The sequence below is a fragment of the Vulpes lagopus genome, chromosome 7 (genome assembly GCF_018345385.1).
Source record: "Vulpes lagopus strain Blue_001 chromosome 7, ASM1834538v1, whole genome shotgun sequence".
Taxonomy (NCBI): domain Eukaryota; kingdom Metazoa; phylum Chordata; class Mammalia; order Carnivora; family Canidae; genus Vulpes; species Vulpes lagopus.
Window position 1 is genome coordinate 58,405,823 of NC_054830.1, and position 128,878 is coordinate 58,534,700.

The 128,878-nt window shown below is 53.2% G+C and overlaps 2 protein-coding genes and 1 pseudogene across 4 annotated transcripts; 2 read left to right on the plus strand and 1 right to left on the minus strand.

Annotated features, from left to right (window-relative positions):
* Positions 1-46,619: 46,619 nt before the first annotated feature.
* STOM (stomatin) lies at positions 46,620-72,917 on the plus strand. The gene is made up of 7 exons (XM_041764254.1): positions 46,620-46,774; positions 58,575-58,678; positions 59,761-59,833; positions 60,824-60,906; positions 64,984-65,187; positions 66,384-66,518; positions 70,939-72,917. Exons 1-7 carry the CDS (start codon positions 46,714-46,716, stop codon positions 71,131-71,133), a joined length of 855 nt encoding a protein of 284 aa, XP_041620188.1. The 5' UTR covers positions 46,620-46,713; the 3' UTR covers positions 71,134-72,917.
* Positions 72,918-75,447: 2,530 nt separating this feature from the next.
* Positions 75,448-116,691, minus strand: GSN (gelsolin). Of its 3 annotated transcripts, XM_041764258.1 has the most exons (18): positions 116,630-116,691; positions 107,192-107,267; positions 95,455-95,659; positions 95,042-95,196; positions 90,086-90,247; positions 89,168-89,317; positions 88,248-88,337; positions 83,845-83,977; positions 83,076-83,164; positions 82,766-82,981; positions 81,353-81,486; positions 79,051-79,141; positions 77,994-78,164; positions 77,316-77,490; positions 76,615-76,739; positions 76,455-76,532; positions 76,030-76,090; positions 75,448-75,724 (listed from the first exon to the last, which is right to left on the minus strand). In XM_041764258.1, exons 3-18 carry the CDS (start codon positions 95,648-95,650, stop codon positions 75,555-75,557), a joined length of 2,196 nt encoding a protein of 731 aa, XP_041620192.1. In that variant the 5' UTR covers positions 95,651-95,659; positions 107,192-107,267; positions 116,630-116,691; the 3' UTR covers positions 75,448-75,554. The 3 variants fall into 3 exon arrangements, with proteins under 3 accessions (XP_041620192.1, XP_041620189.1, XP_041620190.1); XM_041764255.1 differs by lacking the exons at positions 107,192-107,267; positions 116,630-116,691 and adding an exon at positions 96,786-96,954; XM_041764256.1 differs by lacking the exons at positions 107,192-107,267; positions 116,630-116,691 and adding an exon at positions 96,672-96,710.
* On the plus strand, positions 85,481-86,904 carry LOC121496051 (annotated as a pseudogene).
* Positions 116,692-128,878: the final 12,187 nt, after the last annotated feature.

Consider the following 128,878-nt stretch of genomic DNA (forward strand, 5'->3'; position numbering starts at 1 on the left):
GAAAATCCCCAAGGAGACTCCCTGCTGAGCTCGGAGCATGACATCGGGCTGGATCCCAGGACCCGGAGATCATGACCTGAGCCAAAACTAAGAGTTGGACACTTAACTGACAGAGCCACCCATGCCCCTGTAATATTTTTAAATTTAAAAGGTGAATTTAAAAATTCCACATTGTTGGAACTAAATTGTAGAACTAATTGTCCAACTAATTGTTGGAACTAAAATTGTGTCAAATTCAAGCCTTCCCGGTCTGGTATTGTCTATAGAACAGTCCAACAGAAATATAATGCAAACCACACTTGTAACTTTAAACATTCTAGAAGCCATATTGAAAGAGGTAAAAAGAAGAAACAGATTAAATTCATTTAAATATTTTATTTAATCCACCATATCCAAAATTTCATTTCAACATTTCATCAATATACACAATCATTAATGAGATATCTTACGTTATTTTTTCAATAATGAGTCTTCAAACTCCACTGTTTGGACTAGCATTATTTCAAGCACTTACTAGTCACTTGTTGCTAGTGGCCACCATGTTGGAAGGTCAGATCTAAGCATCTTGCTCATTACATAAGTGTTTAAAAAGTAAGTATCAGAGGCCTCCATTTTACTCCAACACATAACCCAAAAGCAGGACCTGTTCTTGGATGATGCCTACTGAAAATCAATTTATGCTTGTCAATAGAAATCCTTTTTTTTCCTTAAGTAAACTCTACCCCCAATGTTGGGCTCAAACTGATGACCCCAAGATCAAGAGTCACATGCTCCACTAAGCCAGGGAGACGCCCCATAGGCAAAGAGAAACCCTATCTAACACCTTCAGCACAAGCTCAGTGCATTGGCTGGAGCCAAATATTCTATTTTGGAGTGTAGTGCCTTTATTTTAGATTTTATATCACTGTTTACAAGAAAATACCTTTAAGAAAGCTCGTATGTTTTTTAGGGTTACTAGTCCTATAGTCTTTGAATAAATTATTAGTCTTCATACCTTTGTGAGGAAAAAATATATAAAAATAAACTTTGAGGGAAGAATATATTCCATTGCATAAAAACATCATAAGGACCTCATTTTCTTTTCTCAAAAGCATAAGTGAAAAAGAATGACAGTTTTACCGCATTTCCTTTAGGCATTCAAGGTGGACTTTGATAAAGGAAAAGGAATCTTACAGACATTCTGCATCGGATCTAAAAAGTATCAGTCAGCATCCTGACATTTTTGTAGGCACTTCAAACAAAATATGTGGTTTCCCTAAATCTGCCTTCTTCCTGAAGCCAAGCATTCTAGAATTAGAAATCAGACACTTTGGTGGCCAAATTTCCATAAATTGATTCCCTGATTAGTTAATTAGAAGATGGCAAGGAAGTTGTTTCTTACTTTCCAAAAAAAACCCTCCTTTTCTCCTCTTTTTTTTTTCCCTAGGGGAGAATGAACTCTAAATGGAAGATGCTGTTATTAACTTCATTTGCTTTATTGCTGATATTGATTAAGTATCATTCCCGGTAAATATAAAAGATTGATGAATCATCACCTTTTTTTAAAAGAATTTATTTATTGATCCATGAGAGACCCAGAGAGAGAGAGGCAGAGATGCAGGCAGAGGGAGAAGCAGGCTCCCTGGGGGGAACCCCATGTGGGACTGGACCCAGGACCCTGGGGTCACGCCCTGGGCCGAAGGCAGATGCTCAACCGCTGAGCCCCCCAGGTATCCCTGAATCACCATCTTTAATGATTGGCAGAGTTGATCTTAAATGCAGAGTTTTGTCCAAAAATTGTTAATATACACTCCCTAAGTTAATTGGAGATTTCTCCTCTTTGAGGAACTATTTAAATTATAAATATATCCTTTTATTTTTCAACATTCAACAAATATTTATTGAGCATCTTTTTGGCACCAGGTCCTGTGCTAGGTGCTGGGAAAACAGTAAAACGGCCACCCAAAGTGACTGCTCTTACGCAGCTTTATATTCTAGGTGGAGAAGATGGATAATAAGCAAAGGAATATATAATATAAGGTCAGGAGCTTTGTATTTTATATAAGAAGCTATGAAGAAAGAAATAAGGCAAGATAAGAACAGAGAGAGTGTTGGGCACTATTTTAGGTACATTTTAGCTTAAAGTTATGACAGTGTCCCACCTGATAGGAACAAGACTCAGAGTAACCCGCTACAGAAACAGCTGTACCGGGAATCTGTTAAGCTGCTAGAATTCTCTCATAGAAAAATTCCAATTCTCCCCTCCTCCATGCCTTCCTCTTTATTCTCTTTAAGCAAACCAACGTTCCTGACTGCTATTGGCAAATCAGCTATATTGTGCGAGCGGATGTCTTTTGAAACGAACCTGGCTTTGGTATCATGTTCTAGATGTTACCTCCCAGGGTGTAAAGGACTCGTTGTCACTTGTAATAATATTATTATAATCTTTTTGAAGATAATGGACTCAGTCAAACAGGAGACCACAGCTCGTTGCAGGCCTGGATTCCAGACCTACAATGCCATGTCAGAACTGGATGCCATGTATCCAGAACCATAGCATTATGCCTGGCACATAGTAGATATTCAGTAATTATTTGGCTAACAAGTGGGTAAGTGAATGGATTCGAATTCCAGATTTTTTGTTATTCCCATTTGCATGGGCATTTGTTCAAATTCAACACTAAAGTATCTTTTTTCATTTATGTAAAGAATGAACAATCATCTACAGGAGACAAATCTCTGCTGGTAAGAATCTTTGTTCTGTAAGTAGTCTACAAACTGCACTGAGGGCAAACTGCCTGGAGTCAAGTGAGTTCTAATGGTGATGGCAGTCAAAAGGAGCAGAAAACTGGGCAGAAATCTCTAGAGACAACCATAGACAAATTTCCTGAGTATCAGTTTGGAAATATTTGAGGCACGTGTACATGTACCCGTATATGAGTTTTCATGAACGTGTGTGTGTGTGCAGGTCTCCAAATTTTGCTCCCTCAACACACTCACCTGCTTATACCAGACAGATTTTTTCACATTTGCTATAGTTTAAGTATCTCTGTCTGGATGATATTTTCCTGTAGATTAATAGACCTTGTAGTCCGCCATATTTTCTACAATGACCATTTTGTAGAACCCAAGAAATTAGTGAAACCAACTCCCCCCCAAAAAATAAGCTTTTAAAAAAGTTCTCCATTTGTCACTATACATTTTTAATGAAGTTAGGCATGGTGGACAAATTGGATTTTGAAAAAGCATGAGTCTTGAGCAATCCTTTATTAAAATATTTTTGGCTAAAAACACCTCTGAAATGTCAAAATGGGATGCACTTTCAAAGTTATTATTTAATATTTGATTTTGTAATTATGGATTCACAGGAAGTTGCAAAGACAGTAACGAGGTCACATGTACCCTTCACTCAATTTCCCCCAGTGTTACATTTACATAATTGTCATGCAATATCAAAACGGGAAATTGATGCTGGGGACAGTATATATATATATAATTATACACCATCTTATCATGTGTGTAGGTTTGTAGACTGCCACAGCAATCAATACACAAAACTATTCTATCACCACAAAGACCTCATCTGACCTACCAATTACACTCACTCCCAACCTCCTCTCCTCAACCTTTTCTAACCCCTAGTATCACGAACCTATTTTTATCTTTATAATTCTGTCACTTTGGGAATGTTTTATAAATGGAAGTATGTGATCTATTGAAATGAGCTTTTTTTCACCCAGGATAACGCTTTTGAGATCCAGCCACCTTTTTATCTCAATAGATCACTCCTTTTTTGTTGCTCTGTAGTATTCCATGAAGGGATGTGCCAAAGTTTGTTTAACCATTACCTACCTATTGGGGGAGTTTTTAAAAAAGACTGATTTCTTTATTTGAGAGAGAGCATGAGTGGGAGCAGCAAAGGGAGAGGGAGAAACAATCTCAAGTAGACTCGCTGCTGAGCACAGAGCCTGACACGGGGCTTAATCTCATGGCCCAGAGATCACTACCCAAGACTAAACCAAGAGTCAGGCACTTAACTGACTGCTCCAACCAGGTGCCCCTACTGGGGGACATTTTGGATGACAGCTCTTTTCTTACAGCATCTGAAAAATATTGTTCCACTTCCTTTTGGGTCCATAGTTTCTAATAAAAAAAAATCCATTTTCATTCAAATTAATTTTCCCCTATAGGTGAATCATTTCTGTTTTCAAGATTATTTTCATGTTTAGCTTTCTCTTCACCTTTAGCTTTCAGAAATTTGGCTAGTAATGTTACTTTGCATCTTTTAAGATTATCCTGTTTGGGGTTCACTCAGCTTCTTGAATCTGTATGTTGGGGGGCATGTTCAGTCATATTTTTAATACTTTTTCAGCCCCATCCTCTTTCTTTCTTTTTGGGATGTTAGATCTTTTGTTTTGGTCCTACATATCTCTGAGGCTTGTTCTTTTTCCCTCCCCATGCCACCCACCACTCCCCCCCACCCCGGTTTTTTCCTGTTGTTCAGGTTGAGTGATTTGTTATTCTATCTTCAAGTTCGCTGATTCTTTCCTCCATCCTCTCCATTCTGCTGTTGAGCCTATTTCTTGAGTTTTTATTTCAGTTTTATATTTTAAGTTCTAAAATTTCCATTTGGTTCTTCTTTACATCTTCCATATCTTTAATAAGACTTTCTATTGCTTTGCTGTGACTTCCTATTTTTTCACGTTTCAAGTGCTTGCAATTTCTCATTGAAGCACTTTTACAAGCAGCTGCTTCAAATTCCTTGTCAGATAATTATAATTGTGTTATCATGCCATCTATAGATTATCCTTTCTCAATCACATTGAGATCTTCCTGATTCTTGGTATGATAAGTGATTTGTTTTCATTGAAACTTGGACAATTTGGGGTATTACAAAACTCTGGGTCTTATTTAAATCTTTTGTTTTCACAGGCATCCTCTAACATTGCTGCAGCTGGGAAATAGAATGGCACCACCTCATTTCTGTCACTTGAGGGATGAAACTTTTGACTCTTGACTCTGCCTCCCTTGAAACTCAATGAGGAGGGGCTCCTTGTTACTAATGAGCAGGGATGAGAGTTTGGGACCCCCACGTGGTCTCTACTGACACAACCACAGGGGGACTGCTACAACTGCTGAGCAGTGGTGACAGTTTTAACCCCCATTAAACTCCTTTAACTCCACACCAGTGGGGGAGGGAGGGGATTCTCATTTATGGTCTGGTGAGGGTAGAAATCTAGGCTCTCTACTTGGCTTTTGCTGGAGAGATGGATATGGGGCCACGGTTTTTCCGTAGTATTGGCCTGGAAAACAGTGAGTAGTATCTACAAGTTCTCTGCCTTGGTGGGTGGCCCTTAGCTATCAAGAGCAGCCTTTATTCAGGGCTTTTTTTTTTTTTTTTGGTCTGTGCCCATGCGTCTCTGGATTGCTAGCTTCTCTGGCACTCAATCTGGGCTATATGTGCCAGAAAACCTGATCTGCTTTCTTCTCATCTCCTTTCAGAGTCTTCTTTTGTTTTATACGTAATCTCCTGGGTTTTTAGCTACACTAAGTGTTGGGAATGGGGAAAATTAGTATCTCTTCCATTTTTCTAGAAGTACTAGTCACTTAAAGTTATTCTTATTTTACAAAATATCCCCAGTTTATGAAAGTGAAGTTCCTTCATAGACTTGTTAATTAAATAAATAACTTAAAGGTAAAACAAGATTTTAGGTGGTTCCTATCTTTAAGTGAAAATTGAAGATAAACATCTAGATCCCTACTCTAACCCCTTTAACACATAATTAAGTATCTATCACATAGTAATACATGATAAATGAATTAAATCTGTATTTTTGTCTAAATACACATTATTTTTCTTGCTCTGTTATATATCCCCCATTCAAGACCCATACTGTTTCTTGCCTACATAACTTTCCTGAACTAGCTCTTATCCTTCCAGACCCAGTTTACATATTTAATCTCCAAGTGCTTTCCCTTAACCCCATATCTAGGTTGGATGCACTGTTTATATGCTCCCCTTGGAGATGTGTTTTTCTCTATTAGTAGTTAACACTCTGTACTGTAATTGTACGTTGACTGCTGTCTTTCCAGCTAGTCGATTGGCTTCCTGAGGGCATCTAAATGTTCATAGTTATAGAACCAGCACCAAATAGTGCCTGCCATATGATAGGGTCACAAAAATTACTTGCTAAATAAGTGGATTACTCTTAACTTGACTTTCTCTTTGTACCCAGGGATCATGAAGCAGAAGAACCTCAGCTCTCAGACTGGTTTAATCCTAAGTAAGAAAAAATATTCTACACACACATACACATCATAATAACAATAATAATAATAATAGACTACTCAATTTAAACGGGGAAGATTTTTTTTTCCATCATCAAATTGTACCTATCCTAGAAGCCTCCAGGCCTTAGGAGTTTGAATTTTTAAGGCTTTTATATATAAACCTGATGTCTATTTACCAAGAATCAGGCAATTGGGGGTCATAATAAGAAAATTGTTATCTAGTCTAACATTCCTGGTTTTATTAGGGGAAAGAAAAAAAAATCTTTTTAGTAGCAGACTGAAAATGCCATTAATGACTCCTCTTGATTTTGGCATTAACACTTGGGGGAGAGTCTCATTCTTTATAATGGTTATCAAATATTCTATTTTATGGCTATATACCATAATTTATATAGCCAATTCCCTGTTGGTTTTGAATCGTCTGCAATTTGAGAGCTATTATAAGTCATGCTTTGATGAACATTCTCGTACACGTATTTTTGTATCCTCTTATCTGTATGATGAATACTTACTGTAACATCATTAGTTTAAGAGATGTAGATATTTTACATTTTTATTCAGGTTGCTAAGTTGCCTTTTAATAATTATACCATTAATTTTCTAGTCCACAGTGGATAATTGTAAAAATATTTTGTTTTATAAATTTACATTCTATTCTAGTAGTATTAAACATTTTGTTATTGGCAAAACTGTTAGTTAAAACATCTCAATTCAATTTGCATTTCTGTAACTGTTATTGAATTTGGTCATCTTTTATATATGTGTTCTGTGTTTGTATTTCATATTCTGTGAATTCTTTTTCCATATTTATGTTTTTAAAATAGCCTCAAGTGCATAGAATTAAATAATAATCTTTGCTTCATGACTCACTCTCATCATTATGTTATGCAAGATCTGCCCACATTATTCGTGTACCTTCTTGCTTGGTTATTTTTTTTTTTCTTATTTTCAATGAAACAAGAACTTCAACATTCAATAACTTTAACATCCAGCTCTGCCTTTTCCAGTAACCCCATTCAGTCTCCTCACCCTCTGCCTTGAACCAACCTGCATCCTGAATCCTGCTTTATCATCCCCTTGCTTTCTCTGTTTTTAATATAAATGTAGGTCTTCCAACTGTATTCTGGAAAAAAATACATCTTTAAATTTTAGCTGTTGGTAACTTTCTAAAGATATAATGCTGTGTGTAATCACCAGGGACTTATTCTGATCCTTAATATTAGATTGCTAAGATTCATCCAAATTGCATATTACCATCATTCATTTTGATGGCTGCACAATAGTTGACTATAGAAATATACCACAGTTTGTTCATCCATTGTCTTATTAGTGGGCACTTGAACTGTTTCTAGGTTTGTGTTATTATGATCATTAAGAAGTAACACTCTTGTAAAAGACCTTTCCAAAGAGTTCAAAGAGTTTAAAATACAAAAAAATTATAGATAGAATAGCTGCCCAACATCCACCTCTGACCTCACCTTCAACTACTGTTTCCCTCTCTTCACTCCAAACATGCTGGCCCTTGTTGTTCTTTGGATACCTCAAGCATGCTCTCACATGGGGATCTTTGCACCTGCGGTTTTTCTGCCTGGACCATTCATCCTCCAAACAGTGAAACGGCTCATTCTTTCACTTCCCTCAGGACTCTACTCAAATGTTATTTTATCAGTGAAGCCTTCTCTAATCACTCCATACACACCAGCACACCCATTCCCTTTCTCCCTTACCCAGATTTGTTTTTTTCCATTGCTCTCATCAACATTTGACATAATGTATATTTGCTTGCTTATTCATTTATTATCCGCCTCTCCCATGAGAATGTGCCTAGAAAAAAAAAAGCCTAGACATAGTAGAGGTTCAATCTTTGTAAAATAAATAAATACATGAGACCCTCTGTTTAACTGAAATGATAGCACTTCATAACAATGTAATAGTACTGGTAGAAGGCATTGTGCCTTATTATGAAGCATCACTTTGGCTTTTAGTTTAAAATGAAACTACCTCTTCAATATTGAGATATCAGAGAAGAAGTTCATTTTGGTTCTTCTTAAGTAGAAAAAACTATAAGCTTAAAGTACATACAAAAGAATAATTATCTCAGAACAGCTGATAAAAGTGTGAAAAATAAAAAATTTAAGAGGATTTTGCCTTAAATATCCAAACATATTTTAGCATCCTTGTGATCAAATCAACCTGGGATAGATCAGAGGAGTAGTAAAGTATGTATCAAAGTTGATATATAACAAAAAATGGTATTTTAAAATCAGTTCTTCTCCTGAGGGATATATTTGTTTGGACAACCAGGCCTTGCATTTTTTTATATTCTGAAGTTTGCGTGCTTGCCTGACCTAGTATTTCTAAGCCCCTTTCCGCTTTTTAAAAAAGATCTAACTTACATTGATTTTCACTGAAATTATACGGTTCTGTCGCTACTCTTGTAAATCTGAAACTTAACCTGTAGGGCATCTGGGATGCTAAGCTTGTAAAATGTTCTCCTTTGCTTTTATCTTCAGTGTATCTTCTTAATCCTCTTTCAGTCTGATTAATTTATCTTGTTATGATGAGAATAAGGTGTAACCTTGTGGCTGAAGACTTGCCAAGAGTGGAGATGTTCTCAAAATAGTGACATGTCATCTGTAGTCACAGATAGAACATCAGGTCTGAGAATAAAGATCTTGATACTTAACTGTCAAAAAAAAAATCAGTAAGGAAAGGATGGATTATTTCATAAATTATACAGATACTAGTGGCAGTCTAAGTAGGTGGTGGGGAATGGAACCTTAATATTATGGCATAAATAAGGATAAATTCCTGATGGAGGGACACCTGGGTGGCTCAGCAGTTGAGCGTCTGCCTCACTCTCAGGGCGTGATCTGGGTTCCGGGATCGAGTCCACATTAGGCTCCCCACAGGGAGCCTGCTTCTCCCTCTGTCCCTGCCTCTCTCTGTCTATGTCTCTCATGAATTAAAAAAATCCTGATGGATTATAGACTTAATTGTAAAAAGTAAAGTGATAAAAATTTTTGTTAGAAAATCAGTATGACTACATGTAAAGTCTAGGTAGGAAGGAAATCTTCTGAATTAATTCTGGAAATCTACTATTTAAAAAGACATATTTCACTATATAAAAATTTTTGACTTTTATTTGGTTTAAAACAAAAATTTAATAGACAAAAAATCTGGGAAAAAATTATTTGTAATATGGGTAATAGGGTAATTATCTAAATATAAGGAATTTTTATGAACTGAGAAAAAAATTAGTAATTCAACAGAAAAATATGAAACTTGGGGTGTCTGGGTGGCTCAGTCAGTTAAACATGTGACTCTTGATTTCAGCTCAGGTCATGATCTCAGCGTTGTGAGATGAAGCCCAACACTGGGATCTGCGCTGAGAGTGGAGCCTGCTTGAGATTCCTCCCCTCTTCCTACCTGCCCCCACCTCTGCTCATGCTCTCTCTAAGATATATGTATGTATGTATATATATATATTAAACTTACATTAGAGCAGATTAGAGATCACCCGTAAGTATATGAAAAGATACTCAAATTCAGAGAAATGTAGTGTAATAATGAGCTATTACTTATACCCATCAAACTGAAATCTTTTTAAAGTAATAACCTAATAGTAATGGGGAAATGCTGGTAGGACAGTGAAGTATTGCAGCCTAGCCTTTAAAAAAGCAAGTGGATAATTCTTTTTTTTTTTTTTGTGGATAATTCTTTTTTAAAAGATTTATTTATTTGAGAGAGTGTGAGTGAGTTGGGGGCGGGGGAGAAGCAGAGGGAAAGAATCTTCAAGCAGACACCCTGGAGCACACAGCCCCAAGGGGACTCGATCTCATGACCCATCACATCACAACCTGAGCTGAAACCAAGAGTAGGCACTTAACCGACTGAGCCACCCAGGAGCCCCAGGTAACAACTATTAAAAATGAACATATGTATACAGCAATCCTCCTCCTGGGTCCAGCCAGGAAAAGTAACAGCAACAACACCTAAAGACATAAGATCAAGGTCTGTTGCATCATTTTTTCTTTTTTTCTTTTTTTTTTTTTTTGCATCATTTTTTCATAATGACAGAAATCACAGAAGTAAAATGAAAATCTATTCATAAGGAAATGGCTAAATAACTGTCCACAGCTTGGAATATTGTGCGGCCTTTACACAGAGTGAATAAGAACTAGCCCCGATAGCCCGGAAGGATTTCCACAAACTCGTGCTGAGTAGAAAGGCAAGGTGTAGAAAAGGATGCATTATCTCATTATAAAATAAACCAGATTTTTTAAAAAAGATTTTATTTATTTATTCATGAGAGACCCAGAGAGAGGCAGAGACACAGGCAGAAGGAGAACCAGGCCCCACTCAGGGAGCCCGACGTGGGACTTGATCCCAGGACCCAGGGTCACGGCCTGGGCCGAAGGCAGGTGCTAAATAGCTGAGCCCCCCAGGCTGCCCTAAAATAAACAAGATTTTATTTTATTTTATATTTTTTTTATTTTTATTTTTTAAATTTTTTATTGATTTATGACAGTCACACGCAGAGAGAGAGAGAGGCATAGACACAGGCAGAGGGAGAAGCAGGCTCCATGCACCGGGAGCCTGACGTGGGATTCGATCCCGGGTCTCCAGGATCACGCCCTGGGCCAAAGGCAGGCGCCAAACCACTGCGCCACCCAGGGATCCCCAAATAAACAAGATTTTAAAAGCTTGGATATATGCCTGTATTTCAGCATATGTGCATATCGCACACATATTATGGCTGGAATTCTACCAATACGGCAGGAAGAAGGCGGCACGAACCGGCCGCTGACCCCACGATCTGACCAGGAAGGAGGGAGGCGGGAAACTCGCCGAGGGGCAGGAGTGCAGATGAGCTACAGCCCCGGGAAATTCAATGCTGCCACCGTGATCTACCCGCTCAGGGTATATTTAATCACTAGGACATCACTTCTGCTTCTTATACTTTTTAGACTTGTGTTCGGTTTCCTAAAACCAGATACACATCAGTATAACCTTGACTTACAGGAAGAGTCCCCACCCTGTCTCTCCAGAACTACTTTTTGAACAAATTATACCTCCCATGTCAAAGGGACACGATCACACCTCATGATCATGATCACAGTCTCATCTCATCAAATCTTAGAATCTAGCACTGAATCTTAGCTTCTAGCGCTGAAGTCACTTCTAATCATCTTAGCACCTACTCTCTCTCTATTAAGAATGTGCCTGCTTGGGCCATGTATAGAATTTCCCTCCTTCATTATCACGCTTCTTTCTACCTTACCCCTGGGATACTCTATAGACTGTGACACTTCAGCACCCTCATCTGCGCCTTCCTTCTGCAAATTTCCATTGTTAACAATATACTTCGACGGTAGGTCACTTTGTATCCTGCCGAGGACCATCCGCTCAGGTCTCATGAAGCATTTTCTAAGCTCCTCAGATATGGAATCTATCCGGGTATGAGGGAAACAACTCAACTGAGATGAAGTAACTTTAGTGAAGGGATGGTTGACAGAGATTTGAACAAGATTAAGAGACCCAGCAAAGGATATGGAGGCATCCAGAAGCTTGCAACAGCAAGAAGCTGTGACCATCGTCCGCCTAAAGGGACGAGGGGAGAGACAGTGTTCCTGGAGACCAGGGATTTCTGGAACCAGGAAAGGGCTGCCCAGCAGAAGCGGTGGTTGTATGTGGACACAGCCAGTGTCAAGATCTCAACAAAGCTGGGAGCGAAGAAAACAGGCAGCCTCTTTTCCTGCCCCCGACCTTTATGTTGGTGGAACCCACTGCAAGTCGGAGGGCAGGGAACTTGGGGTGATCAGTCTGTTCCCAGGGCAGGCAAGGTAGAGACAGACTGAGGGTGGAGAGTGGAATGGTAAACGGAGAATAATTGATACAATCCATCCTTTTTGCAACTAAGCATCATTTCTCAAATTTGATTTAGACGGAGAAGCTCATGTTCCCCAAACAGGGGAAATAAAAAGTCACATCAATCAGGGGGTATCATCAAGGGGATGGTGATCCAGCCATATTCCCAACCGAAACTGTAATACTTGCGTTGTCTAGCACCCTTCTATAAGGCGGTGAAGGGGGCAAATAATTAACACAGCAAATCACAGCTGCAGTTCCGCTCCTGTAGCTGTACAGGTGGTTGGCAATAAAAGGAGGTAGCTAATAATCCTCGCCCTATAGTGTCTTCATCCTCCGCTAACCCCTTTGAAGGCCAGAGCTTCCGTCTGATGGGGTGACTCAAACCTCCAGCCCTGAAGACTCTGATTCCCTTGGTGGTCTGACCTTATGAAGTTGCCACAATTTCCCACTGATCATTATTACTGGAAATGAGAGGAGCAGGGGCAACCCCGAGTCTCCTGCACTGGATATGAAGCCCTCCTGGCCGTCACTGTATCTTCCTGGCGCGGGAGACCAGTCATGCCAGCCCGCGCGGCAATGCCGTTTCCTGCCTGTTGGCCCAGCAGCACGGGGAGCCACAGCGTGACCTGCTATCAGGTTAGCAGGACCAGGACTTGTTTCCTAGAGGAAAGACTCCTCCCGGGGGAACTGAGAGCACTAAACGTGATGAACCCAAGGGCACAACAAAGGCAAGTGAACATTCCATAAGTGAACCATTAGACATACCTGTGAGCAGGAACATCCCAACATCCACCTTGTTCTAGGAACTGCGCATTTTAGCTTTGGAAGAAACGGTGCGTCGCGTTGCTCCCTGATTCGCAGCGTCAAGGGCGTACGACTACAGAACCGTTTCTCCACCTTCTCAGGGAATTCATCTCAGAACTGACACTGAAATGGAGACTTTTCCTGCCTATTCCACTTTCCACCAGGTCAGCTGCCTCCGGACAGCGCGGCACACGGTCGGGCCAGAGAACTTCATGGCAGCAGGCCAACTGCTGCACCACATTCACCATCAAATGAGCACCTTGGAAGGAGGCAATGTTACGTGCGACTCAATGGCAGTTAATAAGATATTCTGGGGAAAATATTCTGCAAGTCAACAAAGCTGACAGATTTGTAGGCAGGAAAAGCAAATTTCTACCCAGAACATAAAACATTCCCCGGAGGGAAGAGTTTTGTCCCTTTCCTCACAATCTAATGTATCAACCCGCCATCATTTGGTTAGCTGGTCCCCCTGGGAGACGGTGTCACCCGTGGGCTCTGACGGCCCCTGTTGTTGGCAAGTTGGCTGCTCAGCACCGGCTAGAGCTCAGTTTTAGCAAGGGGATGTCCACATCACTGGGCCCACGCGTAAACCCCACTGGACCCCAAGTAGCTGGGCCACCTTACACGGAGACAGTGAGGCAGTCACAGTGGAGACCGGGCAAGGCCTGTCTGCCTCAGGGGACAGACCAGCTTGTCCTCCTGCTGGCCCAGCACCTCCCGCACACCGCACAACGTGCCCTCGGCTGCAGCCGCCCCCACACTTGCAACAGGAATCTCTGACTCCTACGGGTCTCCTGCTCCCTCCTCTTCTCTCATCAAACAACTTCTAAGCCTAAGTTTCTGACCGCCTTGTGCTTTCAGAAGTTCTTTTTGTTCTACCAGGGAATCTTTGATCTAGTGAAGAGAGAGGGATACTCTTCAAATGCTTTTGTCTTCTCAAATCGATACCCATTTGCATCTGTGATGTGCCTGTGTCACTGTGATGAGGGCACATCTGGCCAGTATTTAGGTGGAGTTTGAGACTTGATGGAGTCAAAAAGAAGCGTGTGATTATCAACTACAAGAAAGGTTTAAAAATAAATGTACAACAAATAAATGTGGAAGTTTAAAAAAAAAGTCCCTAAAGAATTTTTTTATTATTATTAATGTAGTATTAAGGGTTGCCGAATCTTGTCTGGGTCTGGATTTGTAAATAAAACCTGTAATCACCAAAAGCCAAATGGCTTCTCATTTTGTATTCAATTCCTTCCGAACTGAAGGTGTTAATTTGGTTTAACAGTTTAATGCTCTGCCTCCGGGTGAACTGTTATTATTACTTTTGTTTGCTTGCTTTGTTTTTTATTTATCATCACTAACACTGCCGCTTCTGCATTATTTTGTTATTATTAGGAGCAAACCTAATACTAGCCTCCTGTTTTGGACTAATCTTACTCCCTTCCAGGTCGCACTGCTGGGCCTGTAGAGCAGCAGGAAGGGTGGGAAGAAGGCAGTGTAGGTCTCCCAGGAGAAGAGGGAGGAGGACACGTGCAGTGCAGGCGGTGGTGCTGCTCTAGGCAATAATGACAGTCAGAGCTCAAGGGAACAACATCCCTGGGCTCCAAAGGCAGTCTCGGTGGACTGACCAAAGCCCAGACTGGGAAGGCCAGACTGGGAAGGTCAGCTGGCTGGCCTCGGATCCCGACTCTGCCGTTTGTTAGCCATGTCACTGACTCGACCAATCTGCACTCGCATCTCCTCATAAGAAACACAGGGCTATGGTGGCGCTCAGACTGTAGGCCACTGCGAGGGTCAAATGAACGCTGCAAAGCTTTTCCTCACCGTGCCTGGCACAGGGTGAGCACCGTATCCTTAGCGATTATCACTTGGCCCACAACTTCTGTTGTCGTGATAAAGTGGTCCCTGCCTAATTTGTTTCTTTTTGTTCAACAGAAAACGTCCTGATGTGAAAACAACAACTGACTGGTTTGCACCGATCATATGGGAAGGATTACAATAGACAAGTCCTGGAGAAGTACTACAAGAGGCTGAACATCACCATAGGCTTGGCTGTGTTTGCTATGGGCAAGTAGGTGCTACTGACATTCCTCCTTTTTTATTCTGGAAAAACATAGATGAGCGCCCAAGAACTCGACATCGAAAGAGTTCCTCACAATTAATCCTGATCATGATTTCCGGCGGATTGCATAATCACGTGTATCGGTTATTTTCTCCAGCCACGGCCAAGTCCTTTACATGACTTAGCCTCTCTTTATCACTATCCACTTAGATCTCTTTTCCTTTCTTCTCAACCAACTTTATGGCTCTTCTCAAGCCCCCAGGCTTACTACCTCCTTTTTCACTAACCAACAGTTAAGCCTCTAGACCCAACTTCTCTGCTCCTGCCTACTGGTAGTTCTTTAGCAAAAAAAACGTGTTAGACAGCATGTTTATTTTATTTTATTTTTTATTTAAAAATTTTGTATTTGAGTATAGTTGACATACAGTGTTACAATAGTCTCAGGTGTACAACATAGTGATTTGACAAGTCTATATGTTTTGTTATGCTCACCACAGATGTAGCTACCATGTCACCACACAGTGCTATTACAATACCTCTGACTATATTCCCTATGCTGTATCTTTTTTTTAATAAATTTATTTTTTATTGGTGTTCAATTTGCCAACATACAGAATAACACCCAGTGCTCATCCCGTCAAGCGTCCCCCTCAGTGCCCGTCACCCATTCACCCTCACCCCCTCCCTCCTCCCCTTCCTCCACCCCTAGTTCATTTCCCAGAGTTAGGAGTCTTTATGTTCTGTCTCCCTTTCTGATATTTCCCACACATTTCTTCTCCCTTCCCTTCTATTCCCTTTCACTATTATTTATACTCCCCAAATGCATGAGAACATACAATGTTTGTCCTTCGATTGACTTACTTCACTCAGCATAATACCCTCCAGTTCCATCCACATCGAAGCAAATATTGGGTATTTGTCGTTTCTAATGGCTGAGGGATATTCCAGTGTATACATAAGCCACATCTTCTTTATCCATTCATCTTTAGATGGACACCGAGGCTCCTTCCACAGTGTGGCTATTGTGGACATTGCTGCTAGAAACATCGGGGTGCAGGTGTCCCGGCGTTTCATTGCATCTGTATCTTTGGGGTAAATCCCCAACAGTGCAATTGCTGGGTCGTAGGGCAGGTCTATTTTTAACTCTTTGAGGAACCTCCACACAGTTTTCCAGAGGGGCTGCACCAGTTCACATTCCCACCAACAGTGCAGGAGGGTTCCCTTTTCTCCGCATCCTCTCCAACATTTGTGGTTTCCTGCCTTGTTAACTTTCCCCATTCTCACTGGGGTGAGGTGGGATCTCATTGTGGTTTTGATTTGTATTTCCCTGATGGCCAGTGATGCGGAGCATTTTCTCATGTGCGTGTTGGCCATGTCTGTGTCTTCCTCTGTGAGGTTTCTCTTCTAGACAGCATGTTTATTTATTTTTTTTTAAATATATTTTTTATTATTATTTATTTATGATAGTCATACAGAGAGAGAGAGAGAGGCAGAGACACAGGCAGAGGGAGAAGCAGGCTCCACGCACCGGGAGCCCGACGTGGGATTCGATCCCGGGTCTCCAGGATCGCGCCCTGGGCCAAAGGCAGGCGCCAAACCGCTGCGCCACCCAGGGATCCCTGTTTATTTTTTTTTAACTTTTTTTTAAATCTTTATTTATTTATGATAGTCACAGAGAGAGAGAGAGAGGCAGAGACATAGGCAGAGGGAGAAGCAGGCTCCATGCACCAGGAGCCCGATGTGGGATTTGATCCCGCGTCTCCAGGATCGCGCCCTGGGCCAAAGGCAGGCGCCAAACCGCTGCGCCACCCAGGGATCCCTGTTATTTTTTTTTTTAACTTTTTTTTTAATCTTTATTTATTTATGATAGTCACAGAGAGAGAGAGAGAGGCAGAGACACAGGCAGAGGGAGAAGCAGGCTCCATGCACCAGGAGCCCGATGTGGGATTCGATCCCGCGTCTCCAGGATCGCGCCCTGGGCCAAAGGCAGGCGCCAAACCGCTGCGCCACCCAGGGATCCCTAGACAGCATGTTTAAATGACGTGTGTTCTCCTGATGAGTTTTAGCAAAATAAGTGTTTTGTTTTCCGTGTTTCACAGGTTTGTAGATCAGTACCTGCAACAGTTCATCCACTCTGCTAATAAACACTTCATGAAAGGCTACAGTGTTATCTTTTACATCTTGATGGATGACTTCTCCAAACTACCTCCCATAAAGTTAGGCCCCCTGCAAACACTTAAACTATGTATTATATTCAAACAACATACGTGGAAGGACTTAAATTACATATACATGAGGAACTTCAGTGTATACATCCTAGGACACATCCAGTATGAAGTTGACTTTCTCTTCAGTATGTCTGTAAACCAGATCTTCAAGAATAACTTTGGGGTGGAAAACCTGGGCAAGTCTGTAGCCCAACTCCACGCATGGTGGTATTTTGGACATGCCAAAAACTTCCCTTATGAGAGAAGATCTAAATCAGCAGCTTTCATCCCTCCTGGAGAGGGAGATTTCTATTACCATAGTGCAATTTTTGGTGGCACACCCCGTGAGGTTTTAGCCTTCACTGAAGAATATATAAAAGGAATTCAAAACGACACCAGAAGAGGACTTCAGAGCACATATGAATGTTACCTAAACAAATATTTGTTTATCAATAAACCAAGTTGTTATCACCAGAATACAATTGGGATCTAAATTTTAGAACTCCCCCACGGATTAAACGTGTGAAGATAGCATGGCAGTCAGCAAGTATTTGATGCTTATATTATTAGATTTATGGATTAATAAGTGAATCATCACAATAATTCCTCAAATATAAAACTTATTAAATGTTTCTGTGTTCTAGAAACTTACAAAAATGTGCAATCTTCCAAATAAATTGTTTTTCTCCTTGCAATTTTGAACCATCTAAATCTACCTAAAGTGGATTAAGAATAAATGAATATTGATTTAATGTTAATGTACCAGTGCTGTTATTATCTATATATTATAAATAATGTAGAAATACTTTTAGAGGCATAAAATGAAGAAACACACCCAGACTCTAGTTCAGAAAATAAAGATGGATAGATGATAGATAGATACACGTACACATACATACACAGTGTCAAAGGGATATATGCAAGGGAAAAAATAAATATTCATCAACTCACTCATAAAATACTCTTTTTAAGTGTTTGGGAGATATACACTGCTTGTATTTCATCTCGATTAGTATTTAATCTATTATCTGATTGAACTTAGCTAAACTAGAGACGTTCTACCGAAAACATCATACCTCTATTGCTACAAAGACATTGGATTCATTCTTTTTTTTTTTTTTTTTTTTTTTTTGAGGCGGGGAGGAGCAGACGGAGAGAGAAATCCTGGCAATAATTACAGGCGACCGTAAGAGGACTCTAAAAGGAGAGCAGACTGGCTAGGGACCTTAGGACTTAAGGAACAACACGTCAGAGAGTTCCCTGGGATTTCTCTTATCTCCCATATATCCCAGACTAGGCACTGGAGAGGCACACAGCTCCACAGAACCACCAAAAGGCAAAGGAAAAAAAAAAAAAAAAAGCTCTAGAAAAGCTAGCTAGAAAAGGGCCCAGGAAAGAGACAGCTCATCAGAGGCCTGGCCTGCTCTGCCTACACCAGCAGCACCTGCACAGAGAGAAAGAGGTAGAGAATCCCATCCAGAAGCTCCAAGAGGCCCAGTGTCCCCTGGGCCTCCACTCAGCAGTAAAGGAAGACCCATTCTAGCATCTCTTGGGACTTTACCCAAGAGGACTACCACCAGAGGCAGAAGGAGGCCCAGGTACATGCTTTTCTCCATCAGGAGCACTGGCAGGGATGGAGTAAGAAGCCTGTGAGCACCAGTTGACTTAGAGAGATGACCTGGAAAACACCCTGTCCCACATGCCCAGCATCCTGCACCCACCACCTAGAGGCACTGGGGAACCAGGAGAGCCCATTGCACGCCCTCAGACAATAGCAGCAGTGATTAGGTAGGCACAGGGTGGCCCAGAGAACAGGCTCAGGGAAGCACCCACTGTCCCACAGACTGGCATCTCCCCCACACACACCCCCTCTCAGGACCTGCCTGGCAAAGTGCACCCCAGCCCCGCAGGCAGCATCAGTGCAATCAAGCAGGAGCCCTGATGGTACCAGGTGAATGAAACGGACCAGAACAGCACTAGACAAGCTCTGAACCCTACATTATCATTGGAGCCACAGCCCAGCAAAGAAAGCGAGGGACGATGCACTAAACATAAACAGGGTGACTAGCTGCTGAGATAAAAAACTTAAGTAGGATACAAAGTCTCAAAACTGAATATTCAAAATTTCCAGGATACAATAAAAAAATAATTCATACAAAGACAAGAAGAGTCACAAACCAAACAAGAAAAGGCAATCAACTGATGCTAAAATAGAGATAAATCAGATGCTACAATTATCTGACAAAAATTAGAACAGCCATCATAAAAAATGCTTCAATGGGCACCCGGTTGACTCAGTTGGTGGAGCCTGTGACTCTTGATCTCAGGGTTGTAAGTTTAAGTCCCACACTGGGTGTAGAATTTGCTTTAAAAAAAAAAAAAAGTTTCAACAAACAACTCCAAATTCTCTCAAAACAAATTAAAAAATACAAAACTGGGGCACCTGGGTGGCTCAGCTGGTTAAGCGTCTGCCTTCAGCTCAGGTCATGATCTCAGGGTCCTGGGATCCAGCCCCTTGTCTGGGTCCCTGCTCAGCGGGGAGCCTGCTTCTCCCTCTCCCTGCACCCCTCCTCCCTACCTTGTGTTCTCACTCCCTCTGCTCTCTTTCTCAAAATAAAATCTTTTAAAAAAATCAATAAATAATAGAAAACTTCAGGAAAAATGTTTATGAAATGAAGGAATATTTAGCAAAAATTATCTATGGAAGAACACATACCATGTAGCATCATTTATATATTACTTTACAGAATGCAAAGTAACAGTACATACTGCTTAGGATATATACATAGAGGCAAAAATATAAAGATATAAATTTCAGGGATAATCACCAAATTTGTGATTGTGGTTACCTCTGTGATAGAAAGGAAATGCAATCAGAAAGGAATATGTACTATATTTCATCTGGGTGTGAAATGTTTTATTTCCTTGGTTATTGGTACCAGGGTGTTCATTATAATAGTCTTTACATTTTTATGTCTGAAATATAACAAAAAATTACTTTATTGAAAACTTTATTGAGTTGTTGAGATCACTAGGTGACCTCTGTATTTTGTAGTTCAAAAATTTTCACTCAGTACCTTAAACAAAGCTTTAGAACTTAATTTGCTAATTTTTGCTTTCACCTTTGAAGTTTTTAAGTTATGAAATCTATTGCACCTACTGAAGACTATACAAAATGAATGTATTTCTAAAAGAACAAAATATATACATGTAAAATCACCATCTATGATGAAATCTAGAATATTACCAGTACCTAACAGGAGAGGTTGTCAATGTTCTAGTTCTTCTTCTTCTTTTTTTTAAGATTTTATTTATTTATTTAAGAGAGAGAGAGAGCACAAGCAGGGGGAGGGACAGAGAGACATGGAGAGAGAGAGGCAGACTCCCCACTCAGTGAGGAGCCAGATGTGGGGCTCAATCCCAGGACCCCGAGATCATGACCCAAGCTGTAGGCAGACGCCCAACCAGCTGAGCCATCCAGGTGCCCCCAATGTTCTAGGTCTCAAATGAGGTAGCAGTTCCTACTCAAAAAGAGGATTAAAACTGACAAACCACTTGCAAAATTAGACCCAGGAAAAACCTTCCACAAATAACCAATATCATAAATAGAAGGAGAGACATTATTACCACAGATATCTCAAATATAATAAAAGGATACTTTAAAACAAAAATCTCCAATAAATCTGAATATATGGAAGAAATGGAAATTTTTAAAGAAAAATATAAAATTGCAAGTGACACAGGTAGAAAGGGAAAAATAAAATATCTTAAAGACACTGACTCAGGTGGGGGGGGGATAAGTTTTCCCTCAAAAATAACTAGGACCTGGGTGAAACCAGTGATAGGATTAGGAATTCACTTACCGTGATAAGCACTGAGTAGTGTATAGAATTGTTGGATCACTATACTGTACACCTGAAACTAATATAAAACTGTTGGTTAATTATGCTGGAATTAACACTCAAAAAGTATGTTAAAAAAAATAAGCCCTTACCTCACACTATTAACAAAAAGTAACTCAAAATGGATCAAAAATCTAAATATAAGAGCTAAAACTATAAAATTCTTAGAAAAAAGCATAGGGACAAACCATGACCTTGGATTTGGCAATGGTTTCTTAGACATGACACCAAAAACACAAGCAAAAGAAAAAATAAGCTGAAAGTACAAAACTTTTGTGCATCAAAGGACGTGGTCAAGAAAGTGAAAAGACAACCAGAGAACGGGCAAAAAATCTGCAGATCATTTATCTAATAAGTCTAGCATCCAGACGTACCTATATAAATTCTTACAACTCAACAAAAAAGGGACAAGTAACACAACTTAAAAATGGAATGGGTACTTTTCTAAAACTACATATACAAATGGCAACAAGCATATGAAATGATGTCTAACATCATTAGTCATTAGAGAAATGAAAATCAAAACACTGAGATATAACTCACTCCCTAGGATGGCTATGGCTATAATTTTAAAAGATGGAAAATCGCAATCGTCAGAAAGAGTGTGGAGAAGTCAGAACCCTTGTACATTGCTGTGAGAATGTAAAATAACACACCTGCTGTGGAAAATATTTTAACAATTCCTCAAAAAGATAAATATAGAATTACCATATGACCCAGAAATTCTACTCCTAGGTATAGATTCAAAGAACTGAAAACAGGTGTTCAAACAAAAACTTGTACGTGAATGTTCACGGCAGCTCTATTCAGCAGAGCCAAGAAGTGAGAACAATGCAAGTGTCTACCAGGGGATGAATAAATAAACAGAATGTGGCTCCCCACACACACATAAGATATTATTTGGCCATAAAGAGGAACCAAGGACGGGCACATATTGTCACCTGGAGGAACCTGGACACGTTATGGTGAGTGAAAGTAGCCAGCCACAAAAGGCAACCCCTCATCCGGCTCCGTTTACACGAGATGTCCAGAGCAGGCAAGTCACATGAGGGAAAGCAGGCCAGTGACGGCGCAGGGCGAGGGGTTACAGGGGCGGAATGGTGACAGCTGAGGGCATGTGGCCTCTCTTTGCGGTGACAAAAATGTTCTGGAGTTGGCTGTGCTGATGGTATATTTGTGACTATACTAAAAAAACCTAACATTAAATTGCAGGCTTGCAATGGGTAAACTCTCTGATATGTGAACTGTATCTTAATAAAATTAAGAGAAATTAATTTCATTTTTTTCCAAAGACTTTATTTATTCATGAGAGGTAGAGAGACAGAGAGGCAGAGACCCAGGCAGAGGGAGAAGCAGGCTCCCTGCGGGGAGCCCGACGTGGGACTGGATCCCAGGACCCCTGGGTCATGCCCTGAGCCGAAGGCAGACGGTCAACTACTGAGCCACCCAGGTGCCCCACAAATTAATTAATTTTAAAAATAACCTCAAGCTCCGATGTGTCCTTCAGTAAATTCAAAGAGGAAATAATACCAAAATTGCACAAACCCTCGAATGACTGGAAAAGATTCATCGACTCACTTTCAGAGGCTGGCAAACTCAGAAACCAAAACGATGATGCTCTCAGGCATCCTTGAACTGACAGAGACAATGAAAATTATAGGCCAATCTCATTTATGGACACAAATATAAAAAATATTAAAGAAAATGTTAGGAGTACAAATTGAGAAACATATATTTTTTTTAAATTTTTATTTATTTATGATAGTCACAGAGAGAGAGAGAGAGGCAGAGGCAGAGGCGGAGGGAGAAGCAGGCTCCATGCACCGGGAGCCTGATGTGGGATTCGATCCTGGGTCTCCAGGATGGCGCCCTGGGCCAAAGGCAGGCGCCAAACCGCTGCGCCACCCAGGGATCCCAAATTGAGAAACATATTAAAAAGATAATCAATCATGACCAAGGTGGATTTATCCTAGGAATGTAAGGTCAGTTTCACATTAGGAAATCAAACAGTGAGATTTACCGCATTAACAAATTAAAGCAGGAAAAAATAGTATTTCTAGATAGACGTAAATTTAAAAAAACTTTTTTAAATAAAATTCAACACCCATTCATGATTGTATTTAAAACTTACCCCCCCCCCAAAAAAAATAGATTGGAATGTTCTTAATCCAATCAAGACAATCTACAGATAAACAAAGTGAACTTACCAGTTTGCTCAATGTTGAATATTGGAAGCTTTTCCTCTGAAAAGAGCCATTAAAGGTTTGCTGATACCACTATTTTTGTTCTATATTGTGCTAGCAATTCCAGCCAGTACGTGAAGGTAAAAAAAAAAAAAAAAAAAAGTATAATTAACTACAGATGATATATCATGTATGTTGAACCCCTTCCAAAACATAAGCCATTAGAATTAGAATTAATAAGAGCATTTAGCAAAATGCTAGATGAAGAATCAATGTACCCAAACCAACTGCATTTCCAAATACTAGCCATAAAGTGTTAGAAAATAAATAAATTGTTTAAAGATGTTTTTTACAAAAGCATAAACCATCAAGTATCTAGAAACAGGGGCATCTGGAAGGGCTCAGCGGTGGAGCATCTGCCTTCAGCTCAAGACCCCGGGGTCCCGGGATCGAGTCCCGCATCGGGGTCCCCGCGGGGAGCCTGCCTCTCCCTCTGCCTGTGTCCCTGCCTCTCTTCCTCTCTGTGTCTCTCAAATGAATAAATAAAATCTTTAGAAAAAAAAGCATCTATAAACAAACCTATCAAAAGATAGACATTATCCTTTGAAAATCACTAAGGACCAAAATAAATGGTGAACTGGAAGATTTAAAGGGGTCAAGATGTCAGTTCACTCAAAAATGATTTACCATAAAAAAAAAAAAAATGATTTACCAATTCAATTCAATCCTATTTACATAAAAGACAATCTTTTCAGTAAATGGTGCTGGGAAAACAGGATATCCGCCCCCCCCCCCTTTTTAAAGACTATTTATTTGAGAGAGAGCGAGAGTGATCACAGGGGAGAGGGAGAAGCAGGCTCCCTGCTGAGTGGAGAGGTCGACGTGGGGCTCGATCCCAGGACCCTGGGATCATGACCTGAGCTGAAGGCAGACACTTAACCGACTGAACCACCCGGGGGCCCTGGAAAATAGAATATTCCTATGAAAAAAAATGAAATCATACTTTCTCTCACCATACACAGAAACCAAATCCAGGCTAATTAAAAATTCCTCCTTTGCCTTATTCTCCTGAATCAGCCAGTCCTAAAGCGTCGAGGTGGGGCCAAGTAGGCCTCCGCAACTTCTCACTCCCTCAGCCTCCCTTGTGTGCCCACCTGGCTCAGCTGCCCTCACCCACCTGGAGGACTCCAGGGCATTTGCTGCTCTCCCCGCTTCTGCCCTGGCCTCTCAGTCTGTTCAGGGAGACCCTGTCACACTGTACACAGACCACGTCCCTGCTCAAAACTCTGTTAGGATTTCCCATCTCAAAATAAATGGGATCGTCCCTACTGTGCCTCCAAGGCTCCCCCTCCTGATGCTCCCAGCCTGCTCCAGCCCGCCTCCCCCCCTGCTCCCTGAGCTCACCAGGTGAGCCCCCACCTCGGGGCGGGGCTTTGGCCCTACTTCCTTGGCCTGAAACGCTCCCTCACTATCTCTTTTTCACTCAGAGGCCTCCCTCTCCGCCGGAAGTAAGATTATAGATCCCTCCCCACAAAACCTTAAACCTAATTCTTCCTTCCTTGATCTATTTTTTCTCCTTCACATTTATAACAATACAGCATAGGATACACTGTACTTAGGCATCATCTTTATCCCCACAAGAATGCAAGCTTCCATAAATCCTGGGGTTTTGTTACAGCTTTATTTTAATTTTTATTTTTTTGTTACAGCTTTAATTTCAATACCTATGTGGCACCTGCGGGGCTCAGCGGTGGAGTGTCTGCCTCTAGCTCAGGGCACGACCCCGGGGTCCTGGGATCGAGTCCCGTGTCCGGCTCCCTGCAGGGAGCCTGCCTCTCCCTCTGCCTGTGTCTCTGCCTCTCTCTCTGGGTCTCTCATGAATAAATAAATAAATCTTTTTTAAAAAATACCTAGAAAACCATTTGGATATGGAAACTATTCCATCAGTATTTGTTGAATGAAAGAAAAATGACGACTTCGGAAACTGTTCCCATCTGCGGTTGGTCATCCAGCTAGGACAGGAGGAGTACATCAAGCTGACACTAGGTGACGCCACACCGCAAGGAAAGCAACCACAAGCAACCCGTCCTGCCCTCCTGACTCCGCTTCCAGAAAAGCCGGTGGGGCCAAGTCTCCTCCGGCCTCCAGGCTCCCCAGCCTCTTGCTGTAGTAACTGGTGTGATGTTACCGTCCTGCCAAGCATCTCAGGTCTTCCGGAAGTTCTAGTGGGAACGGGCCAGTCCCTGTTACCAAGTTCTTAGCCCCCCCCCAGCAATCCCCTCACCCCATCAACTGAAGTCCCCACCGCACTAAGCCTGAGGGCTTCCAGAGCTGTGGGGTGGTCTGTGGTGAGAAAGCGCCTGTCCCCTCTGGCTTTCACTCTGCTAGATTTCACAGATTTTAATTCCAACATCCTTCATTCCCTGGAGCCCACACTGGACACATGGGGTCCACGGACGAGGATGGGTCCGAATGGAAGCCACCATGGAGGACTAGGAACCACCGCTGCCCTGGGCCACGGAAGCTGCTCTTCCTGCAAGTTTAAGTCTTCTTGGCCGCTCATGAATCCGTCTCCCAGAAGGTGACTTGACTCGGTGCCCCGCCAGGAAGCTGTTGTCACTAATCTGCCCCGCCAGGTCCTACCAGACCAGGGCGACCAACTTATCCTGGGTTACCAGGGGCTTTTCCAGTTTTAGCACAGGAAATCTCAGGCTCCAGGAAGTCTCAGGTTCCAGGAAGTCCCTCCATCCAGCGTAAACTAGGACAGTTGGTAACTCTGCATGAAGCCCAGATCTGTCTGCCGTCCACTCAAACTCAGGCCAGAACTGTCACGTGGGTGTAAAATTTTTAGCACTCCTGTAGGTTTTTGTTCTGTCTTCCCATTCCACATGTGGCCATCACCAAACCCATCAATTCTATCTCCTTTGTGTCACCTATATTCATTTTCTCCTTAACATTCCCACTGTAAAAGTCAGTGGAAAACTGCAATAACCAAGAAGATTCGGAGCCTTCAGGAGTGAAGCTCTGGATCATGTCATCTGGTATAGACACGGGCTCAGAGCGAAGGGAAGATGAAGTGAGTAGGGAAGGAAGGAAGTTAGAAACATCAAAGGCTCATGACCAGACAGAAAAAAGGACTAATACCTAGACGTTATTTTCTTCTTTGCTTAATGTATGTGCACACGTGTGTGTTTGTGTATTTTTCTCCTTCTGCCTACCCATTGTAGTTTTACGAATGAATGGCAGTGGTTAACTTTCCAATTTCCTCTTTAGGTTACAGGATATTCAAGACGGACTTCAAGTAAACCTGAGTAATTGCCATCATCCAGACATGAATGTAATGACATTTGGGACCTTTCTTTTTGGGGAAAAGGTGCCAGTGCCTATTTCTACAAAGGGTAGTTGTTTCTTATTAAAGAAATGGCCGTAATTTGGTATTGTTGCCCAGGAAGCTGAAATAGATGGAAGAAGTTGTGTGTGGAAACGGAGTAGGCAACACGATGAGCTGCCCCCGGCATTAAAGCGTTGTCTTTCAGTCCAAACCCGTTTTCAGGCTCTGCTTTGTGATGCTAGGGCTGGGACTATGGGAATTCTACATCAGCATTGCCTGTCGACTTCCTGTTGAACTCCGTAAGGCAGAAGACAGGAGAAGGGATGCACTCCTTTCCTGACAAGTGGTTAGCAAGGATAACACTCGATTTTTAGGGGACACTTCTAGAACCAGACTCACATGCCTAATCAAAGACATTGGCAATAGTCAGGCCAAGGCACCTGCTCAGTCATCTGAGGGCCTCTCCCTGGAGCTTCCTGCTGTCTCTCCAGGCCTAGAGAGGCAGCTTCAGCCTGGAGTTCCCCTCCTGGGTTAGCTCGGTATCCCCTCCTTTGTCTTTTCAGTTCTCCAAAACTGCTTAACCAATTGCCTATGCTAAATGCTCTCTGTTGAAATTCCAAGGTGTGTTTTCTATTGTTCTGAACATATCCTGGCCGGTCCAGTCACTCTGCTAAGTAAAGAACCCCAAGTACCTGCAATGCTGGCTAAAAACAAAGGAAATAAGTAAGTAGTAGAAGAGGGAAGTGGTGAATGTCAACTATGACCTATGACCAACAATGATTTTTTCACAGCAATGAAGACTGAATCACCAAAGTGTGTTGTATTTTTGTTAAGTACATATTAACCAATGATTTATACTTTTTCTCCTTCCCCTTTACAGCTTTGTACGGAGTGTGGGTGGAACTTAATTTACAATTTTGTTCATAAGTCATCAGGCCACAAGTCACCTCTAGACCTGCTAAAGAGGAATGAGGATCACCAGTAGATCCTGAACTTGAAGAGGATACAATGACTAATGGGACTTTGGGTCTCTCTTCTTGTTTGGGGAGAAGGAGTGTCTTTGTTAGTAAGACAAAAGTAGGAAGTAGGAAGGTATTAAATGTGAGTAGAAGAGTGAACTTAAATGTAGTAAAAAGGGGTGGACTATCTAGATGCTGAGCACATTTGTCCTCAAATTCATGTCTGCCCTTCTACTGCTCTGCAACATATCAGAGGGGGCACTGGCTTCTCTTAACTGTGGTGCCCAGGCCTACTATCAGCTGGTTTCTGAAAGACTGGAGGACAGGGGCAGGAAGGACTAAACCGGGATACTTCTCTCCCTCTCCCTTCTATCTCAAGCACGTCTCTGGCAGTGACTGCAACTCCATAAGGGCCCCAGGGCTCACCAGACAGGCCCTTAGAGGTCCCAGCCTCAAACAGATGAGCCCCAGCCCTGGGACTCAGTAACACAGCTTTCTTACTTTTATCTTTCCAGGGTACAGGCACTGGCTCTTCCACTGTTACTAATCTTTGGATTGCTTCACTTTCTCAGTTAAGCACTCAGTTCTATCATTTGGCAGCCACTTCCCTGTAGTATATTTTCTCTGTAAATACTGAAGACAGTTGCTATTTTCCTCATTGTCCCTGACTATTGAAACAAATGATAGCTAATCCCACTCTAGGTGCACTATAATGCTAAGTCAATATTTTGCAACTTTTCCACTCCCGGGAATTCATAAAAATATATCTACACACCTTCAAAATGAGACTTGTAGAAGTCTATTCTATTGGCAAAACCAATGGTATTTTGAGAAACAAACACAAGTCTCTTTCTGTAAGGGAGCTTGTTAAATAAATATTAGAACATTTATAGAGCTGTAAAAAAGAACAAGGAAAACTCCCTTGTACTAATACAAATTATTCAATGAAGATAGAGCACAGAACGGTATAGTGTGTTATCTTTTGTGGAAGAAGAAGAACATATGCTTGCACTTGCATAAGGAAACATAAAGACACACAAAAAACAAAAATGGTTACTTACAGTGGGTAAGGCAAAGGAGAACAAGGTAGATAGAGCAAGAGGGAGTTTTCTCAATATATATTCTGTGCCGTTTTGGCTTTTGAGCCAGATAGTCACATTTCCAATAGAAAAAGTAACAAAAACCATAAATTTATGCATAGGAGAAAAATGCAATCTAGTCACTAAATGATAAACAAAACCAATATGAAAGTACTTTATATAAAATTGTAGGAAAATAAAAGAGGAGAAAAGACTGCATACTGTATGATTTCAACTCTAGGATGTTCTGGAAAAGGCAAAACTATAGAGACAGAAGATCAGTGAAAATCAGGGAATCGGAGGAGGGATGAACAGGAAGAGAGTGAGGAGGATTTTTAGGGCAGTGGAAATACTATAACGATAGACATATGTCATCATATATTTGTCCAAACTCATACAAATACAGCACCAAGACTGAACTGAGTGGACCTTGGGTGATTATGTCAATACAGATTCATCCTTGGTAATTAATTAATTAAAATTAAAATGCACCACTCGGGTGGAGGAGGATTCACCTGGGTGGGGGCAGGGAGAATGTGGGAAATCTCTGTACCTTCCTCTCCACTGTACTGTGAATCTAACTGCTCTAGAAACATAAAGATGAGAGACAAGGGAGAGGAAAGGAAAAGCAGTAAATATCCAGAGGCCTCCTGTCTTCATTTATGCGACTGGTCCAGAAGCTATTGTGGATATTTTAGCTCTACTCCTCTACTCATTCACGTTTGGGTTGCCTTTGGCTAGCATCAGCCAGCTAGGGCTCTTTGCCTGGTTGACTATTCCCCAGGTATCCAAGTCTGCTTTGTTTTTTGTTAGATTTAATAACAGGTCATGTAAAAAGAAGCAGTTCTTAGGCTACATAAGTCTGGCTTTATAGCAGTAACCCTAATTTACCTTTGATAATTAGGGCCAATCACATAACCAACATGAGAAGCCTTACTTCTCTTACTTACTGTGAACTGAGTTTCTTGAGTGATCACAATGTTTTATGAAATACAAAAATGATACCCCCAAAAAACATTCAGTGAGTCCGTGGATTATATTAATGGTAGAATTATAACAAACAGAAATGGCAAATCCAAACAGATTAAATGTCAATTTTGATGATTAAAAAACGTTCCCCCAAGGCTTCCAGATAAAGATGGTAGATCGAACATAATAATTCAATTTCACTTCCCCTGAAACCCCACTAAAACTACCATAAATAGATTTTTTTTAAGCCCATAAAATCATACATACAAAGACAAGGGACATAATAGAAACAAAATTTGGCTAGCTGGAATGCAGAAAAGTGATATAGTGGGGAAAGCCAAGAGCTAAATTGATGTCTATCACAGAATCTTCCAAAGGCTCAGGAACTGAGTGGAGTTTTAGAAGTGGGGGGTAAAAAGAAATATTAAATGAGGATTGATAGAATGCAGTTTTAAAATACATTCCCCACCCTTTGAGTGTGGGCTGGATTTAGTTAGTGACTCTCTTCTAAAGAACAGCATATGGAAACAGAAACAATAAATAGACAAACCTGAGATACCAACTTGGCCAAGTGCTCAAGGTTAACATCACCCATCTTAAGTCACGTTGATACCACGCACCCTTGATAGGATGCAGTTCATCCCCGCAGTATTCTTCCCCCGAAATCCATATTCCTAATGTCATCATGACAAGTCCAAATGGAAGGACCGTCTACAAAACACCTGACCGATAGCCTTCGAAACTGTCAAGGTCATGAGACACAAGGAAAGACCAAACAACCATCATAGATTGGAGATGAACATGATGGAACATGACTGAATGCAATCTGATATCCTGCAACAGAAAAAGGACATCATGGAAAAACTGGTGAAATCCAAACAGTCTGCAGTTTGGTTAACAGTATTATCCTCACGTTAATTTCTTAGTTTGGGTACATGCAGCTTGATCATAAGGGGAAAAGCTGGGGGGAGAATATACAGCAACCCCATACTATCTTTGCAACTTTTTTTGGCAAATCTAAAATTATTTCAAATATTATATGGTCTCATTCATTTGGGGAATATAAAAAATAGTAAAAGGGAATAAAGGGGAAAGGAGAAAAAATGAGTAGGAAATATCAGAAAGGGAGACAGAACATGAGAGACTCCTAACTCTGGGAAACAAACTCTAGGGGTGGTGGAAGGCGAGGTGGGCGGGGAGTGGGGGTAACTGGGTGATGGGCACTGAGGGAGGCACTTGATGGGATGAGCACTGGGTGTTATACTACATGTTGGCAAATTGAACACCAATAAAAAATAAATTTAAAAAATAAAATGAAATGTGAAAAAAATAAATAATAAAATCTTTAAAAAATAAAATAAAATAATTTCAAAATAGAAGGATTTTAGGGACACCTGGATGCCTCAGCAGTAGAGTGTCTGCCTTCGGCTCAGGTCCTGAACCCGGGATCCGGCATCATGAGTCCCACATCAGGCTCCTTTTGGGGAGCCTGCTTCTCCCTCTGCCTGTGTCTCTGTCTCTGTCTCTCTCTCTCTTATGAATAAATAAATAAATAAAATCTTTTTAAAAAATTAGAAGGATTTTAAAGTACAAAAATAAGAAAAGGAGATAGAGCTCTCATTCCCTTCCCGCATGGTATTGAGTAAATTACTCCTGCAGAAGACCAGAACTGGTAAAGGGGGAGTGACGGAGCAGCTGCAGGAACACATACCTTAATGGGAAATAGGAGCATGACCTAAGTAGGAGCATACTGAATGCTGAGACCCAAGATCAGCCTTGGAACTGGGCATTGAGGCCCCACATGGTAGAGCCCACAGGTCAAAGGAGAATATACTGATGGAAGAACACATGGAGGACCACCTGGGTGGCTCAGTGTTGAGCGACTGCCTTTGGTTCAGGTCATGATCTTGGGGTCCTAGGATTGAGTGTCACATCAGGCTCCCTGCTCAGTGAGGATTCTGCTTCTCCCTCTCCCTCTGCCCCTGCTTGTGTGCATCTCTTCTCTCTCTCTTTCAAATAAAGAAATAAAATCTAGGAAGAAAAGAAAAAGAAAGAAAGAAGAAAGAAAGAAAGAAAGAAAGAAAGAAAGAAAGAAAGAAAGAAAGAAAAAGAAAGAAAGAAAGAAGAAAGAAAGAAAGAAGAAAGAAAGAGGAAAGAAAGAAAGAAAGAAAAAGAAAGAAGAAAGATAGAGAAAGAAAGAAAGAAAAAGAAAGAAAAGGAAAGGAAAAGAAAGAAAAAGAAAGAGAAAAAGAGAAAAAAAGAAAAGAAAAAAGAAAAGAAAAGAAAGAAAAGAAGAAAAGAAAAGAACGAACACACGGGTACCGTTATCACTCGAGACCCAGCACTCGGTGCCAACTTAGCACAATCTATAACCTTAGATATTTCTTTCTGTGACGCTCACTTCATTTAGGCTCCAGAGGGAGGTTTCCCCACGTCTCTTGCTCTTGTCCTTTCTTCTCAAAGTAAAAGGTGACGGCCCTGGATATACTGTGTAGCTGTGTGGGCTGTGCTTCGCTCTCAGAGACAGACTTTGCTAAAGAGAGAATGTGCACAGAAGCACTTTGGTTAAAGAAAAAAACTAGTGTGACAAATCCTTCTTCTCTGAGAGCATGAATGGAATAGATACTTGCATCTTAAAGTCTCAGAGTATTGAATATCCATTTTTTTAAACCTCATTTTGGCTCTACACGGAGAATTCAGTGATATTCACTAATTAGCATACTGTTCAACACTGATACACCTGGCAGCTGAGAAACATCTTGTAGTATTAAGTAATTTATTTTATTCTTAAATCTGTGTGTGTGTCTAGAAGTAATATGTGTGAAATTAGCTATTCATATTTTATACTGACGGATATTAATTCTAGAATTATAATTGGTTTTACTTTTATATAATGTTTGATAAGATTTAATTAAATTTTCAAAATATGAAGTTAAAAATTCCAGCTTTAAATATTTTAAGTTTTTGGGATCCCTGGGTGGCGCAGCGGTTTGGCGCCTGCCTTTGGCCCAGGGCGCAATCCTGGAGACCCGGGATCGAATCCCACGTCGGGCTCCTGGTGCATGGAGCCTGCTTCTCCCTCTGCCTGTGTCTCTGCCTCTCTCTCTATCTCTCTGTGACTATCATAAATAAATAAAAATTTTAAAAAATAAATAAATAAATATTTTAAGTTTTTATATTTGTTGACTATAGTCAGTATCTTACCTTTTTAGTTTTAATAGATTATCAGGAATGTTTTAAAAGAAAAATATGTAAAGTCTACAATGACTCAAGAAATGTCTAATGTGACATTATTGTCAATAAGCCAAATTTTATGTGAAGTTTCAGGGTAATATTTTGCTGAAATTAAGAAAAACAAAATTCATAGCAAAGAACATAATGGTTTATTAGTTTGGCAAGCCTTTACTTCTCATCCAAACATCACTGACTCAGACATTGGCAATAAAAATTAAAATTCAGTGGTCTAATAATTCACAGGCTTTCAGTCATAAAACCATAGCTTGAGATAATTTTCAGTTTTGTTGTGATGGTATATATGTCAAGTTGAGAAGAAAGGAGGGTTTATTTAGTAGTTTGATTTTTAACTTTTAAATATTTAGACATGTGGCCTATGGGACTCCATTAGTATTTTTCTTGGGACACATAAAATTGTACTGAAAAGCAATTTAAGGCAGTAACTGGTATAAAGAAAAATAAGAAAAAGTTTTTAAATAAGCAATTTTTGACCTCAGAAAAAGCACAAAATAAGAAATACGCTTATAATATATTATGAGGTTTGATATATAGAATGTTGGCATAGGTATAGTGTAAATACTGAACATCCACTCAACCAAAAATTATGTTGAGAGGATAGAGAAGGGAAGCAGAGAGGATGGCAGGATGAGAGCTAAGTGCTGAGCTTTCCTAAGGGAAGTCGTTACCTAAGATCTAAAATTGCTACTCCCCATTCCCCACAACGGAGGGATCCACCGTAACGCCTCTGCCAACAGGGAAATGGCAAGGTGCCCACAGGTGTAAGGCTAAGTCTAGAACCCAGAACTGGCTGCTGTTGCTAATAACTGAGCCCTCAGCCGTGGCATGCACCGGGGCAGCCAGGAAGACGGGAAGTCCACGAGGTTGAAACCCATATATCGTCTCCACCACTGACACCACGGCCACTGGTCGACAAGTCCATTCAGCAAGCACCAGGCTGGCTGGCGGCAAAACAGAACTGACATCCACAGAGTGGGTCGTCTTGAACATCTTAGTACCAGGTACCTCTTCTGCAGTGGAGAATTTCTGCTGAGCATTTCATGAAAGAAAGAGGGATTAGAAGAAAGAAGTCAAGGGAGCATTTGCTTTTTACCTATTTTTTATTCTTATTTTTATTTATCCTTACTTTTTTTTTAAGATTTTATTTATTTATTCATGAGAAACAGAAAGAGAGAGAGAGAGAGAGAGAGGCAGAGACACAGGCAGAGGGAGGAGAAGCAGGCTCCATGTAAGGAGCCCGACATGGGACTCGATCCTGGGACTCCAGGATCACGCCCTGGGCTGGAGGCAGACGCTTAACCGCTGAGCCACCCAGGCATCCCTATTTATCCTTATTTTTAAATTATTTTTATCTACTTTTTTTAATTCTTAGCAATAAGAAAGTGTCACATATTACTCCTACAATCAAAAATAAATTTTCATAAAGTAATTTAACTATGGGAAAATTCACCTTGCTATGTGATGACCTCGTCTGCTGCTTGCTCATTTCTGTCATAGGCTCTCCCTCTCCCACTGAGATTAGGTCTCTATCCGTCCACATTCTCAGCCTAGAAAGAGCAGCCAGCAAAGTGCTCTTTAAAGATTCTCATACGTCCTTCACTAACCCATTCCTGTGGCTAAACTAAACTGAGAGTCTTCCGGAATATATCAGGGGATCCATGACAGGTCCATGGGCAGATTGCATGACAGATCTAATCCCACACTCATATATCCTAAATTTTTTTATCCCTTCTTTTAGACCAAATTCTTTCTAACTATTCAATGCTATTTGGGATTAGCCAGTTCAGTACCTTGTTAGAACTACAGCTGGCTGCCCAAGCAACCACAGTGACTAAAAGTGCAATCCTATCTATTAATTTGGCTTAATCTAAAAATTCCATTTCCATTTTCCTGGTCAAGAACCCTCAAACCCATTCCTGCAAATATTCCTCATATTTTCATGACATAAATTATGACCAAGTGGATGTTAACACTCAACTATGGATGTGCCACAATTGAGAACTCTATTTCAGATAAACCTAAGAGTTTGGGGTTCTCCAAGCCTTGATTTGCCATATACCACTACTCAATTTGTCAATTCCCTCCAGTACCTCCCAATCTAGCCTAACCTACCATTCATATAAAATACTTGGTTAAGTATTTGAATTCATGTACTAATAAAATTTTCCAAACCACGGAATCACTCTTTGTATTTGGTTTTCTGATACCTCAGCCCTATGACTATGAGCTATAAGAGATTTTTTTCAACCCTATCCCATAAAGGCTTGAGTGTCATTCCATTAAAGCAATATTTTTACAATTACAATTTTTACAATGTCAATCTGCTTGTTTTTAAATCATCCCAAGCCATTAAAAGCATCCATCATGGCCCAATCACTCCTCTTCCCCTTTAAATTGGTCTATGGCAAGTTATCTGATTCCCCAGAACTTCCTCTTCAGTGAGTACACAGCCCAATGTGACCATAGATAACTTGATTGCTATTTTGCCATTCCGTGGTGTGGAACGAATGCCGCCTCACCATCAGGGAACATGAGAGGAAGCCTCCGCCCTTTGCCTTATCTATGTAACTACCATTTCCCTGAAGCCATGTTACCTGCAGTTCACTGGGACCACTAGACAGTGAGCTCCATGGGGCACCAGGTCTTATTAATCACTGTATCCCCAGCACCTAGGCTGTACTCGACCCATAGTAGGCACCTAATTAATACTTAATGAACAAATTAATAAAGCCAAATGTTAATTCCTTTAAGAAATTTTATTTGGTGCTTATTACATGTTTTTCCTTCTGGACTGAGTCTCTCAAGACAGAAAATCTATCTTGATCTCAGGGTTGTAGGTTTGAGCACCAAGTTGGGTATAGAGATTAGTTAAAAAAAAAAAAAAGACAGAAATGGGGGCATCTTAGTGACCTGCCTTCGGACCAGATCACAATCCCAGGGTCATGGGATCGAGTCCCACATTGGGCTCCCTGCTCCACCGGGAATTTGCTTCTCCCTCTCCCTCTGCCTGCATCTCCCCTGCTTGTGCTTTCTCCGTCAAATAAATAAATAAAATCTTTAAAAATTTAAAATTTAAAAAGACAGAAACAGAGGCACTTAGTGGCTCAGTTTGGTTAAGTGTCCGACTCTTGATTTCAGCTCAGGTCATATCTCAGGGTCATGGGATCAAGCCCTGCATAGGGCTCCTCAGAGAGTATGGAACCTGCTTGAGGTTCTCTCCCTCTCTCCTTCTACAGCTCCCCCTGTGCTCTCTGTCAAATAAATAAGTAAATCTTATTTAAAAAAAAAAAAAAAAGACAGAACCTTAACAACAAAGACACCTGGTAACCTTGTGACCAAGGTACAGGAAAGAACTCAAACAAAGCATACAACAAAACCAACATCCGCACTACTATCATCAAGGGAGATACTGTGAAATAACTGTAAGCTTAGAAATTTACGGGCTTGTCTGCATAGGACTGTAGAAAAGTAGGAACAGCTTAGGTTGCTAACACCTGCAAAACTGGTCTCCCAAGAGATAAACTGCTTTACCTCTACAAAAAAAAAAAAAAAAGGTCTTCTTTGGAAATTGCCTGTATTTCTTTTTTTCATCATTATAACAAAAGAGATTCTTTCAAATTTAAACTCACTAGGTATGAACAGGTATTCATAAAAATAACATCTGATAAATGTTAAGAGGCTGGCTATTAATAATCCATGTACTTGTTAGGGCAAATCAGTTCAACAAAATTTCTGTTTTTCTAATATCAGAGACACTCCAGGAAAGGAGTGGAGGTAATTTTGGTGTAAAAAAAAGCTTTGATGGGAAAAAAAAAAACACGTTTGGATGGATGGGGGCAATGTGATAATTCAGGTAAGTTGGCACTGCACACTGCAAAGCAGAGGAGAGCAGGTAAGAGCGGTGAAAGATGTAAGGACAAAATATCACAATTTACAAACCGCCTGGGTTGCTTCAAGACTTAGAACAAAACATCTTTTCCTCTTGTTTCTGCACCTCACTCTTTGCTCACCAATTAGTGTTTCAGTTCACCTGCTTCTAATATTAAGGATTACAGGAAGGATTCTGGGAGGCTTCTTTTGAACATGAGCTCCACTAAACACGATGGTGCATACCCAGTGCTCCAACTGGTACTGCTGAGGCAGCAATCAACTTTCTGCCACTTTGGAAGATCTAGAGTTCTCAGAAAAGTCTTGTGATGATTTCAACACCTGAATAAATTACCTGACATAGAGCTAAAAACAGTTCAGTGAATGCATATGGAACACAAAACTGATTAGCCTCAGTCAAGGGGGAAAAAAATCACTGACACAACCACTTTTTATTAATTACTGTATTGTCACTCTATAAAAATGTGGTAGCTATTCCATTAAAGAAAAAAGTTCCACTACACTGAATTAGAATCACTGTTGAATTTTTTTTTTAGGGATTCTATTTATTTATTCATAAGGGACACACAGAGAGAGGCAGAGACACAGGCAGAGGGAGAAGCAGGCTTCCTGCGGGGAGCCCGACGTGGGACTCGATCCCGGGATCCCAGGGTCATGACCTGAGCTAAAGGCAGACGCTCAAATGCTGAGCCCCCCAGGTGCCCCTAGAGTCACTTTGCTGAATCCTAGGAATAATTTAATTTCATCACTTTTTGAGGAAATGTATATAAAATTACCCCCTCGCTTTATGACATGCCGATTATAACATGCCATGATTCAGTGCACAGCCTGTCTTTTTATTTTCTCTTCAGTCTATGGACATTTGGTTCATAAATAACAAAAGCAGAACTAAACACAGAAATAATTCTCAACTTCTTTCCTTCCAGTAGAAAAAGTTTCCATTTCTCCATCAAGAAACCAACGTTTAGAGGAAATGTAGGGTAGCAAAAAAAAGTCACTTTATTCCTATTTTAAAGAGAATTAAAAGTGAAAGGAAAATGGTAATCATTATTTCCTTAATTCCCCTATATGATTTGACTTTTAGTAAACACAACTCCTATGTCCAGTACAGATTTTTTTATAATAAATTTATTTTTTATTGGTGTTCAATTTGCCAACATACAGAATAACACCCAGTGCTCATCCCGTCAAGTGCCCCCCTCAGTGCCCATCACCCATTCCCCCCACCCCCTCCCTCCTCCCCTTCCACCACCCCTAGTTCCTTTCCCAGAGTTAGGAGTCTTCATGTTCTGTCTCCCTCTCTGATATTTCCCACACATTTTCTCTCCCTTCCCTTCTATTCCCTTTCAATATTATTTATATTCCCCAAATGAATGAGAACATACAATGTTTGTCCTTCGATTGACTTACTTCACTCAGCATAATACCCTCCAGTTCCATCCACGTCGAAGCAAATATTGGGTATTTGTCGTTTCTAATGGCTGAGGGATATTCCAGTGTATACATAAGCCACATCTTCTTTATCCATTCATCTTTCGATGGACACCAAGGCTCCTTCCACAGTTTGGCTATTGTGGTCATTGCTGCTAGAAACATCGGGGTGCAGGTGTCCCGGCGTTTCATTCCATCTGTATCTTTGGGGTAAATCCCCAACAGTGCAATTGCTGGGTCGTAGGGCAGGTCTAATTTTAACCCTTTGAGGAACCTCCACACAGTTTTCCAGAGTGGCTGCACCAGTTCACATTCCCACCAACAGTGCAGGAGGGCTCCCTTTTCTCCGCATCCTCTCCAGCACTTGTGGTTTCCTGCCTTGTTAATTTTCCCCATTCTCACTGGTGTGAGGTGGGATCTCATTGTGTCCAGTACAGACTAAAGGAAACCTTACATTTAGACCATTTTAATTTTTCAGGGGATGTAAATTCTATCAGGAATAAAATGTTGATTTATCTTTACTTGAATTTCTGTGTTTACCATAAAAAGAAAAGTCACCAGGCACTGCTTAGAAAAAGACTTGAAGAAATGGAGAGATGCATCGCATCTGTGATGAGAAAACTGGCCGTGCGATCACGGTGGTTCTCCTAGCCAATTAGTATCTCTGAATTTCTGAGTCAGCTGCCATCATCTCTATACATCACCTACAGAGTCCAGACATCACGTTCTCTTTGAAGTTTCCTTTGCCTAAAAAAGACCCTTTCTTTGACATTTTCTGTTCTTGGTAAGATACAGCACCTTTCCTCAGATCACACCAGACCAAGGGGAAAGTCGGATCGCGGTAAGTCTCTGACACAGATTCTTGCCTCCGCGTGCACCTGAACAGCTCTGGGTGCCCCAGTGACTGCTCCATGGATGCTCTACAGAAAAATCCACTTGTTACCCATTAGCTGGAATCATTTCACTCCTCCTGCTGATGAATAAAACAGTGGACAGGCCGCCATGCCCACTGATGGCGCTACAGCTATTGGGACCCACCCACAGGTCCCAGCGCTGAGGGACCTGCCAGTGTCTGTGCCATGGCTCCTATCCTTGACACTTCCAAAGCCTTGCCACTAATGCTGCTGCCTCCTCTCTGTTTTCAGGGACAGCCACCATAATTTCTGCACCATTTTTCTCGGCAGCTACCGTATTTTATCATTCTGAGTCGGACAGCGGGGCTGTAGAACTATACGCCTAGGCCTCTGCTATACTCAAACCGTCTGTCTACCACACCACTAGCTGACTGTCCTTAAATCAAATATAGGCTCCTGAAAAGTCTTCTTTATTTTAAAGAATTATGCATTTGCTCTGCCTTTTAGGAAGAAATTCATCTTCAGTTGATAAAGAAAAGCTCTTCCTTATTGAAGAGTGCTACATAATGATAATAAACATAGTGGGGATAATAAAATCAGAAAATCACTGTTTGGCAACCCCTGCCCCCCCAGTAAAATAATTGATTCAGGCAACAATTACCAGGGGATATTAAAAAAATAGCAAGTAAAACAAATATGGCAAAATCCTAGCATGTAGTGAATTAAGTAGTAGGTAAATTCTTTCAACTTTCCATACAATTGAAATTTTTTCAGTAAAAAGTTGGGGCAGGGGTAAAATCTCCCCTGATTTACAGTGAAGTGAGTCTCTTCCATGGGAATTGGTATTCCCTTATGTACAAAACCCTGGAGTCAGCTAGGCATGCCCAAGATATACGGACTTCTGCGGAGAACACAGTTTAAGCCTGAGCTGAGAACCTTGCGAGACTGACTCATAATTTTTGCCGATGCCTTCCTTTTCCCCATCCTTTCAGTTCTGCTTTAGAATTGTTCTCCCCTCCCATCTGTTTTAAGAGCAAACCTTGAAAACAAATATGAATTTACAACTACATTGTCAAAACAGGGAGCAAGCCAGAACCATCCGGGAAGCTTTCTCAAAATACACGCATCCAGAGCCTAACCCTTTGATATTTCAATTCACTAGTTCTTGGGTGGGTCCTGGAAATATGATTTTTTAAAAAGATTTTATTTATGGGACGTCTAGGTGGCTCCGCAGGTGATTGTCTGCCTTTGGCCCAGGGGTGATCCCGGGTCCTGGGATCGAGTCCCACATCGGGCTCCCTGCATGGAGCCTGCTTCTCCCTCTGCCTATGTCGTCTCTCTCGGGGTCTGTCGTGAATAAGTAAATAAAATCTTTAAAAAAAAATATATATATATATACACACACACACACATCAGGCTCTCTGCTCAGTGGGGAGCCTACTTCATCGACTGAGCCACCCAGGTGCCCTGTAGGAATATAGAATCTGTTAGACCTTGAGCAAGTGATTAAGCCATCTCAGTTTTCCCATGGATAAAAATAAATAGTAACTAGTGGTGATGGTAAATGATGGTAATGATATCACTTGAATTATTGAAAATAATGTCATTAAATAGACCTCTCCTTCACCATGAATCCTACATCATCCAACATCATCTCTCTTTATTCTCTTTTAAAACTTTGCCAAAACAGTAGAATATGGTCTGGATGGAGCCACATTTCAAGTAGAATAATCTTTCTGAACCCAAAACTTTCCTTTTAGTAGTCATTAAAAATAAATCATGCCGGGATCCCTGGGTGGCGCAGCGGTTTGGCGCCTGCCTTTGGCCCAGGGCGCGATCCTGGAGACCCGGGATCAAATCCCACATCGGGCTCCCGGTGCATGGAGCCTGCTTCTCCCTCTGCCTGTGTCTCTGCCTCTCTCTCTCTCTGTGTGTGACTATCATAAATAAATAAAAATTTAAAAAAAAATAAATCATGCCTAGAAAAATAATTGCTCAGAATTATAGGTTCCCCCAGACATATTTTGCAGGGAAACATAATGGTTTTGAGTATCTCAGAGATGTGGATACGAGAAAACAGGCAAGACAAAGATTTGGATCATCTAGTCATATGTGATATTAAGGGTTGAAATACGTCCCATATTCCTATGTGGAGGTCCTAACCTCCAGAACCTTACAATGTGAAGAGCCTTTTTTTTTTTTTTTTTTTGAGACAGGGTCTTTAAGGAGGTAATTAAGGTAACATGACATCATTATGGTGGACCCTAATCCAATATAACTGGTGTCCTTGTAAGAAGGGGAAATGTGGACACAGATGCAGACAGAGAGAAGACAATGTGAAAACACAGGAAGAAGACGGCCACCCAGAAGCCAAGGAGCAAGGCCCGCACAGAGTCTTCCTTCAGGCTCCTTAGAAGAAGCCAACTCGGCTGACTCTGGATCTTGGACTTCTCGCCTCTAGAACTAAGAAAAATAAACTCCCGTTATTTACGCCATCCAGCCCGTGGTACCTTGCCGTGTAAGCCCTAGCAAGCTAACACATGTAGAAGGGAATACTGGAATGTAAGCTCCACAAGTCTTTTTGTTGTTGTTGTTGATTGATGTATCCCAACTGCCTAGAGCAACACCTGGCACATAACAGGTGCGCAACAAATATTTGTTCAGTGAACTTCTTAATAAATAAAGCAGATTAATAAAATCCTTCCTATAGATGCTCTATTAAATACCATCAGTGTTTCAGTAATGCTTTTTATTCTCAGAAGACCTGAGAACCCGGACTCCCAGTGCTCTAACGCTGTGGTTTAAATGGTCGGTTGCCACACCCAAGTATACAAAATCCTCTGGTGAAACTCTTGGTATGACTCAATTCCAGGAGTAATTTCTTAAAGACAAGAGCTAATAAGATAAAAATGCTGCTGTAATACAATAAATCTGAATCAGTCGACATTGAGAAACAGATCAAACTTGTTAGTCCCATCCTGGGGAAAATATCACAAACAGATGTAACCTGCTCATATTTGCTGTTCCCTCAAAAGTATATGACTAGCTGATTTCACTAAAGACACTGAGAACAGCCTGGATTCACAAATTAAAGGAAAAAAAAATAAGGATCCTCCTGTTGTTCTTATTAAAGCATGTCTTGTGTGGACACAGGAAAAAGACAGATTAAATTTCCTCTGACTTATTCAATTACATGGCTTCGTGGTGCATGTATGTCTTTAAACCAAATCTATGTCTCACTCTTACCACTATCACCATCAATCAATACTTAATTTCGTTCCCTGAATATGATAGGAAAATAGCAGCAAAATAAAACATAAAAGAAATATGGAATCTATATTCTGATTCTAACTTATTTGCAAACATCATTTATTAACAGCCAGAACAAAAAATTCACCAATTGTAATAGTTATTGATGTAAAGAACAAATTAAAAGAAAAAAAATTAATTTCCTTACAACTTACAGCCCATTGACCGGTCCTTGAGACTCATAGAGTGACCTTCCTCTAGAAACTCAATTGCTTCCATGTTTATACTCTGCTAAGGACAAAAGGCAATTTTAGCTGAATATTATCCCAAACTCTAGGATCCTGTAAGTCTACTTTAATATTTAAAAATTCCTTTGGAAACTTGCTTTATCTCTACTCACCCAAGCTATATGTTAGCAATCATCATCCAAGCAGATGGCCCATGACTGAAGGGTTTCATGACTAAGGTTTTACTAGACAGTAATAAATGACTTTTTCCTAACAATAGCTAGTGCCCTTCGAGGCCCAGAAATCTTGCTTCCAAAATTCCTTAGAGATTTACACTATCCCCGACCCATTCCCAAATTGAAAGTATATAATCAATCACCCATCACAACCCTAGTGCAGCTCTTTCTGCCCATGGGTATTGTTCCCATGCTTTAACAAAACCATCTTTTTGCACCAAAGATGTCTGAAGAATTCTTTCTTGGCCATTCTTTCTTTTTTACTCCAAACCCAAACATTTCCACATCAGTTCTGGTAGAGGCGATAAGATTGTAAGTAATTCTTTCCTTGAATTATTTGTAATTTTATGTAAGTCTTCATTTTTAAAACAGGTTTCAAAAACCTTTCTAACTTCTAATCATCACTGGAAGAAAATCTAGGATTAGAAACTCGCCTAAAGGAAGAGGATGATATGCTAATATTTATTTATTTTTTTTAAATTTATTTATTTATGATAGTCACAGAGAGAGAGAGAGAGAGGCAGAGACACAGGCAGAGGGAGAAGCAGGCTCCATACACCGGGAGCCCGATGTGGGATTCGATCCCGGGTCGCCAGGATCGCGCCCTGGGCCAAAGGCAGGCGCCAAACCGCTGCGCCACCCAGGGATCCCTAATATTTATTTTTAAACTGAATTTAATTCATTTGATGTGGACAACAAAGGTAGGAGAAAAATTATGAAATTTCCTTACTACTTACAGTCCACTGGCAAGTCCTTGAAACACTCAGAGTGACCTTCCTGTAGGAACTCAGCTGCCTCAACGTTACTACTTTGCTAAGGGCAAAAGGCAATCTTAGGCTAACCCCCAGCATCCTGTAAGTCTACTTCGACACATAGAAATTCCTCTGGAAGCTTCCTTTATTGTACCTGCCAAGACACGTGTTGGCAATCATCCTCTAAGCATTTGACACACTGATAGACATTTGAAGAGTCTCCCGACTTTTTACAAAACAGTAATAAATGACGTCTTCCTAACAATAGCCAGCCCCCTCAGGACCCTGGAAAGCTTGTTTCCAAAATACCTTGGGAGGCGGACACCATCCCTAACCCCCTCCCAACCTGACAGTATATACTGGGCAAGAGGTGGCCATATCCTTAGGACCCCAGCGTAGCTCTTTCTGCTCACAGGTCCAGTCTCCCTGCTTTAATATAATCATCTTTTTGCACCAAAGACATCTCAGGAATTCTTTCTTGGCTGTCAGCTTAGAACCCTAACATCTTCCCTAATCATATTTATACAGAATACGCGTGAAAAGGCCAGAATATACCAGTTTCCATGGGCAGGCAAAATTCAGCATCTTAAAATAAAAATCTGGAAACATCCATCCTGAAAGTAACTTAAAGATCAAGTCAAAGCTTGTTCTTAGTTTTGGGCCTGGATTTAGCTCCTGGACTGATGCAATCTGAAACCAGAGCCAACGAGTGTTTACCAAAGTCTTTGTCCCAAAGGGAGAGAAGCCTCTTGTAAGTCTCCCGGAGTGATGCTGTTGGGATTGCTTTGAGACCTGGGCAAAGGTGGCGAGCAGGAGCACAAACATCAAAATCACTTTGAAACATTTTTCCTTTCCAGCAGAATGAAAGCCAAGTAGTTTTTCATGATATGCAATTTGCAATCAAGCCCTCCTCTACTGAAGGATTTAATTAGCTGCTGGTGCATTTGCTCCTTTTTCCTGGGAACCACAGCATAAACAGGAAGCACATGCCTCTGGGGCTCAATGGTTGCAGAACGGAAAAAATGAAGCTGTGGATTTTCTCAAGGATGATTTAGAGAGGAAAGATCATTAAACTACTGGACTCCCCCCCCCCCTTATCTTCTCCACGAGGCTTATAAACCAAATGAGCGCACAGCTGTGCTCCACAGGCAGGAAAACAGTTCTTCGCCCGCACTGACAGTCAGCTAGGCCGGGCGTCGGGCGTTAGCGCATGGGGCGTTAGCACGTCAGGCGTTAGCGCACCGGGTTAGTGCATCGGGCGTTAGCGCACCGGGCGTTAGTGCACCAGGTTAGTGCATCGGGCGTTAGTGCACCGGGCGTTAGCGCACCAGGTTAGCGCATTGGGCGTTAGCGCACCGGGCGTTAGCACACCAGATTAGTGCATCGGGCGTTAGCGCACCGGGCGTTAGCGCACCAGGTTAGTGCATCGGGCGTTAGCGCACCAGGCATTAGTGCACCAGGTTAGTGCATCGGGCGTTAGCGCACCAGGTCAGTGCATCGGGGGGGTTAGCGCACCGGGTTAGTGCAACGGGCGTTAGTGCACCGGGCGTTAGCGCACCAGGTTAGCGCATTGGGCGTTAGCGCACCGGGCGTTAGCACACCAAATTAGTGCATCGGGCGTTAGCGCACCAGGCGTTAGCGCACCAGGTTAGCGCCCTGGGCGTTAGCGCCCCCGTCCGCGGCCGAGCAGGGCAGTCACGCCCCAAGCCCTGTGGAACTGCGTGCTCCTTTCCGTGCTCAGCCCCAGGCTCGCCGCTGAAATCAGAGCGCCCACGCTCTCACGCTAACCACTCGGCACAAGCGCTGGGTATTCAACGAGCAAACACCGAAGCGCATTAAAAAGAAGAAAAATGTTCTCCTCACAGGCGAATCTCTGCGACGGTGACGAGGAACTGGCCACCTCGCCCGCAGCGGAGGCCGCGCCCCCTGCACGGAGGCTGGTGGGTGGGGGGCAGGGCCTTCCCGGCACACTCCCTGCGGCTTCCACTCGCAACCTGGTGCCTTCCACGGGAGCCTTCCCGCCACACCCACACCCCTGCCCGGGCGGCCCCACGGGAGCCGGAGGCCCGGACGCGCTGCGGGCCGGAGCCGGGCTCCCCTCCGCCCTCTGCCCCCCCCCCCGCCCCGGGCTCACACCCGCCCTCCCCGCGGGGGCCTCCCGGTGCCCCTACTGACGTGCGCGGCCAGCGGGGAGGGTCCTGGGGGTAGGGTCCTGGGGGGGCCCTAGAGGGGGTCCTCGGGGAGGGTCTTGGAGGGTCCTGGGGGGAGGGTCCTGGGGAGTGTCCTTGGGGGGGCCCCAGAGGGGGTCCTGGGGGAGGGTCCTGGGGGGGTCCTCGGGGAGGGCCTTGGGGGGTCTTGGGGGGAGGGTTCCGGGGGGAGGGTCCTTGGGGGGCCCTAGAGGGGGTCCTGGGGGGGTCCTCGGGGGGACCCTGGGGGGGTACTGGGGGGTGCTCGGGGGAGGGTCCTGGGAGAGGGTCCGGGGTGGGGGAAGGTCCTGGGGCGGATCCGGCCAGTCCGCCCGCCGCTGTCTCGCCCTGTCCCCGGCGGGCGCGTCGAGGTGCCCCCAGGGGTCGCGGGGCGGGGGCGAGACGGCGGCGGGCGGACTGGCCGGATCCGCCCCCCGAAGACCCCGCCCCGAGGACCGGGAGGCGCGGGGCGGACGCACCGCCCTCTCGGGGATTCTCCCGCTGCGGCTCCACCGCGTCGCGCCCCTTCCGCCCCCCGCGCCCCCCGCGCCCCCGGCCCGCAGCCACGCGCTCGCCGCCTGCTCGCCCCCGCCCCGCCCCGCGCCCCCCTACCCCCTACCCCCCGCGCCCTCCCGCGCCCGCACCTTCCCCTCCGACACTCGCCCCCCGGTTAGCTCCCAGGGTCCTCAGGCTCCGCCCCCGCCCCCCGCCGCCCTCCCCGCCCTTCCGGCGCCGCCCCGGGGCTCCGCCCAGCCTGGGGCCGCGCCCCCTCAGGCCCCGCCCCCGGCACGCGGGCCCCGCCCACCCCGCCGCCGCTCTGGAGGGACGGGCGGGGGCGGGGCCTGAGGGGGCGGGGCCTCCTCCGTCCTGGGCGCCTATTGGCCGGGCCGCGCGGGGGGCGGGGCCGCAGCCTGGGTCTGGGCCCCGGGTCTCTGCCGAGCATTCCTCGCGGCAGCGGCTCTTGCTTCGGGCCCGGGCGGGAGAGCGGCGCCTGCGGCTCGGACATGGCTGAGAAGCGGCACCCGGGGGACGTCGAGGCCCGGCGGCTCCCCGACTCCTTCAAGGGTGAGCCCCGCGCCGCCGCCGCCGCCCCCGCCCCCACCCATCCCCCCGCGGATCCCAGGCTCGTCGCCGCTGCTTGGAGCTCCGGGGACGCGGAGGAGCGGGGAGGGGGGCGGGGGCGCTCCGAGGGGCGCGGGAGGGACCGACGCCCTGGCGGCCGCTCGTTGCTCCCGCGGGGCCGGCGCCGTTATCCCGGGGCTCGCGTGCGGCCGGAGATGCTTCGGGGCCGCGGCCCTCTCCGCCCCACCCCTCCTGCACCGGCGCCCCCCGAGACCCCCATCTCCGGGACTGAGAACCCCCCAGCCCCACCCCTGCCGGCGGCACGTCCCGGGCAGGGCTGGCCCCTGAGGCTTTGCCCCCAGCCCTCCCCGCCCCACCCCTCCTGCACCCGCGCCCCCCCAGACCCCCATCTCCGGGACTGAGAACCCCCCCAGCCCCACCCCTGCCGGCCGCACGTCCCGGGCAGGGCTGGCCTCCCGTGCAGCAGCCTGTGTTCGTGGGAGAAGAGAGGCTCTTTCAGGCAAGCTCCACGTCCCCCCATCCTGTCCTCCCTCCACTCCCTTGTCCTAGGGACCTGCCTCCGGGCTTTTGTTTCTCACTAGGAATTCTTTGAAGTGTTCCCTCCCTACTGGGGCCTTCCCTGGCCTGAAGGCAGAAACCTTGAGTGGCTCCGGAGCGGGACCCTTGAGAGGGCTACCCCCTGAACCTCCGTGGCTACCTCCGTGGGGGGGGGGGGGGTCGGGTTCCAATGGGGAGGTGAGAAGCCTCCCAGGGGTGCTGCTTCCCGCCCAGGGGTGCTGCTTCCCGCCCAGGGGCTCCCAGCGATCCAAAGGAGTTCTGTCCAAGGATGCAATTTCAGACTGGATGACCTTTTAGAGGGGCTGGGGAGCATTTCCAGGGCCCCACAGAGAACACTGTATTGGACTTAACTATTCTGATTAGTTGTAAAGCCAGCCTCTAATAGAAGTCCCATTTCCTTTGCCCAGCCGTCCTTCCCAGGAGCATCAAAAGAATTAGCCCTCAAAATTATCCCTGCTAAGCACATTGGAGAGTAAACAAAGTTCCCAAGTCAGTAGTGAATCAGGAAGGACAGATTTGAAGAAATTGCTACTCCCAAGAGGTTGACGTACTTCAGCATCACACAGTTTATAAGTAATGGAGCCGTATTTTATTTTATTTTTTTAAGATTTTATTTATTTATTCATGAGAGACAGAGAGAGAGAGAGAAAGGGGCAGAGACAGGCAGAGGCAGAAGCAGGCTCCACGCAGGGAGGCCCACGTGGGACTCCATCCCGGGTCTACAGGGTCACGCCCCAGGCTGAAGGGAGACACTAAACTGCTGGGCCACCCGGGCGTCCCTGGAGCCGTATTTTAAATCTGCCTTTGACTGACTGTAAAACTTGCGTCCACCTCTGTCATAGTTGGTTCTTAGCCTAGACAGGAAGGTGCGTGAGCTACTTCCCTCTGTGCCCTAACCTGGCAGGAGACTAGGACCTTGAGGACAGTATTGGCAGTTTGGTGAAAGCAGTGGGAAATCTGTTTGCAGAAGTTCGTTGGGAATACACATGATCTATTATTTATACTTAATATCCCTTTAGTTGTTTTTTCATGGTCACAGACCAGTTGTCACTTCTAAGTTCTTTTTCTTGGTTCTATGATTAATTTTTTAGACAGTTTTTTTTTCAGAATCTAATGAAAACTATGTGCTCCTCAGAAAATTAAACATACAAATCTTTGCTTAGTCTAGGTCACTTTTTTTTTTTTTTTAAATATCAATCTTTGAGATGCAACACTAGTAGGAAAGCCATTACTAGAATTTATTAAATAGAATTTATTGAGTGCTTGCCCTGGGTCAAACACAGCCTAAGTGCTTTACAAACATTATCTAATTGCAGCCCTGTAGCAGCTCCACAAGGAAAACATTATCCACCATTTTACAGCAAGGGGACTGGGTCTCAGTAGAAAAATCACACGTGTGTGTGCTCCAGAGCTGGGTTTCAAACCTGGGCTATGTGATTTTCCACGTTCCCTATCTTAGAGCTACCTCCAAACAAGGAACCTATCAGACATGGATGGTGAGAGACAACAGAGAAAGCCCGAAGGAACCTAGCTTCTATCCAGACCTCTTGAATAAGGCGGCTTCTGCAGGAAACAGTGGAATATAAAAGCCCAAACTCTGTCTTTTTATGATTTTGCTGACAATTAGTCTCAGGAATGTAAATATGACCAAACCAAGGGCAAGACTACTTTTTCTTAAAGCCAGTACATTCCCTTTGTAATGAAATGATGGAGGTGGATTGCAAAGAAATGTATTATAATTAAGAGACACGTCAACAGAATATATCCCTTTGGGAGAATGCCTGAAAATAAGCAGAATCAAGGGACTGATTTGTTTATTACAGTTGTTACAGCTGATCGGACTGGGGAGAACTTTGTAACTTCTTTAATAATTAATCTGAGTCAAACCATCAATGGTCATAAATTAACTCAAACCAATGACCAAGTCTAGTGAAGCTGGCGTGTGTGTGTGTACGCACTTGAGTATATATACTTGATTAAGTAGGTTCCTTATTATGTGTGTTCTTATTACAGATAGACTAATTGGATTAATATTATCTTGATAAAGGAATTACAGTTGTCACAATAATACATTTTGAAGTGTGGAAAGGAAAAAAGTTAGAGGTTACAGTCTATTGAGAAAAGGAAGTATGTGCCAATTCTCCTTCCTCCACTCTTTTTGAATCTTTATTCTCTGCGACTGGTGAAGAAACTTAAACCCCAGGCATTTAGCCTGACATTTTGGTAGATGCAAGCAATCAAGTTATCTGTTGTAAAGTCTCAGACAATAAAAATTACACCAACTTTGTTCAGTTGTGAGCGCACTAATGGTAAGATGGTACCGTGTAGTGAAATGAGAGTGGAATTCACAATTCAAGGATCTGAACTGAGCTCCCCGTTCCACCCCCTACTACCTGGGTCACCTTGGGCACGTCTCCGCCTTCCGCGTCCATGTCCCCGTCACCGTCGTGGGGGTCCTCTTACTGCCATAACTGCCTCCCAAGGCTTCAAGAATCAAAGGAGAAAATTTATGTGAATGTACTTTTGAAACATTAAAATGTCAACTATTAAGATATTTGTGAATGGGGAAAACAAAGAATGAAGTTAACAGTGACTGTTCAGAAAACCTAGTAATTCTGCAGGGAATTTAAATTTATGGACAAAACAGTTGTATGCAAGACAGTCCAAGAAGGTTTAGAACTTTTTTGTCCTGCTCAAATGTAGTCTGTTTCTCCTCCAGAGATGGAGTCCCCAGGCAGGTTGTTAGTCTTGATATTTTCTCTGCGGTGTTTAGGTCCCAGAGGGCAAGTCACTTTACTAAAAAGTTTATGCCTGTAAATTGTATCAATATAATCTTTAGGCTGTGATAAAAAAAAAAAAAAACAGCTGCTATTTTTTGAATGCTTCCTGAGGGCTTTTGTATGAGAGAAGTATTGTTCTTTTCTCTCATTTTACTCCTGAGAAATGTTAGTGGTAGAGTTGGAATCAGATCCCGGAACCCTGAGCTCTTAGCCACCGCCTAGCTTCTTAACCTCAATTAAAAACTGAGCGTCTTACGATCTATTTTTCATATGCTTCTGTCGGCGCCCACCTCCACCTTTTTTTAAAGTAAGCTCTATGCCTAGTGTGGAGCTTGAATCCATGACTCCGAGATCAAGAGTTGCATGTTTTACTGACCAAGCCAGCCAGGCGCCCCCGATTTTTAGTTAAAATGATGTTGCCCTCCAAAGACTTTAATGAGAAAAACCTAATTATAGATATTTAAGATGTCCAAATAAACGAGCGGGGGGGGGGGGGGACAATGGAAGAAGTAGGAGGGTTTTGTTCTCAATATATTTCAGGTCTAATCTAAATTTAATTAATATAATTTTTTAAAATTTATTTATTTATGATAGTCACAGAGAGAGAGAGAGGCAGAGACACAGGCAGAGGGAGAAGCAGGCTCCATGCACCGGGAGCCCAATGTGGGATTCGATTCCAGGTCTCCAGGATCGCACCCTGGGCCAAAGGCAGGCGCTAAACCGCTGCGCCACCCAGGGATCCCCAATTTAATTAATATAATTACATGAAATTGCTTTTCTCCAATTTTTCAGACTATAACTGTTTCTATCTTTCCATCCTGGGCGATACTCCGTCCATACATATTCATTCTGACCGCTGCTTTGGGACAGGATGATTCTAAAGTGTATTCAACAATTATTTACTTGGCAGATGTTTTTTGAGTACCTGTTATGCTCTAGCCGTCTACAGTATTCGCTCTTCACACTTACCCTCTGAGGAGCAACTCCTGTTAGTCCTATTTTTAAGTGAGTAGCCTAAAGCACAGAAGGTTAAGATATTTTCTCAAGATCATACAGATAATAAGTGGCAGAGCCAGCTTTGAAGTCATGATGCTACATTGTTTTAAGAAGACCAAAACCTATGGGGTAGATGGACCTTGAATAAGGTAATTACAAGAATGATAAATATGTTTTTAGAGAGGGAAGGTGTTTTAGGCAATTAGGAGAGGGGGACCTATTTAAGACTCAGGGAGTTTAAATTTAAAATTACTCATGACACCCTCACCCCTTTTTCCTCCTGCTTTGTGGCTAAAACAGTTGAGTGAAGGAGAGCTACAGAAAGTTCCCCAAGATGCTTAGGAAACAAAATAATAACACTTATTTAATTTCCTTGCTCTTTTTGAGCTAGGCAAAGGACTCCCTTTATTTCAACTTGTATTGGAAATCTTTCTTAAAAGGGTTTGTCCCTTCCCTTTTTCTAGTATCTCATGGCAAACACATTTTATGATTCAGACCCCATAATGCTTGACCAAGGTTGTTTCTTTTGATCCAATATTTGAGCCCTCAATGTATGTTTATTATACGGAGGAAAAGGTACCGTCCCCAGCCATGGCTCTTAACGTGATACCTTCTGGCCTGCAGCCACTCCAGCCCAGAGAATTTCTTCCCTAGAGGTTTAAGGGCAAGAGCATTCGAAAAACTATAACCCACGCCTAGTTAAAATAATCATTTAAAAGATGGGTTATAGTGTGTGCTTGTCTGCTTTGAAAGCCTCTGCCCCAATGAACTGCAAGTTGTGATCTTCAATAACCAACATTTTTTTCAACATACATTTATTGAGCTCCTACTGTGTGCTGAGCTCTGCCCCTCTCACTCCACTTGGTATCATTTCTCTCTGAAGTGTGCTACTGCATTTTTGTTTCTCTCTTGACATTTTTTCTCCATTTCTTTTTTTTTAAGATTCTATTTATTTTTTTTATTTATTTTTTTTAAAGGCAACTTTATTTATTTATTTATTTATTTATTTATTTATTTATTTATTTTATGATAGTCACAGAGAGAGAGAGAGAGAGAGGCAGAGACACAGGCAGAGGGAGAAGCAGGCTCCATTCAGGGAGCCTGACGTGGGATTCGATCCCGGGTCTCCAGGATCACGCCCTGGGCCAAAGGCAGGCGCCAAACCACTGAGCCACCCAGGGATCCCCAAGATTCTATTTATTTATTCCTGAGAGACCCAGATAGAGAGATAGAGACACAGGCAGAGGGAGAAGCAGGCTCCTTGGGGGGAGCCCGATGTGGGACTCGATCCCAGGACCCCAGGATCGTGCCCTGAGCTGAAGGCAGACGCTCAACCACTGAGCCACCCTAGCTGCCCTCCATTTATTTCTTTTCTTTTCTTTTCTTTTCTTTTCTTTTCTTTTCTTTTCTTTTCTTTTCTTTTCTTTTCTTTTTTTTCTTTTCTTTTCTTTTCTTTTCTTTTATTTCTTTTTCTCTTCTTTTATTGTTTCTTTCCATCCTTTGTCTTGCTTTTAAAATTCCAATCATTTGAAAAACTCATAGTAAAGTTTTGATTTATTGGAATAGGTCATTATTAATGAAATATGTCTTCCATCCTTTTGCCTGTTTCCACCTTCAATGTTTACTCAATCAGGTCTTTTAAAGCTCTGTTTCACTAAAGAGAGAAACTGAGGATCTGAAAACTGTAGCCTTACTTGAAACACTGAAACCTCAACTGTATTCTATAACTCAATAAAGCCCTCCTCAAACAGGTTAATGTATGGGGGGAAAAAAAGAGATAGCTGGGTGCAGGGATGAGGCAAAGGGCCTGTGGACCAGATCTGGCTTACCGCCTGTTTTTCTATGGCCCAGAAGCCACAAATAGTTTTTATATTTATAAGGTTTTGGGTTTTTTTTTTTCAAAATACAATATTTTGTTATGCATGAAATTCAGATGTCAGTATCCATAAGTTTTGCTGGGACCCAGCTGCCCACCCGTGTGTGTACAGTCTGTGGCTGCTTCTGCAATACAACAGCAGTTGCAACAGACTCTATGGCCTACACAGCTAAAATTTTTTCTGACCCTTTACAGGAAAAATGTGGAAATCCTGAAACGGAATCTCTGAGGAAGGGTAGTAGTGACCCAAAAGAACATTTATATCCTTAATATTTATACCGTCCAGAAAAATTCAACCATTGCCAAGGCTTTTCATTTCACCCTACTGTTGCCCCATAAGCAGGGCTGTTAGGACCATACTGTTAGGATGTTTTTGAGACCAAATTCCTAGGCCTCTTATCTCTCCCCACCAAACAGCAGTGTTCTTGGCAATGCACGAAAATATGAAGTGCTTCACTTGCATTCTGGGAAAGGAGAAGGAAAAGACTGTCCTTAAATGTTGCTATTCAGGTATTGCAATAATCTTGGGCTCATCTTTTTTCTTTTTATGTGTAATATGCACACGACTCTGAGTTAGACGTTGTGTAAGACCTTTCTGGCCTTTCCCTGAAGAGGAAATCTAATCTTTTGAACTTTGGAATAAAATCTCAATGATAAATGGAATTTATTATTGCACATGATTTCCAGTAGTGCCAAGTTCAGTAGACTTTTTAGTTAATCAGCTGATACTGTATCAGTAACGACATGTAGTGCTCTGAAATTATGCCTGTTATCCTCTTGAAAAGATTATTTTACTGCGTTTTTGGATCCCAACCCAACAAAAATTACTGTACAACTTTTTTTTTTTCATTTCTTTCATGATTTTGTCTGTTTTCTTCTGTCTCATCTCAGAAAGTCTTTTGCTTTATTACTTTGGGACTCAAGAGGGATATTTCATACCTACTTTGCAGATTTTTTGTGAATATTAGGAAGAAGTTATATAAGGAATCCGCTTGTGATAGACGTTCAATAAACGGTTATTATTAATAATATTAAAAGACACCTCCAGAATGAGAGAAATTTAAGAATTGTACAATTTCACCTTTTCAGCAAAATTAGTTTACACAATAAAGATGCATGGAAATTTTGCTAAGCATATATACAATACAGCAGAGTTTCTATTTCAGAAAACTCAACACAACCTAAATGTTCATTAGGTTCATGGAACAATGAAATATTATTCAACTTTTAAGAGTAAAGAATATGTACAGACCTGAAAAGATGTTCACAATATAGGGGGGAAAGCAGATTTAAAATTATTATGTATATCATTATTTCATTTAAAAAATAAAAGCAGGATAGGAAAGGTTTAAAGGACATGTAGCAAGGCAGAAAATAATTGCCTTCTAGAGATAATGAAAGCATAGATAATTTTTCTTTTTTAATTTATTTAGCTGTAATTTCTAATTTTCATAGGGATGATATTTTGCTTTTTTTTTCTCTCTTAAAATAAGAGAAAAAAGCAATGTCTTTTAAAATTTATATCAGTTCCCTGGAGATAAGTCTAATTTGAATATTCGGTTAAACAGTGTTGATATATAAACAGCCATTTTCAAAACCTTGCTTTTGGTTAGTTAAAAATTTAATGCAGTTTTCAGAAGAGTTGGTGGTAGAAAACAAAACAAAACATGGACAAGTCGTATTTACAAGCAAGTATCATAGGATCACTAAGCTTTGGGAGTGTTCCCACCCAGCAAAGTGCCAAGATTATCAACCAGAATATCTCAGGAATGCTGATTGCTCAGTATTTGTCCTTCACCTCATAGAGCTGGTAGGGAGGAATCAATCTTCAAGGTAATGACCAAGAAACGAAGGAAATGAATTTCGTGAGATTTGGGGGAGTAACTGGGAATTTTTCTTTGGCCTGTTAGTGGTAGATGACTCAGTGTCCTAAGCGTAAGCCTCACCTCTCTGCGGAATGTGCTTTGTACACCTTTATGAGCTATAACCAGGTGAGGAAGCACTTCAAGGGCCTAGAAGGGGAGAGAATTACATGGAATGGTGCCATCCCCAGTGTATACATTGATTATTTCTAGTGGAACGTTTGAGAAGGGAAAGACGGAGCCCAGTTTTCAGGATATCCACCTCATTTCTTGTTGCTCTTCATTTGTAATCCCATGTATTCATTCGGGGCTTTCAAAAAACACCGCATCACCATGGGAACTGAGCACATGCACACATGTGCACACACACAGGAAAAAATACTGGCTGGGATAGGAGAAGAGTAAGGAACATCGCTGCCTTCAGAGAGCGTATAGTCTGATGCGTTCAGGACACAGCTATGTGCGTTGCCTGGAGGTAGGGGGCTGGGGGCAGGACTTCAGAAAGTGCCAGGTGCTGTCAGGGAAGTATCTGGCCGCTCTGCGCCTTGTTTGGAACCCATTTCACTTTGGAAGCCTAGACCTGAGCCTGGCCACCAGCCTTGAGACTATTTTTGCTAAAAATAGGCACAGCTGGAATTAAGAGGCCTTCCTCTGCAGGAACATCAGATTTCATTCTCAGAACGCCTACCATGCTTTCCCAGTTTGGATACTGTCATGAGAAAATGCTCCAAAAATGAAAACTTCTTTCATGAGGATTTTTTTAATTCAGAGGCAAAGGACTGAAGGAATAAATTGACTTAGAATGTGGGCTCATAGGATGACCTATGTTTGAATCTCCGGTCCTCCTCCGTTATGTGGTCTTGGGAAAGCTTCCTTGCTTCACTTAACCTCATTTGTAAAATAGAATTAAAAATACTTGGGGCAGGGACCCCAAATGGGTGGCTCAGTTGGTTAGGTGTCTGCTTTTGGCTGAGGTCATAACCTTGGGGTCCTGGGATCGAGCCCCGCAGCAGGCTCTCAGCTCAGGGGGGAGCCTACTTCTCCCTCTCCTTCTGTAGCTCGCCCTGCTTGTGTTTTTTCTCTCTCTCAAATAAAATCTTTAAAAAAAAACAAACAATACTTCACAAGACTTTGCAAAGAGTAAGAGAGATATACACCTAAAGCAGTTGGATAACAAACCATCTACAAGTGGCTGCTGTGATGTCATCAGTCGCAATGATGCCTGGTGGAGCCTTCTGCACAAGCAGCATGGTGGCCTTGCTTAGTGTATCCTCTTGGTAAATATGTCAATGACCCCACAGCTCCAGGAGATCAACTTAGAGCACTTTTTTTAAAAAAAGAGATTTTATTTATTTATTCATGAGAGAGAGAGGTAGAGAGACCCAGGCAGAGGGAGAAGCAGGCTCCATGCAGGGAGGCCAACGTGGGACTCGATCCCGGGACTCCAGGGGTCTGCTCTGGGCCGAAGGCAGCGCTAAACCGCTGAGCCCCCCGGGCTGCCCACTTAGAGCACTTTTATTCAAGTGTGTGTACAACGTTTACCTCGCACGATGACACAGGATCAGAAACCACAGTCATTTGTAGCATTTCTGGTCTTCGTCCTGTAGTTTCCGAGCACTTGACCTGGATGCCAGCTTGTGTTCCCTTTGCTCCCATGCTCTCAGCCTGAATTCTGCTCATTTCTTGGCATGCTGTGGATTCCAGGGCCCGCCTCCCTGCCATCTTTGCCTTTCCGAGCCATAACAACTGCCCAGCCTACCTCCTCCCCTCTTGCAGTCTCCCTCTCATTATTAAAACAGCTCCTAGAAATATTCCAGAAGCTTTATTGGTTGGTAAGAAAAGTGATCGTATCCCTTGGCCTTTTCAGCGCCTCTGCCCTCCACAGAGAGGAAAAACAAACCAAAAATGAGGAAGACCCTGGATGCAAAAGGTGGAAAATGCAACCCAGGAAATGATGGTTTCCCAGGATGGGAAAGGCAGTCCCTGGCCACCTGCTCACCACCTGAGAGCAAGTCCAGACGCTGCTCCCAGAGACTCTCTTAGGAAAGGAAATTGGTAGAATTTCTGGCCCTTGAGAAGAGGTTTGAGGTTGAATCAATACATACATTAAAAACAAAGGGAAAAGGCAAGACCATGAAGAAAAAAGTTGTATGGGACAGGAAAAATGAATTTGACATCCCTGCACAGCTTAGCTTGGAGTCCATTTGCATATTCATGAGATGTAAATTTGATGGTGACCTAACCAAAATTATGTAATTAGAAGGATGGATATATTTATGGGGTGGGGGCGAAGCTAAATCCGCTTCCATAGCAGAAAGTAAGTTATGTTCAAAATGGAGAAGGCAACAAGTAGCAGCAGCAGCGTGTTTCTTCATGCAAGTATAGCTGATAAAACATTAAAACACACCAAGCACAGGTGCAGGGCGCCTGGGTGGCTCAGTCGGTTAAGCAGCTGCCTTGGGCTCAGGTCATGATCCCGGGGTCCTGGGATCGAGTCCGAGGTCGGGCTCCCTGCTCGGCGGGGAGTCTGCTTCTCCCTCTGCCCTCCCTTTTGCTTTCTCCTTCTCAGATCTTTAAACACACACACGCACACACGCACATGGGCATAGCAAGCAAGGCAAAAAAGGGAGGTGCGAGTAATGGGAGAAAAATAGGTCACAGATCTTATTCATAAAAATGTGTGTGGTTTGGAAGAATATTCATCACCTCTGGATTGAATAATTTCCCCCTCTTTATAACTTTTCTGAATTTCTCGCGTCAGGAAGGTGTTCCCTTCCTAAAAAGACAAAGAGCTATGTCATGTTGCAGGAAAGGAAGCAGCTAGGAAAGGGAGAGGAGAACTAGGTGCGAAGATGATTAGGACGCCTTGTTCACGATTGTGAGAAATCCGAGACAATGTGTCTAATCATCAGGAAAAGAATAATAAACTGGTGCACGTGCCCAGGTAAACAGGCCAGTCATCTTTAGCTAAGCCACGCTCTCAGCGGAAATGCTCTCGGCCTCCCTTCCCCACCCTTTGGCGGCCTTCCCTGACAGGTCTGTCGCCCAGAAGCCCCTGACACCCACCGCCGTCACCTACCTGCCCTGCCGCCCGTCCCGCTGTCCCCGCTGTGAGTGACCCCTACTCCGTCTTTTCAAAATGCTCTGAACAGGTCTACCTGTACGTGTGCCACCTAATAGGATAATTACCTGTCCCGCCCACTGACCTTTATCCTTCCTTCCAGCCAGGACTGCGTCTACTTCTATTACTTCAGTGCAGAGCACAAGGCATAGTAAACATTAGGTGCCTAATAAATGTTTGCCAGATAAAAATAATGGGGACGGGGTGCCCAGGTGGCTCTGGGTGAAGCATCTGCCCTCGGCTCAGGTCATGATCTCGGGGTCCCGGGACCCAGCCCCGCATCGGCCTCTGCTGGGTGGGGGTGGGGGGGTCTGCTTCTCCCTCTGCCCTCCGCCTGCTGTGCCAGCTCGCTCGCTCACTCGCTCTCATAAATAAACTATTTTTTAAAAAGTCCTGGGGGAAATCTTTGTCCTGTTAAGTAGGTTAGAAAAAGTAGCGCCTGCACTTCAGGTTTATCTCAAGAATTAGGTGGGAAAATCCACGTAAAACAGCTAGTAGGATGCCAAGCACAGGGGCGTCCGTGACAGAGGATGGGGGGACGGCAGGACTGCGAACGGGGACAGGAGCTGTGTATCTTCTGTTTCCACAGATAGCCCCAGTACGGGCCTTGGACCTTGTGGCTGGATTTTGGTGGCTGTGTCGTTCCTGTTCACGGTCATAACCTTCCCAGTGTCAGTATGGATGTGCATAAAGGTAAAGAATAGTCGCTTGCATCTGCGAGTTAGGTCGGCCGCTAACCTCACAAACCCACGTAGCGCGTGTGGAAAAGAGAGACCTCCTGGCCTGTGATGCTTTCTCCTTCATCTCTCCCTTGGAAAATTCACTCTAGTCGCCTGCTGTGGTGGAATTCTAGGACTTCCTTTCAGCCACTCTCCAGGCAGTCCTCCTGGGTTAAAGCAAGGGTCACCGTCTGGAATCTGAGGCCAGGCCTGTGGGGTGGCCCCGTGCAGAGTCAGGACGCAGAGGTTTGCGACCGGCTCCATTGTTCACCATGTGACCTTTGCCATGTTTCCTCCCTGTAAAATGGGAGGAAGTAACAACACCCACTTTATGGGGCCGTTGTGAGGATTAAATGATCTCTCTAATCATACTTATCCCGATGCCTGGCATATGGTTAAGTGCCCCCCCCCCCTTGCTGGTTATTTTCTCCATAAAGTTATTAATACTTTGATAAATGACTATTATTTACATATTCCTCACATATGCTGCCAAGAATATTCAGATCCGTTTATTATTACTATTATTTAAGGAATCAGGAAGCAAAACTATATAGAAAATTTAGTTGTTCCATTTTGGAGTTTTTTTCTGTATTAACAACACATGAGTAACTGAATGTTAGCAGCTGAGGAGTAAAGTTAGGGATTTGCTCCTCTGTACTACCCTATACTTCCACAAGTTTTATACAGTGAAGAGCAATTGCTTTTATAATCAATTTTAAAAACTAGTAAATACATACTATGTTTGGTAATTAAACATTGGACATTTTATTGGTACATACTGTCTAGATTTTACTTTTTTTTTTTTTTTTATTTACGTTTTTTGTGTTTAAGTGATCCCTGTGCCCAGCATGGGGCTTGAACTCACAACCCCGAGATCAAGAGTCGTGTGGCCTAAAAGATGGAGGCAGCTGGGTGCCCTGATACTGTTTGGATCTTAGAGAAAAAAAAAGTAGAGGAATATAACCCGTTTAGAGCAAAATATATGTTTAAGAAGCCATAGATGTATATGAATATGTGTACTCTTCGTGTTATGTTATTATTTGTGTTTTAATCTAGATCATAAAGGAATATGAAAGAGCCATCATCTTTAGACTGGGTCGCATTTTACAAGGAGGAGCCAAAGGACCTGGTCAGTACTAGGATTCTGGGTGCTTGGCCTGGGGACCGGATTCTTCGTCTAGTTGATGCGAATTCCCTTATGAGGGTCCCTTATCTGTTGACTTAGAAAAGACTAACAATAGCGGTGGTGCGGGCCAGGGCCAGCCGTGCCGCAGTCACCCTTTCCTTCCCGTGGCTCCCCTCCCCTTCCCAGCCAGCTGATAAGATTATTTTAGGCCAAGAATAGCTGCAGCCCTGGAAGTCTGAGCATGAGAATGCTACTCGCGGAAGGTTTTCTAGATTTGGTTCTTTCTGCCTTATATTTGGCAAATGTCCCTTAAGCGCCTGCTGTATTCCAGGCTCTGGAAATCCAAGGGAGCCTAGAGTAGCGCTCCTGCCCTCAGGGATCTTGCCGTCTAGTGGATACCAACAGGGCGCGGTTGCATCCCACGGGATAGGTACTATGATCGAGTAATTGCAAGTAGCTGTGGACGCCAGGGACAAGGGCCAGACCCCGACTAGTAGGATGAGACCAGGCTTTGGAGGTGTCCCCTTGGCTGAATCTTGAGGCATGGAGCGGTGTTCCCCGCAGAAGGGGCGCCTCGTGCAGGGCGGGTCCCTCGTCCAGGGACCTGCAGCCAGCCCAGCCCAGCGAGAGCGTGGAGCTCGAGGAGGGGCGCCGGGGCAGGCCACGCAGGACCTCGAGCCAGGGTCGGGCTCATAGTTCAGAAAAGGCTCCTGTGCTTGTGGTCGAGAACAGGCGCCCTGGGAGGGATGCCGGAGGACGTAGGACGACTTGGGAAGGATCGCACTGGCCCAGGTGACCAGACGGCCAGGGGCGGCGGGGCAAGGAAGCGTCCCGGCACCCCCCCCCCGCCCGGCGGCCGCAGGTTGGGGGAGAGTAACGGCGAGGGCAGCGAGGCCAACGGGCTCCTTTCAGCTGGTCACGTCGATTCTGGGGGAGTGGACGGGTGCCGGGGTGCCACTGTCTCTCCATAATGCCCGTGTTTCTTCGTCGCAGGCTTGTTTTTTATTCTCCCGTGCACCGACAGCTTCATCAAAGTGGACATGAGAACGATTTCATTTGACATCCCTCCTCAGGAGGTAAGGCGGTCTTGGCAGACCAGACAGGTCAGTGTCGTGCGTGAGAGGAGCTGGCGGAGAGAGGAGCGGGGCGCGGTGCTGCGCGCAGGCTCGGAGCTGTGTGCGGTCAGTCACTGTTTTCTAGCTCTGGGACTTGGAGCAAGTTCCTTAACCTCTCTCTGCCTCAGTTTCCTCATCTGCAAAATAGAGGTTTTATGTATATATTTTAAATATTTTATTTATTTATTTGAGAGAGACAAAGCACAGAGGAGGGGAGGGAGGGAGAAGCAGGCTCCCTGCTGAGCAGGAGCTGGAGGCGGGACTTGATCCCAGGACCCCGGGATCATGACCCGAGCCAAAGGTAGATACTTAACCAACTGAGCCACCCAGACGCCCCTAAAATAGAGGTTGTAATAGCAGGACCTGCTTCATGAGGTTCTGGTGAGGACTGCCTGAGACATCAGGTGGCCAGTGCCTAGAACAGGGGCTGATAAATCCTAAGTGACACGTAAGTGCTTATGATTATCAGGTGTAGCGTAATGTTACCCTAAGTGTGACGTCGGCATGATCATATTTGTCGTCATTTTTGCGGCCACATTTCTCTACTATGGGTTTCTGATAGGAAATCTAGCTCCATATAATACTCTTCTTCGGGTTCTTGATTTTATTCTAGATGAACTGGTTAGAAGCCAAAGACTTGGGAGCTTCTCATTTGGCACTTTAGATAAAGCATATAATGTTTTATAATCATAATTAGTCCGTGCTCTTAATAACGCAGTTGGAACTCACAGCAAGGGACCCCTGGGGGTTCAGCGGGTGGGCGTCTGCCTTGGGCCCAGGGCGTGACCCCAGGGTCCTGGGATCGAGTCCCATGTTGGGCTCCCTGCATGGAGCCTGCCCCTCCCTCCGCCTGTGTCTCGGCCTCTCTCTCTGGGTCTCTCATGAATAAAAAAATAAAATCTTTAAAAACAAAACAAAACAAAACAAAACAAAACAAAGCTCACAGTAGGATCCCTGATCCCTGAGAAGCTTTGGCTGCCGTGGGGCACAGGGAAGGCACCAGGCCCCGTGGCCACAGTGGCAGAGCCGGGCCCCGCGTTGGGCTCCATACTAACCGCGGTCCGTGTTGGCTCCTCGTGGCTCGCGCTGGAGCCACAGCCCTGCTGGGCCGCGTGTCCAGGGCCATCATGACCATTGCAGATGGGAAGCCTGACGACAGGGGGACGGGAGGGACGGGAGAGGTCTGTCAAGTGTGTGCTGGCCAAGGGCCCGCTCTTGTCCCCGGATCCAGGAGCGGCGCGGGCACGTCCCTGCAGGCCCAGGGCTGGTGGGTGGCCGTCGCACCCTATGACCCGCACAGACGCGGGACGCCGGGGATGGCTCTCCCACGAGAACAAGGCTAAGCTGGCCCATGTTCTCTGCGTGTCTTCCCGTGTTTCGGAGAAGACGGCCTCCGAGGAGCCCCGCAGGGGGGCTGGGGACCCTGGCGCCCTCCCCTGTCGCCGCCTTCCCACGGCTCCCTTGTCCCCTGAGCCGAGCGGGGCAGGCAGGCCTTTTCCCGACGCCCCGTGAACTTTATGAAGGGAGAGAAACGCTCCGCCCACCATAGACGGGCAGGGAGGCCACAGCTTTGGAAAGCTCTGGCTGTGACGGTCCCAGGGCAAGAAATTGTTTACAAATGATACACATTTTCTAAAAAAAAAAAAGATACACATTTTCTTATCACATCCTGGGAAATAATGAATTTTCACACAAGATGGTAACACAGTAGAAGTATTTTTTAAAGATCAGAAAAAAAGACAAGTGCTGCCCTGCCGGGCGGGCACAGCAGCCATGCGGCCCCGCTGCCCTCCCCGCTGCCCTCCCCGCTGCCCTCCCCGCTGCCGACCCCGCTGCCCTCCCCGCTGCCGTCCCTGCTGCTGACCCCGCTGCCCTCCCCGCTGCCCTCCCCGCTGCCCTCCCCGCTGCCCTCCCCGCTGCCGACCCCGCTGCCCTCCCCGCTGCCGTCCCTGCTGCTGACCCCGCTGCCCTCCCTGCTGCCCTCCCCGCTGCCGTCCCCGCTGCCGACCCCGCTGCCCTCCCCGCTGCCGTCCCCGCTGCCCTCCCCGCTGCCCTCCCTGCTGCCGTCCCCTCTGCCCTCCCTGCTGCCCTCCCCGCTGCCGTCCCTGCTGCCGACCCCGCTGCCCTCCCCGCTGCCCTCCCCGCTGCCCTCCCCGCTGCCCTCCCCGCTGCCGACCCCGCTGCCCTCCCCGCTGCCGTCCCTGCTGCTGACCCCGCTGCCCTCCCTGCTGCCCTCCCCGCTGCCGTCCCCGCTGCCGACCCCGCTGCCCTCCCCGCTGCCGTCCCCGCTGCCCTCCCCGCTGCCCTCCCTGCTGCCGTCCCCTCTGCCCTCCCTGCTGCCCTCCCCGCTGCCGTCCCTGCTGCCGACCCCGCTGCCCTCCCCGCTGCCGTCCCCGCTGCCCTCCCCGCTGCCCTCCCCGCTGCCGTCCCTGCTGCCGACCCCGCTGCCCTCCCCGCTGCCCTCCCCGCTGCCCTCCCCGCTGCCGTCCCCGCTGCCCTCCCCGCTGCCGTCCCCGTTGCCCTCCCCGCTGCCCTCCCCGCTGCCGTCCCCACCGTCCCCACAGCTCTGCGCCTCACAGGAGCCGCGGCATCCACAGGACCTTCGCCGTCACAGCAGCTCGCGTAGGCTTGGCCGCTGTCGTTAGCCTCGTCTCACGATGAGGGCCCCGGGGCAAGCGCTCTGAGAGCCCCTCCGCGATCACCAGGGGAGGAGGTTCGTGGGACAGCTCAGGTTCCTGACCCTCCCTGCACGCTCTGCATCAATCCCTGCGTCCCTAGGTCGCCTCTCAGTCGGTCTCGTTGACTCACTGCAGGCGGTCTCGCCAGGACAGAAGGCCCTCCGGACGCGCAGGGCAGAGGGGCAGGTGGCGGTGGGCAGCGCGGCACGCGGGACAGTGCACAGGGCAGAGCGTCAAGCCTGCTCCTTAGGGAAGCTCCCCGGGGGAGACGCCCCTGCAGCGGGGCGTGTGGGGCACAGACCCGGGGACACTGGGGAAAGCGCGGGACGGGACCGTGGTGGGAGCTTGTGGGCCCTACACCTGGTCCCGCATGGAGCATGGCCTTGGCCCAGCTGGTGCCCCGTGAGCCACACTGCCCGCTGCCCTGGGCCGGGTACCTCTCGTACCCGAGGCATGGACGTGCTCGTCCCCGAAGCGTTCTTACGCAGTGCGCTGTAAAACACACTTTTTCCCCAATGGCACCCTATAACCGCGTCCCCGTCCACTCTCTGTTCCACTTTGCTGGGCCCCTTAGGCAGAGTCCGTCCCCCGAGGCTCGGCTGCGTGCCACGCCATCCTCCCTGCCTTGGATACTCGTGCCCCCCTCAACATTGCTTCTTCCTTCGGGCGTAGCTCAGGTGTCCCCCTGCCACCCACTGCTGTCCCTCCTTTGTCCATAAAGGCTCCCTTGATGCCCCACCCCCTGCCTGCTGCTGAATGGTGTCTCAATATTTGTTGAATGATTGAATTACCAGCATCGATGAACAAGTGAATGGGCCTTGTTAAAATTCTAAAGGCATCGTTAGCTTTCTGAGTCCATTTGGGCTGCTGTAGCCAAATCCCGTACGCGGGGTGGGTCACAAATAACTAAAATTTACAGCTCCCGGTCCTGGAGGCTGGAATCCAAGGTCACGTGCCAGCGGGCTCAGCAGCTGTGGGGGGGCCTGCGTCCTGGGTCATAGAGGACCCGGGATCAAGCCTCATGAGCCAGTCACATCCCAAAGGCCCCACCTCCTCACGCAGTCACATTAGGGGTCAGGTTTCCGCCTCTGAATTTCGAGAGAACACAACATTCAGCCAGTGGCGCTAAAGAAAATCAGCCGCTGTTTTAAGATGTTCTGCAGAAGAACATTCCTTACAGTTCGATCAGAGGAGGATTTGGGGCACTGGGGCGGCTCAGTCGGTTGGGCGTCCTGGGACGGAGTCCTGCCTCGGGCTCCCCGCGCCTCCTCCTGTCTCATGAATAAATAAATAAAATATTTTTAAAAAATTAAAGAAGGGGCTGGTTGGCAGACGTAGCATCGCGTTCTTTCCGCCGCAGATCCTCACCAAGGATTCGGTGACCATTAGCGTGGACGGCGTGGTCTACTACCGCGTGCAGAACGCGACCCTGGCCGTGGCCAACATCACCAACGCCGACTCCGCGACCCGTCTCTTGGCACAGACGACTCTGAGGAACGTCCTGGGCACCAAGAACCTTTCTCAGATCCTCTCGGACAGAGAAGAAATCGCACACAACATGCAGGTGAGCCCCCCCGCCCCCCGCCCCGGGCTGTCAGTCGCCGGAAATTCAAGACGAAGCCCAAGGGTTAGTGATTGTTTGATGACTTTTGACAAATGCCAGTTGGGGGCTCGCAGGCCAGGCTCTTCTCTTCGCAGGGAGGTTTTCTCAAACTTGATGGAAGGGAATATTTTCTGCGCAAACAGCTCGTGGGTTAACAGCTCGGCTGCATGCATGATTTTTTTTTTTTAAATTCCCCTTCAGTGTGGTTTTTTTTTCCCACAGAATTAGTACTGATTTTTGTCTTTAGCACGATAGTTCCAGGGTCGTCCCGTAGGACAAGACCGTGCGGGTGTGGTTAACGCTGTATTCTCCGCACAAGGCCCAGGACTTCCCTTGCCACTCGTCTGCTTTCCGGTCTTTTTTGAGTAATAGATCATGAATCAAGCCTGACTTGTCCCAAAAAGATAAAGTACGAAAATCCAAGGTCTTTGTTATTTGTGTAAATGTCATCGTGTGAAATCTATCACCTGGTGCCCGCAACGACCACAGGGAACGGAAGCTGCGGTTTTGTTCCTCCCACCGTAGAGGAACGCGGTTGAGCGGGAGGAAGTAGGACAGTAGGACAGTAGGACAGTAGGACAGTAGGACGGGGACGCGGGGCCCTGGGGGCCAGTGGCAGGCGGCCCGCTGTTCTGGTCGCGGACCTCGGGACACGGCCGTGCCGTCCACTCGTGATGCGCTGCACGGTTAAGGAGTTGCAGGAGACGTGAAAACAAGCCATCACGGTCCGGCCCTTTTAGGAAATAAAAGTTGACCGACCCCTGCTTGAGCTCGTAGCAGTAGAGTCAGGATCAGCTTCCCGACCGCCACCCGCCCTCCTGCGGCCTTGCTTCCCGCAGAGGACGCCTACCCGCTGCCCCTCTGCACCCCCTGCCCCCCTGGCCCCTCTGCCCCCCTCTGCCTGCTTTGGGCCCCCTCTGCCCTCTACGCCCCCCTCTGCCCCCCTCCGCCCCCTCCGCTCCCCTCTGCCCCCCTCTACTTCCCTCTGCCCCCCTCTGTCCCCCTCTCCCCCCCGCCCCCCTCCGCCCCCTCCACCCCTTCCACTCCCCTCTGCCCCCCTCCGCCCCCCTCTGCCCCCCTCTGGCCCAGCGCCCCGCCCCGCCCCAGCCCGGGACCCACCCGGCCGCCGCATCGTCACTGGCCTTGTCTCCTACCAGTGCACCCTGGACGACGCCACTGACGACTGGGGAATCAAGGTGGAGCGCGTGGAGATCAAGGACGTGAAGCTGCCCGTGCAGCTGCAGAGAGCCATGGCCGCGGAGGCAGAGGCGTCCCGGGAGGCCCGCGCCAAGGTAGGCTGCTCGCCTTTCCCTTTCTTTCCTTTCTTCCTTCTTTTCTTTTGTTCTTTGCCCTTCCTTTCTTTCTCTCTGTAGTGTTTCTTATTGAGTTTTCTTTTTAATTGCAAAACAGTGAAAGGTTGTTACAAAAGTGGAAGTAGCCCTGGCTGACAGCCTCCCGGTAGCTTCGAGCCGCCTCCCCCTGGGGCCGCCCCGTGACCCTGCGAGGTGGGCTCGTCTGACCGAGGGGCAGGGCGGCTGCTGCGGTTACCCAAGTGGGTGCGCCCACGGCTCCTGTCGCCCCACGACTTCCTGGGAGCGCAGCGTGCAGCAGAGCAGCCCACCCGTCTGTGGCTCGGGGCCCCATATTTTGCGTTCCCAGGCCCCCGCCAAGCACAAACTAACAGTTCTGACTTCAGAGCCACTGGGCGATCCCATCAGTGTGCTTACCATTCACTCTTCCCCCCTTTTTAAAAAAGATTTTATTTATTTATTCATGAGAGACACACAGAGAGAGAGAGAGGCAGAGACCCAGGCAGAGGGAGAAGCAGGCTCCATGCCGGGAGCCCGATGCGGGACTCGATCCCGGGTCTCCAGGATCACACCCTGGGCCAAAGGCAGTGCTAAGCCCTGAGCCACCTGGACTGCCCTGATTTTTCTTTTTTTTTAAGTGATCTCTACACCCAGTGGGTGGCTTGAACATCACAACCCCACCATCAAGAGTCACACGCTTTACTGACCAGCCAGCCACGTCCCGCCTTCCCTATTTTTGTCTCCTCTTTCTCTTTTCTCAGGATCTTCTTCCTTCTTACTGTTCCCTCTTCCTCTCTGTCCTCATAACTTTTTTTCTTCCCTCTCCTCTTTCTCTGATGTCTACTTTTTCCCCTCTTTCTTGTCATTACCACCTCTGGAGCCCGCATGGGTGCATGCCCCCAGTGAGAGGTATCGAGGAAATATCGATCAACCTAACCCAGGAAAGAGGCTCTCTGGAGCTACGGGGATATCTCACCAAACCCAAGGTTGGGAAGTAGTGTCGTCTCCCCACAACGGTCAGGGGCCACAGTGCCGTCCAGCCCGAAGGAAACTAACCATTCCGTTTCCTGGGCCCCACCTCACTGCTGACAGCTTGAGGGTGGAGGGCCTGACTCCAGTTCAGCAGGCCTTCCCCGTGGAACACTAACCGGGACCAACCAGCCTTGATCCCACATTCGCAGTGGGGAGATTTTCTTTAGCAAACGTTTGGTTAAAAGGTCAAAGTCAGGGCAGCCCGGGTGACTCAGTGGTTTAGCGCCTCCCTTCAGCCCAGGGCATGACCCTGGGGTCCCAGGATCGAGTCCTGCGATGGGCTCCCTGCACGGAGCCTGCTTCTCCCTCTGCCTGTGTCTCTGCCTCTCTCTCTCTCTCTCTCTCTCTCTCTCTCTCTCTGGGTCTCTTATAAGTGAATAAATAAAATCTTTAAAAAAAAAAAGTCAAAGTCGGATATTAATAAGGTCCCACAGCTCCTTGCTTGTGAATAGGTGGAGGAAGAGGGTCAGTTCTCAGAGGAGGAGTTGCTGTGGGCTTGGCTGATCTACCGAGATGCAAGGAGCAAACCAGTCTGTTGTTCTGCTGGAAAATAGTAGTAGCCAGAGAGGACTGAGGCAGAACCGGGCCCTCTAGGAGGATGCCCTTTAAGCCACGGGGTGGGCACTGTAATTTCTTAGCCAGCACTGAATAGAATAGTAGCTCATTCGACACACTATACCCAGAATCTTCTACCAGCCAGAATGGTTAGGTTTTCCTAATGTGATAATTGAGCTCCTGAGGACAACGTGGTGATCCCGCAGAGCCCTCGGGTGCTCTCTCTCAAAGTCATCACGTTTCGAAGACCAAGGGGGATTTCTGGTGACGCTAAATATCCCCGACTCTAATCTAGTTAGTATTTGGAAGGTCGGGAATTGCTTTTCCCTACAACGTAGCGTTAACCCCCAGCGCCGTGTTGACTAGAACTTAGGATACACAGATGACCTCGAATGTCAGAGCCCAAGTGGTCCTCAGAGACTATCCTCTGAAGGTGACAAATAACCTGGCCCAGATGCTGCCCCACCAGCCTCCTATTCCCCTGCCAGTAATTAACTGCACCATTGTTTTCCACTGAGCTTAGACTTGACCTCAGAAACCTTCTGCTGTGTTCCAGGTAACAAGCCTCAACTGCTTGGAATGGCCCTAAAAATAAAACTTGTTTGCCATCCCCCTGTTCAGATGAAAAATTGAAGCCCAGAAAACTTATGTGATTTCCTCAAGGTCACACAGTTGATTATTGGTAGAAACTAAAATTCCCCTCTGCTCCTCACTATCCCTTCTGGGCTTTGTGATAGACTCAGCCTCCGTGCAAGTGTCCGCACCAGCTAGGAAAGAGAATTTCTTACAACAGCGGGAAGACGTAGAGGAAGCCGGTTGGAATGTTGAATTATTGCGCCTCCATTTGGATGAGACCGTAGGGACCTTCTAGAATAGTCTTGTGGACCTGGGCAGTGACTGTCTTTAAGACTACGGCAAACGGGATCCCCGGGTGGGTCAGCGGTTTAGCGTCTGCCTTCAGCCCAGGGCGTGACCCCGGGGTCCTGGGATCGAGTCCCGCGACGGGCTCCCTGCGTGGAGCCTGCTTCTCCCTCTGCCTGGGTCTCTGCCTCTTTCTCTCTCTGTGTGTGTCTCTCATGAATAAATAAATAAATAAAATCTTAAAAAAAAAAAAAAAGAAAGATTAGGGCAAACACATAGAATCACAAGGAGTCTCTCTCCTCTGTAAAATACGGTAAGTAACCCTGCACCGACCATAAGGCCATCTGCTCAAAATCCTGTGTTCAGGTTCTCGTGGAAAATAGGGAGTCTGTTTCTTCAACATACGAGCTGTGAAGGAAAAGGGTAGGAGAGCCTGTGGATTAAGAGACTTCAGAGAGAAATTCCTCAAGCTAATTAGCCATCGGGGAGATGCAGAGTCAGATCGCAAGCAGATGCCGCGCTAGGCGTCCACCAGAATGGCTTCAAAAAAAAAAAAAAAAAAAAAAAAGGAGGAGAAAGATAAGTACCGAGTGTGGGTGAGAGAGGAACTGTGCTCTGTGCTCGTATTCTGCTGGTGAGACCGTAAGTTTGGTGCCTCCGCTTTGGCAAACCGCCTGGCAGTGTGTGCACTCGTGTGTTTACCAAAAGGCCCCACTGGAAGGCTCACAGCAGTACCGTGTATCGCCCCAAACTGGAAACTGCCTACGTGTCCCAGGTGGTTGCAAGGATAAAATATGCTTTATTCACGTGAAGGAAAAACCATACAAGGAAGAGAATGAACGTACGAGTCCTCGCAGACGTGCTTTGGGGGAAAGGAGCCAGGCACAGAGGAGGGCGGCGCCCGCCGCAAGCTGGACAGTGTGTTAGCTGGGCCTCTTCTTCAAGTTTTTAGACCAGCTCTTATGCCCTTGAGATGCAATCCCTTTCACACTTACATCCTCCCTCATTTCCTTTCTTAAAACTCTCAGAAGAGCACCCGGCACGGGCTTTCGGGTTCGTATTCCCAGGCCTGGTCACCTATTAATTGAGAGGGTGGAGGACAGACGTGCGGAGCCCCATTGTCCACGCTCCTCGGCCGGTCCGCCCGGGCTCCCCAAGGACCAACAGACCAACCCCACGTACCTGAAAACGCCCGGCTCTCCAGGGATGGTTTGTCGGTCCGAGGGGTTGATCAACACGGGTTTGCTGGGCAGACGCCCCACGCCCCACAAGCAGCTCGCTTTCCCTCCGTGGCCTGGGCTTGCCCCGCAGGTGCTGCCTCCACACGTGCCTGCCTGCTGGGTCTGGCCTCCCGGCCGAGAGACCGAGGGATGGATGGGAGGAGAGGAGATAGCCTTGCAGCTGGTCCGTGTCCAGACCAGGGGGAAGAAACCTCCAGACCATGTCCTTATTGGACATGAGATGACATGGAAGAAGCCAGAGCCGGTGCTCTCGGGGCAGGAGCTTGTTTCTGCTCGCTGTACGCACGCGCCTGCCCTGGAACACAGTTACCGGAGTCACGTCGAGCGCACCTGGCACCCGCCCCGCCTCACGCACCTCGGTGGGACGTGTTGGTTATCTTGAGAAATTACGGTTTTTGCCCTCTAAACCGAGGGCCTCTCTCAGTCATACCACGTCCCCTCCCTCCATCTCAACCCCTGCATCCTATTTCAAATTGTCCCTCCGCCCAGTCCCCTGCGGCGTGTGAGAAGGGCCACAGTGCAGGAGGACGGAGGCTTTGATCTCCGGCAAGTCAGGTGCAGGAGGAAGGACGTGCGGAGACTGGGCACCTGGAAGGGATTTCCTTAACGCTGCCTTGGTCGCTCCTGGAATGTTTCGTGTCCATACCCGTGTGACGTCTGTCGCGCGACAGCCACCTTCTAGAGCTTGACCACTCCCGTGTCCTGTTCCGTAGGTCATTGCAGCCGAGGGAGAAATGAACGCATCCAGGGCCCTGAAGGAAGCCTCCATGGTCATCACCGAGTCCCCTGCGGCCCTTCAGCTGCGGTACCTGCAGACCCTGACCACCATCGCCGCGGAGAAGAACTCCACCATCGTCTTCCCCCTGCCCATTGACATGCTGCAAGGCATTGTGGGGGCGAAGAAGTGAGCCCCAGAGGCCAACAGAGATGCGCCCTTCCCGGCCAGGGTAGGGCGGGGACCAAGTTAGCCCTTAAGCCTTACGGAGAGTAGGGCGAGCCCTTGACTATCCTTCCTCTTTCCTTTTCCGTGTGTTGACTGCAAGGTTCTTAGAATGTGTAGCGACCCTAGCAACAAAGATTGTAAGCTTGTAAACACTGAGGAGGGGCCGGGAGGGGACTGGCGAGCTCTGGAAGGTAATGTCTTACTCCTTGAAATATTTAAAAGCCCATATATTTAGATCATTATGTAATAGGGTCAGTGCCCCTTCCTCGACCTTCACTGGGCCTCCCGCACCCCCTAGCTGCAGCCAGGCCAGAGGCAAGAAGACCGTGACAAGCGCCACTCGACGCCCAGGCCAGACCAGTGCTTCGCAGAAAGCAGTGACCAGCCTCTCTGGGCCACACGTGCCTTACTTGCGGGGAATCTTAAGGAAACCTTCCCGCCTCCCGCTTACTTTCTAAACCCAGGCCGTGTTTTAAAAGCATCCTCTCTCGAGAGTAGGCATTTCCTTCCCTGTCCCTGTCCACACTGGACAAAATCAGTGTCAAGATCAGTGAAAAAGATCATCTTCACCCTTGAAACACTCTTAAACCCACCGTCACAAAGATCATATCCTGTAGGAATGATAGGTTTCTTCTCTTTCCGTTTTTGAAACTTCTCTGAGCCTCTCTAGGACCAAATGATTCCCCTGTGGTCTTTGAAACCAGCTACATACTTGTCACAAAAGTGCTTTTTTCCTCACTTTTGCCTATTTTCATATATCTGGTTCTAGGTGGTTTTTGAGCTTTTTAAATGAAACCCGCAAGTTCTATAAACACCTTTATATACCCATTTGAATAGCTTAAGGACTAATACTTTCTAAGGACACGTCTTCAGAAAGCCGTTCTATTTTCCTCGACTGCATGCTGTTAACTGTCGCACACTGTGAAATACTTTGGTTGCCTGCCCCATTCATCGAATACTCTAAGGAATTCACGATATATTGGGCATATTAACAGCCAATGAGCTTGGGAGGACACCGTCAGACCTAGGATATATATAGGGATCTAGGGCGTCTTCTCTATTTGCGGGGTTATCTTCTGTCACCTGTGTCCGTGCTGAAAGAGGAAGTGGCCAGCCCCCCGTGAACCATAGTTGTTTCTTTAATGTCATTAAGAAGCACCTTCAGTTTTGCAAATGCCCGTGAATCTGAGCAACCTGGCGTTTTCCTGTTGGGTCTGAAAACCTGGCTGGTGGAGGCTCTGGATTCAGCTAGAGAAGCCTTAGGAAGGGCAGCTTCCGCACCCGGCCACCCTCACATCTGTCCTCAGCCCCAGACTGCGGGCATCCCTTCCCCGCTCCCCCATTTCCAAGCTTAATTTAGGAAACCCTGAGCCACATACCCGGCTTCGCAGCCGAGTTTATTAGGTGTACGGGATGCATTTTGCCTTGGAACCCGAGTTACTCATTTTAAACAATGATCTTCTCTGTTTTTTTGGTGGCGACCAGCGAGGACCAGGAAACAACCCCACATCCTGGCTAAAAATCTCTTCTCAGCTTAGAGGAGTAACAGTGCTTTCTGCTTCTTGGGTTTCCCTGTTTCCAGATACCAGTCTTCACCCCTCTGCCTTGTGGCTTCATAGCCCAATAGGGTGGGATTAAGTTGCTTAAGAGGGAGGAAGCATAAGGGGCTGAGGGGAGCATCGGTGCAAGATCCCTTTCCACGTGGCCTCTCTGCAATGCTGTACGTAATAAAGTGTGCACTTTTACTCATTTTCCTCGGTGAGTCTGTTTCTGCCTGCATTTGGTGTCTGGGTTTCACTTTGCAGAAGGGGCATGAGAGCCCCTCCCGTCCTGGGCTGGCCACGTCGGCTTCTTCGTGTGCTCTCCGCGAGCCAAGAAAGGAGGAGAGGTTACATTCGTCATCTGTCCTCTCTCGTCCAGGCTCCACGGTGCACCTGCACACACGTCTTCCCTGGGGAGTGGGACCCACGGACACCCCGAACCCTTCGCCGGGTTAATTTCCCTTAGTCCTCACCGTCTGTCACCCAGTGGTCTGTTGCATCCCCAAGGCTTTGCATGCTGCCCGGCCCCAAGTCCCCAGCAGACACCTGCTGACCAGCCCAAGGTCAGACACAGGATGCAGAAGCCAGCCTCCATGCGCCGGTCACGGCGCTTCACGATGACTCACACGTTGCAGATGACAAAATGCAATTTAATTAAAAAAAATTTTTTTTGAGATTTTATTTATTTATTCATGAGAGACACACAGAGAGAGGCAGAGATCCAGGCAGAGGGAGGAGCAGGCTCCCTCCAGGGAGCCCGACATGGGACTCCATCCCAGGACCCCGGGGTCACACCCTGGGCTGAAGGCAGATGCTCAACCACTGAGCCCCCCGGACGCCCCTGAGGGCAAAAATTGTAGGAAGAGAAACTATGCGGTTGATGTGGTCTTGTTCTCAATTCATTATTTTGCCTTTGAGAGCAAAAGTCCACGCAAATCAGCGGCCCCAGGCAACTTCCTTTTTCCGAGAGCACCGTGCTAGCGTTAAGGCCGCAGCCGCCATGAACTGCAGGTGCCCAGGAGCGACTCTGAGGTAGAGGAACCGCATCCAGGGGCAGGTCCCCCCACAAGTTTCCAGGGTGTGAGCCGCTTGTCTAGCTAGGCCTTCACCTGCCTCAGGGAAGACCCTGGAAGCTCCGAGCTGTAAATGCTGCTCTTGTTTGCATTTGTCAAGTTGATCCTGACCGTGAAAGTGACCCTTGGGGTCACTTGGGGTTACCTTGAGGTAAGTGAGGCAGGTCCAAACCCTTTAGCACGGCGGCTGAGGTGCCCCTGGGCCCTGCCCGCCTCCCAGATGCCAGGACACCTCCTCTGGCCGGGCGGCTGTTGCCTGCCCCTGAGCACATTCTGCCTCCTCGTTACTCTCTCTGTACTTGGGGCATGTTCCGCCCCAGAGGGGGGGCCCCCCCATGTCTCACCTGGAGAGTTCCTTCTCTGCTCCCCTTGTCACCTCCTCGATGAAGCAGGCTCTCCGGAGGCCGGGCCCCTGGGGCACCTGTGCTCCCCGGGCAGCTCTGGCAATGGCAGTGTAAACACCCCCCCCCCCCCCCACCCCGCTGCTACCATACGAACCTCCACGCGGGCTTCCGCAGCCCCAGACGGGGTCTCCCTCTGTAGCCGGTGGGGATGGGGAGGGCAGTGGCCGGAACAGGGGGGGTGGGGAGATGGGGAGGAGAGACCTGAGGATCAATGCGAGGGAGAGGCCTGCCCCGGAGCAGCTCTTCACTCCGGTCGGGAACAACCACAGGGAAAAGGGTTAGAAGCAGCTCATGGAAAAGTCCAAGAGGGACTTGGTGACACCCTGAGCGCGAACAGAGATTCAGGGCCCCCGGGGACAGGTGAGGCCCGACCAAGTCTCCACTCCCGCAATCGGGTGTCGGCACGCGGTGTGCACAGCGCTCTCGTTCGCGGGGGCCGGACGGTGGAAACAACGTCCGAGAGCCCACGAGGGACGGACGCCACATGGCGCGTGCACACACGCAGCACAGGTCAGCCACAGGAGGAGCAAAAGTGCGACATTTGCTACAACGTACATGAATCCTGAGAACATCAGGCTACGTGGAATAAGCCAGGCACAGAGGACAAATATTGGGTGAAAAGGCACATTGGTGGAGACAACATCAAATAAAGGTTTGAGAAGCAGACGGGGGATCCCTGGGTGGCGCAGGCGGTTTGGCGCCTGCCTTTGGCCCAGGGCGCGATCCTGGAGACCCGGGATCGAATCCCACGTCGGGCTCCCGGTGCATGGAGTCTGCTTCTCCCTCTGCCTGTGTCTCTGGCTCTGTCTCTCCTTCTATCTCTCAAGAATAAATAAATAAAATCTTTAAAAAAAAAAAAAAAAAAGAGAAGCAGACGGGAGGGAGGGACACGGGGTCACGCCTGCGGGCACAGGTGCGGTGATGACCCCGCAGGCGGATCTCACACCACCCAAGGCTGTTTGCGAAGGGTCAAGACGAAGATTACCTGTAGTTTACCACAATCAAAACTAGCAAAAATGGGACCAAACGATTACAAACGTCTTTCTCCTGGGGGAGGAGGGTTTGCGGTGTTTTCTCTAGCTCGAGCCCCGGGCTCACGGCTGCGGCACCTCTCCAGCGGGCGCGGCCTCGGGCAAGCTCTCTGCACCTTCCACCTCCTCCCGGCGCGGGATCCACGCACGTGTGTGGAGCTCGGCACCCGCGCGAGGCCCCCCGGGCGCCCCCAGAACCACCACCCGACGCAGGGAGCACCAAGGGCCCGCACGCTTCAAAAGCTTTTATTGACTTCAATTTTCCAAAAAGCACAGGTACTTGGGACAATGTGTCGAGGAGCCGACGTTTCGCGCGGCAGGTCCCCGACGGGGCCCCTCAGGCCGCCAGTTCGGCCACGGCCCTCTCCAAGGGGTCCACAGACCAGTAGCTGTCGTCCCAGCCGAGGAACCAGCCCACGAAGGAGGGCGGCTCGAAGCCCTGCTTCACGACGGTGATGGGGGTGCGCCGGTCGCGGTTCGCGGGGTCCGTCTCGATGTAACGCTTGGCTGCGGTGCACACGCGCGGGGACACGAAGCCCCGAGGCCGTCAGCGCCCGCCCGGCGCCCGCGGGCACCCACCCGAGCCCGGCCGCCCGCTCACCCGCAAAGGGGCCGGTCCCGGTTCACCCCCCGCCTCCCCACGTCCATCGGCCTCCCCGTCCTGCTCCTCCCTGCCCGGCGCTGCCAGAGGCCCAGCTCCAGGGCTACCCCCCACAACGACCGAACAGAGGTGCTGCGGCTCAGGCCGTGACCCCCGAGGCCGGGCCGCTTCCACCGCGGGACCCAGAGCCACAGGTGCACGTGCTGCTCACCGGAGCTCAGCGCCTCGGTCTTCTCCTCCTCCTGGGAGTCCTTTCCCACCCAGACGAAGACCTGCGGCGGGACGGGAAGGGAGACGGGCGTGAGGCCCCGGCGACCCGGTGGGCAGTGACGTGGGCACGCAGAGCGCTAACACCCGGGGGGGGGAGCTCGCACGTAGGACGGGGCGGGAACCTGGTCACCTGCTCCACACCCACACCGTGCTGTGCAGTTCACGGGGTGATCGTGTCTACATCGCATTTTACTGAATTCAGAGAAGCGAGAGCATCACTCCCTTTGGAGAGGGGGAGGCGGGGGGAGGCGGGGGGAGGCGGAGGCCCCTCACAGCAGCACCCAGACCTTCCAGGAACTTGGCTCTTTTAAGTCCTTCCAGCAGCAGATCTTAGCGCTGGAACTGAGCCCCCCCGGCCTCACCCACCTGGTCCCAGGTGTCCAGGAGCATGACGTCATCGGTGGCCAGGTCCTCCTGCATGAGCTCGCCCGGAACCTCCTCGATCTGGGAAGGCGCAGAAGGCGTTCACGAGGGCGCACCGGCCGGGGGTGGGTGTCCCTGTGCCCCGAGGGGGCGGGGGGCTCACCACGAAGCGTCCGATCTTGTTGGAGCAGGCGAAGAGGCGCGGAGGGTGGGCGTCCATCTTCCTGTCCTTCAGCCTCGGGGACGTGCGGTAGGCGGCCTTCCCACCCAGGGCCTCCCAGAAGCCGTCTGCGGGGAGCCGCAGCATTGCCGCCCGACCCGATGCTCCAGCACCCAGGCCCCACGGAAGCCCTCCCGGACCCTCCCGCGGCTCTCGGGCCCCCTCGTCCTCAGCGACAGGGACGGGGGCCGGCCTGCGATTCCCCAGGCGGCCGGGGCACTGCGGGATGGGGTAGGCATCCCTGCTCCCGGGGCCTCAGGGAGGCTGGCGGGGCCCCCGGTGCCACGCAGCTCGGGGCGGGGGCGCAAACCCGCCTGACCGCACCCCAGCCTACGCGCGGCCCGGAGGACCCGATACAGCGAGACGCTCGGTCCTCCTCAGGGGCTCCGGGACCCCGGGCAGCGCCCCCCAAGCTCCCAGAGCGTCTGCTGCGCATCGTGGGAGGGGGCGGGCTCGGGGGGGGGCACAGGGGCAGGAGAGGCTCGTGCTGCCTGCTGGGACTGGAGCAGGCCTGTGGCCCCTCACCGACCACGGCCCCCTCTGAATCCCACACCCAGGAGGGGCACGGGAGGGGAGAGCACACGGCCCACACCCCGTGCCCCCGGCACAGACAAGGGGGCCCACGCACTGCACCTGGCTCCCACCTGGCTCGCTGCCTTCTGCCACCTGCACAGGCTGGGCCCGCAGCACCCGGAGCAGCTCCTGGGCTCCCGACTTCTCCGCCTCACTGGCCCCCGCGCCCACCCACAGGTAGGCCGCCGACGGAGTTTTCAGGACAAAAGCATCGTTGGAGTTGAGTGCGCCTGCCTTGGGCATTATCTGGGGAGGGAGAGCTCGGTTCGTCACTGCCCAGGAGACCCGCAGCGGGACCAGCTCCCAGGTGGACGCCTGGTGAGCTCCCGTCCATCGCTGCCATGAGCCCTCGCGCTGTGGCCCCACAAGGTGACCACGAATCTGGGCTTCGTTAACGGAAGCTGAGTGCCCCGCACGACGGAGGGGATAGTCCCGTTCCCCTGGGCTGCTCAGGCCATCCTGCAGGGTTATGTTCCGTCTGCACGACCCGCGTGGAAGGGGTGGTGGCCACGTGCGATGTAATCGAGTGTCCTGCCCGTTAGATAGCGAGCTTCCCATCGCGGGAGGTATGCAAGGGGCCCCAGGCATCCTTGAGACTAGAGGGAGACTGGGGCTTGCGGGGCCGGGGAAGGGGCTGAAGCTGCTTCCTGACCCTGACGCTGACCCCGCTCCTGTGCCGGGGACGGGCCCGTCCGTCACCTACGGGAGGTTCAGGCAGCGACCCCTCCGGGCGCCCGGCCCGGCCTTACCTCGACGGCTCTGGTGGCTCCAGAGCTGCTGGCCCGGACCTGGAAGAGGCGGGTGCTGGCGGGGGCCGTCTGCCCGCCGTCGCGGGATGTGCCGCCCTTGTAGACGATCATAGGTTTCCCGCCAAACAGGCTCATGAGGTGGGCGGGCTCCTTGCCTTGGACTACGCGGCTCTGGCGGGGACACGGGGGGGGGGGGGGGCATGTTGGTCCTCGGGGGCAGGCGCCGCGGCCTGGCCCCAGACGGACCATCGTGCCCGCGCCTGCACACGGCGTGGACCCCCAGCACCCGGGAGCCGGGCGGGTGCCCTGGGAAAGCGGGGCCAGCACCCCGGCCGCTCCCCCTCTGCAAGGACCCGCTGCTGACCCTGAGTCCCGTCCAGGAACCAAGCGAACCCATGTTTGCAAATATTCCCTTAAATAGAAACACACGGACTGTTCGGGGACATTCCTCCAGAATGGTGACGTCAGCCCGGGGCACGGACGCTGGCCGAGTGCTGGGAATAGAGCCTCCCGGACGCGGAGAGGCCGCCCATGCGCAGCCGTAGACCCCTCCAGGTCAAGGTCCCCGCAGCGGCTCCCGGGGCCCCGGCCCCTCTGAGCCCCTCTCTGGGCTGCCCTCACACCCCAGTCCCTCGTCCCACTGCTCAGCGCCCCCTCCCGCCTCGGGGCCTTTGCACGAACTCTTTCCTCCGCCGGGTGCGTGCCCGCCCGGCTCCCACCGTCCCGTTAGGTCGCAGCAGAAAAGCCCTTCGCAAGCAGGTCCTCATCTAACCCAGTCCCCCCGGGACCACCCGCTGTCCCGTGTCCTCGCACTTGACACGCACGCATAGGCGCCTACTCTAGGCCAGGCGTGGCTCCAAATGCTTCGCGCCATGAGCACACGTGTGTCTGCCCCAACGTCTGCTGAACATCTTCCCCCTCCCCAGACTGTCCACCACGTGAGCTCAGGGCCGGGCCCGTGGGAGCTCGAGGCCCGGGCGCAGGGACAGTCAGGTGGAGGAGTGCCCGGACGGACGAGGGGCAGGCTGCGGCCCGGGGGGCACCGGGCTGGCCTCACCTGCACGGGGGACCCTCCGAGCTCCTCATCCAGCTGGGCGGTCAGGATGGCGGACGCGGCGACCTCATCCTGCGTGGACTGGGCGCCCTGCCTGCAGGAGGAAGCGACACTCGGCACCCAGGTCCGCGCAGAACCCCGAGGGGACCGTGGCAGCCGGGGCTTCCGCACGGGGGACACGCAAGCAGAGAGGGGCGCGTGGGACAGACTCAGGACCTGGCCTCCCGGGAAGCCCCGGGCAGTCCGTGCACACGTCCACCCGAGGAGCCACGGTGGCTGCCCCGGGATGGGACACGTGCAGGGGCCTCTTCTGTTGGGGCGAAATGTCCCATCACCGATGCAGGTTATCCACGGAAGCAAACAAAATCTGGCGCATCAGCGAGCCTGACGCATCTACTGTTCTTAAAAAACACCTTCTTCTGAATTTCACACTATGTGTATCTACTACCGAGTCAAAAACAAAAACAGGGAACTTTTAAAAACTGTTTTTAGGGACGCGTGGGGGCCTCAGGGGGCTGAGCGTCTGCCCTCAGCTCAGGGCGTGACCCCGGGGTCCCAGGATCGAGTCCCACATCGGGCTCCCTGCATGGAGCCTGCCTCTCCCTCTGCCTGTGTCTCTGCCTCTCTCTCTCTCTCTCTCTCATGAATAAATAAATAAAATCTTAAAAAAAAAAAAAGCCTGAGGTTGCCAAATGGAGAGACATCCTACAAAATAACCGACTGGCAGTCCTCCAAGGCACCGAGGTTGTAGAAGAAGAGACTGGGGAGCCCCACGGGTGAGGACGCGGGGATTCATCACCAAGGCGATGTGCTAAGGGGCAGGTAGGCTCCCAGGTTAGACCCTAGGCCAGAAAAGGATGTGAGCGGGGCAAGTGGTGAAACCGCAGCGGGGTCTGCGGATTGGCCAACGGCAGCGCGTCCAGGGTCAAGTTCCTGCCTGGGCGGCCGTTCTCCGCTTGGGGAAGATGAGCACAGACCGGGACGTGGGTCACGGGTGGAAACCGTCGTTTCTGCAACTTCTCAGGAAGCCTTGGGTCATTTCAAAACCAATAGCTTCAGGGGCAAGAAATCCAGGCATCATTCAGAAGTTCTGGGATCGTATCGAGAAATAGGAGCTCGAAAGCCCCGGCGGCACTTTGATAGGGAGGAGCGGACAAGCAGCCGCCGCAGTCACAGGGAGGCCGCCTTGGGAGCAAGGGCGCCACGGGGCCCGGCCACGGACACGGGGCGACCCAGCAAGCCCGCTTCTGGGAACGCGCCCCACAGACGTTTCTTGCGCGTTCAAACTGGTATTTGCCTAAAGGTCACCGATCACAGCGACGCTCGTGGGAGCAGCAGCCTGGAGCGAACCCAAGAAGGCCCCAGAGGGCATCTGTTCACGGTGGCAGCGCGGCTCGCGGTTATGGGGCCGAAGAAGAAAAAGAACGAGGAAGCCGCCCGGGCCTGGCGTAGGCGGAGCCGCAGGGAGCACGAGCTGCACAACAGGCCCAGGGGCCGCCTCCGAGGGCAGGCGCGGGCGGGGCCCTGGGCCACGTTCATAAAAGTGACAGAAGCTGTGACTCGCGGGGGCGTGGGGTGGGGGGCGGGCAGGGGCGGATGGGACGAGACGCCTCAACAGACGCCCTTCTTTTCTTGTGTTTAAGGCCTTATTTACTCATCCGTGGGAGACAGAGAGGCCGACACGGGCCGAGGGAGACGCAGGCTCGGGGCAGGCGCCCGCGGCCCACGGCTGCTACTCCGTCCGGATTCCGGAGCCGGGAGCGCCCGGTCCACGTTGATGGAATCAGGATAATGGTTAATTGGAAAACACGCGGCGGGACGAGGCCTGAACGCACAGCGCTCAGCGTGGGGCCGGGCGGGACACGGTTTCTCCCCAGTCGCGCGGCTCTCGACATCGGACTGTTGAACTTCCGAAAGGTCGGTTAAAGGTTGTTTCAAGAAATACTACAAGTGGGGCCCGGGGGGCTCCGCGGTGGGGCACCTGCCCTCGGCCAGGGCGTGACCCCGGCGTCCCGGGATCGAGTTCCGCCTCGGGCTCCTGCGGGGAGCCTGCTTCTCCCTCCGCCTGGGTCCCTGCCTCTCTGGGTCTCACAAATAAATAACATCTTTTAGAAAAGAAACAGCACAGAGGTGCTGCACTGCGGATAGGAGCCCTGCAGGGTGCAGCCGCCACAGCCCCCCAGCCCCCTGCAGCTCCCCCGGGCCCCCGCAGCCCCCGCAGCCTCCCCAAAGCCCCGAACATCCCCAACGGCCCCTGCAGCCCCTCAGCCTCCCCCAGCCGGGGAACGTGGGGCCGCGCCCTCACCAGGTGTAGATGATCTGGCCCTGGCGGCTGCCGTGCCGGTAGTTGTACAGGATGATGTAACTGTCGCCGCCGTAGAACTGCCCGTACGTGGAGGGGTCCACCGGCACTTTGCTGGAGCCTTCAATTCTCCAGATCTGCGGGGGCGGGGGGCAGGGCTCAGCGGGGCGCGGCACCCCCACCCCAAGGCAGCTGCGGGAAACCACAGGCCCAGCCTAGGACTCCGGCCCGGGCTCCTGCCGCGGCCCCCACGACCCCCTCCCGGCCCGCGCCCCGTGGGAGCGCTCAGCACACACGCAGGCCGCACAGACGGTGCCGTAGCGAGCGCGACGCAGTACCCAGCTCGGCGACAGCTGCACGGGGGCAGCCGCGCTCATCACCAGCATTGATGTCGGGCCCATTACTAATAATCGGGTTATCTGCATCACTGGCGAGTTCCCCAGCTTTACAGGTCACCCCGAGCAGGGCCATCCCCGGGCCTCAGGGCCACCCGGCAAGACAGGTCCCGGGTCACGAGGTCCTGGGGCGCCACCTGCTGGTGCTGCGGAGCCCCCCCACCCAGGTCTCGGGGCCTTGAATTCTGGGTGAGTGGGATTGACCCCCTCTCCAGGTGAGGACACGGGGCTCAGAGAGGCATGGGGCTGCCCGAGCCCTTCCACCTGCCCTAACCCCAACATTTTCATCCTTCCCCCACTGACTAGGTGAATGCACGACGACAGTGACGACACCACGCACGAAGAATGAACACCTCGCGGTCTCTACCCCATAGAAGGGAAACGGGGCTTTTGTGTGAGGCAGACTCTGCTTCATAAACACCTCGGAACCCCCTGCACCGCAACCTTCCTGGGGGCCGGGGGCCTTCTCGCCTCCCCCTGGGGTTGCTGCCTCTAATCTGTTTTCACGGCACGTTTTGAAAGCACAGAACGGAGCCTGTCGCATCTCTGCTTTCAAAGCCAGAAAAAGGAAAAACCCTCACTTGCACCCACTGGTTTACAGGATTGAGTCCCCGGCCTTGGACACGGCATTCAATGCCCTTTCTTGAGGACACGGTCACCCCTGGCTCTTGGGACGCTTCCCGGCCCGGAACACCCACCGCTGGCGGCAAACCTCTAGTCGACCCCTCAAGCCCAACCCAACGGTCCTCACCCCTGTGAAGACTCCCTGAACCACCCTGCCCCTTTGCCCTTTCTCTGCTCCCGTGACCTGGGCGCTGGGCTCCAATCATGCACACGGTCCGAGCAGCTGCCCTGCTGGCAGCTGAGGCGACACGCTGGCCAGGGCCTGGAAACCACAGGCGCCTGGGTGCGTTGGCTGCAAAAATTACCTACAGCAAAAGAAGCCCGCCCCCCCAAACCGTGGCCGCCCGCCCCCAGGCGGCAGGAGGCGGCGCAGCCCCGCACGCCAGCGGCCCCGCACCTGTTTCTGGCCTCGGCCGTCGTCATCCATGCCGTGCTGCGCCGCCATGGCTGTGGACGTGTGCAGGGTGGCGGCGTCGAAGGGCACGCGCTCCACGCGGGCGATGTGGCTGGACAGGTAGCCGAGGCCCGGGCCGTCCGTCTGGTCGGGGTCCCGCCAGTTCTTGAAGAACTGCTTGAACAGCGGGGTCTCGCCGCCCTCGGGAAGCACGGACACCTGCGGGTGGGGGGGCAGGAGCCCTGAGGATGGGGCGCCGCCGGGCAGAGGTCCTGGGTCCCCCACCCCCCGGCCTGTCCCCGCCGAGACGCACCTGGGTGTGCTTGGGGTAGTCCATCCTGGTGATGAAGTCTGAGGCCGTGCTGAGGGCGGCCCTCCTCTCCTCCGTGTTGGCCTGCCTGCCTGCGGGGGGCGCTGCGGTCACTGGGGGCGGCCCAGGCCCGGCTCGGGGCCCAGCTGGGGGTCCCCTGGGCTCGGGGCCACGCCGGACTCCATCCCCATGCTGACCCCTCGCGCCAAGGGTCCCTAGGCCATCATCCCGTCGACGAGGGGGAAACCAGGGTCTCAGAGGCAAGTGACTGGACCAGGGCCGTGCAGCAGGGGCAAGCGTGACCCGCGGACCCCACGCCCTGGGCCCCCTTCTCACCCTTGCAGTTTGCCCCAACCTCAACCACGAGAGCCCCCCTGTGCCTGCACGGTGCTTCCCAAACACAAACCAGATCACCTTTGGGAAAAGCCCCAACGTGCAGGAGCAAGTTAAAGGCTCTTAGAAGTCCTGCAGACAAGCCTGTCACACGCAGTGTTGCCCATAAACGTATTTGACCACATTTTTTTACATGATGCCAATTAGCCCGAGAGAACGGGTGCTCAAACGTGCTTGGGAAACTGGGTTTAGCCCAAATGGCAAATCTGAGGCCTGGACAGGGAGGCCAAGTGCCCAGATCGCAAAGCGAGCCAATTGCAACGTCAAGGCTTCAGAACAAGACTCGGTTTTAGTTCAGGAGCCCGGCAGCCCCCCGAGGGTGCAGGAGCTCCCCCCAAGGTCCTGGGGCTGCTGGGAAACCCCTCCCCTGCCCCCCTACCTTTCCAGACGAAGATTTTCCCGTCTCTGCCATGGTCCAGGATGAAGCAGTCCTCTGACCTCAAGGCCCCCTGGGCGAAGGGGTTCTCATCAGCCACGAGGGAGACGGACATGGTTCCAGCGCCGTTGGAGACCTGAGGGGACGAGGGGCAGGGGGCGCAGGGCGTGAGTGCAGAGGCAGCTCCCCAAGCTGGTCGGCCCGCGGCCCCACCATCACCCCAACGGTAGGTGACGGCGGTAGAGCAACAGCCGGGGCACCCGCAGGCCCCTCTCCCCTTCCCTGCTTTGCCGTGACCACATCCACGACCCACGTGCGCGTGTAACGCGGGAACTGCCGCAGGAAGGCAAGGGGCGAGGGGCGCGGGCGCGCAGGTGCAGCCAGCTACCCCGGGCCGCGATCCAGGCTGAGAAACGGGGGACCCCGAGTAAAGCCGCTGAGGGCAGCATCGAACCGGCCCTCATTTCTTAGTTTCGACCAATGTCTGCCTGTGGCGAGAGGCTGAGGAGGAGCCGGCATGTGGGACCCCTGGGCTACCTTCGCCCGTGTTTTCTGTGACCCTTAAAATCATTCCAAAATGAAAACCTTTCACGAAATTACAAATTACACTTGTAATGCAAACCCTCGGCAAGAGCGAGCGCTGACAAGGCCCCCGGTACTCTGGGAGCCCTCGACACGGCCGACGCGGCATCGGGGCGCAGGTAGCGGAGCTCCCCTCCTGGAGTCTCCCCCACCGTGCGCCAGGCCTGTTCTGAGCAATTTGTCCAATTTAATGACGTCTGTCATGGGAGAGCTCCTCTCCCCCTGCCCCAACCCTGTCACTGCTCCATTACTACCACTTTTTTTTTTTTTTTTCAAAAAAATTAGGGCACAGAGAGGTGTAGGTCACTGCACAGCCAGAAAGCCAGGCCTGGGATTCGAGGCCGGGCAATCGGGCTCTGGAACCGGTATTTCCAATCACCGACTTCCTAAATCAGGCTCCAACCCCAAAATCCACGTCTGGGAACTTGCTCGAAAACCATCCTCAGCCCAAGTGCACGAAGACGGGCTGTTTGTGATCAGAAAAGGAGAACACAGCCTAACGCCCGTCACCGTCAGCTCACGGGAGAGGCTACGACGGGGCCACTACCAAGGGCCGCCTACATCTCCCGTAGAAAGATATTCCCGGGAAAGCTGAGAGGGAAAAAGAAGGTCACAGAGAAGCTCAAACAATCTGGGTCCGTTTATATCAAACAGACGGAAAAGTGTGTCATCAGATACAGAAGGATGAAATCTGGATCTTCTTTCAGTGAAACGATAGCCGTGTAACCATGGTAACAATTCAACCAGGTGCAGGAGGGGCCGTCTTTATAAATTGTGTTTTGTAAAAAAATAATAATAAAAAAATTTAAAAATAATAATAATATAATAAAAATTGTGTCTTGTAAAAAAATTGTTCTGTGAAATAATAAAATTTTAAAAATAATAAAAAAATTGTGTTTTGTAAAAAAAATTGTGTTTTAAAAAAATTGTTTTGCAAAAAAAAATTGTGGGGAGCCCTGGGTGGCGCAGCGGTTTAGCGCCTGCCTTTGGCCCAGGGCGCGATCCTGGAGTCCCGGGATCGAATCCCACTTCGGGCTCCCTGCATGGAGCCTGCTTCTCCCTCTGCCTGTGTCTCTGCCTCTCTCTCTCTCTCTCTCTGTGTGACTATCATAAATTAAAAAAAAAAATTGTGTTTTGGGGCTTTTACAATGAAATCATTTCAAAAACAGCACTTGCTATCTTAAACGAGTGAAACTGCGTTGACTCGATTTTTTTACGTTCTGGACTATTGCTCACTGTTTTTTTCAATGAGCGTACACTTCTTCATAATCGGGATAAAAATTAATGTGGTTCTTCATCGGAGGTGATGAGAACCTGGACCCCATCTCGTTGTTATTTCACCACAAACAAGCCGAGGGCGCGACGTGAGCATCACAGGCTCGGCCGGCCTTTCACCCGGTGCTCAGCCACCAGCGCTCCTTAGCTCAAGCTCAGCCTGAGTTTTAAAAATCACTAGAGCTTTCTGCCCCTGGACGCCGCCGAGTAAGCATCGTTAAAGTCTCCCCTCCCACCGCCGTCATGTCTAAGTCAGAGTCTCCCAAAGAGCCCGAGCAGCTGCGGAAGCTCTTCATCGGAGGTTTGAGCTTCGAAACGACCGATGAGAGTCTGAGGAGCCATTTTGAGCAATGGGGGACGCTTACGGACTGTGTGGTAATGAGAGACCCCAACACCAAGCGCTCCAGAGGCTTTGGGTTCGTCACGTAGGCCACCGTGGAGGAGGTGGACGCGGCCATGAACGCTGGGCCGCACAAGGTGGACGGAAGAGTCGTGGAACCAAAGAGGGCTGTCTCCCGAGAGGATTCTCAAAGACCCGGTGCCCACTTAACTGTGAAAAAGATTTTTGTCGGTGGCATTAAAGAAGACACTGAAGAACATCATCTAAGAGATTATTTTGAACAGTATGGGAAAATTGAAGTGATTGAGATCATGACTGACCGAGGCAGTGGCAAAAAGAGAGGTTTTGCTTTTGTGACCTTTGACGACCACGACTCTGTAGACAAGATTGTCATTCAAAAATACCATCCTGTGAATGGCCACAACTGTGAAGTAAGGAAAGCCCTATCGAAGCAAGAGATGGTTAGTGCTTCATCCAGCCAAAGAGGCCGAAGTGGTTCTGGAAACTTTGGTGGTGGTCGTGGAGGTGGTTTTGGTGGGAATGACAACTTTGGTCGTGGAGGGAACTTCAGTGGTCGAGGTGGCTTCGGTGGCAGTCGAGGTGGTGGTGGATACGGTGGCAGTGGGGATGGCTATAACGGATTTGGTAATGACGGAAGCAACTTTGGAGGTGGTGGAAGCTATAACGATTTTGGCAATTACAACAATCAATCCTCAAATTTTGGACCCATGAAAGGAGGAAATTTTGGAGGCAGAAGCTCTGGCCCCTATGGTGGTGGAGGCCAATACTTTGCCAAACCACGAAACCAAGGTGGCTATGGCGGTTCCAGCAGCAGCAGCAGCTATGGCAGTGGCAGAAGGTTTTAATTACTGCCAGGAAACAAAGCTTAGCAGGAGAGGAGAGCCAGAGAAGTGACAGGGAGCTACAGGTTACAACAGATTTGTGAACTCAGCCAAGCACAGTGGTGGCAGGGCCTAGCTGCTACAAAGAAGACATGTTTTAGACAATACTCATGTGTATGGGCAAAAAACTCGAGGACTGTATTTGTGACTAATTGTATAACAGGTTATTTTAGTTTCTGTTCTGTGGAAAGTGTAAAGCATTCCAACAAAGGGTTTTAATGTAGATTTTTTCTTGCACCCGTGCTGTTGATTGCTAAATGTAATAGTTTGATGATGACGCTGATTAAATGTGTCTTTTTTTAAATGTGCTGTGTAAAGTTAGTCTACTCTGAAGCCATCTTGGTAAACTACCCCAACAGTGTGAAGTTAGAATTCCTTCAGGGTGATGATGCCAGGTTCCATTCAGAATTTATTTGCAACCTGCCTGGGCACAGAAGCCATTGTCTCCACAAACCTTGGCGTGGTTGAATTGACAGTTAATGTGCTATGACCTAGAGTTCACCATTAAAAGGGTCACCCAAGCAAATCCTGGAGTTTATTTGCTTATTATGATTGCTGGCACATCCTATGCAATATATCTAAACTGAATTATGGTATCAGGTAAAATTATGGGTGGGATTTAAGCTTGTGTATCATCCATTATCATGTGTAATCAATAAACGATTTAATATTCAAAAAAAAAAAAATCACTAGAAACGGGGCGCCCGGGGGGCTCAGCAGGTGAGCATCTGCCTTGGGCCCAGGGCGTGACCCCGGGGTCCCGGGATCGAGTCCCGTCGGGCTCTCTGCACGGAGCCTGCTCCTCCCTCAGCCTGTGTCTCTGCCTCTCTCTCTGCATCTCTCACGAATAAATAATCTTTTTAAAAAATCACAGGAAATAAACTATAAATGAAGTAACTCCACACGCCCCCCCCCCCGTTTCTGTAGCATTTCCCCAAGTACTTTCCTAAAACATTTTCCATCGGTTTTCTCTATGGGCTCCTAGAAATCCTGCAAAGTGGGCCCCACTGTCCCGCTCCCCACTTTACAGATGAGGAAACTGAGACCCGGCGCGGGAATACGCGCTGCCCAAGCCACACAGGTGAGCACGACGCACATGCTCACAGGTGGTCAAATTTCCTGACTCTTGGGCAGGAAAGGGACGGAAGCAGACTGGCGTCTGGTGGAGACGTGCGAACCGAGGCCCCGGCCCAAGGGTGGTGGCTCAGGGTGCTCAGGGTGCTCAGGGCCCCGGGCGGTGCACTGGGGGACCGGGTCCCCGCCCCCGTCCTGACCCCACACCAGGGACCGGAGCGGCCGCCACCCACCTTGTAGAGCTTGGCCAGCTTGCGGTTGGCCGCGTCCTCCTTGGCTGTGTCCTCCGAGCCCGCGGGCAGAGCCGGCTTGGGGCCCAGCACCTACGAGAGACGACGGGCGGCAGGACGGGTGGCCGTGAAGCCCGGGGAGCGCCTGGCTCCCGAGCGCCCCTCCCAGGGCCCCTCCAGCCCCGCAGGTCCCCTGCTCCGCTGCCTCCGGGACCCCTGCGGACACTACCCTTCCTCCCTGGCCTCTGGGACCAACATGTCCCAGCACTCGCTGTGACGCTCGCACCGTCGCCGGGGGCCCAGCTCCCCCGTCCCCTCGGGCGGACTCTGCGGTGCACTCGGCTGAACGACTTGTGTGCGCAGCCCTGAGGAGGCCAAGTGAGCGTCTGCCCCCGGGTCGCTGTGATTTCACAGCCTGTTTTCACGCCTCTGCTCTGGGCAAGCCCAGCGCCTGCCCCTCCAGGCCCGGCTGGGGTCCCGCCCGCCCCAGTGGCGCCCTCTGCTCAACCCGACCCCCAGACAAACAGGAGCCAAGGGCAGGCAGCGGAGCTCATGGCTCCTCCTCTCCCTGGTGAGCTCCGCCTCTACTGATATGTCCCCAAAGCACGAGGGCTGGCAATGCCTCCCAGACCGTCCAACCTTAGGATTGATCAGAAGAGGAGAGGGGACGTTGGGCCAGTTGCCCCTTCTGCCCTGGCTCCAGCGCCGGGTCCCTCTCCGCTCCCCGGGAGCACCGGGCCCCTCCAGCTGGAGGCTGGAGCTCACCAGGCCTGGGCCCAGCCCCTCCGGGGACTCTGGGAGCCTCCGGGAAGCTCTGCCCCCCAGGAGCTCCAGCCTAGTGGGAGATGAAGTCCCCTCCCAGCTGCCTGACCCATGCGGAGGACGCGGGGCCCTCCCCGCAGCCCGCAGCCCGGACGCGGTACCTGCAGCATCGCCTCGGGCTCGGCGCCCTCCTCCGACACGTGCACCTGCGCGCGGCCGCTGCGCTCGTTGTCCCGGATGCCCTTGGACACCTGCGTGGCCTTCAGCTTCTCGTATCGGTTGCTATTGGAGCCGCACCACTGGTAGATGTTCTGTGAGACGGGCCCGACGTCAGGCGGCGTGGCCAGGGGCGCGGTGGGGAGCCCCCCTGGGTCCGCCTGGACGGGCCGCGCACAGGACCGCCGGCTCCCGTGGTGGCCCGTGGTGGCCCGTGGTGGGGCCGTGCGCCTCGGCGCCACCAGCCCTCGAGTGCTCAGGGCCCACCTGCCCCCGCCTCAAAGCAGAATCTCGTCCGCGCGGCCCTCAACCCAGAAGCACAGGCCAGCGGGGCCCAGCGGCCCAGATCGCCCGGCACGCGAGCCGGGTGGGGGACCACGAGGACGTGCTGAGCGGCAGATCTCGGGAGCGGGACGCCGGCCAGAGTCCGCGGACGGAGACAACGATGCCGCGTGTGTGGTTCAGACACGGGGCATCACGCGCGACACATGTGGGTGCAGGCCCTCGGACAGCACACCCAGGCCTCCGTGGGCAGGCGCGCATCTGCGGCAAGAGCCAATGGCTCTCACACCTGCCCGCGTGTGTAAGCGAGCGACCATGTGAACAGGCGCACGAGCCGGGCACGCAAACATGAGCTAGGACCTCACGCCAGGTGAAGCCCGGGTGCACGTGTGTGTGACGCCTGCGCCGACAGGGAGGGGGCTCCGCACGCGGCCCCTGCACCCCGGCCTCCGCGGCCGCGTCCAACAGGCACAGGGCACGTGCCCACAGGGGGCTGCTGTGCCCTGGCCGGCCCACGTCTGCGCGAGGGTCCACACGGCGCATCCACCTCCCGGGGCAGGCCCAGCCGGGCCAGGACTCACATTGCCCAGGTCCAGGATGAAGCAGTCGCCGTTGTTGAAGCTGTCCCAGGACACGGGCACCTCTGTGGCTCGGACCACGCGCCGCCCCTTGACCTGGAAGAGTCTCTGCACCACGACTTCATTGGGGACCACGTGCTTGAATCCCGACGCCACGCCTCCTTTCTGGTGGGGCAAGGACACAGGTCAGTGCAGCACCGGGCCCGGGGGAGCGGGGGGGCAGGGGGAGTGAAGAAAACCCTGGCCTGTGGGCGCGGCCTTCCAGCAGATTCCGTGCCCGTGGGTTCTACTTGCGTCCGCTGAGCCTCCCACTCCGCTAACGGCCCCGGGGCGTCCCCGAACCCAAGAGCTACAGATGCCCGTTTCTCAAAACCAGCAGGTGCCAGGGAGCTCTGAGGAGCTCTGTCCTCCGAGTTATGGTGCGGGGCGGGGCCCGCAATCCCAGAGGCTCCCTGAGCGTGACCGAGCCGCGGTGGCCGGCGCAGCCCCAGGAAGGCCCCACGGCCGCGGGCGCCGTGTCCACAGCAAGCAGCCTCCCAGCACACCTGCCCGGGCGCTCCGCGAAGCCACCCTGTGTGTGCCCAGGTGCTCTGCAAGCCAGGTTGAGAGATGCGAATCCCAAGACCCCCGTCCTCCGGGGCCCCCAGGACATGGCCCAGCCCAGCCACCTTCCCCGCGGGTCCCGCCCGCCGGGCCTTCAGGGGCAGCCGAGGTGCTGGCCCAGTGCCGGGCGACCGGGGGGAGGGGGTCAGTCTCTGGCCTCAGGCCTCCCCTCTCTGAAGTGGGGACAGAAATCCCTGCTCTGCCCCCGTCTGCGGCGGCCGGATCCCGGGACAGGGGACGGCGGGCTGGCCTCCCCACTGCAGCCCCAGGCCCCGAGTGACTGCGACAGGCCCGCGACGACCAGGTCCCTGCAGGGCCGGCACCTTACCCGTGGTGAGCCAAGGCCCAAGGATGCCAGTGACCATCCCGGCGGCTCCTTGCCCAGGGGGCCGAGGCCGGACGGCTCCAGGAGCGGGGACCGGCCGCCCCGTCCAGGCCCCTCACCGCGGCCTCACGTTGCAGAGCCCAGCGAAGCCAAGCGGGTCCGCGGCACAGAGGCCACGAGGTCAAGGGGCTGAGGGCGCGACCTTAAATCCCCCTCTTGCCACGTCTGCACACAGTAGGCGGCACGAAAGCACTGGTCCCGGTGAGGAAGGGGCCATGATCCCCCCGCACCTCCCATCTCCCAGCCCAGGAGGGCAGCGTCGGGAGGGGGTCCCACTCCCCCCATCTCCCAGCCCAGGAGGGGCCCCCCGCGCTCCGGCCAGTCGGGGTGGTGCTGCCATTGGAGCGCAGGAGGGACGGGGTCTGCGCCCGCACCCGCCAACCTGAGTCCCCAGAGGAGCTCACGGAGGCCCCGACGAGGCGCCGACCCAGGCCCGGCCCCGCACCGCCTGGGGCAGCAGCATTTCTCCCGCGGGGAGGGCAGCGCCCCACCGGCTCCACGAGCACCAGGCTCCGGGTGGCCGAGCCTCCACCCGCGTCACCCCTCCCGCGGGGGCGCTGTCCGGGCAGGACCGCAGGGCTGCCACCTGGTGAGCCGTGCCCGGCGGGGCACCTGCCTGGACAGGCGGCCTGGTCCTAACAAGCCCCTAGGGTAGGGACTCCCATTACCCCACTTCACAGACTGGAAAACTGAGGTACAAAGAGGTGAAAGCCTGAGCCCAGGGTCCCGGCGAGGTGGTGGCCGAACCAGGGGCCCAGCCTTGCCCGTCGCCCCCAGGAACTCCCGAGTCTGAGGCCCTTCACCCGGCCAGAGGTAAGCAGACGGCGGATCCGAACAGCTTCTGCAGAAGGTGCTGGAAGGACAAACCAACCACTTCCACGAACTCCTCAGAGACGAGAAAATGGGACGTGGAGGAAGAAAGGCCTTGAACTCCTAACTCTGTCTTAAGACATTTCTAAACTATCTCGCTTGCTCAAGCGTGCCGTTTGTTATTTAAAAAGAGACATTTAAAAAATAAAAATAAAAATAAATAAAAAAATAAAAAGAGACATTTTCTGTAAGAAAATGTAGGAAAAAATTGTAGATTTTTTTTAAGTTATGTCACAAATCTCAGTTTCAACAAATTAATTCTCTGTGAATTTGTAAGGTAAGAGAATGCTTGATAGCTCATGATTGTGGACACAAACCTCCTGTTTAGTTAACTTGCCAGTCTAGGAAATGAGACTCGGGAACGCCAACAGGGAAAGAGCAAGCTCTCGGAAGACATTAGTGGGTCTCCAAAAATGCAGGAGGTGGAAATTTTCACTGTAATCCTTAGAATTGGCTGTTGCTTTCTATGGTCTTAATCGTTAGGTGGGCAGACCCTGGACTCACGTTATTTGAACAAAATTCAATAGGATAAATGGTCTTTTTTTTTTTTTTTAAGGATAAATGGTCTTTAAAGTCACTTTTCAAATTAAAGTGATGATATATAGGGCAGCCCGGGGGGGCGCAGGGGTCTAGTGCCACCTTCAGCCCAGGGCACGAACCCGGGGTCCTGGAATCGAGTCCCGCGTCGGACTCCCTGTGTGGAGCCTGCTTCTCCCTCTGCCTGGGTCTCTGCCCCTCTCCGTGTCTCATGAATAAATAAATAAAATTTTCTTTTTTAAAAATAAAGAAAAAGAAAAGAAAAAAAGTTCTTTTTTCTTCTAAAAAATTAAAAAAATAATAAAACCTGTATTTCTCTAACGTTTGACACTTTACAAAAAGCTTGTATTACTCTTGGAGTCAAAGAAAAAAAAAGCTAGAAAGATTTACATTTTTAAAAATGTTGAACTGTTTGTAAAACAGAGAAAACTGCACTGGTCGGGGCCGGCGGCCTACACACCCTGAACTCCGGGTTCCTTATCTAAGCCTTGGGAGGGGGCTGGGAGGGGCCCAGGTGATGCCCCAGGTCAGGGGCTCCTCGGACTCAGCTCAGCCCAGATTCTGCTGGAACCAAGGGTTTCAACCAACCCAGCACGAGGGGTCTCTGGGTGCCGAGAGGTGGACGGGGAGCAGGAGGACAGACGGACAGACGCTGGCAAGCGCAGTACTTGGGGGATCTGGGGCTGGAGTGAGAGGGGCCTGCCCCATGACAGCCCTTCCTGGGGCTCCGTCCCCTCCCGGGGCTCCGTCCGTCCCCTCCCGCCCTTCTCACACCCGAGCAGCCTCAGCCGAGGAGCAGGAACACGTCCTGCATCACAAGCTCTGCTCCTCGGGGATCTATAATTGATGAGGGCACCAGGCCGAGAACCCTGGGCCTGCCAAGTGCGGGGGCAGCTGGAAGCCTTGCAGAAGGCAGAAGACGGGGCTGGCTCTGGGCCCCCGTTTCCCCCAGGAGGAGCCTGGGCCATTCGGGGCTGAAGTCCCAACGCAGGGTTGGGCTGGGAACCCACTCCGGGGAGCATTCCTCCGAGTGTGGTGCAAGAACATCCTGGGAACAGCACGCAGGGCAGAGGAGGCTTGCTACCCACGCGGATTCCTAGGCCCCGTCGGCACTGGGACCAGAGCCCGGGGAGGCCTGAGACACTCCGGGAGCCGGGCCGGGCCAGGCCCGCCCCACCCAACCCCATCACTTAGCAGCCGCATAGCTGCTAACCTCTCCCGCGTCCACACAGTAAACAGGCACTGTTGTTACGGGGTCGATGAACACTCCGGAGCCCGAGGCCCCAAGCCGCACAGCACTTGGGGGGGAGCGTTGGGTCCTGAACCTCCACCGCCACCCCCCGCCGACTCCTCGTCAAGTGCTCTTTCCACTTCCAGCTCTAAAAGCTGCAAGCGCCTGGTCCCTCCGCAGCTCTGGGGCCTGGGTCCCTCCCTCCCAGCTCTCGGGCTTCAGGTACAAGGCCTCATAGAGGGAGAGGGTGGCGCCGGGCGGCTGGGCAGGAGCGGCTGTGGGGGGCACCGGGGAGCCCCAGTGCAACCAGCCCGGCCGCACCCCTGTGTGGCCCACCTTTGCCTTCGCCATCGCCACCTCCGAGGGCTTTCCCATTATCCGATCCCGTGTGCCCCTGAGCAGACCCCACTCCACCCTGTCGCACAGAGGACCCCAAGGCCCCGGGAGGGACCTGACCCCCCTATGGCCACACGGCACAGCAACCGCACGGCCGGGGCCTCACCCCTCCTGAGAGGCCGGCCGGTGTAGTGGGAGGAACGCCGGGATGCCGGGAGCCATTCCTGGCTCTGGGTGACTTGCTGTGTGACCCTGGGCCAGCTGCTTGACCTTGCTGTGCCTCAGTTTCCCTCCTTCCCTTCAAATGAGATTTTTGGACTCTGACGTTCAGGCCCATCTGACCGTCAGGGCTTGTGACCCCCTCCTTAGCCTACAGCCTTCCCTGAGCCCTGCCGGGGCCAAGCCCGGGGCAAGCGTCCACCAGCTACCCCTCCCCACGCCCTGCCTGGGCGCAGGGCAGACTCTCCTGTGACCGAGCGCAAAGGGAGGCGCTCCAGTGCCCAGGATGCTGGCTTCCCCACAGCCCATTAGGGCAGGGCCTCCGGGGGCTCCTGGCTGGCTTTGCTCGGCCCCGCCGGGCTGCGGGGTGTGGGGGGGCTCCAGGTTGGCCGGGACTCCCCAGAGTCCAAGTTCAAGGGAGACTCTAATGACATGGTGAGGAATGTGGTCAAGGGTGCCCCTGCCCACACCGGCCTGGGTTGTTGGCAGGGCCGTGGGAACGGGACGGGCCGGGCCCTGGGGAAACCCGGACTCAGTTTCCCCACCCCACCCCACCCCCCGCAGCCCACCCCTTGCTGCCGGGACAATCCTGAGGCTGGACGCACTGTCTTCTCTCCGTTTTGCGATAAGAAATCAGAAGCTCAGAGAGGGAGTGTGGTTTGCCCCAGGTCGCGCAGCGAGGAGGGTCCAGGATCCAAACCCAGGGCTGGGCCCCTCCAAAGCCAAGCTGCGGCCCCGAGCGAGCCCGGTGCGCCCGTGCCTGACGCCGGGGACCCACCTTGTACTTGAGGCCGGACTTGAAGTAGCCCAGGAAGGTGGCCGACTCGAAGCCCTGGACCTCACGGTGCTGCACGGCCCGGCCGTTCAGGTAGTCGTCCAGCTGCACGGTGAAGATGGCAGCTGCCCCGCTCTCGTCCTGGCTGCACTCCTTGCCTGTGGAGCGTCGGGGCAGGTGAGCGCGGCTCCCGGGGGCGGCCCCCTGCGGACCAGGGCCCAGCCGGGGCTCCATGGCTCCATGCAGATTGGGAGACAAGTCACCCCCGGGATGCGGGGTGACTGCGGATGAGGGGTCCCGGCTGAGCCCCAGGCGACCTGCCTCACCCTAACACCCCGGGTGGCGCCAGCACATGTCTCCTGCACGGAGCACCCCGGGGCCTCGCCCGGGGGACCCCGACCCCGCAGGGGCCTCACCCAGCCAGTAGTGGAGGTCGTACTGCAGGTTCCCGTTCCTCAACTGCACCGTCTTCAGGATGACGTAGGCGTCGCCCGTGAAGAAGTCCCCATAGAGGTTGGGGGGCACGGGCACCAGGTCGAACTTCTCCACGCGCCACACCTGCAGGCCCGGCTCCTTCCCCGCCTTGAGGAACTCGGGGTGCTCCACCACCATGCTGCTGGGCTGCAAGAGACGGAGGGGCCTGAGGGCCGGCGCCCCGGAGCCGAGACCCCAGGGCGCGAGGGAGGGCGGTTTCCAGGCCCAGGAGGGCTCACTTGAGCCCCTGACGCGACGTCTCCGTGGGCGAGCGGGGCCGGCACGCGGGGCCAGGCGGGCGTAGGCCCCCAACCCTGCCTGTCAGCTCACAGGTGGTGGACGGACGAAGGCTCCACGTCACCCCCCCCCCCAGTGCCAATCGGATGGGACAGCGGGGCGAGGGCATAGGAGGAACGGCCGCAAGCTCCAGGAGCGGGAGCTCTGCAACCCTGGGGAGACCCCTCACATGGCGAAGGCAGCTCGGGGTCCCCGGGGCTTCAGGGGTCCCTTCCGGCCTCCGCAGTGGCTCTCAGAACCAGAGGGGTCCTCGGAGAGCTCAGGACCCAACCGCCCTCTGCCGATGGGGACGCAGGGGCCCACGCAGGAGGGGACTGGCCCGAGGGCACTCAGCCCGCTTGCTTTTGCTCTTTGGGAGGTTCCCCGCGTCCATCCACGCACGTCCCTGTCACACTCCCAAGACGGGCGAGCTGACCGAGCCCAAGTGGCCTCCTGCGCTGTCGCCTCCTCCCCCTGCCCGCCCCCCACATCCCGCCCCGAGTCTGTTTCTTGGAAAAGGTGGAGCGGCCGCAGGCAGGAGGCGAGGAGGCGGCAGGGGAGGGGGAGGCAGGCATGCGGAGAGGTGGGGCGGAGCTGACGGTTAGCCCCGGGGCGGGGGGCAGGCTCGGCCTCCGGGGAGGAGAAGCGGGCAGAGGAGGAGAGAGCCGGGCGGGCGCTGGGAGGGAGAGGAATGACCGTCAGGCCCACGAGCGCACGGCGGGGCCGCGCCAGGGGCAGTCGACACGAGAGGGCGACAGCAGAGGGAGGGGCAGCGGGCAGCGGGCAGCGGGCAGCGACCCCGGGCGGCGGGGGCCAGGCAGGCGGGGCGCCTGGGGGAGAGGCCAGGCCCCGAGGCCCCACGGCCGCAGCCCGAGATACTTACAAAGCAACAAAACAGTTTTTCCATCCTACACCTGATTTACTCCCCTTTCCTAGCGCGTATCTGCAAGAACTTACAATAGAGAGTTACTCCGGCGCCCCCCGGCCCCGCACTCACCCGCGCCTGGGGCACCCGCCCCGGGGCCGCCCCCCGCGACGCGGTGGCCGCGCGAACGGTGGGAACGGTGGGCGGCGGGGCGCACAGCGCCAGGAGCAGGGCGCACAGCAGCGGGGGCAGCGGGGGCGCCGGGCGGTGCGGGGCCATGGTCGCCGACTGGGGACGACGACGCCCGCAGCGCCCTATAAAGCCCGGGCGCCGGGACCGCCCCTCCGGGAGGGTGGGAGGGGAGGAGACGGGAGGGGACGGGAGGGGACGGGAGGGGATGGGCTAGGGCGGACCTCCCGTGGCGCCCAGTGCCCACCGCTGCTGCCCTCAAGCCCTCTGGCCCCGGAGCAGCCTACAGGATCCGCCCCCCTCAGCTGAGGCTTCGGGGCTCCCCCCTCGCCCTGAACACCGAGCTGGCCCCTGTAGTGGGCGCTGCTGGCTCTGGGTTCGCTTGTTCTTCGGGTTCCTTCGGGGCTGCGTGTCTTTTTCCAGCCCCAGGTCTCATCTATCGGCTCCCCAGGGGTACAGAAGGTCTCAGGTCTCTCCGCACCCCTGGGCCCCCTCCGACTCCGCCGCCCACTGTCCCACTAGAGGCATCCGCCACCGCCATCGTGTTGGGACAAGTACACTCCGGCTCCCGGAGGCCTTTCCCCGTCCACCCCCGCCCTGCTCCACCCTCGCTGTCTCCCAGTTGTCTCCCCGGCCCCGGCTCCGTCTCCCAACAGCCTAGTGCAACGACCGACCTGATGCACAGTGGGGAGCTGGGGACCTGGGGCCACCCCCGCCTCCGCTGCAGGTGAAAGGCCTTTAGGCCTCAGCCTCCCCGGGCACCGTCCACCGCGCGGCAGTCGCTGCCGAGGACTAAATCGGCATCGACGCAAAGGGCCTGGCCTGGTCCCCAGGGTCCTGCCCCAGGGGACGTTCTAGCCCGAGAGCCCGGGGCTCAGTGCTGGAGACCCCAGAGCAGAGCCCCACCCACCCGGAAGCTGCAGCCTGCACGGGGCAGAGACTGTCGCCACGGGTAGGGGGCAGTGGGGCCTCGGCCGCTGCCTACCTGGAAGAGGAGGCAGGCCCTCAAGGTAGCAGGGGGATTCGGGTGCTGAAGACCCGTAGGTAAGAAGGAGGAGGCCCGAGGGCTCGGCCCGCCGCCGCCACTGACTCCCGACGCATCCCCCACGTCCGTCGCCACGAGCCCGTGTGCCGGGCAGCGCAGGCTGTGCAGCCCCACCCAGAGCCCACAGGGCCCCCACCTGTAAACGGGGGTCCCTCGGATTCAGACGGTCCAGGCCCCGGCCTCCGGGGGAGGACGGGGCGGGCGTCCGAGGCCGAGTCTCCCTTCAGCCCCCGGGAACCAGGCAGGACGGTCCCCACAGCCCGAACGGGCGGCCGACCCAGGGACCCTCCGTCGCCGGCTCAGGCTGCTCAGGGTCACTCAGCCGGAGGAGGCCTGGCTCAGGCTTCCGTCCAAGGGGTCCCGCGGGGCCTCTGGCCGGGGCAGGGGCCGCGGTGACGTTTCCAGGTGGGGGGCTGATGCAGTCCCTAGACCGGGGAAGCCCAGGCCAAGCCTGGCGGCCAGGAGCCCAGGAGCTCGGGAGAGCACGTCGCCACGAGTGTCCAGGACAAGGGCAGGTCCCCGGGAGCCCCAGGCCGTGGGCACCAAGCAGGAGGCAGACCCGGGCGGCCGTTCCCGGGGCCTCCACGGGCACCCAGGGCCCGCCCGGTCTCTGACGTGCGAGGCAGGCTGGCCACGTGCCGGGCGGGCTTGTGTCCTAGTCCCCGTCCCGGGACTCAGACACCCACCTGCACCCCAGCTCCCACCCACGTACCTGCCAGCGAGGGCCCTGCACACCCGCGCCCCGCAGCAGGGACCCCCCCACCCCGCGCCCTGGCTCTCCCAGGGCTGGTCCTCGGGTCTCCGGGGCTCCCCCCACCCTCCGCCCCCGGACACGGTGCGAGGCCTTGCCGCCGGGGCAACACCCCCTGTCCTCCCCTGTTGTCCTCAGTGCCGCGGGCAGCCGGCCACTCCCGGGAAGCCTCTCCGCAGCTTGCTTGCTCCCTGGCTCGTCTGCGCTCCGGGTCCCCCTGGGAGCACCCGCCCGCCAGCCCTGGATTTTGCAAATTGGAACAATAGGCAGTAAACAGAGAAGCCGGTTATGAAACCCAGTGAAACCGGACAGGGCCCCGCCGCGGGTGGGGACGCTGCACCTGCAAGAACACGTGCTTCAGAACCTGGGAACCCCGGCTCCTGTGATCAGGACCTCAGTTTCCTCATCTATAAAGTGGGAGAGGGACAGTAGCTCACAGAGAAGCCAGGAGGCCCAGAGGCCCGACACACGGCGGGAGCCCCGCCAACGTCCATGCGCGTCCTCGACCTGCCCGCATCTCCGCAGAGGCCTGGCTTGGCCGGTCCACACCCCACAGCAGCGGGGCCAAGCCGGAGGGCGGTTACAGACCTCCCTGAGACCCCTGGGCCGGGCCAGCCATCTGCAACGGGGACGACGGGGCCCGGTTAACGGACGGGGGGCCCCGAGGGGAGACGGCTGGCGGGGCCCACGCAGGGGAGGGCAGGCCAGCCGCACAGTTCGCGTCCATCCTCTGCAGACGGCGCCCAAGCCGGGACTGTCGTTTCTCAGTCACAGGTAACGGGTACCTGGCGGACGCACCTGGAGCCGGGCCTCGGCTCCGATCAGAGCGGAGACAGCACAGGGCTCCCGGAAGAGCGGCTGGGCCCCCGCCTTGGCCGCGTGCACCCCGGGTGTGGACAGCTGCTGGGGACTCGGCCAGGAGGGCTGGGCGGACGCCGCGTCCAAGAGGCCAAGCATCCCAGGGGCTGAAGCCACTGGCCCTGTTCCTGCTTCCGGAGGTAGCCCCACCTAGAGCCGAGAGCCAGGCCCGGACGTTGAGGGCCCCCACCCCACCCCTGACCCCCGAAGCAGCCAGATTTCACCAGATTTGGCACCTTCCTGCCGGGTGTCTTCCCCGGGGGCGGGGAGCTGGCCCTCGGAGGCTTGGCAGGCCTGCGGCTGGGGCTGGGCTGTAAACGGCGGCGAGAGCTGAATCCCAGCCCCTGCGGCCCCCCAGCCCCCTGCAGCACCCCCAGCCCCCCACAGTCCCCACAGCCCCTCCAGCCCCCCGCAGCACCCCCAGCATCCCTGCAGCACCCCCAGAACCCCAGCACCCTGTAGCACCCCCAGCTCCAACACCCCCAGCCCCCCCAGCCTCCCACAGGCCCCCCATAGCACCCCAGCCCCCCGCAGCTCCCCCGGCCCCCCACAGTCCCCACAGCCCCTCCAGCCCCCCTCAGCCCCCCTGCAGCCCCCTGCAGTCCCCCACAGCACCGCCAGCCCCCCTGGACCACCCCCAGCCCCCCCCGCAGCCCGCAGCACCCCTGCAGCACCCCCAGCACCCTGCAGCCCTCTGCAGCACCCCCCAGCCCCCCACAGCACCCCCAGCACCCCTGCAGCACCCCCAGCACCCCCCGCAGCCCCCAGCACCCCTGCAGCACCCCGCAGCACCCTCCAGCGCCCCCCCCAAAGACACAGGCTCAAACACAGATCAGCAGCAGGACAGAGGCCCAACCGGGCACTGTCGCCATGGGACCAGCAGACGCCCGGACCCAGTCCCCACCTGCAAGCACCTGTGGAGGCAGGACCCGCGATGCCCGAGCCAGAGCCACAGGAGCAGGAGCCGCGGGGGGCAGCTCTCCCCTCTGCAGGGGAAAGGCTTTCCAAGAAGGGAAAAAGCACCGGGCATGGCTGTGGCCCACGCTCCTGCCGGACCCGGCTTCACACCCCGGACCTAGCACTTCCCAGCTGCGTGCCTTGGAGCCTCACTTCAGTCATAGTTGCTGGGGGTTGGTTAAGTATCTGAGACTGAAGCTCCTTGCGGATGAAACTGGGGTAGGAATACCTTCCTGAAGGCTGGCGGGGGGACCGAAGGAGACCATAAATGCGGAGGGTCCAGGACCACGCCTGGCATAAAATAAACGTCCAGAAATGCCACTTTCCTTGCCAGCATCTGGAGAGGTAATGAGCTGCCCTGCGGGGAGCCAGACGGGACTCAGGGGAGGAGTGAGCCACCCCAGCTCCAAGGACCCTGGGGTGCTCGGATCCTGAGACAAACAGCAAAGGCGAATAACATCTGTGCATTTGGCCAAGGCCCCTCCTGCCTGCCTGGGGGTCGAGTTCAACCTCCACCAGGACCCACCAGGCACCTTAGTCGCTCCGCAGACCAGCAGTCGTAGTGCTGGGAATGAGGACGACAGGACCCGAGGAGTAGTGACAGGTCCCCCCTGCTGCAGTGAGGCCCTTCTCTGTGCCTGAGGCTCGCATGGCCCAGTACGGCCAGGACCCCTGAGCTGGGCTCCGGCAGGAAGCACGAGCCCGTCCACCTGGGTGTCAGTCTGCATCCTGCAGCCAGAACCCTCGAGAAACACGACGGGGGCAGGTGTGGGGCAGAGCAGGGACGGCGGGGCCCAGGAGCAGGGCCAAGCCCCACGACTCAGGATGCCAAGGATGACAACTGGGTGAAGGACGCACGACCGTCCCTCACGGGGAACACGAGGCAACGTCCAGGGTGAGTGTGAGCAGAGCCCAAACCCCTCCTGCAAGGGGACGTGGGCAAGCGGTCCTTCTGCAATGCTTCCGTTTCCTCCTCTACGAGGTGGGACGATGACGGCCACCCGGCCGGGCGTCTGGGGGACATGCACCAGGCGGGCACGCAGCAGGCGCTCGATACCCACTGCAACCAAACACAGACTCCCAGCGTGTATCTCAGCTCCGCACACACAGCTCAAGGCGCCCGTATCTCCCCTCGACCTCGACCTCGACCTTGACCTCGAAGCCCCTGCATGCGGAGCAGAGGGGGCTGGGGGCTCCAGCCAAGGCCCAGAGACCCAGGATGGTTGCTGGTACCAGGGATGGGGAGGGGTCTCAGGAGGGGGCCTCCCACCAGCACCCAAACAGCCTGCTTGGCCTGCAGCCCGTCTGCGAGTCTCCCGACACCCTGCCCGCCTCTGCTCTGCTCCCACTGCAGACGACAGGCGCTCGGGGTCTCCGTCCGGTCACTTAGCACCTGGAGACCTGGGGAAGGCGAGCTGTCCTCTCTGAGCCCGTGTCCTGGGGCAGAGAGGGGCCAGGGGATCTCACAGGCTTGGCCAAACCTGGGATCAGTAGGGACGCCCGAGGGCTCAGCGGTTGGCGCCTGCCTTGGGCTCAGGGCATGACCCCGGGGTCCCGGGATCAAGTCCTGCATCGGGCTCCCCGCAGGGAGGCTGCTTCTCCCTCTGCCTGGGTCTCTGCCTCTGTCTCTGTGTCGCTCATGAATAAGTAAACATCTTTTAAAAACAAAATCAAAGATTAAATAATATTTGTTATTGTTACTAATCCTTTCAATTTTAATAGTTTATTTTTTCTTAAGTCCCGTCCCCTCTTAAACATAAGCAGAGGTATAACAGTGGAATGTTTTTGTTCCTTTCCCAGCTCAGAAAATAATCACAACCAGCTGGAAGAGTGAACCAAGATCCCGGACACAAGCCCCAGTGCCTGGCCCACGGCTGGACCCCGGGTCGTCCGCCTTTTCCGCCCCCGTGTGCTCCCCGCGGCCCTGCCCAGCACCCCCCCCGCCCGGTGGCCGGTGTCCTCCTGCAGGGCCCGGGCCTCTGGGGGCTTCGAAGCGGCCCCCCCGCCCAGGACAGCTTACGGAGGCCAGGCCCAGGCACTCAGCCCGCTCACCCCTGCTCCACTCACTCCCCCCGCAGCCCATCACCCCTGCAGCCCTGCCCCGCCGGCCGCCCACCCTGCGCAGTCGAGTTCCCCACAGACGGTGCATCATCGCTCGCCCCAGACCCTGCCACAACCTCAGGGCAGGCTAGGCCCAGCCTGCAGGGCCCCCCACGCTTCTTCAGCTCGTCCCGGGCCGCCCCAACAAGCCCGTGCGACGCCCCTGGACCACCCGGCCTCGCCTCTGCGCCTCAGTTTCCCCCCTCCAGACGAGCGGGCTCTAGCCTCGGCTCCGCCTCTGCGTCTGCGAGACCCCAGCCACGCCTTCCCCAGCCTCAGTGTCCCCGGCAGGCTGTTGGGACTCGCGTGCAGACCAGGGGGGAGCAGGCGGGGAGCCCCAGGAGCCCCAGGGCTCAGGACATGCTGGCCCTGAGCCGCCGCAGCTGGCGTCTCTCTGCTTCTAGGCCCCGCGGCGGTGCCAGCTCCGTCCCCCAGCCCGGAATGCAGATCAGATGTGCTGGCAGCAGCAGCGGGGTGGAGAGGTGCAGAGGGCCTGGGGGAGGAGCACATGGGAGGGGGTCGGGGAGCAGGAGGGAGGGCGGCTCAGACGAGAATCCTCCCGGCTCTGGCCCAGCCCAGGCGGGTAGGCCTCTGGGGCCTGGCCGGCTTCCCAAGCCCCGGCCCAGGCCCTGACCCCCTTCCCCCCTGGGGGCCCCCTCGGCCGGGACACGCCCACTCGCTGGCTGCAGCCGGGCCTTTGTGGGCCTTTGTGAGTGGAGCTGTGCTGAAGCCCCAGGCACCAGGCACCACATGGAAACGGTCTCTCGAGTCAGGGGCCTGTCCCGCTGCTGGGTCTCCAGCCCTATAACCTGGAGCCATGTCCCAGCATCATGTACACCCTGCTGTCTGCGCCCCACACGGGGCCTGGGCTCCCCATACCCTGCCCTGCATGTGGCCTGCGTCCTGGGGCTCCTGGCCTGGAGTTCCCGACCTGGGGCTCCCGACCTGGGGCTCCCGTCCCAAGATCCTTACATTATGTTCCACGTACATGTCACATCTGCGGTTAGATACCTTCTGTAGCACTTGCCATCTTTTGAGATACCAAGTCCCGTCCCCTCAGTGTGGGCCCCAAACTTCATGCTATGAGGTCCGGGACCAGGGCCCCTGCCTCCGTGACGTGTTCCGATCTGTGATTAAGGCAGGTTCCCAGCTGTTCCCCACGTAGCCCGAGAGGAGTCACCTGCGTTCTGGGCGCCTCGGGAGCTTTGGCCCCGGACAGCAATGCCGTGGCGGCTCAGCTAAGGGGGGCTGCGTGGCCTCAGAGCGGATGAGGGGTTCAACGCTTCACCCGGTGCAGGCAGAGTTACCACGACGTGTGTGGACCGCGCTCGTGCCAGGCGCCCCCGTCTGCCCCTCGTCCTGCGCAGCGTGGCCGGGCTCCCCAGGCCTGCGCCACGCGGCGGGAAGCAGGAAGCTGCCAGGACGCGCTCTCCCCTGGCCCATGGAGGGGAAACCCCGGGCTCGGGGGGCGATGACCTGCGCAAGGCCTCCCCCCCTCGGGAGGGGACGGCAGGCAGGTGGGGGCCGGGAGCGCGGGGCCGCGTGAGGGGCCGTCCCCCGGCAGGCCTAGCCCTCAAGCAGCAGGACATGCCAGGCCCAGGCAGGCCCCCTCCCGTCCGCTCCCCCGCCGCCCGCCTCCTCCTGGGCCTCGCTGCCCGTGACTCAGGCTGAGTCATCCTGTGACACCACAGAGGAAACTTCTTAGGAAAAACAACCGCAAACAAAGCGTCCCCTGATGCGGGGAACAGGATAGGCCCAGGAGGTAAGACAGGGAGGGGACAGGAGCGGGCTGCAGGTGGAGGCCGCTGGCCGGGGTGGGGCCCTGGGGAGGGCACGCGGCTGCTCTGCACCTCAGTTTCCCCCAGAGGACGCCCCCCAGGCCGCAGAAAGGCTGAGGATGGGCCACGGCGCGCAGTGGGGGTCTCCAGGCCTCGTCCCGTCGGCAGCGCTGCCCCAAGCGCGGTGGCCAGCGTGTGCCCATTCCACGGGCGGGGCCACCGAGGCCGGAGCAGCCACAGGGGGAAGGGGGGATGCCTGAGCGGAGCCGGGAAGGAAGAGCAAGGCCCAGGCTCCGAGCCGTGACCCGCGTGTGGGGGGGGCCAGGAGTCCCCGTCCCCGTCCCCGACCCCGACCCTGACCCGCAGGGGCAACGGGATGGGCCGGCGGCTGCCCTGGAGCCCGTCTCCCAGAGACCCTCGCCAGGCAACCCGGGTCAGGCACCCGCGGGCAGGGCAGCCGTCGCACGGGCACTTGCGCCCCCGACACAGCACCGTGAGGCCCCAAACTCCCTCAGGAGACTGTGGCTCCTGCGCTGACCCGTGGGGCGCTGCATGGGAGGGGGCCCTGGCCCTTGGACTCTGCCGGGCGCCTCTGTCCCCTCCCTGCCGCCTGTCCTCTGGGACCAGCGGCCGCCTAGGCCTGGGCCCACCCCCCTCAATGTCCTGGGCCTTCCCGCCGGGTCCTCCAGGAGCGTGTGGGGAGCCCCTCTCCCCAGGACGCCCTTCCCTGTTACCTCCCCGCTCAACCTGGAGCTTTTAATTCTCAGGATTACAAAGCAGAAGTGCAAGAGGGGCCCTGAACAGGTCCAGTCCTGCCGCTGTCTCTCTCTGGGCCCCGGAGTCCTCGCCATGGGGCTGATGGGAGGATTGCACATGTGCGGCCGCAGAGGACCCCCCACGGGAGGTCGCGGCACGGACAGGCCGCTGCCCACCGACGGGAATAAGCACAGCGGAGCCGTCAGCCCACGCCAGCACCGGCTCAAGACGCTCCCTCCCCGCGGTTAACCCTCCACAACCCTTCTTTGCCCCCATTTTCACAGATGGGTAAACTGAGGCTGAGGCGTTAAGGGGCGTGACCAGCAAGGCAGGGCCAGAGGGATGCTTCGGGCTCAGACCCCGTGGCCCCTGGAGCCCAGGAGGCCCCACACGTGCTGCTGCAGGGAAGCGGTGCTCATGGCTCAGGGGGGCCGCCCAGGGGGACACCATCCAGCCGGGGACCCAGCCGGGCCGAGGGCGGACGGGAGAGTGTCCTCCTCTGCGCAGGCGGGTAGCAGTCTACGGTGTCCACCGGCCACGTGCCGTCCCCTCCGCCTCCCACATGCTCTCAAACCCCTTTGTGCAAATCACTCCTCGACTCCAAACCCGTCCAGGTCCCCCCTGGCGCCTGGGGCCGACGCCCAGCCCTCGGGCCTGCCCCCCCCAGCTCGCTCCTCAGTCCCCGCTCACCGCCCTAAGCAGTGGCTCCCGTGGCCTCGCCCACGACGCCCCTGCCTGAACCCCAGCACCCTCCGCCAGCCCCACGAGGACGGGAGCAGGGACACCCTCCTGGCTCCTGGGCCTCGGCCACGTCCCGCCTGGAGCCTCAAGGACTCCACACTGTGGCAGAGCCGGGATCACAGCCTCCGGACCTGGGGACAGGACAGGCTCCTCCCAGGGGCTCCCCTGCTCCAGGGCTCGGGCTCCGGGACCTTCCCCATCTGCAGCCTCATCCACGCTGCTCCCTCTGCCCGGGGGCCACGAGCCCCGTGTGCTCCCCTAACCCTGGCCCGGGGGTCTCAGCTGGGGAAGGCGGGGTCTGGCTTCTGGAGACCCAGCACGAGGGGCGGGGAGTCCTGCGCTCGGCCCACTGCGGCACCAGCCTCCCCACGAGCCCGCGACTCACCAAATGAGCAAAGGAACAAATGAAGCTACCTGCGGGGCTCAAGGCCGGACGGTGGCGAGAACCCCGTGAACCGGGCCCTGCGATCAGAGGAGGGGGCGACGCACGGAGCGGCCGACAGGGGAAGGGGCCAGGGACTGCGGGGTGGCCTCGCAGGCTGCGGCCCAGCTGGCTTTCGGGGGGGCTCTCGCAGAGCCCGTCCTCCTCTCCAGGGCTCAGCTGCCGGCCCTTCTGACGCAGGACCTCCAGGGTGAGGTCACCAGCAGCTGAGGGGGGGGTGTCCCAGCAACGCACATTTGTCGTTAGACATGCACCTGGCCCCGGCCCGGGATGCTGGGTCTCCCCCTGGAAGCGGCCCCTTCCGCTTCGCCGCTCCACGCTCCTGAGCATCTACAGGCGCATCCAGTCCTCATGATGACCCCATTAGAGGAAGGGGGGGGGAGGAGACCCTGACGCCCACTGCATAGGCACTCCTGACACCCACCCTGGGCCATGAAGCGGGTCTTGCGCTTCCAGCCCTGACGGCGGCACCCGCACCCTGCACCCCTGCACGGAGCCCCCACGCGGGTTGCCCGGGACTGATCGTCAGGCGAGTGTGACTCATGCAGCTGCCCCGTGACTCTCAGGCTCGCAGGGCGGGGACTCCTCCCCTGGTCAACAAGCCCGGAGACGTCCTTGCACCTCCAGGATCCACCTCTCGCGGAAGAGCCAACAGAGGCATCGAGAGGGAAAGAGGTTCAGCAGCCACAGCAGGCGGGGGGGGGGGGGGGGGGGGGGGGAAGGAGGGGCACCCAGGATCCCCTGCCCGGCTCCCTGGCCAGGGAGGATGCAGAGCAAAGAGGCCACAGGCGGGGACACCGAGCTTCGCGCGGGGCGGGGGGCGGGGGGGAACTGCGGGGACTCCCTCTGAATCCGCCTCCCCGTGCCCGGCGACCCCGGGCACCCGGACTGGTTCAGGACTGGGGCGTCCGCTGCACCTACCTGCAGGGCTGCGGGGGGCAGGGCTGCTCGGAGAGGCGCTGGGACGGGCGGGCTCGCGCTGGGTCAGCAGCACCACCTGTAACAACGGCCAAGAATCTCAGGGTCAGGCGCTCAAGGTCATCCGCCCCAATCCCCAGGTGGGGCGTCGGGCTCCAGGTCCCGGGTCCTGGGGTCCAAGCAGGCTGCCTGCTTCCCCTGCCCCCTCTGCCCCTGCTCACTCTCTCGATCTCTCTCGCTGTCAAATAAATAAATATATATATATCCTTAAAAATCCCCCTTGGTGCTCGCACTCGCACCTGCACCCCCCACCGCGGTCCCAGGGCCTCAACTTGCCGCCTCGGGCAATGGGCGCTCGCTCCCTGCGGGGGGCTAGGTTCGCCCCTCGGGTCCCGCCTCCACCTGCGCACGTCCCCCAGCACGGGCCTGTCGCCCTGCTTGCCCGCAGCTCCTTAGGCAGGAAGACGGTGCCTTGGGCCCCCCAGGTCTTCCACAAGCCGTATCCCCGCTGTCCTCCAGCCCAGACTGGGCGTCAGTTCCCCCCTCGCCCCCTCATCAGCTCCGGATGAACCCTCCCCTACAGACCTGACGTCCGGCACTGAGGCGAGCTCCGTCCCGGGCAGGGCAAGCAGAGCTCTCACCTCCATCATTCCAGGCCTCATGCCTCTACCCATCCCGCCCAGGATCCCACCGTGTGTAAGGCAACCGCAGCGCGAGTCTGAATCCAGCTCACGGTCAACGTCAGAGCTGCGGTCAGGATTCCGGGATAGGACCAAAAGACCCCGTCGCTTAACCACCTGCAGAAGGTGGTCGGGTCGCTCCCCCCTGTCTCGGGCGCGTCCTCTGAGAGCCGGATGCGGGGCGTCGAGAGGGCGACACGAGCCACGCCCAGGGCACCAGCCAGGGTGCACGTTCGCTCTGGTTATGAACTGGGTCCCGAGCCTTTTCCCAGAAAACACGCTCTTTTCACGCTGTGCTTGGGCAGCCCGGGGACGAGGGCTGGTGGCGCACGCGGCGTCCCCACTCGTGCCCCAGCCGAGCACCCCTCTCCACGGGCGGTGAGCTCCCCCGCCTCCAGGGACAGCTGGCCCGGCCGCCAGCCCAGGGCCCCCGTCACCCACCCTGGGGGCTCCGGCCCCAAGCAGCTTCTCCCAGCCCCAGAGGGTCCAGCAGCCCGCGCGGCCCCAGCGGCCCGGTCCCCCCCCGGTCCCCCCGGTCCCCCCAGTCCGCACACAGACAGGCCCCGCCCCGCGGATGGCCAGCAGCCCCACGTTGCCCCATGTTGCCATCGCTAGTCGGGGAGCGGCCCAGGGCGGACCAGGGGCCCCGGGGGGATGTGCGGCTCGCCCGCCGGCACTGCTGTCCACGCCACTGGGCCTTCCCCACAGACACCCGCCTGGCACGTCCCGCTCCCCGGGACAGCAGTGCAGAGCTGGGCTCGTCGTGACCCTCCACTGCTCACTGCGCAGGGACAGGCCAGCCTCCTCTTCCTCGCTGCCTCTCCCGGGCGCAGTGTGCTCCTTCCCCAGTGCTCGCCATCCCAGCACCAGCTCCCTGCTTGGCCCCTGCCCGCCGTCGCTCAGCCCCCAACACCCCTGGCCCTGTCCCACCCTCACGGTCCTGCTCAGACGCACCCTCTGGAGCCCACATCCGGGTCCAGGTACCGCCGCCTGCCACGTGGGTGACCCCGGAGCCCCCACCTGCTAAGCGGTCCCGTCCACCCCCTTCCCCGGTGCAAGCCCAGACACATCCCTCCCCTGCTCACGCTCTGCCACGTTCTCGGAGAGCCCCGTGGTTAAGGTCCAAGACCCTCAGCAGACTTCTCCGTGTCCTCCGTGGTCTTGGGTGCGGGTCCCTGGCACTTCAGCGCCCCCAGGTCCTGTCGCCCACCCACACACCTCCAAGCTCCAGCCCCCGGAGCTGCCCCCTCAGCCTGCAGGGAATCTTGGCCCAGTCCCCTCTGTTCTAGAACTCTCTCCCTTCCCCAGTCTTCATTTCTCCTTCTCATGACCAAGCCCTGTTTCCTCCAGGAAGTTTGCTCCAAGCTCCCCTCCCGTGAGGGTGAGCTCCTCGGGGCTCCCAAGGGCCTTCCCCGTCACCCCGCATTGCATCGGCCTCCCGGTGAGCCTCCCCCATTGGACTAACATCTGCTCCCAGGGATCCCGGTGCCTCGCCAGGGCTGGGACCTTGCTGCTCAAGAGCCACTGAACGGAGAAGCCAGGGAGTCACACGCGTGCACAGGTGCACGTACACCTGCGTGCACAGGTGCGCACACAGACTTGCAGCACAGGCTCCCAGGGACGCCTGCGGGCGCAGCTGCTGCCACCCACGGGCAAAGAACAGCATTACAGGCTTCCAGGCTGCGCACCAGGAGCCCCAGCTGCAAACTGGGCTGGGCTTAGAATTAACTGCCCCCGATTCCAAACTGCTGTGTCCTCCATCCTGGGCCTTCAGGCTGCAGCAACTTAAAAACAGAGTCCGGGGATCCCTGGGTGGCGCAGCGGTTTGGCGCCTGCCTTTGGCCCAGGGCGCCATCCTGGAGACCCGGGATCGAATCCCACGTCGGGCTCCCTGCATGGAGCCTGCTTCTCCCTCTGCCTGTGTCTCTGCCCCCCCCCCCTCTCTCTGTGTGTGTGTGACTATCATAAATAAATTTTAAAAATTTTTTTAAAAAGAGTCTGTTTTTAAAAAAAAAAAAAAAGAGTCTGCAGACCACTGACCCCGGCGCACGGCCCGCACGCTCCGGAGGGAGCCCCGAAGACAGGGTTCCTTCCCGCACTCACCAGCCCGGGCTGGGCCGCTGGCGCCTGTGGACCGAATTACATCCTGTTAGAGCCGCCCTCCCGCCGACGGGCTGGCCTCTGGGCAGAGAGCTCGCTGCTGCTGCTGACCTTGCGCAAGTCCCCAGGAACCCCTGTGTAGGTGCCCGGGGCGGGGCTGAAGCCACAGGCGCTTTCCTCCAGGAAGACTGTTGCCAGCACGTTGGGAGGACTTTCCGATTGGGCGGGGGGGGGGACATAAACCTGTCCAGCGATCCCGGGAGGACTCACGTGGCCGCCCCAGCGGCAGTGGTGGCTTCCTGGGCACCCACCGGCAGTAAACTCCTCATGCCTCCTCCTCATGGCACTGCCGGGCAGACATCACTGTTCCCACTCTGTGAAGCAAGAACCAAGCACAGAGGGGAGAAGCAATGTGCTCAGCAGCACACAACCGAGGTGTCGGCACGGTCCCCCCGAGTCAGGCTGCCTCCCCGCATCCTGGCCCCGCTGGGCCTCACGCAGCGAGCCTAGGTCTCTTGCAGAGAGAAAAACTCAAAGCTGCGGTTCCTCTGGATCAGGGGTCTGCAGAATTTTACTGTAAAGGGTGAGCTAGTAAATACGTCAGGCTTTGCAGGCCCCGTACCTCGTCTCGTGCATATTCCTCCTTCTTTGCTTTTAGATTTGGGTTTTTGCTTGGTTGGTGTTGGGTTTTTTGTTTTGTTTTGTTTTCTTGGCCTTTTAACAATGTAAAGACCATTTTTGGCTCAGAGGCATAAAAAACTGGCTGAGGCCTCCTGAGGTCTCCTACGGAGAGGAGAGAAGAATGTCCACAATCTAAAGTATAAAAACTTGTGGTGGGAACATTTGAGGCGAATGCAAGGTCCTTTAGCTGCTTCTCTGGCTTCAGACGCCTTCCTGCCGAGTCGCTCTCTAAAGAAGGGCCCGACCTCGCTCTGCAATTAGGCAGCAAAATATTTCAAGGGCTGTTCAGATTCCAGAAACTCGCAGCTGCGGACTAACAGTCTGACTCTGGGTAGGAAACAGGGGGAGGCAAATACGACGGGTGGAGAGAGCCTCTAGGGTAAGACCTTAAGACAGGAGGCCCCAGTCTGGACCCTTCGCAAGGGACTTAGAATCGTGCTCTGCAGAGTGTGGTCCCTGGACCGGCAACTTCGGCGTCACCTGGGACTCTCACTAGAAATGCAGAGCCTCAGGCCCCACCCCAGACCTACTGACCCCAGAATCTGCATTTTCACAAAATCCCCAGGTGATTCATGTTCACGAGAAGTTTGAGATCTGCTGGAACATCGCTCCTGTCCAGCCGCGGTATCGCTGAGCAGCGAGAGGGTTTAAAGACCTCTTTCTTGACGTCGCAGAGTTACGGGGCCTCAAAAAGCTCCCCGTTTGACCAAGACCCGCCACTGGACCCTGAAATCCAACCTTCAACTGGTGGAAAAGTAGAAGCAGGGGAACCAGGGAAGGTGCCGTTTCCCATTTCACAGTTGGGGGAAACCAGAGAGGGAAACGGCTTTCCCGAGACAACGCCGCCAAAGAAAGCTGGAGTCGGACCCTGGGCGAGTTGCTTCATCTTCCCAGGCCTTGGTTTTACCAACTGCACTCGTTTTGGGTTTAGATGAGAACTTCTGACATCTCCCAAGAGCTGGAGTAGCAACCAGAGGACTCGCCTGTGCTTGCGGACATGCGCTGTCTCCGGCCGCATATCCCAGGTCGCGAAGTGAGGGGTGGGGCCGGGCGATTCCAGGGTCTGGGTGTAAAAGCTGGGATCTGGAAAAAGGCCGGCGGGAGAGGAGCCCTCGGGGGATGGTCACGCCGCGGCACGTAGGCGGAGCAGTGCCCTGGCTTAAGCTCAAGGTCTTGTGGCAAGTCCTGAGCAGGGACCAGACATGACAACAGGCTTCCCCCGGCTTCTTCGGCGGGGCCCACAGACGTTATCCCTCCTGATGCTCAACTCCGCGCTTGTATTTGCTGAACAAATGAATGAAGTACGAGGTCCAGGGAGACGGGCCCTGAGCCTCCCAATGAGGCGCGAGAACTTTGACAACCAGCTTCCTCTGTTCCACCCGCAAGGCTGCGAGGGCCTTCGGGGCGGCAAGCTGGCAAAGTGCAGCCAGAGCCGTGAGACCCGACGCGTGGAGTCAGTAACTCCATTTCTTCGGCCCTCTTTTAGGAAATAACGAGAGAAGCCTAATTTATACACCAGGCTGTGCATCGCAGGATGTTTATACGCAGCCTAAACGCCTAATGAGGGGGGAGTGGCGAACCAAGGCCTATCCCCACTTGGCTACGACAGAGGGATGGGAAAGCAGGTTGGCATATAGCGTGTTTATAAAAAAAAAAAAAAAAAAAAGACTTGTTTTTTACAAATAAAATGCATTATTTCATTTCTTTAACCCCCCAGACTACTGAAATGCAAGATTTTAAATAGAAATAGACGTTATCTACTTAGAGACTCCTCAAACTCTTCTAAAAATTAAATTTACAGTCTTTAATAACATGAGAAAATATTTATGTCATAACATCAAAAACAGGGCAGCCCCAGTGGCTCAGGGGTTTAGTGCTGCCTTCAGCCCAGGGCATGATCCTGGAGTCCCGGGATTGAGTCCCGCATCGGGCTCCTTGCATGGAGCCTGCTTCTCCCTCTGCCTGTGTCTCTGCCTCTCTGTCTCTCTGTGCGTGTCTCTCATGAATAAATAAATAAAATCTTAAAAAAAAATAAAGTCAAATAAAAAGTCAGAATAGAAAAATTATAAATGTGGTATGACCACAATTACACAGGGGTAAAAAAAAAATGTGCTGGAAATATCAGGAAGGAAATGCCCCCAAATGTTAGCAGCGATTATCTCACATTGGCATAATTATGGACAGTTTTAATTTTTTTTTATTTTCTAGACGTCCTTTATCATAAGGATTCGTTATATTTAGAAAAGGAAGGAGGAAAAAACAAAACCTGGGAGGAAGGGAGGAGAAGCACCTTCCCAGGGGTGTGCCACCCCTACCACTTCGCCACTCCCCAAAAGTCAACCCGAGGTAGTTCCCGAGGCCCCTGAGGACCCGGCCTCTGCCTCGGAAAGGAGAAGGCGGCCCGGCCCCACCCTGCAGGCCCACAGACACCTTCCGGCTTTTGCTTGACAAATGAGCCAGACCCAGGTGAGATCCTTGTGGAGGCTGGAGGTAACCACGCTATTGTTCAATCAGTTTTGCAAGATAAGTGACACCACCGCCACCGCCACCGCCACCTCCACTGGTGTGACCCCTTCATCCGGGTTCCCTGGGACACTAGGGCTGGCCCCTGTTCCGGAGCTCCCGGGAGAGCGGGTTTCAGGGATGCTGTGAGCCCGCAGCCTGAGCACTGAGCGCAGGGGAGCAGGGGGTGCAACGGGCAGGCCGGGCCGCAGGGGGCCTAGGAAGGAACAGAAGCGTCACTCGGGCCCTGGGAGCTCACGGCTCCAGGCGTCACCTGCCTCATCCACAAACTGGGGCCCCTCAGGACATCCTCGGGCCTCTTTCGAGGCTCCAAAGGCGAACGAGCCCATCTGTCTAGGCCGAGCCTCCGTTCCCATCCGTATATGGAGCCCACAGCTCCTGCGTGGCACGGCCGCGGGCCGGGGAGCGCACGGGCAGGCATGCTCCCTGCCGTGATTCTCGCTGCTTCTAGAACACGGAAGAAGGCACATCAAGGAGCCAAAGGCCCCGGCTTCCTCTGCAGCAGGGGGCAAACAATTCGGGCCGCAGAGAGCCGAGCGGGCACAGAGGCTGCTGCCGTGCAGGTCACCCGTAAGGACGGCCGTGGGCTCAGCCTGAGGTCACGCCGTGTCCGGGCGCCCAGCCCTCGAGCTCCGAGGCCAGCGGAGCCGGAAAGCCCGGCGCTCCTGCCCAGGCCTCTAGTGCACGGTGACGCCGCGGCCCAGAGCAGGACGCCCGCGTCACCCAGTACCGTGTCCGTGGCCAAACCGAGCCCTGAGCCTTGCCCACCACGCCCACCGCTCCTCAAACTGCTGCTGTGGCGGGGGGGGGGGGGGGGGGGGGGGCAGGGCAGGGCCGGGGATGGCAAGGCCCGGGTTGGGGTGGGACCCAGGCCTGCGTCCCTAAGCCTCCATCCCTAAGCACACAAACCACATCAGGCTGAAATAGGACACACGCCCACTCAGCCGACAGGGAGGGCCTAGCCGGGCTCTCCCCCTGCCCTCCCCTCCCCCGGTAGTGAGGACAGAGGCCCCGGCTGGGACCCCACGTCACTGAGCCACTGAGCGACCCAGCGCAGGGCATCCAGTGCCCCTGTGGCCCCGATCCCCTGGAGCAGGGAAGTCAGGGCTCGCACGAGGCCTCCTGCTGCAGGGCTGGCGCCCTCCGCACGGAGCACACGGAAAACCCCACAGTCGTGGGGCGTCAGGGCCTCAGGGGCCCGCGGGCCCGCGCCATCCCCTGGCTGTCCCCTTGCCAGTGGAAGCCACCCGTGGTTCAGACTCGGGTGCCTGGATCCGGCCCGTGGAGGGGAAGGGGGGCGCCTACCTCGGCGACACGGTGAGGAGTCAAGGGGACGTCAGCGTGCCCCGGTTGTACGTGTGCTAAAGGGCAGCTTTGGGAATTATGGTCCTGGCAACAGCAGCACCCGGTTAACGGACAGGAACCGGAGGCCCCGGGCCCACTTCCGAAGCCACTCAGCAGAGCTAAGGCTGAGCGCGCACCCAGCGGACCCAGAGGCCGTGGTCAGACTGTAGCTGCTGGAAAGGCCAGAGATCGTGGGCTCAGCAAGGGAAGGCAGACCACGCGGAGGTCACCTCAGTGATCTGCCCCCACCGGTGTGCAGCCCGACGGGGGCTCGAACTCACAAGCCGAGGGCAAGGCCTGTGCTGAGACCAACACCCGGTGCTCACCGGCCGAGCCCCCAGGCGCCCCTGCCTGGCAGCTGGTCGGGAAGGACGCACACCCCACAGCAGGGCAAGGGCCTCGGGCCTGGGGCCTTGGAGCAGCACCCAGCACCCAGCACCCAGCACCCAGCACCCAGCATCCGCTCCGACTGCTAACGTGCTCCCTCGGGGGAAAGGGGAGGGCCCGCAGCCTTGGGCTTCATGTTACACCCTTCTCCACGTCTGAAGCCTCGAACGTTTTTTTTTTCCACTTTAAATATAACAAGAAAGAAAAAAAGCCAACACCGCAAACCTCAGAGGCACTCAGCAGCCTTACCCAGTTGCTACGGGCCTGTGCTCTGCTTTTAGAAGTTTATAGCAGGTTCTAGGCCTCTGGGCGCCTCTAGAATCTGCAACTCGGATCCCTCCTGGGGGTGCTGCTCCGCCTCAGGCCCGCACTGTGGCTTGGACCATGCAGCACCCTCCTGAGAGGCCCCTGCCTCCGTCTGCCCTTCGAATGCATCCCCTGAATGCATCCCCTCCATCAGCCACCAGACTCTTGAGTCTTTATCGTTGTTCTCAAAACCTTCCTCAGCTCCTCACTGCCTTCAGGATAAAGTCCAAACCCCTAGTTTACAATCTTCATTTACAGTTTCAACTCCCACAACTGCACCCATTGCCGCTCCAGCCACGGACTGCTCAAGAAACCCCAGTACCTTTGCACAAACTGTCCCTGTGTCTCAGAATGTGTTTTCCTCCGGCTGCTTTAGCTCCTGGGAACCTATCGCTCATTTCTGAGGCCCGGGGGGCCCAGACAGACTCAGTCACCCCTTTACAGGGTGAAATTACTCTCACAGTTGAACGATTATGTCAATCTCTATGGATGGGAAGTATCTTGAGGATGGGACCGAGTTTTGTCCTCCTCAGGGCTTTTGGGCCCTCACCGGGCAAGGCACAGAACACAGGCCCAGGGAAGGGTTGAAGGAGGGAAGGAAGGAAATACCTTGTGAGGCAAACCCTAGGGCACCCCCTGCTCCCCTCCCCTCCCCTCCCCTCCCCGCCCGGAGCTACCGCTTTCCTAGGTGCTTTCCTAGGTTCCTGCTAGTCCATAATAAAAGAGACTATGGAAAATTCTGGAGTAAAGTTTCCTTCCCTGATTCACACACAAACTTTCTTTGCTGCTGTGTAGCTCCCGGCGCCACCCCAAGCTCCGGGCTGTCTACATTCCCCGCATTTATGAACAGGCCCCAGGAAGGCCGGGGTCGGGAGCTGGGTGTCCCCCCCACCCCTCCTCGGCTCCAAGCCCGCCCCAACCCCCCCCCCGGGAAGCACCACCCCGCACCCCAGGTGTGTGCGGGCGAAGGGGGGCGGATGCGGGAAAGACGGAAAAGCCCCGCAGGTGGGGGCTCGGCCGGGCTGCCCAGGACCGCCCTGACCCCGGGGCTCCTCGGCCGGTGCTTGGGGCCGCGGCCGGCTCTGCGGGAGGGAGGGGCTCGGCGCCCAGAGGCCCGGGGGACCCTGCTCGGTGCTCGGTGCTCGGTGCTCGGTGCTCGGTGCTGGGGGGGCGGGGGGGCTGGGGTCACGGCCACGCGGGGGAGCGGGGGGGCAGCGGCGGCGGGTCCGGGTCCGAGCATCGCGCCTGGGGCCGGTCGGGGCGGCCGGGGGACCCCGCTCCCTCCCTCCCTCCCTCCCTCCCTCCGCCGCGGGGCCGGCGCCAGCTCCCGAGCCCGCACCCGGGGCGCCCCCGCCCCGCCCCCGCCGACCCCGCGGCCCCGGAGCCCCCGCACGTCCGCCCCCGCCCGCCCCTCCCCTACCTGCGGCCGCGCTGGCGACGGGGCTGCGGGGTCCGGCGGCGCGGACGGTTCCGGGCGGGCGGGGGCTCCCGGGGGCGGGGCGGGGCGGGGAGGGGCGGGGAGGGGGGAGGAGGGCGGGGCGGGGCGGGGCGGGGCGGGGGGGGAGGGACCCGGGGAGCGCGGGGGGGGGGGGAGGAGAGCGTGGGGGGGGAGGGGAGGGGCGGGGAGGAGGAGGGCGGGGAGGGGGGAGGAGAGCGGGGCGGAGCGGGGCGGGGAGGGGGGAGGAGAGCGTGGGGGGGAGGGGAGGGGCGGGGAGGGGGGAGGAGAGCGTGGGGGGGGGCGCCCAGCCCAGGGAGCCCAGGAGGGAGACCCCCTGGACGAAGGGAGGGAGACGGTGTCCCCGCCCCACCAGAAGGGCAGAACAAGAGATGCCGAGCGCCCCCTGTCCTGTGTCACCCCGAGGTCCTGCAGTGCACACGCCCTGCCGGGAGCTCCTCACCAGCAGCGCAGCTCTGGGCCGCGGCCACGCAGTGTCCTGACCCCCCCCCCCCCCCCCCCCGTGGGTCGCCGATGCCCCGGGCCCCGGGAAGGCTCTGCACCCGCAGGCGCTGCGGACTCTCCACCAACGGAGCAGTCACCAGTGTGACGCCGATACTGTCTTAGGTGATAGAGAAAATCCACCTTATCAAAATAGACGAGCACACGGTCGCTTTTAAACAAAGTAGGGTTTTCTTCATCTCAGCAGTATCTCGGGTGCATCTGAGAAACAGCCCGAGCAATGGCACCAATGGCACCAGGCGGGACAGCGGCCCAGCAGCCCGGCAGCCTGGCCTCCTGCAGTCGCTGGGACTCACCCAGCAGGCCACTGGACCACATCACTCCAGCCTGGACCAGATCACTCCCGCCCGGACCAGATCACTGCCACCCAGACCAGATCACTCCTGCCCGGACCAGATCACTCTCACCTGGACCAGATCACTGCCACCCAGACCAGATCACTCCTGCCCGGACCAGATCACTTTTGCCCGGACCAGATCACTCTTGCCCGGACCAGATCACTCTTGCCTGGACCAGATTACTCCAGCCTGGACCAGATCACTCCAGCCTGGACCAGATCACTCCCACCTGGCTGCGGGGCTCCCGGGAATCTCCCCTCACTAGGATGCACCAGGTCATATCACCAGTTCTGGGGACCAGAGTGGACCGACCAAGAACACATACTCACTTCCTGGGGTTTGTCCCACCAAGCAGCAGCCTCAGAGCCACAGCACCTGGGAGACCCCAGCTCCCTCCTCCCCCGCCCCCCTCACCCCTTCTGTGTCTCTAGTAGTTGCAGTCATGCTGTGACCTGCGCTTCCTATGTGCTACAGCCACCCGTCCTCACCTGGCCACCCACGTGCCCCCGGGTGGGTATTACCAGGGACAGTTCTCAGGCGAGGAGGCCCGCGCAGAAAGGGTTCGTGCTACTCCCACATTCACACGAGTAGCAACATTTGCACCTGAGCCCTCAGCCTCTCAGCTTTGCCCGATGCCCCACGTCACCCACTGGCCCCTTTCCTGGCGTGGGAAACTTGCCTCAGCTGCCCTCGCCCTAGGGAGGGAAGCAGGGCGCCCGCCCGGAGAGACGCTCCCGCCCTCCACCTGCCATGCTCTGTTTTCTTCCCCAGACACTGCTGTGGCCCCCGTGGGGCGGGTGGGGAGAAAGCAGACACACACTATTCACTGCTCGGCTCTGAGCTCTTTGGTTATAAAACCGGGCGCCCACGTGGCCCGGACCTGCCCAGCACGTCATTTTCAATGCCAACAGCTTCTCGAATCTGGCAGAGAGGGGGAAGCCTCTGAATCTGCGCCTCCGTGGAACTGGAGGGTACCGGACTGAGGTGGAGGAGGTGTTAGAGGGCATCTGGCCCAAGCCCTCGCTGTAGACCTGGGGAGACTGAGGCCAGCGGAGCACAGCTTCGCGCACAGAGCCCTGTGCCGACCCCACTTGGTACTGGAGAAGCACGTGCGCGTGGGCTGCCACCAGAAATGAGGGAAAATGATGAGGATGACGACGACGACCATAAGCAGGTACTTGTACTGGAGGGCCGAGCAACTTCTAGTGCCAGGGTAGATCTTGGCCTGGCCGGCTAGTCAGGGAGGGCCCAGGTGGCCTCGCATGGGTGCTAACAAGTTCCCTGTGCCTTGGTGTCTTATTGTCATCTTTCCAGACTCCTGTTTGTACCCCCCTCCCCGCTGGCTCTGGGCATCCGTAAGGCGTTTCTGCTCTGGATCCTCACCTTCAGAGTGGATATCCTCTGTCCTGGAGCACATGGATCCCCTCTCAAGGAAGGACTTTGATGGATCCTTTTGCCAGAAGACCACCTCCCCACCACCTCCCCCAGGAGTGAGGCCACACCCAGATAATTTGGGGGTGTTGCTTCCCTTTGTGAGCATGCCTCTTCCCACTCACAGGAGTGGGGCCTCACGTGGCACCTGTGTTGGTACCATAACCCCCACCCCACCCCCAAAACAGTTGATAGTATCAGGGATGGACACCGAAACCAAGCAGAATTTGGAAATAAAGTTTGGGACATGATGACCATGGTTAATTCACTGGGCCTGTGAGGACTGGCTGCCTGTGAAGGCTAAGACCACCATCTGGAGGTGACCACCTTCCACAGAGAACGCCCGTGGGACCTTCCTTAAATGGGGTGATGGATGTGGGCAAATGAGTGCTGAGAAACAGAGAGCAGGACGGACTGGCCAGGGAAGAACTCGAGGTGCCCTAGGGCTCTAGGATGCAGCCCTTCCTGAAGCTCGAGCTGGGAAAAGAAGCTATCAGGGCGAGCGTCTAGGGAGCCTGGAGTCCCCTACAGCGGGTTCCCAGAGCAGAGCGCAAGTCAGGACGTGTGCGAGGATGCGCTGACGCGGGGCTCTTGGGGACCCTGCACACCCCTCGGAGCCCTCGGGGCAGGGGTGCAGCCGCCCCCGGGGAGGGGGGGAGCCCAGAGGCGGGCCTGAGCACCGGGGTGACTCCATCTCCTGCCTCGAAATGGGACAAGCGTGTCTGCTTCCCGCCAGACAGCCCTTCCCCGGGGGCTGGGTGACCGTCCGTGGCCCCCGGCTGACCTGGGTCGGACGCCTACCCCTCACCCAGTGACTGTGGCCAGAGAGGGTCATATTGCACACACCTGGCTGCTCCCACGTAACCTGTAGCTGGAGAGCAGGGGGAGGGAGGGGAGGGAGGTGGAGGGAGTGGGGAGGCAGGGGAGGCAGTGCCACGCGACCACAGGAAGGCCGAGACAGGTGAGGACAGCGTCCTCTTCTGCTCCAGGCACAGAGGAGCAAAGGTGTGGAGGCTGGAGGAGGACAAGCCCGGAGGAGGGAGGAGGGAGGAGTCTGGCCCAGCAGGGGGGGTGCCAGGGCTGCTTCTGCGCCCCCCCCCCCCCGGAGCTGCCTGTCCGCGGCTGGCCCAGTGTCGATAAAAACTAAACTTAAAATTATAACTCCCGGGCGAGCGGTGCTTACTGGTCCCCTTACTCTGCCAGTCAGTGAAGCCTTAGAAGCACCTCCGAGCGGGGCGTGACCTCGATGTCCCAAATACACGAACAGGCTCAGAAAACATACGCAACCTGCCTGCGTTTCCACAGCTGGGGGAGAAGAACTGGAATCTGAGCCCAGATGCGTCCCCCGATGCCCAGGTTCCTCCTGGAGCCCGAATGAAGAGAGTTGGGGGGCGGGGGGCCTCTCCTTCGGGATCAGGAGTCGTTTAATTGCATCCTGACATGTGAGGGGCCGATACCGGCGCTTTGCACGGTGCTTTGTGGCCACCCCCATCTATTCATATGGAAGGTATTCGGGGTTAACGGTAGCTCTATTTTAGGAAAGGTTATAAACTGCTGTGGCTTAGAAATAAGAGGTAATTCATAAAACCCCTTACGCACGCACTTGCACACGCACACAGGCACCAAAAACAAAGTCTTTGAGGCAGTGCTATTCTCGCATTCTCTGATGTACCCACAGAAGTTCACAGCCTGTGTTTTTTCCTTACTTATTATTTACTCACTGCTTTTCTGAGCACTAGTTACGTGCCAAGCCCTCCGCTCAGGGCCAAGGGCAGAGGGATGGATCAGCCGTAGGCCGCAGGCCTGTGGCCCGGGGAACAGACCCTGCCAGTGGGCTGAGAGAGGAACTAAGATAAAGGAGCTCGGGTGGGTGGGAAGGAGGCCGGGGACTCGGATGGGCGCCAAGAAGACCGCAGCCAGGGCGGCGGGCCAGGCCTCGGAGGACACCTCCCGGCCCCCAGCCTCTGCGTCTGCTAACTGTGCCCACCTCCGAGAGCTGTGGGAAAAGGAAATGAGCTGACCCGTGTCCACCGTTGGCTGCGTGGAACGGGCTCTGCGAACATCGCTGGCATCCCTCGGGGGGCCCGGGCCGGGCCGTGGGGGCGTGTAGGAGGAGTGAGCAGGTGCCAGGGCATGTGCCGCCAGGGCACACGCGCCAAGTTCCAGAACGGGGGACCAGGCAGCAGCAGGACAGCACCTGCTGGGCTGCACCGCCCGGACATGGCAGAGCTGGGACAGACAGCTGGACGTCAGTGCGGAGCCAGGCTCCGGGGCGCCGGGTCGGGAGCATGCAGGGGACCGACACTGTTGGCAGCCGCTTCCCCGCAAGGGGCCAGGCCCCGCTGGCCCCATGCCCGCTGCCCGGACCAGCAGAAGAGCCGCCTTTGTTCTACATGAATCGGCCCAGCTGTTCCTGGACGGCGGCCGCCCCCCTGGGCTCAGCGGAGCAGAAGGCGTTCAGGGCTGTCCCCGCAGGTCACCGCGGGGGTGGGACACAGACTCGTATTATCACAACACGCAGCAATGGGCTTGCTCTTTTTCTTTCTGAATCTTGTGCTGCGTCGTGGGCCCAAGTTGTGGTGGAAACACAATCAGGCCGCAAAGCAGTACCTTCTTTGGGACGTGGAGAAACTTAGAGAAAAAACAAAGACCTGCAATGAAGGTCTAAGAGGTGGGTCTGGGCGCTGCCCTTCCCTCCTCCCCATTGCATCGTCTCCCCTCTCCCCGCACCCCTCCCCTCTGCCCCCCCACCCCCACCCCCCTTCTCCTTCCTCACCCCCTCACTGAACCATAGCAGCCTTTTGCTAGAGCCCGAGTAGCTCTGCCTAGGGGACTGGGCCACCTGAGGCCACCCCCTGTCCTGCCTCCTTCTCGCAGAATCATCCAGGACAAGTCGCTCACTCCTCTGGGCCTCCATTGTCCCATCTGCAACCACCCCCGGGAGGGGCTACACCCGCAAAACCTAGGGGCTCTTCAGCCCCAGCTCCTGCCGCGCTGGGCCCAGGGGACTGTCCTTCCAGCGTCAACTCCCTCTCCCTGTCTTATCTCCCAGGGCAGGACATTTCACTTCTTTGTTTTTCAAATCAAACCCACAGACTTGAGAAACCTGGTGTCTGACCAGCAAGGAGCCCCCCCCCCCCAAGGGGCTGTCTCTCCAGGGTTCCCCAGCGCCAGGGAGGGGGTGGGGGCACCCCCCACCCCCCCACCCCCGACAGACAACCTGTGTCTGGCCCCGGGTTCCCCCACAGCCGCCCTGCGAGGTTCTTGCCTGCCAGGGGCTCCGGAGCGCAGGGTGGCCCCCGGATGCCTGCGGACCCGCCATGCTTGGAGGGAGCCCAAAGTGCCCTCTTACGTGCCTCCAGATGCCCTCCATGTGCCCCGCAAGGGTGAGGGAGCAGCCTTTAGGCAGTTAAAGTTGGATTACCCCAAGAGGACTTTTAAGTTCCTCTTTCTCTAGAAATGAAAAAAGAAAAGCGGTTAAATCTTCAGCAAGCAGCATCCAACACGTCTTACACACGTACAATGTAATCACAGCATAACATGCAACCGGTTTGGCGTTGCGGACCCACGAGAAGCGACGGGGATCCTACGTGCCTAGGGCCATGGCTCGGAGGGCTTTCCCTTTTACCCCCGCCCAGACACACGGCCAGCTGCTCCCGCCTGGCATGGTGGCCCCGGGGTGTGGCCTTGCCCTGTCTCTCCAGCCTCGTCTCATCCTCTCTGCCACCTGTCGCCGAGGCACCTGCCGACCTCCCAGGGAGCGGATCCTACTGTCACCTTGGCTCCTCCGAGTCCTTGCACCCCAGTTCTCTCCTTGGGATTGCCCGTCGCTGCATTCCCCCCCGTTGAACTCTTCCCTACATTTGCAGACTCTGTTTGGGGGGAACCCTTGGCAAGGCCTTCCCTGACTGCTCGGGTGCGTTGCATTAGCTGCCCCTCCCTGCTCCCACAGTTCCCCGTGAACGTGTCCTTCACTGCCCAGAAGATCTGGCCTGTTATTCTTCATCCCAGAATGCTGCTTAATCCCCTTAGAAATGATGGTTCAGGGATTTTTTTTTAATTTTTTAAAGAAAGATTTTATTTATTCATTCATGAGAGAAAGAGAGGCAGAGACACAGGTGGAGGGAGAAGCAGGCTCCGTGCAGGGAGCCCGACGCGGGACTCGATCCCGGGTCTCCAGGATCAGGCCCTGGGCCAAAGGCGGCCGCTGCACCCCGGAGGCCCGGGGCTGCCCAGTAACGGTAATTTTTAAGGGTTTTCTTCCCGGTTGCTCCCCGGCCCCACGACCCAGCCAGAGCGCCGCGGGGGCAGGACCGCACAGCTCCCTGTCGCGGCCGTGACAGCGCCCGGCGGCTGAGCACACCTCCTGGACGCAGAGAAGCGGCTCTGGAGTTTCTGGAATCACCACTGCTCGTTCATGTTTCTCTGCCCGCGAAGCCTTCCTGGGCCGGGACAAGTGTCACGGGCCACTTGCTGCTCCCGCCCAGAGCAGAAGCTGGCACAGTGGGTGCAGGATAGGTCAGGGAGCAGGGACTGAGGGAATGGGTGAGTGAGTGAAATGAGTTAAAAAAAAAAAAAAAACTAACGGGAAGGCAGGATGAACGAATGAGCAAGTAAAGGAATTCCACGTGACGTGTCTGCAACCACCAGCCAGAGCTGTTACCGTCCCTGGAACAATCCTGGGCCCCTCCCGAACGGCGCCCGGCGCCCCTGGAAAGCTACCAGCGTGGAGGGCGCGGCTCACCTTTAAGGAACAATCACCGCGGAAATCCAATGACGCCACGGCCCGAGTGAGCCGCAGGACATGGATATCAATTTACGTTAATTAGCGAGGCCGCGATACCCTCTGAAAACCTCTGCTTCCTTAACCTCCTGGATTTGTATCAAGTATCACCCCTTGGGTTTTCCAAGTTTCATAGTTAAAACAAAAATGTCATTCCCCGTGACAACACTGGTGCGTGTGCAGGGAACGGCTCCCCGCGCCGCCGGTCCGAACCCAGCCGGGCGCCGCGTCATCCGGTCAGCATCAGGGCCCCCCAGGCTAGGGTCCAGGTGCCAGCAAGTGGCGGCCCCCAGGCCGCAAAGGTTCTCACCGGCCGCGGCTCGGGGTGGATGACCCGCTGGGACGCTCCCGGAATTCAGGAAAATGCTGGACTCACTAGGTCAGGGGCTGCAGGTAAAGGCCCGCAAGGAGCAGGTGCCGGGCGGCCACGCCCTCGGGAGGCACTAAGCCCTCAGCACCCCTGGAAGCAGCAGACTGAAGCACCCCACCCTGGGGCAGGGATTTGCAGGGAGGCTTTCTCATACTGCTCCATCAATTATTAACTCAGTCCCCACCCTCCTCCGCATTCAGGGGTTCATGGCCTGGGCCTTCTGGTTTCCGGCCCCCACTTGAATTTCGGGGCAGGGGGGTGGGGGGCGTGGGGGGTGGGGGGTGGGGGCCGGAGTCTCCTCACTACATCACTGGATGCTCCTGTTCCCTGGGCAGCCCCAAGGCATTTAGGAATCCTGTGTCGGACACGAGGGTCAAAGAACAAATATTAGAACAGAAGGTGCTCCCAGAACCTTTATCACTAAGGAAATTACAAAGGTTTTCAGGTCTCTCTGGTCAGGAGCCGGGGAGAAAGACCAAAATGTGTATTAGTCATCATATCCCGAGATCCCAGTGTTTGCTCCGTAATAGATTTAGATGTTCACGGTATTAAAAATACAGTAACTACTGAAAATGTCTTCAATATAGTCTTTAGTTTGGGGGCACCTGGGGGGCTCAGTCGCTTAAGGGCCCGGCTCTTGGTTTCAGCTCAGGCGTGGGCTGCGCTCAGCACGTCTCTGCTTGCCGCTCCCCTCCCCTCCCCATGCGCACGCACACGCTCCTTTTTCTAAAATAAGTAAATAAAAACTTTAAAAATATATAGTCTTGGGCAGCCCGGGTGGCTCAGCGGTTTAGCGCCGCCTTTGGCCCAGGGCGTGACCCCGGGGTACCGGGAGCGAGTCCCACATCGGGCTCCTGCATGGAGCCTGCTGCTCCCTCTGCCTGTGTCTCTGCCTCTCTCTCTCTCTCTCTCTCTCTCTCTCTCTCTCTCTGTGTCTCATGAATAAATAAATAAAATCTTTAAAAAAATATATATATACAGTCTTTAATTTTAATAAAGTAGCTGTATTTCCCCAACTTTCCTAAAGTCAGAACACAGCAACCCATATAGGACTGACAACAACCAGAAGCAAACCCGGGACGTCCTACAATTTTCTGGATGGAAAAGTCAACACACCCACACCCGTTTCTATTTTTGCACAGCTGCAGTCACCACATCTAAACCAGCACGTGGGCAGCAGGGGCTCAGTGGTTAGCGCCGCCTTCAGCCCAGGGCGTGACCCCGGGGTCCTGGGATCAAGTCCCAGGTCCCTGCACGGAGCCTGCTTCTCCCTCTGCCTGGGTCTCGGCCTCCCTCTCTCTGTCTCTGTGCGTGTGTGTTTCTCATGAATAAATAAATAAAATACTGTTTAATAATGATAATAAATAGATAAACCATCACATGTGCAGCTCCCCCCCCCCGTTATATTAATAAGCACACGTTTTTCCCTGCCGTGATAGATTTTCTGTATTTCCTCCAAAAAAGGATCATACAACTTCCTCAGCCTCACGTGCGAGCAGCCGTAACCACTTCCTCCCAGCGACACCTGCGGGGCTGTGGGGGGTAGCGGGGTCCCCGGCAGGTCAGGGGACACTCTGGAGCCACGGGCCCTCGCGGACCCCTGCCGCTCCCTGGCCGTGCGCCTGTGGTGGGCTTCTGGTCTCCGCGGAGCCTCCGTGTTCTCAGCTGTAAGTGGGAGACGACAGTGCCCCACGCAGGGGTCGGCGTATGGGATAACGGGGCCTCACCGCCGCGCGTGACGGGCAGTCGCTGCCGGCTGCTGGTACCCGGCGGCGAGCGTGACCTCCACTCTGCTTCTCCGCAGCACTTGTCCGCGTGGACCCGACCCCCGCATGGCCTTCCGGTCTCCGCTCTCAGGGCTGACGCTGCAGAGCACGCCCTCAGGTGTCCCCGAACACCTCTTAGGAGTAAAATGCCAGGAAGACAGGGCCACACAGGCCTTTCCCCCTGCCCGGCGAGCTCCTGCTTCGGTACCGGCCCCACCTCCACGAAGCCTCCTCGGGCCACGGAGTGACGCTCCCTCGCCCACGGTACCTGGGACCCAGCACCCCGCTCCCGGGGACCCCGAGGGCCTCTCCGTCCCACCCAACTTGCACGCGGCCCAGAGGATCCCTAGGAACACGTGTGGAGCGCCCTGTAGGACGCGGAGCCTCTTCACGGCCGGCGAGAGAGCGAGCCGGGACGAGCCCAGGACGGGCACCTGGAGCGGTTACCACTCTCCGTGAGCCAGTGACCCCACCTCCAGGGATTTCCGTTAACAGGTGCGCCCCCAAAGTGTGCAAATGGCACACGTACAGGTTTTGAGGGCAGCGCCGCCCGAGTAGCACAGAACTGGAAGGCAGCTCCACGCCCATCCACCGAGGCTTCTTTACGTAGGTCACGTAACGTGCATTCACTGGAAATCCTCCCCAAGCCGTGGCTCAATCTCTACGTGAAAAAAAACACGGCGCCAATGAACATGTGTGGGAAGCCCCAGGTGTACGAAGAATAACAGGGAGGAGAAAGGACGGACACATGCGTTCGCTTGCCCTTGTACCGAACACTTCGTGAGCGGACGTAGGGTTCAGGGGTCACCCCTGGGTCTCCCCGGGGCAAGTCCTGCTGGCTGGAAGGTGGCGCACACGGGCTTCTCTGTGTGCACCCTTGTTGCCTTGGAATCTTAAACCACATGAATGCGTCATTTATCCAAACTAAGAACGATAGCAAGGAAACCTGGGGCCCGAGCCACAGAAGTCTGTGTGTCCTTGTCACCGAGGGGCCAGAAGCAGCCGCCCCGCAGGAGGCTGCTCCCGCACGAAGGACGGCAGTCAGCGGGGCCTGCTGGACATGCGTGAGGCCAGAGCCCAGCGGAGGAGGGGCCAGGGGTCAGGGCCGGAGGCCAAGAGAAGATTTCATAAGCAAGGACCCCGCAGTTGGGGACACGGGCCATTAGGGGTGAGAACAGGAACAAGAGCAAGAGGGGTGGCCCCGGGATTGGGGGGGGGCTTGGGCCCAGGGGTCTGGCCAGGCGTGCGCACAGGACGGCTCAGACCCGGGAGCAGACGGCGCGGCCGACCCCCTTCTCTGTCTGCAAGGGTCTCCCCTCGCTCCTGGTGCTGCTTCTGCGTGGAGTCCCCCTAACCCTCGGAACAGGGGAGCCTTGGCTCCTTCTTTTTTGGTCTGTTGTTGCTTTTGGTCATTGTGACGGGGGCAGGCTCCAGATTCAACAGGTCCCCTGGGCTTCTGTCAGAGAAGCAGGGGACGGGCAGGGAGAGAGAAGGAAGGACTGTGGGGCGGGAGGGGGAGAGGCTTTTCCCAAAATGAGGAGGGGGAGGAGGTGGGAGGAGGGAGAGGAGGGAGAGGAGGGGGAGGAGGTGGGAGGATGGGAGGAGGGGATGAGAGTGGCGGTAGGGGGGAGCAATGGGGAGTCTGCGGCCACTGCCCCCGCTGGCCTGGGAGCTGGTCCGGCCCAATGACCAGAAAGGAGGGAGACGCGAAGCTCACGGAGGCTGCGGAGCAGGAGGAGCAGAGGCTTCGGGCCGAGGCTTAGCACCCAGCAGCCGGGCGGGAGCAGGGCGTTGCAGCTGCTCAGCTACAACCCAGGCACAACCGCCTGCCGCCCCGCGGCCAGCCCTGCACCATCCCCCCAACGCCCCATCAGGGGACTCCGGGCCACCTGCCCAGTGGAGATGTGCGGGTGCTGCAGCTGACACGCGGACACGGGCCCCCAGATGCTGCAGCTGACACGCGGGCATCCCCCCGGCACAGTCTGCGAGCGGAGGCTCGGGCGAGAGCCTGGCCTGGGCGCCGGACGGGACGGGCCAGGGCGGCCACACCACCGGGTGGAAGGGCGGCAGGGGAGCGGCGCTAGACCGGATGAGCTCACCCCCTCCGAGATGGGACGGGGACCCCAGGGCGACTCTGGCGGGTCCCCCGATCCGCTTGCCTGCGGAGCCTCGAGGGCTGCTGGCCACCCCAGGTGAAGCCCTGATCCTCCATCCCAGGGCACCCGTGGGGGTGACCTCGCGGCGCAGCAGCACAGCAGCCCCCCAGGCCTGATGGCCTCTCACGAAGGGGGCTGCGACTTGCTGGTGGCCGTCCCCCGAGCACGCGCTGCACACAGTCGCTCACACACACACATGCACAGTGCAGGGACAGGCCACCCATTGGGACCCGCGGGCCCCCGGTCACCACGGCGGGCGGCAAGGCCAAGGGACGGCTTGCCTGCTTCATAGTCGCCCACAACTGACTCGTCTTTTCTCAGGTGTGATTGTCCACGAGCGAGCGGGGGGAGGCAGAGACGGGCAGGTTCAGTGGCAGCCCCCACGGCCTTCACCGGGCCCTGCGCCCCCATGGCCTCCACTTACGCCCCGGGTGACTGTGGCCACGAGGCTCCAAGGGCCCGAGGGCCGAGGCGTGGGAAGGGGTGACCAGCAACCAGCCATGCGGCCTCCGCCCCCCAGGACGGATGGTCCCAGGACCCCTGCAGCTCCATTTCCTGCCACCCTGTTCCTCGCCGGCCCACACCCCACTTCTCCTTCCCAGCCCCACTCAATGCTGCCGTTAGTCCCCAAGCCCAGGAACACCGTTCACCCCTCTGGGCCCTGCCCATCCCTTAGCACTTAGGCTCGGGGACTGAATCCCTGCTGAGTCCCCGTTGCCCACAGGGCCCGGCCGGCCCGGGCGCCAGCAGGTGTGGGTTGAATGTGAGCTTTGCCTTTAGAACGTTCCAGACAATAACTGCCTCTCTCTGCGCCCACCCCGCGCCCCCAGTGGGCTGTGAGCTCTGCTTGCTGCAAACTAACCCCGAT

Bases quoted from the DNA above. Each gene is read 5' to 3' on its own strand.
- GSN (XM_041764255.1), bottom strand. From the start codon at position 96,932: ATGGCCCCGCACCGCCCGGCGCCCCCGCTGCCCCCGCTGCTGTGCGCC. The intron at 89,318-90,085 runs GTGAGTCCTGGC...CCCGTCTCACAG, and splicing joins TCATCCTGGACCTGGGCAAT to AACATCTACCAGTGGTGCGG. The intron at 75,725-76,029 runs GTGAGCAGCACG...TGTGCACCGCAG, and splicing joins GACCGAGGCGCTGAGCTCCG to CCAAGCGTTACATCGAGACG.
- STOM (XM_041764254.1), top strand. From the start codon at position 46,714: ATGGCTGAGAAGCGGCACCCGGGGGACGTCGAGGCCCGGCGGCTCCCC. The intron at 59,834-60,823 runs GTCAGTACTAGG...TCTTCGTCGCAG, and splicing joins AGGAGGAGCCAAAGGACCTG to GCTTGTTTTTTATTCTCCCG. The intron at 66,519-70,938 runs GTAGGCTGCTCG...CCTGTTCCGTAG, and splicing joins CCCGGGAGGCCCGCGCCAAG to GTCATTGCAGCCGAGGGAGA.